At 37.5% G+C, this 134,417-nt stretch overlaps 1 protein-coding gene across 1 annotated transcript; it reads left to right on the forward strand.

Moving 5' to 3' along the window:
- The first annotated feature begins 17,502 nt into the window (after positions 1-17,502).
- Positions 17,503-99,476, forward strand: ENPEP (glutamyl aminopeptidase). The gene is made up of 20 exons (XM_032333152.1): positions 17,503-18,415; positions 30,219-30,360; positions 32,383-32,514; positions 45,415-45,535; positions 47,987-48,141; positions 48,625-48,738; positions 51,620-51,754; positions 53,548-53,613; positions 59,041-59,106; positions 59,235-59,386; positions 69,191-69,270; positions 76,618-76,745; positions 76,874-76,929; positions 84,242-84,392; positions 85,272-85,345; positions 85,451-85,555; positions 85,641-85,811; positions 87,649-87,789; positions 97,044-97,122; positions 98,131-99,476. Exons 1-20 carry the CDS (start codon positions 17,787-17,789, stop codon positions 98,272-98,274), a joined length of 2,841 nt encoding a protein of 946 aa, XP_032189043.1. The 5' UTR covers positions 17,503-17,786; the 3' UTR covers positions 98,275-99,476.
- Positions 99,477-134,417: the final 34,941 nt, after the last annotated feature.

A 134,417-nucleotide genomic window follows, 5' to 3' on the forward strand; every position in this document is an offset into this window, starting at 1 on the left:
ATCTGGTGCCTGTTGTTCAGTCTTGGCTGAAAGTGTAATTGCACTGAAATTTTGAATACTGGGCAGATTTTAATAATTTCCCATCTTGGAAGAGAGGATTTGTAAAGGTGGTGTTTAAAGAATGTCTAAATAAGAGAGGTTGAAGGATGGCAATCTTATTAGAAGAAAGGACTTAAAGCTTTGTTTTCATAATATTTTACACAATACCGAAATAAATATACATTACATCTGAGATTGAAGGAGATTATGGGGAGGGGTTGAACCTGTTCATGGTGCTGCCATTGGATTGGGAGTCTCAGTGTCTGTGCTACCAATAAGTGCTTGGGATTCTTATACAAGTCTGTCCTAACTCTCAACTGAAGATCCCAACATCATCTTTGCAAAGTTTTTGCCCACAAAAGATTAAAATTGTTCCCACCTCCTTTCAAGAACTTAACCGATGGAAAGGTGAACGCTTGGTAGAATATTTAAAACATAGCAGAGCTATCTGCTCTGGAATTTAGCATAGTCTGGCTTCTTAGTTGTGGATCTGGGGTGCAATACAAAAGGGAATATAGTGTGAGGTACCACGGGAGTGGGATGAAGCAAACAAGCAGGCCCCTGCTGAAATTATGGGGTCATGTTTGCCAGATTTATCGTACGATCCATATTTCATGTGGATATAAAGCAGCCCAGCAGTGCTTTCATGAAGCCTGGGTGACTCTCCAGAGGAGAGTTGTAAGACCATCGGAGAAAGAGAGGTTATTCTCCCCCTCATGTACGAGGAAGTACTGATCTAAGTAATGCCTGCCCTCCACCTGAGTTCTTACGGAGACTGTGGTTTCTGGCACCTCTAAAGCAGACGTCATTTTTTTGCCAGAACCTATGCTTACCCACATGCAGTTAAAATCATCTTTAAATTTTGAAAGAACTTCACAAAAATGGCTGCTTTAGATGCTGCATGAAATACAGAAGTGTGTGACATGGAAGTACCTGTGATCTAAAAGGGAATAAGTCATGTAATTATTAGAAGTAGCACAAGGGGGCGCCTGGGTGGTTCAGTTGGTTGAGCGACTGAGTTTGGCTCAGGTCATGGATCCCGGAGTCCTGGAATGGAGTCCTGCGTTAGGCTCCCTGCTAGGGGCGGGGGGTGGGGATGGGGGCGGTCTGCTTCTCCCTCTGACCTTCCCCTTCTCATGCTCGCTCACTCTCATTCTCTTTCTCTTTCTCAAATAAATAAATAAAATATATATTTTTTTAAAAAGTAGCACAAGGTAAGGAGAGGTCAATAACAATATCAAGTATCAACAGAAGAAATGTCAAAAGATTACAGATAAGTGATAGAGAAAATAATAGTATTTTTCAGTTCAGAATGGTGAGCAGTCACTAGATGGAATGGCTTCAATAGGCTTTATGGAAAAAGTGGGGCTTAAAGGCTGAGTTTGTGAGGATTTCAGTGAACAAATTTTGAATCTGTTTTGAATCTTTTTTCCCCTGCAAGATTCATTCTTACTCATTTTCATAGAACTTGCATTTTACAGGGTCACCTTCTCGGGTAAAGGAAAGTTTCAAGAAAGGGAAAATGGCAGCAATTATGAAATTCTGCATTTCTCACTGTTGAAACTCTAATTCATTACATCCTAGAGACAGCTGAATCCTAATGTGGCAGTCCCACAAAACTGCTTCCGGACTCTGACCTCACCAAGGCCGGGAGGGAGAGACATCTTTCATAAGGTGGATGCCTTTTCATTGAATATGAAATAGTGCAAGGAATCACCCATCATTTTGATCATTACCCGAGTCAGTGAACATGACTGATGAACAAGAGACAAAGCTGTTCCAGTACCGCTGTGTATGTTCATGCAAGACTGGTAGCATCATTTTTCTGCCGTCTGTAAGACTATTTCATAGACTGGAGGCTCAGAAAACTGCTGAAGGCAGAACTCTTGCCAATGAAGCGGAGAAAGTATGCTGCTTACTCCTCTCTCCCCACTGGATATGGAAGAGCAAATGTGATCTGCGTATACCAAGAGGAATGCTAAATAGAGCTAGGGAAGTGAAGACTCATGAAACTGGAAAAATATAATTAAACTGTTGAAGGAGGAAAAGACAATGCTCTGTGCAAAGGTGAATTGGGGCAAGTTGGAGAAGGGTGCATACAGCCGGTGAGGATGAGGAGGTCAGGGGTGCATTCTAAATGGAGCAGAATAGAGTCACCCCCTCACTGGCTTCTAAGTGATTGGATTATGAGACCATTTCTGGACTTGGTTCGATTGTGTCACTAAAGATATAAAACATAATTTCAAAACATCTTGGACAAAGGTTGGCATTATATTCCATAAAATTATCATCAGCATTATAATTACTCTTCAGATTAAAACTTCAGGAAGTCTTTTTTACTTCATTTCCCACTTCTTACAACATATGACATTTAATGTCAAATTGAACTTTTTTCTCATCATGCTAAGAATCTGACATGTAACTTTTCAAATAGTGTGAGTGCATGAAAAGAACATTCAAAGATATAATGTCAAAACTTTGTTTTTATTATTCTAGTGCAGAATAGTTTAAAACCATTTCTATGTAAAAAGTATTGATAATTGAATCCAGCAATACCATCGTACTTTATTTTCCTTTTAGAAATAACTAGCAGTAAGTAAATGAAATAAAATTACTGTATATCAGAACATTATTCATATCAGAAGTGGAATCATATAAATTGCATTATGAATACCAAGGTGGATACACGTTCTAGAGTATGTTCATCAGGCAGAGGTAAGGATGTGAGATCCAGATAATCATATAAATTAATATTGCTTAAATTATTGTGTATACAAATGGTGTTGGGAAAACTGGACAACCACATGCAGAAGAATGAAACTGTACCACTTTCTTAAACCACACACAAAAATAAATTCAAAATGGATGAAGGATCTTAATGTGAGACAGGAAACCATCAAAATCCTAGAAGAGAACATGGGCGGAAACTTCTGACCTCAGCTGTAGCAAGGGAAACAAAAGCAAAAAGGAACTACTGGGACTTCATCAAGATAAAAAGCTTCTGCACAACAAAGGAACAATCAACAAAACTAAAAGGCAGTCTATAGAATGAGAGAAGATATTTGCAAAGGACATATTTGATAAAGAGTTGGTATCCAAGATCTACAAAGAACTTATCAAACTCAACACCCAAAAAACAAATAACCCATTTAAGAAATGGGCAGAAGACATGAAGAGATACTTTTCCAAAGAAGACATCCATATGGCTGACACATGAAAAGATCCTCGATATCACTCAGCATCAGGGAAATATAAATCAAAACCACAATGAGATATCACCTCATACCTGCCAGAATGGCTAAAATTAACAACACAAGAAAAAACAGGTATTGGTGAGGATGCAGAAAAAAGGGAATTCTCTTGCACTGCTGGTGGGAATGCAGGCTGGTACAGCCACTCTGGAGAATAGTGTGGAGGTTCCTAAAAAGATAAATATAGAGCTACCCTAGGACCCAGCAATCACATTACTAGGTATTTGCCCAAAGAATACAAAAATACAGATTTGAATGGATATATACACCCTGATATCTATAGCAGCATTATCAACAATAGCCATACTATGGAGAGAGCCCAAATGTCCATCAACTGATGAATGGATAAAGAAGATATCTATCTATCTATCTATCTATCTATCTATATAGATATATATCTATATCTTTATATATGACTCAGCCATCAAAATGAATGAAATCTTGCCATTTGCAATGACGTGGATGGAGCTAGAATGTATTATGCTAAGTGAAATAAGTGAGTCAGAGAAAGACAAATACTATACGATCTCACTCATGTGTGGAATTTAAGAAAGAAAACACATGGGGCACCTGACTGGCTCAATGGGTTAATCCTCTGCCTTCAGCTCAGGTCAAAATCTCAGGGTCCTGGGACCAAGCCTCACATCAGACTCTCTGTTTGGTGGGGAGCCTGTTTCTCCCTCTCTCTTTGCCTGCCTCTCTGCCTACTTGTGATCTCTCTTTCAAATAAATAAATAAATAAAATATTTTTTAAAAAAGAAAGAAAGAAAACACATGAACATATGGGAAAGTGGAAAAGGAAAAAAAGGGGAGAGGGGAACAAGCCATAAGGGACTCTTAATGATAGAGAACAAACTTAGGGTTGATGGAAGGTGGGTTGGGATGGGCTAGTTGGGTGATAGGTATTAAGGAATGCAATTGTGATGAGCACTGGGTATCGTTTCCAAGTGATGAATCACTGAATTCTACTCCAGAAACCAATATTGCACCGTATATTAACTACCTAAAATTTAAATTAAAATAAATGAATAAATTTAAAAATATATTGTATATAACAATCAGCTTATGATTTATATCCTCAGAAGACAGAGATAAATGAAAAGCACCAAGACATTATAACCACTATTCCAAATTGAAGTCAATTCCTAAACTAAAAAATGGTTGTTTTTTGTTTTGTTTTGTTTTTTTTTTAAAGATTTTATTTATCTATTTGACAGAGATCACAAGTAGGCAGAGAGGCAGGCAGAGAGACTGGAGGAGGCAGGCTCCCTGCTGAGCAGAGAGCCCAATGCGGGGCTCCATCCCAGAACCCTGGGATCATGACCCGAGCTGAAGGCAGAGGCTTTAACCCACTCAGCCAGCCAGGAGCCCCCAAAAATGTTTTTAAAAACGTCATGTTCTATGGTGAGTGCTGTGAAGTGTGTAAACCTGGCGATTCACAGACCTGTATCCCTGAGGTTAATAATACATGTTTAGGGGCGCCTGGGTGGCTCAGTGGGTTAAGCCGCTGCCTTCGGCTCAAGTCATGATCTCAGGATCCTGGGATCGAGTCCCGCATCAGGCTCTCTGCTCAGCAGGGGGCCTGCTTCCCTCTCTCTCTCTCTCTCTCTCTGCCTGCCTCTCCATCTACTTGTGATCTCTCTCTGTCAAATAAATAAATAAAATCTTTAAAAAATAATAATAATACATGTTTATAAAAAAATAAAAAAATTAAAAACAAAATAAAACAAACCATCATGTTAACTGTGCATTCATGTATTACCAAATTTGTTGATTGCCTTCTTATGTGCTAGGCGCTATGACAGAAAAGGAATTATTAAATATTACAAAATAGTTAATCTTATAACTAATAAACAGTGGGAAGAGCCTTGGGCTGGGTGTCTAAATGTGGCTCTTCCCTCATCTGGCTTAGAGACCTTTGGAAGGTTACTTAATCTCACCCTAAGTCATAGTTCCTTATCTGTAAACTAGATTATATCTAAAATTGCTTTGCAGCTCTAAATTGCCATGTTTTTATGAATAACAATTTTGCATTGATTTTTAAATAAGTTATGGTTGAATAAAATCTTAGGACAAGTTAGAAATATTGGTTAGGCTTTGATGCTAATGAAACCATGCTCATAACTTTCATTTTGATCTAAGTTCTAGAACAGTCTCATACCAGGTCCTACTGACCAGCTTTGCAGAAATTCAAGGTTAGGGCATGGGTGTGATAGATAAGTGGCAATTCAACTGGGAGCCCAAGCCCTATGAGATAGCACCATACTTTCATCTTTGAAGACCAAAGAACAACACTAAGATTCATTGATTCCTATTGATTTTCCATTATAGACACTAGTAGAAAGTCTCTCCAGGAACTGGTAAAAGGCAGAAAGTGTAACCAGGACAATTGTGCTTTTGTTTGCTACCTTGAAAAGGCGCTAACAGTTTGAGGATGGTGCCATTGAGAAGCTGAAGAAACCGGTAGAAAGGACTTTCTCTACTTAAAGATGGAAAGTGTGCTCCTATGTCCTGAGTAGCAGATCTTGTAGCCAGTTTGGGGAGAAAAGAAGGCATAGGCATTGTGTATTATTCAAAGCCAGTTTTTGTTCAGATTCCCAAGCAAGAGATATTTATTTTGTGCCTCGTATGTACTTGACACACTTCTAGCAAAGGGGATACCACAAGAAGTTCCACTTGGTGGAGGCTACAGTCTTATAGAGTAACTAAGAGACATGACTTCAGGTGCAGAGAAGGTTACGAAAACTATGCAATCGTGTAATGGTATATAAAGTGCAAGGGAGAAGGGAGGAAAGCAGTAATAAAAAAAACTAAGGGCCCCTGAGAAAGTGATATTTGAGATGGGGCGTGAGAGGAGAGGAGAAGACAGTCTTGCAAGAGTTGGGAAAATGTGTTTTAAGGGAATAGCCCAGAGAGGGGACTCTGGAATGTTCAAGGAACAGAAAGAAAGTTCAAGTGAATGGAACCCAGGGGATAAGAAGAAAAGACAACTTGAGGTACTTGCAGGCTGTAGAAAAGACTTTCAAATTGTTTCAATTGGATTGGGAGGCCATTGAGAGTTTTAAGCGAGAAGTAACACGATTTACATTTTTAGAAGATGACTATGGTTGCTGTGTATGTGTATTGGGAAAAGTAAACTTTATAAAGAAAAGTTTCATAAAGCTTTTCTTCACTAAAAAATAAAATCTGATTTAAAACATTTGCTCTATTGGCATATGTGTCTGCATATCACGCATCTTCAATAAAAGCTGAATTGGGTATGTTTCTTATTTGACTGTTCTGTAACCCATGTTGTAAAAACAAGCTCCAAGGGAAGGAGTGACAGTAAGTAATGCCCAAAGGATGGCCCAGGATAGATGGGTGGGGAGGGGCATGGCAGGGCGGGGCAGGGCATGGTAGGGTTGACTGGGAAGGGGGTCACGTGGGAGAGAAGAATGGGAGGGAATGGATAGCACAAGAAAAGATATCTCAGAACAAATTAAAGATCAGTAATCAAAAATATGATTTATGGCAAGATGCAGAAAGAAGGAACCCAGATAAATAATTAATCTTATCTTGTTAAAACAGTAATATGGAATGATAACAGGAAATGGATTTGTATTTTCTAGAGACAGTATAATGTCTTTTCTGAGTTTGCTTAACTTATCAGATCAAGATTTGGAGGAGCCGGTTATTACCACCCAGGGAAGTAAGAGATGCTAATAAACATCTAGGTTTTTTCATGAAGGACTAGAGCCAGTATGCTAATATGTGTGTGTTTATCTTTCACTAAATACTAAATAACATAGTTTCAGGAAAATGCACAAAACAAAATAAGAAAAACAACACAAAAAACTGCAAAAGAATTTTCCCAGAATCTTATATGGGAAAATCAAAGAAAATGATTGGTTTTTTTTTTTTTAACACTTTGATTTATGTGTCCTGGGCTTTTATTTATGTGTGTATTTTTACAGCAGGTATTTCATGTTATACATGTCATTCTGTTGTCCGCCTTTATCACTTAACATATGTAAACAGAGATTACATTTTGTCCATTTTCTTTTTTTCTTATGATGTCTGTATTTGTTATTAAAACACTCAAATACAACATTACAATAAAAATTGGTTAGTATTTTAGAGTGAAAAAGTGGTAAAATGTTGTTATATAGACTTAGTCCAATTTTTAAATTTATAATTTCGGGGGCGGGGGCGGGATTAGAGAGAGAGAGACAGAGAGGAAGAGAGAGAATCTTATGCAGGCTCCACCCCACAACCCTGAGATCATAACCTGAGCCAAAATCAGGAGTCACACGTGTAATTGACTGAGCCACCCACATGCCCTTAAATTTATAATTTAAAAAGGAAATTTGTTTTTCCTTAACTTTAATTTTTTTTGTGACTATCATTTTATCTACTCGTTCTATGTGTATATCTTCTATGAATTTGGCACCATGAGGTATAGTTTGGAGAATACAAAGAGACTGAAAAACATAGCGAATGACCCTAACCTCAATATATTATATGGGGGAAAAGGCATAAATATGTCAAGTCAGTAAAAACAACTCAAAACAGCAAATGAGTAAGTGGAAGACAGTGTGCAACACATATTCTGCAGCACTTTGGAGCACAGATAAGCTAATTCCATGAAAGTAAAGTTAGTTTCTTTAGTCAAACACATTTGTGTGCAGACATTACACCAAATACTGTGACCACAAACAAGCGAGAGATAAAATCCTGAAGATCTAGAGCTATGCCGTCCCCTAGAGTAACCCCTTGCTAAGTGTAGAGCACCTGGAATGTGGTCAGTCCAAATTGAGATGCGTTGTAAGCATAAAATACACTAAATTTTGATAGTATGGACAAAATGTAAAATATTTTATTAATTTTTATATTGAGTACATTTTATAATGACAATGTTTTGTTTTATAAAATGACAATGTTTTGTTTATATTTAAATAAAATATATGACTAAAATTAGTTTCACCTGTTTCTTTTTCATTTTTTAATGTAGCTACTAGAAAATTGGAAGTTACATGTATGGCTCACATTTTACTTCTATTAATCAGTGCTGCTCTGGATTTTAAAAATCTGAAACAGGAAAATGGCAAGCAGGTAAGAGAGGCTGAGAGGGTCAAGCACTTACCATCCACCCAGCAATGTGTGAAGGGGAGGGACGAGTCTTGGCTGATGCCATAAAGAACTGTAATTCTCAAATTTAAAAATAAAACATGGAAAGGGATGAGGAGATACAATGTTCTTGTGAGGAGGGATGATACTCCGCTTCAGACAAACTTGAATTGCAGGTGATGGTGGGATATGCTGGTGGACACAGACTGGCATCATTTTGACCTTGAATCTCAGGAGAAAATTTGGATGGGTGATGAAATTCGGGGGTTTTCTGGATAGATGTCATGGTTAAGTTATCCAAGGCGGGGAGAGAAAGAAGGGAAACTGACATGCGGAGGAACTACATTTAGAGGAAAAGAGGAGAAGACATTAAGAAGACAGAATGCGGAGAGAAGAACCAAAGCAATGGAATGTCATTGGAGCTGAGGGAAGAGGACAGTTGAAGGCAAGGAAAGGTTCGTTCTTTTTTTCTCTGCCCTTTTGTTTATATTCATTCAGTCTTCATTCACCACACTCTTAATAAACACCCACTCTATGTCAGGTATTGTGAGCCTTGCTGGAGACACAGCAAGAAACACTGGTGGTGAAAAAGAGTGTGGTGTGGGGGGAGGAGGCTGTGGCGGCGGAAAAGCAAATGTAGAGATTATAAAGCTTTCACAAATGACACTCAGTCACCAAAGCCATCAGTGTATTGTAGCACCAAAAAGAGCATAAACTAATCAAAGACAGCATTAGAAGGTTGCTTAATGCATATATAAAGCATATAAGGAAGTTAATCTAATATTTAATTATATTTATGTTTGCCATAAATATGCTTTTCCTTACATTTGTTTCTAGAGTATTTATGTTTGCCATAAATATACTTTTCCTTACATTTCTTTCTGGAGTATTCTGAAGTGCAAATAAAATGACCTCTGGAAAACAGCCATAGCACAAAGCAGGTGCTCAGCCTCAGCACCCAAGATTGTTGCATTAGATAATGCACGAGGAGGCTGTCCTATGCTTTGTAGGCTCTTTAGCCTGATCCAGTGCCCCTTCCCACTAGAGCCTAATGTCAATCCTCTCACTTTCCCTCCCTGAGGCTTGACATTCAGAGATGTTGCCAGATATTTCCAGATAATCCCAGAGGGGAGGGCAAAATTGTCCTTGGTTGACAACTACCAGCCTGAAGTAGAAAATCCACAATTAAATAAAACTAATCTGTTGGATAATAGAAACTAGCTAAAATCATGGTGGAGGGTAATTCCTTCAACTTTTGATAGCTAAAGGAATCGAATTTAATTTCTTATTCAGGTAAGACTCCATTCGTAGTGTGGAGATGGGAAGTGGTATGTGGTTGTTGGGAGGCTGAGACATCTTGCCTCTTGTGACTCTTCATTTCCAGTATATGATTTTCCAGATTTCCATGGATGTCAACATGTAGCTGGCAGGCCAAGGAAGAGAGTGTGGAACCACACAGGTGGTATTTTTGCACCAGGTCTGAAGAGAAGTCTATTAGCTAAAATAGAATTACATTTCCACAGTAAAGAAGACTGAGAAGTGTTGCCGCACTGTGAACCCAGAAGGAAAGGGAAATATGCTTCACGAACAACTAGCCAGTCACTGCCAATAAGCCACAATTAGCTTGGACCTCAAATGTCATTTTGTCCTTAATTATCAGATTTGAGTGTCTACATGAGTCGAATTGATAAAACTGTTAGTTAAGTCTCCGTATGTCTTATTGCCATGTGCTGACACTGTTTTTTTTTTTTTTAATGATTTTATTTGTTTATTTGAGAGTGAAAGTATGAGCAGCGGGGAGGGGCACAGGGAGGAGTAAGCTCCCCACCCAGCAGGGAGTGAGGGGCTCTGGCTCTGCTCCAGGACCCAGATCATGACCTGAACTAAAGCTTAACCAACTGAGCCACCCAGGAGCCCCTGCGGACACCACTGCACTGGAGTTGGGAGTTTTGAGTTTCGGTTGCTAAAGGAAGGCAACAAAACAAGTACGGGCTTCTCTGCCAAATGACACACACTTAATACGCAAACAATTTTATAAGCATTTGGGCAAATGAACACCGCTGACCTTCAGAGAGATGCAGGATAGAATGTTAGGTGTTATGACTACAATCACAGATGGGATGGGAACTTGAACACACAGCCAGAGTTATGCCAGGAAAGCAGCATGGCCGATTCTTGATATGGGGGTGAGTATACTTACTCCACGTCTATAACGCTGTAGCTGAGACTTGTGAACCCATCCATCATCAACAGAACAAAATAGCCTTTAATAAAATCATCTGTGGTGATAACTCACTGAGCTCCTGAAATCTATGACTCACTTGAAAAATAGAGTAACAATTAGTTTGCATTAAACAGCATTTGGGCAGGACACTTCTCAAGCTTCTTTTTTATTCTTTCACTATTCTAATAATTGTGGTCATTTAACTAATAAGCGAGGCAGTACATGTACTACCTAGATCTCAAATCTGATTTCTCAGCACTGCCGGGCCAGAGGAGCACCCTCGGGGCAGCAGAGGGCACAAAGTCGTGCAAGATCCACATCCACCTCAGCTCAGAGCACGTTGAGCAGGGGGTTCTCCCAACCACCTGATAGGCTTGACGATAAATAGGCATGTCTTCCATGTTGGACCTTGTAGCACATTTTTCTTTGAAACAATATTGTGATTTGTTGCCTAGGCTAGTTGCAGGATCTACACAGTCTATAATGTAAGCAAGATACAAAGTTATTCAAGGAGGAGTCTGGATGAACCCATAAATAGTACTAAATTCTTTTTGTTGGATTTGGAGGCAGCATGATGTGGTAAGTAGCAGCTGGGGCTCATAATAACTAACTCATAGAATTGCCGGATGCATTAAAAAGACAGCAAATAAAAGACATCTGGCAGCAAGTATGTACCATGAAGGTTGGTTCTGTGTCATTCCATTTTCTTCTTCTTTCTTTCCACCTGAATGCAATTACTTTTCCTTACATTTGTTTCTAGAGTATTCTGAAGTGCAACCAAATGATCCTTGGAAAATAAAATAAAAATATATCCTCCTCATGGTACAGGCCTGTTCAGAACAAAAATGAAGTTAAAATACATACTCAGAGCAAGCAGTGATAAGAAATGAGCATAAACTATCAGCATGTGGCTGAATAATCTTTACAAGTATGTGAAGCTAGAAGGCACTTTGCCTTGGACATGATCTTAGGTTTTTATAAAAATGTCAACAGCAGGTTGCACAGCATTTTTCTTCTATGTATGGACTTTTTTCTGAGCTACTGCACTGGCCCAGCAAAATAAATCCTATAATGAGGGGAGGCCAGGGTGGGGCAGGCATGGCTAGCTGACCACCAAAGACAGGTCCCCTGCTCCTGAAGGGTAGAGCTGTTGCTGTCTGCCTGTCTCTTTGCTTTCAAGAGGAGTCATGGGACGAGTTCTGGGCAATGGTGTGAGTGAAAGCAAAGCGTAAGACAAAAAAGCATACTAAAAATGTGATAAACAAAACCCAGAAGAGATGTCAAGAAAAGAGAACACCAACAGTAGAAACAACATTCCTGTAACTCAGATGGATGACTTTGATCCTTTCAATACAGTTAAAGCCTTTATAACCCCCCAAAGAAAACAACAGTTAAGGATACATTTCATTTGTTAAGATTAATGTGGTAATAAAAAAAACTTTCAAACCAAACAGCCAGTGTTAATAAATAAAAATTGGAAAATTATAGTTTTTTCCTCTGAAAGAAATAATATTCCCAAAGAAAAAGAATAGATCTCTTATAATTTTTGTGGGAGATAAACTCTGAAATCATCATTGCTAGTATAATTCATTCAGACCTTTTATAAAATAAAAGAAATAAAAGAATGTCAGGTGAGTTATTTTCCCTATCCCAATGTTATTTTTGGAGTCTTTTGCAGATAGGAGAAACAAGAGAGAGAAAACATTGCCAAGAGTTTTGACACAACAAAGACTGAAGAAAAAAATGTTGAGTGAATTCAGCACATTAGGAAGTTTAAAAACTCAGAATCTAGAGCTACTGTTTAGTGCACTGAGAAAATTTATAAAAACAATTTTGAAATTCTGAGAGCAACAGAAATCTGGACTATGTTATCACTATTATTTTTCTCCTGCTGTTTCTCTATCCTCTGACAGTCTCCCAGTGTATTAGTGATATTATATGAATATAATATGAAAGCAGTTTAAAATTATAGAAACAATAAATCCTTTTGTTTTGTTTTCTTTGCTTTTCTGAATATTTTTGAAACCTCTACATTCTAAGAACAAAGTGTTTACATACATGTATTTAAGAGTATTTACTACCATTTTTAATGAATGTCCACATTTTAAAGTTTATCTTAGAATTCCTTGTCCAGTAAATTTTTGTTAAGACTTAAGTGTTTATTGAGTCAATATTAATTTGTTGAATGACTTTAAAAATGAACGACTGAATAGTGGCCCAGACACTTTTTGAGAGGTAGGTAAAGTGAACTTTTTTTCCAGGGTAATCCAAATGGATAACAGAAATATGATTGTTGGAGTATCTGGGTGGCTCAGTTGCTTGAGTTTCTGACTCTGCTCAGGTCATGATCTCAAGGTCCTGAGATTGAGTCCCCATTCCGGCTCCGTGCTCAGCAGGGAGTCTGCTTGAGGATTCTCTCCCTTTCCCCCTGCCCCTCCCCCCATCTCTCAAATAATAAACAAATAAATCTTTTTTTAAAAAAAGAAACATGATTGTTGCCTGTGACTAACGAAACCCTTGTGCACATGGGTGATGTGGGTGAGGGACATCATGAAGACAATCTTTGTACCCCAGAAAACCCTGCAGAAGGACTCTCAAGTCAGTCTGGAAACAATAAAGAATAGAGAAGGCATAAACTGATTGTTTCATTGACTTTTATTTTTTGTTGAATTATATTTAGATATGTTTTGGAGGTTTCTTTACATCATCTTCTTTGAAAACCCTTCTTCTTTGCTTCTTGACCTCTTTCTCACTCTATTCTTCCTCATCTTCCCTGCTGTGTAGCTCTTCACATTGTGTTAGTCTTTGGACAAATTCATTATGACCAACTAACAAAACTTAGATGTGGTGTGCTAAAGATTTTCTGTCCTGATATCTGTAGTTTTTTTCAGCTCTTGGAAAAAGTTTGTTGAGATCACTTAATCTTGAAACCAGCTGAACCCTTTAAAACATTTGCTGAGCCCAAATAAAGGATGAAGAATAGGAAATAAGATATAATTGACCAAGATGTAATTGACCAAGATCACACCCAATGTTGCCAGTATGTATTTAATCTCACTGGTCTGCCGAGCCAAATGCTATGGTGCTCTCCTTTTCCAATTCCAGCTAAACCTTTACAGTTCGGAAATACCTGGATTGACCATCGGGTTTATCAAACTGATGTGACTGATAATGGCAACCCTGTAGCAAATTGAAGACAAACGGGTTCCCATCCTCCTTGTTCCCCATAGTAAACAGCCTGATTTGCAGATTCTGCTTCTTCTGTGATGACTAGAGCTTGCCATTATTGTTCGTTATTTTGTTGAACCATGGAATTCAGCTCTGATCAACTGATAGGAGTAAAGAGTCAGTCAAATAGTCACACTATTGCATTAATTACTGACATTTTTGAAGATATTCCTAGTTCTCCAGGTGAGCTGGCAGCACCCCATGTCCATGGAAGGCTCAGTAGCCTCTGGGATAAATGTCATTCTTGGGACCTAACAGAAAAGCTTTAAATTGAAACTCCAAGTGAAAAAGAGAGGTCCACATTGTGTATTCAGTATTACGGTATGTCTCTTACATCAATCTACCTGCTTTGGGGAGGAATTAACCAAGAAGTCTCTTACCTCCTCAGGATCAGGTATGATTTCCAGGTCCTCATCTCCAGGGAATCTCCTTCCAGTCACTCTTGAAATTTGAACTGAGTTTATCTCAGCGTTTTTGGTATATTATGCCCATGAACCCCTCCTAGTCTGGATTTTTGGTGTTCTTTTCCCTCCTTTCTATTTATCCATTCATTTGTTTATTCAATAGTTTGTCAATGAACATTTATGTCATAGGCGGAACAGATATTAGACTTTGCTCCTTGGGTACAAAATAACAACACACATTGTCAAAAGCTCTGGGCAGTCAGAGTGTGGTCTAGGATCTATAAAGTATGGCTTTGCCTTTATTCCACAGTCTTGAACCTACTAAGTGCAAACTGACCAGAGGTAGTCTTTTCAACTTAGTTATATCTAATGTAGACTTTTCAACACAGGATTAGCTGATGTAAACTGTTGAATCTAGGTGAGTGCCTACAATAGTTCATTGGTCTCCTTGTAGAAATAGATTCTCTTTCTCTCTCTCTCTCTCTTTTTTTTTCTGTCCTCCATCAGTGACTGCCTTGACCTTTGCTGTGGATTAGATTTGGCTTTCAAGATCAAGCGCCTCCTGCCACAGACTCAATATTTCAGTGTCAAAGAGAGGAAGGACAGCAAGTACTGCTGTCATGGAATGCAGTGTCATCAAATTATGAAAGCTAGGGGCTTAATATTTAGTAAACACTAGTATGTTGATCCTAGATGTGTTTAATGCACACGTGGGCTCTGCTACACCCACTTATCTGGCTGGCCGATTTACCTCTACAAGGTCAGCTGAGCCCCATCATACTGATACTGATAAGATGTAGTGCCCTTCACTGGGTGTAGCCCTATGGGTTGGGACTAAGACGCTGTGCTTAGAGCTGGGACTTAGACTCAAAATTTACATAGATGTGTGCATGTGTGTATACTCACATACTACATACTACATCACTACATGAATTTAAGTTATTTTATTTCTATCAAAATGGTCACATTTAAATAATGAATTATTTTATAGTGGAATTTTTGGCAGAAGAAGGGAGATATTTTGTAGCAGTTGACCGTTCTTAATCCCCTTTAAGTGCACTCTATCCCAAATGTCTAGTCTTTTATTTTATAAAGGGTCGGAATGAATTATACTGGCAATGATGATTTCAGAGTTTATCTCCCACAAAAATTCTAAGAGATCCATTCTTCTTCTTCGGGAATGTTATTTCTTTCAGAGGAAAAAACTATAATTTTCCAATTTTTATTTATTAACACTGGCTGTTTGGTTTGAATTCTTTTTATTATCACACTAATATTAACAAATAAAATTCCACATTTTATAATTACATTTTCAGTCTAGCCACAAGCATAGGGCTGGTGGTAACATAGCTGTCTTTTCTAGTTGAGGTTGAATTTAACAGTTTCAGGTGTGTTTGTCCTAACAGATTATTTTAGAAATTCTTTCAGTTTAACACAGCTTTATGTACATTTTTCCAAATACTTTTCATTTTAGTCATTATGTTGAGATAACTATGATCCACATTTTCCCTTTCATTTAGTGAAACGTCAGGTGATCGTTCCAATAAAGAGCGGCTTTCTAAAGGACTCAAGCTCAGGAATTTGATTCGCCAAAACTAAACATGCTATGATTTTAAAAAGTCTAGGATTTCTTGCTTCAGAATGTGAAATTAGCAAGTATAAGTGAACCTATTGTAATCGAGAGAAGTATATCCCACTTCCCTTCAATTCTATTTTTCTTACTACTCTTTTCAGCGAGAACAATGGAAATGTACAGAGCAAAATGGACTCTTTTGCTTTAACATCTTTAGTCCCCGCCCTCTCTCCCTGTTTGTTTAACTGGTAATTCAGAATACTTTAAGGTAGCATTTCTGAGTGTTCCATAGAACACAAGTCTCACAAAAGTTACCTCATCAAAAATGGTCTCTCATCAACTCAATGTAAAAATTATTCAATAGTCTATCCTGTCTGGAGATTCACAATATACATTACCATCTGGAGGCTCTGAAGGAATGGACAGTAATAAAAGAACATTCTTAATTTTACCTAACCCAGCATTGCCTGGTCAGCAAGTATAACTATTAATACCCATGAAATGTACTTTAGGAAATACTGACAAAGATTTTTATAACTACTTAACCCTTCAATATTTCTCCTCTGCAGAGAATGGAGGCATTGTCAGTAGTTATATGGACATTGGACTCAGATGACTTGGGCACAAACTCCGATTCTGCTATTTGCTGACTGCGTGACCTTGTTCAAGTGCCTTAGCCTCTGTAAATGTCAGTCTTCCCATGTCTAAGATGGGCATCAAAACAGTACCAACCTTACAGAGTGGTTGGGAAGACTCAACTAAAAACTTCTATAATGTACTTAGCACAGTGCCTGGCACATAGATAATTTTTTGATAATTATTATTGAATCATTACTGTTAGAGATGGCCTGGGGTTTACACCTTAGCTACTCATGAACATTCAAGTCACTGCTGTGATTTCTGTCTTGCCCTTGTCATTCAGAGGCAACCGGATTTACACAGATAATAGATCTCCCAACAGGCCAGCTTTCCACATCTGGCATCTGCTGCAAACATGATCTACACATCAAAGTCTAAGGAAGCCAATCTCACTCGGAGGCCAACCGCAGAGATGAGTTTATCTACCCCAGTGTAGTTATTTATCTTCCTTGTGTTCTGTCCTTTCAATCCTTTCCCTTTCTGCCTCCTTTTTTTTTTTTTTTTTAAATGCTCTTCAGCTCCAGGACCACTTTGGCTAATTTCACGTTCCCTCCCTCTTCCATCCAGACTGAACGGATTCAGAGTCACTTGGCATTGCTTTGCGAATCCAGCAACTCAACAAATATTCACGGACTACCTCAGTGGTCCTTGAATTTTTATGTATCCCTTTGCGTGTCCAAGCCCAGGGTACGACTTTGGTAAAGGCAGAGTCTGAATGTTTATGTAACGGGAGGGGAGAAAAACCGAAAAGAAAACACTTCGCTTCCTTGGCTAGCTACCTGATGAAAAGGCTGAAATCTAAGAAGCCCTGTGGTTAATTAAGAGAGAGAGACTGTGCGCACAACAGGAAGGAGCCACAGACCCAGTGGCAAAGGTTGAGTTTTTCTATGGCAAGCACACTTCTTCCCCAGAATGCTCTCTCCCTGAAAGCTGCTGACAGGGCTTTGGCAAAGTCTCACCCTCCCGCTCCCTGATAAGCTAAGCCCTATTTTATGTTTAACTCACTCCTGAGGAGGTGGGGCGGGGTGGGGATGCGTTGTTTATAAGGAGCTGCGACAGTCTTCTGGTCAGTCCTCTTCCTCCAGCTCAGCCTCCCCTCTGGAGCCCTACCCCCTTGTTTCCGCGTCCCTCCTTGAGTGGCTGGTGGGGAACGTGAACGGAGAGGAAAGAGGCAGGGAGCCAGAGTGGGGTGTGGGAAAAAAACGAAAACAGGCTGCCAAGCCAGGGAATTCCTCGCAATTTGAAAAGGAAGTCAGCTGACCTTCATTCGTTAGGTAACTTTAACATCCTTTTATGCGTAATATTTGACTTTGGAAACAAAAATGAACTTTGCGGAGGAAGAAGACGCTAAGAGGTACTGCATTAAAACGAAACATGTGGCCATAATCTGTGTGGTGGTGGTGGCGGTGGGATTAATAGTAGGACTTTCCGTGGGCTTGACCAGGTGCAGCAGCTCCACGGGGGATGCCGGGCAGGGCCCAGCTCTGGTTCCCTCTGAAGCGCCTTCCCCGGAGAGCCCACCGGAGGACCAAGGGGTCTGCCCTGCCAGAGAAGACGAAAGTGGAGACTGGAAAAACTTCAGGCTGCCGGACTACATCAACCCAGTGCACTACGACTTGGAGGTGAAGCCCCTGCTGGAGGAGGACACGTACACAGGCAGCGTGACCATCTCCATCAACGTGACCAGCCCCACCCGGTACCTGTGGCTGCACCTGCGGGAAACCAGGATCACCCAGCTCCCGGAGCTGAAGAGGTCCTCCGGGGAGCAGGTGCCAGTCAGGCGGTGCTTCGAGTACAAAAAGCAGGAGTATGTGGTGATGGAGGCAGAAGAAGAGCTTGCGCCGGGCAGTGGCGAGGATGCCTACCTCCTGACCTTGAAGTTCGCTGGCTGGCTGAACGGCTCGCTCGTGGGATTTTACAGAACGACGTATGAGGAGGACGGACAGATCAAGTAAATATTCATTTCTGTTTTATTTACCCTCAGCTCACATATTTGCTTTCCATTTCTTTCCCTTTCCTTTTCACTTTCCACCTTTTAATTGTTTTGGGGTCTGTTATCTAAACCTGGTTTCAATTCTGCCTGTCTGCCTGGGGGACAAAAACTCTTTGCCCTGTGGTATTTTCAAAGCCTATCAGAAAACCTGAATGTACAGAGTGAGCTTCATGGAGTCCAAAGAATAAGTGTAAGTCTTTAATTTCATCAGGAAAAATCATAATGTACTACATCCTGTCAGAACGCTGACACTACTTACAGAAACTTACCTCCGGTTTTTAAAATACATGTGTTTAGTAAATTTCGCTGCCATGGTCCGCCATTATATGACAATGATTTAAAAAAGTGAACTTTAAAAAAATACATTACACTAGGGCATCTGGGTGGCTCAGTGGGTTAAAGCCTCTGCCTTTAGCTCAGGTCATGTTCTCAGGGTCCTGGGATCAAGCCCCACATTGGCCTCTCTGCTCAGCAGGGAGCCTGCTTCTCTCTCTCTCTCTCTCTGCCTACTTGTGATCCCTGTCTGTCAAATGAATAAATAAAATCTTTAAAAAAATTTACACTAAATTTAAGAGAAAGTCAGTAAATGTCCATTGTAATTTTGAGTCTTTTAGTGGAGAAGGGATGTTGAAAGGGTATGCAAAATCCATAGAATTGTCTTTGTGTCTTTATCTAGGAAGGAAGGCAGAAGTCTGCCTTTATCTTGTACAGCCAGAACAATGATCCACACATAAGCTTTTAATAAACACTCATTGAGTTCACACGTTAGTGGCAGCGTATGGATAACTCTCTTTGGGCTCACTGTCCATCACACAATATGCAACGGTAATGCTAAGCCTTTTGCAACATAAACAATATATCAAGTAAATATATGTCTTTTTGCATTTCTGTGTCTAGGAAAATGGTTACTTGCCTTGACAATCTATCAGTTGCTATTAGTAGAACTATGTTAAGGCATAAATTCTCTCAATGAATTAAAAAAAAAAAACTTCACTCTGTGGGTGTGGGTCTTGCATCAGGAAGGAAGATTACACTGAGCTATCAGTGAACTTGAAAGTGCTTTGACCTTTGCTTGTGGATTCTTGACAGGCAAATCATTAAGAACCTTAGTGTTTGGGCGCCTGGGTGGCTCAGTCATGAAGCATCTGCCGTTGGCTCAGGTCATGATCCCAGGATCCTAGAATCCAGCTCTGTATCAGGCTTCCTGTTCAGCCGGAAGCCTACTTCTCCCTTTCTCCCTGCCTGTGTTCCCTCTCTTACCATCTCTCTGTCAAATAAATACAATCTGTTAAAAAAAAAAAAAAAGAGAGAGAGAGAGAGAGAGAGAGAAGAAACCTTAGTATCACAGTTCAGCAATATGAGTCTGGGGCCAGCTCACTGAATATCCCTTCCCTATGTTGTTTTAAGCATCTTACAGAGCAAAGTAAAGCTTTTGGTCAAAATTCTTCCCATTGTTTGCCAGAGAGACCCAGGGACTAAAATGAAATGTTTAAGTACCCCTATATTACTGTAGGATACACTAACAAACTGAATAGACATGATAGTCTAAAAAAATATTTGAAGGGAACAGGCTCATATACTGTATCTCTATCTTAATATCACTAGCAATAAAACAATCTTCTTTATTGTTGACATACTTTTTTGTGTTTATAAAAATTAAAAATAATAAAAGCATGGAAAGTTATAAAGAAGGAAAATAAAAAGAAACTATAAAGAGAAACTTCACATCCAATGGTAACTTCGGTTACATGTTGTTAAGTACTTTTTTAGGCAATCAAATTTTAATTATACAATGTCTATGTATTTGTCTATATACCTTTTTGACTTCATATAAGGATTTCCTCTCATTCTGCCATATTTTCAAGAATCTGATTTTAAAAGGCTGTGCGTGAATGCACTGTTAATTTTTAAAGACCTATTTCCTAATACTGGATATTTAAATTGCTTTCAGGATTTATTAGAATAAAAGCATCAGAAAAGAACATAGTTGGAATAAACCTTTAAGTATACATCTGTTTACTTCCTTATGTTAGGTTATATTAAATAAAATAGAATTGCTGGGTCAAAGAGTACAAATATATCAAGAAACTTATAACATTTATTTTGTTTACTTCATAAATAGCACACATTCACTCCAGAAAACTTGGAAAACAGAGAAAATTGTATCCCTGAAGTATAATCATTATTAATATTTAGGTAAATATTCTTCCAGTATTTTTTCTGAATACAGATGAAGATGGCATTGTGTTGGACATTGTATCGTATAACATGTTTTTATGATATATCAACACTTTAACATGGTTGGGTAGATGATTTAATGGATACATGATAGTCTATCATATGAATATAATGTACTTTATTCCACTTTTCTATTAAATCTGGACATTTAAGTGTCTCCTACTTTTTTACTTTTTTTATAAACACTTAGGAAAATATAATAACATTCTTATAAAAATATGTATAACATTTTCCAATAATTCTATAGGAAAATTCCTAGGGCATTGGCCCAAACTTCATACATGTGGATGCATGCAATTGTGTTTATGTGTACAGGTATACACATATGTATAATATGTGCATGCACCTATGTGTGTCTCCAAACTGACTTTCAAAAATATATCCCAAATTACATTTCCACAAATAATGAATAAAAGTGCCTATTTCTCTGAGCTTCACTAAGGATTTAATGAGTTTTTAAAGCATTCCCAATTTGGGAGGGAAAGGCATAATATGAGGAAAAATATCCACCTTCAAGAGATTCTAAAAATTCATTAGTTGAACTGAAGACAAGTCAAAACTTTCAAGTGATTGTTGCAAAGTCTTTAAAATTGTTCCTTAGGTTGAGACAGTAGACACTTCATCTGAGTAAAGCCACCAAAGTATAAAAATTCTATACACTACAGGAAGACTGAAAAATATGGAAGAAGATTTCATTAGTAAATTTCTCTTATGGACTTTACATGTTTAAGAAAGCATTATACACTTAAATATATAGTATTCATTTGACTCTGAATTATTTTACTGTACCAATAAATTTTACCATAAAATACATATACTTGAGAGGTGATCTGAAACGTGGCAGTGCTAATGGCTGGCCAACAAATACCGAGTTACAGCAAGACTCCTGAGGGAGGCGGGCTCAGGTGGGTTCTCCTGGAGGACTGGTCACCCTGAGCTCAGCAGCTGTCCTTGGTAGCAGTTGAGGCTCTCAGGTTACCCAGCACATGGTTAGTGCTGCCCTGTACATGTGGTTTTGAAACAGTTCTGCACATACTCGGTAACCTCATTTAGGCTAAATGGAACGCTTTTTGTTTTTCTTGTTACGAAATATTTTAAGCGTATAAGGAGAGTCCATTGTTCTTCTTCTTCTTTTTTTTTTTTTGCAAGCCCATAAGTAACATTTTTGACAGTGCAAGGCTGTGGGGGTTCTCATCCCCAGTGCCCACGTAAGGATGCAAGAGTGAATTCACTGGGAGCAGCACTTTTCTTTCCTATTACATGGTGAGCTGCGTACTATTTGATGCTGATACAATTTAAAATGTCATCATAGCAATACATTTTTAAGCGTGCAGTCAAAGTATATTTTCTGACACTTCTGTATTATTGTAAAATTCAACTCCAGGGCCGAACATTCACAGTTGCCTGTTAGCATCGGGATGTTACCGTTGCAAACACAACACAAACTAAACATGAGTGTGCTCAGTAGTAACCAAAATTATTTGATTTGTGCAAATACAACCAGGACTTGACCTTGAACTTCAAAGGGAGGAGTCAACTCTCTGGGCTTCTTGTCCTCAAAACTTAGAGGCAAGAGGGGAGTTGGAGAAGAAGGTAGGGCCAGATTAGAGCTCCCTGGCAATGACAGCCATATTGTCTTGTTGGGAACAGAGTTGTACTGAGGCTTAGGATTAGAAAGTCTGAGAAGCTTAGAAGTTACTTTCCCTACTCTGGTCTTTTCCTTATGATCAGAAGAAGCCACTTTTAAAAGGACTGGAAGTTTTGGAGTGTTTTTCTGCCCACCAATACACTCCACACTCTCACTGTGTTCTGTAGTATTTCCAGTTGCTCTCTTCCCAAGCAGAGTTCCCCTCTCCTCACATCTCCAAAGTGAATACGATTTTCTTCTCTCCAAGGGCCAGCATTTCCTTCTCAGTGTTTGGACTACCCTTACACAGCATTTTCCAACTTACTATTCCACAGAGTTCCAGTTATAGGATATTAATAGCTATTGCCAGAAAAAAAAAAAAAAAAGCAGGGGAGGAATTCTGTGGCCAAATTAATTTGGGCAAAAATATTAAATAAAAAATGTTTCTTTCTTCCTTTCTTTTTTTCTTTTTCTTTTTCTTTTATTATTATTTTTTTTAATGATGGGACTTCTGAGAGACTTTTATGTAATATCCATTCTGAACCTCTAGAGGCTACCATGAATCTCTGGAGTATGCAGTTTCCCAACCATACAAGACTGTGGAATCTTCCATGGTTGGGAGTTGGGCTGTCCCTCTCTTGCTCACTAGCTAGAACAGTGAGTACTTAAATATTGATGAATGAATGTAGAGAAACATTTTCACATACAGGCTTTCACATGATTAATGTCCTTTGGTACATGCTGGGATATGCTACAGAGTCCCAGCCCTTTTCCCATTGAGGAGCCCAATTTCCACCAATAACCTCTCTATCTTCCCACTCAGTCAGGATGGACATTTTTTCCTTGATTCCTTTTCTCCCCATCTCCTTTAATGGAAGAGGAATTGATAAAATCTTTTTTTTTTTTTTTTTAACTTTGGGAAGCAGCCTTCATATTTTAAGAACTGAGAATCACTGGAATTAAGAGGAATTATAGGAATTTATAAGAAGGACAGATGTTTTCTAGTTTGGGTTTTCTGGGCGTTGACAGCATTGCTAGGATTGAAGCCAAATTCTGATACAATAGGGGAGTTGCAAAAGGCAAAGGCAAGTAAGAACATAAAAGCAGGTAAAAAGGAAAGGCACTAAATCCAAAAAATAGAGTGAGGATAAGAAATTAGTTTGTAGAAGAGGTTTATATGAAGAGGCTAACTAAATATAACTCTGGAAAACCTGTCAGGGAAAGGAAAGAAAGGATAGCCAATGGCAGGCTTGTAGGAAAAATTAACTGGTGCCTAGTTAGGTAGATGGTAAAGGAAAGAGCTAAATCCACGTGTGGGTATATGGGAGATTCTGCAGTGATCCTGGAGAGAGAAGATGGGATCAGGTAGGACGGTGATTTCAGAGCAGTCAGAAGAGGATGCAATGGAGAAAATAGGAGGCAACATGGTCAGGATTTGCAGATTAACTGACTGTGGGAAAGGGGTGTGTTAGTTATGGACATAGAATGGCCCAGATATCGGATCTGATAGCTCACACAGTTACCTGATCCTGGAAATAGAAGAGAAGAACCAAGTTTAGGAGGGAAGGTCATGAATTTGTTGTCAGATGCCTGTCAGGCATCCAGGAAGACACGTCCGGTAGGCATTTGGATAAATAAGTCTGAAGCACAAGGTTAGGGCTTATGAGAAAGATTAGGAGTCAAGTGGTAGCACGGCAGGAGGGAAACCAGTGAGATGATCTTGGTTAATGTTCACAGGTAGGGATCTATATACTCATTGGTGGATTTGAGCTTGACGTTTGAGTTGTATGTCAGTTTATTCATTATATTCTCAGATTGATATGTTGAGTTATCAGTTTAAGAATAGATTTTTTTTTTTTTTTGTCTTGTTACAACTTGTTGCTGGAAGCTTGGTAATTTCTTTTATTTTGGAAGCAAGGAAAAAAAGGAAATTTAACTTGACCTTGAACGCCTTTTATACAGAAAAAAAAATCAACTGGAAAATAAATTTAAATAATTAAGTGGTTCATCCAAACCACCACAGAAATATGCTAGAGTCTGGGGGCACCTGGGTGGCTCAGTCAGTTAAGCATCTGACTCTTGGTTTCAGCTCGGGTCATGATCTCAGTGTCCTGGGAATAGAGCCCGACACTGGGCTCCCCGCTCAGTGGGGAGTCTGCTTCTCCCTTTCCCTCCCCCTCCCCCTTGTTCACACACACGTGCTTTCTTTCTCTCTCTGTCTCTGTCAAGTAAATATATCCTTAAAAAAATACACTGGAGTCTGAATAATCTAGATGGGTTTTCTTGCATCAGTCAGCTCCCCTGCTTAATTCTGGAACCCTTTACTTATCTGCACAGACTCTTAGCAATTGTGGGTGCCTCCCCTCCATCAGATGGCCTTTGTTTAAGGTTTTCACCCAGACCTTGCCCTTTCTTTTGCTGGCTTAAGTTACTAAATTGCTGAACATAGCCCGAGAGTCTTCACTGGAAACAGTGCACCAGATGATTTATGAGGTAATCAAGTAATTCTTTTTAAAGTTGACTCAGAGTGAACTTGGTCTGTGACTTGCATCCTCACCTCCTCTTTCTCCAGCTTTCTCTAAAGTCACCTTGAATTGATGTGCTCAGAGAAGTCAGAGGGATTTCTTTTTGTAAATTAATAAGCTACACAGAATTGTATTTTTAATGTACTGGGTTTAGTAAGTGACTTATTAACATGACATAGGGAGGCCCCTATGGAAAAATGGTTGAGCTCAGCACATTTGCCTGGGATTATAATTATTCAGGACATGCTCAGGAGTCGCTCCTGAACATGCTGTGCTCTCAGCCAGGCTTTTCCCATTACTTTGCAGCACAACGCATCCAATTCTAAAAAGAAAGACGTTTTAATCGCCAAATAAAACCTCCCCAAAGAAGTTATGTTCTAAGGTTGTTTTGCATCTCATATACTTTGTTTTAAAATTTGTAAATGTTTGGAAAACTTCAGTAACTTCAGGTGGAATTTAGGATATAGAAATAGGGGCTTTTGAGTTATACAGGAGTTTGTGAGAAAAAAATCACAAGTTACCATTGAAAGATGTCATTATATTGCCGATGGTATTTACATACTGAGTGCTTTTGTTACAGTACAGCTACTCCTGTTTAATGGATGAATTTTGGAGTCTGTTCATTGTGGAACATGCATTCACAGAAAGCATAGTTAGCCTTCTGAAGTCAAAGAAAACTGATGAGATGTATCCTAATCCTAGCATGTAAATGTGAAGGGAATTTCAAATATATTGCTAGGTGCGGTCTACCCCTTCTCACCCCCACATAACCCTGGGAAGAGGTCAGATGTACTCTGGTAACCAGGTTTGATAGATCAGGACACTAAGAATCAGTATGTTTTGTGACTGGCACAAGATCACATTTTAAAGAGCTGAAGTAGGTTTGGAATCTAGGGATTTTTACTCTAAAAAGAGGGTTTTCCTCAGGGCATCTGGGTGGCTCAGTTGGTTAAGCATCTGACTCTTGATTTCAGCTCAGATCATGATCTCTGGGGGGGATTCCAGGGCGGAACCCCACATTGGACTTCCTGCTCAGTGGAGAGTCTGCTTCTCCCTCTGCCTCTTTGCCAACCCCCTCCCCCTGGTGTAGTATCTCTCTCAGATAAATGAATAAAATCTTTAAAAATGAAAAAAGAAGAGGGTTTTCCCCTCTTTCCCCCTCAAGTCATATTGGCTCTGCACTCTTAAAAACAAACAAACAAAAACAACAGTACATATGTGATAACCCTTCTGGTTGTTGAATGGAACTTTACCTACATCAATCACTGTAATTGAGCAGGACTTGGTGTGATTAACGTTCACTGACAGGACCACCAAGATGGACCAAACGCATGACACAGACACAACACCAACACCGTTCTGTTCCATAAAGACAGTTTCCAAGATACTTTAATTTAGGGAGGCAATTTTTGTGTACAATCAAGCACAACCTCTTTTTAAAGAGCTAAGGTGAGGAACCATTGAAAGTTATCTCTGTTGGGTACTTGGGGGTATGAACTTTAGCACAGAGCAGAGACTGAAATAGAGCATTTGGAAACCTACCAGCGGCTCTTGCTTTGGAAAGTGGACTCCACTCCCTTCTCACCCTGACCCTCCACCCTCTCTCTCAACCTCTCTGACTTGTGTGCATGCGCGCGCGTGCAAACACACACACACACACACACTTCCTATTCCCAAATTAGTTAGCTGGCTTATTTCCGAAGTGTGACTAAATTGAAACAGTTTTGCAGAGAGTGATTTTTCCTTTTCTTCTGCCTCTGGAAGAAACCAGAAGCCAGAAGAATTCAGAAGAAAAGGCAGCTGACTAAACATCAGGCTGGAGCTTGCTGGAGCTTGTTGTAAAACCTTAGTACCCTGGGAAAGCGTGCAGGTTTCTTTGTATCCTATGTGTTTGAGATTCTCTACAGTCTGCACGGTGTTAGAAACTTAACCGACTAAGCTGTTATCATCAAAAAAAAACTAATCAGTAATGACTCTACGGAAGAATAAATTCTCGAGGCTCTTCTGGATCAGTTATCTTGAAAGAATTTCAAACTTACAGAAAAATTACAAGAATAGTACAAAGAACTCCTAGAAACATTTTACTCAGATTCACCAATTGTTAACATTTTGTCCCACTTCCCCTCGCACCCCAGGCCTCTGTCTCTTTGTCTCTTTCTCCCTTTAGAGTATTGGACACATGATTTCCCTTTACATCTGAACATTCTGTATGTATTTCTTAAGTACAGGGACATTCTCCAACGTAAGCCCGGTGCAGTTATCAGAATCACAAAATTTAACATTGATAATCATATAATTATCTAATCCACAGCTATAATCAAATATCATCAATTAACCCGAAAATGCCCTTCTGAGCTGTTTTTTCTCAGTCCAGGATCCAGCCTGGATTCAAGCATTGCACTTCAGGTTATGCCTTTTTTAGATTCCTGCAAACTGGAACAGTCCCTTAGCCTATCTTTGCCTTTCACAGCCCTGATATTTTTGAAAAGTACAGGCCAGTTATTTTGAGAATGCTTCTCAATTTTAGTTTATCTGACTTTCCTCATGATTTAAAAATGCAAGTTAAGCAGTTTTTGTCAGAAATGTCACAGAAGTGGTGCCGGGTCCCTCTCAGGAAATCCTATCAGGAGGCAGATGACGTTGGTTTGTTCTGTGATTAGTGATTGTCATTGATCATTTGCTTCAGATGGTGCCTGACATTTTCTCCACTGCAAAGTTACAGTTTTTCTCGTTTTAAGTAATTTTTAGAGACATTCTTTGAAACCACTCAGATACTCCTTTCTTCATCAAACTGTCACCCTCTTGTTTTGGTATCCACTGATGATTTTTCTAAAGCCACCATTCCTCCTAAAATCACTAATAGGCAATCTACTGTTTAAAAAAAAAAAAAAAGGAAAAAATACCCACCAGCTTTCCTTTCCTCCCCCTACCCGCCAATATACATACCAGAACAAGGATTCATGGATTCTTATTTTAGTCAGTGGGTTATAATTTTATTATTTATTTTGACATTCTAATTTCCCCAGATTTGACCTAGTCTACTCGAGTGGGCTTCTGTGTCCTTTGACTTGTTCCTATGATTCTTTGATAACTTCCTTCCTTTGGGGTAAAGCAAGATGTTCCAGGATCATCTTTGGACTTTTCCTGACTCGTCACTGGAATTGGCCATTCCTCTGAGGAGTCTGGTTCCTTTTAGTAGAGAGTGGTATTTAGAAATCATCATCTGGGAATTCGATGTGCTCATTTGCTACAAGCTTGTCAGCTGCTAGTTCTGCTCAGCAGACAGAACTAGGAAATATATGTCTCAGTTTGGATTTTTATAGCCATCTACCTATATCTACATGAAAAATCGTTGCATTTACACCAAACCCACAATTATAATTCAATACCAAGGGTACATTCTAGTCTTTCCCTTTTACAGGGTTATAACTCTTTCCCCAACAGTGAGAAGCCTGCCTTCCATTATCTTCATTTTTTTTTTCATTTGCTCAAGCCTAGAATACAGAAAAGGTTGTTTCTGAATTGCTAACTATACCACTGCAAAATACCACTTACTTGCTACAACTTAATGTTCATTTACAATGATTTTTTGGTAGAATTTATATATGTTAAACACACAAATCTAATGGACACAATTCAATGAATTTTGACAAATGCATACATCTTAGTTACCCACAACCCTTTTAAGATATAGATGTTTTTTCGGTCATCCCAGCAAGTTCCTTCCCTCAGTCAACTGTCTCCCAAAAGTCAGCCACTTTTCTGGTTTTAATTTCTACAGATTAGGTTTCTTGGCTGAGCTTTTAGCAAGTAATTTTTATATTTAGGGAGTTTTGTTTTTTAAGAAATTCAAAAATATTTTAAGTTCTTATAGATGGATGTTGACCTATGGCATATTATTTCCCAGATAAATTTATGTATATAATACATTCTTGAACCAAAATGAAATACAGACGCTTACCATGGCCCCTGCTGACCAGCTAAACTCTCCTGTGGCCCCAGTCCCTCTGATTCACTGGACTTCAGCCACGCTGGACACCTTTCAGGTCTTCAACCATATTAAGTTCTTTTCCACTCTAGCAACTGGGCCTTTGCTGTTCTCTGTTAGAATACATTTTTCATATGCTTACCCTGTATGGTTTTTTTCTTATCATTCAAATCTCAGCAAAGCATTACCTACTCCTAGAGATTGTGCCTGAATCTTTTACCTAATGGTGCTCACAATTTTCCTATGTTCTTCTCTGTCGCTTCCCCTGTTTTATTTTCCATATATCTCTCATCACTCTCCTGAAGTGTTTATTTAGTCTTTGTTATTTCTTCAGCCCCTAGGATAATGCCTGGCAAATGTGTTTGTGTGTGTGGTGTTAAGGCGGGGGAGGGGTATGGGAGGAAAGGTTTCAGTAAGAATTGGACTAAGGAAAGATCTAATGATTTAGCTCGGTATTCTTTTTCATATACCCGAAGGACAAAATATTTTCCTCACTCAGATTGTTAATGAACATGTCAACATTGCTTTCTTTGTTTGCTGTTGCAAACACCTTCTTTCTTCCCTAATTTTTACTTTGCTTACTCTTCTAATGAGCAGATAGACAACAGCTTACAGTGATATAACCACGTGTAAAAATATATGTTCTTTTATTTTTCTGAGCAGTTACTCAGAAAAGAATATTTCCACTTTGAAATGTTGGAAACATTAAACATCAACATTTTAATTTACATGGGCGTTTGTCTAGTTAGAGCCATTAAAAAAAAAAAATGCTGTCTCTTTTCAAAAGCAGGTTTTTAGTCTGGCCAAAGGTTGTTTCACCTGGGAGATTACTCAGAGCTTTTCGTTTGCATGGAAATGAAATTGGAATTTGTCCCTGGTGCAACATAAATAAGAAAGAATGTGTCATGAGGGACAAGAGCTGGGGATTCTGGAAGATACTCCTCTGCTTTGTGACAGGACACAGCTGTTCCCTCTCACAAGGACAATTAGAAACAAGTCCTTGAGTTTGGCTTTGCGTTTATCTACTTGTTGCTCAATGGCTTTCGGGTGGAAAGAGTGATAGCTCCTAATTGGACTTATTTTTGTTTATCTACGTTTCACAGATTTTTAATTATGGCACCAAAATAGTAAATGATTCATACAAAAGATTGCAAGCAGTTTCCAGACATTCATTTCTTTGTTAACCTGAAAATTCCAAAAAGACCGTGACAACTATTTGATTGTTTTCTGGATGGAAGGTCATTTTAAGAAATGCAGTATAATCACATAGTGGTTATAATTATATGCAGTTGTAATCACACAGTTGACTTTTTGTATAGGAATAGAAACACAGGGGCTGTCAGAAGAGGTGACATGTATTTTGTTTGTGTGTTTGTTTCTAAGGAGCATAGCGGCCACTGATCACGAACCAACAGATGCCAGAAAATCCTTCCCTTGTTTTGATGAGCCCAACAAAAAGGCAACTTACACAATATCCATCATCCACCCCAAAGAATATCAGGCAGTTTCAAATATGCCAGTGGAGGTAAGCCCTTTATGTATTTTTTTGTTTATGCAGATTGTCTATTTATAGTATCAGGTAAGTTATCTTCTTTTGCTATGAGAGAACCCACTGAATTCTAAAATTAAATGTGCTCTCACAGTTCATGTAGAGGCCTGAAAACGCACTTTGGCAATCTCTCTTCTTTGATTTCTAAAAATCTTTAACCTCGCATATCATAGGTCAAAAAGCCACGGTTGGGCTCCAAACAAGAATAAAAAAGTAGACACTCCTCAGATGGGCTGTGCTTAACTGAATGAATCCCCTAGTTCTGACAGACTAATAACCAACTCAATGAATGAGAGGCTTTAAAACATTTTTGGACCTGGTCATTCTTCCTGCTTTTCATTTGAATATAAGCCCAGTGTTTAAGATAGAGCTACTGCAAAAACTTATTGGAGGACAGAATCCAAGTCCAGGACAACCCATGCCCATAGATTTTCTAGTAAACGAGTACTGCTCATGAAACGTTAACAAAAAATAGGGTCCAGCAATTTCTGTCTATATAATTGCTGGCATAAGGCTTTTTCTCCTATTACCCTCAATCACAGAATGAGTAATGCAGCCAACTGAAGTGTCATTACCTAAGGATGAGGGTTATTGTACCTTATACCTATAATAAATGCACATATATTGACATGTAAAAAGGTTGGGCTCATCCTTAGATACAATGTCATCTACCTAATACCAGAAAAACACCTTGCCTAAGTTGTATCTCCCGTCTTTCTGATCTTCTATGTGAAATGCCATCATTGACATTAATCCCTTTTAATGGTAAATATTCCTCCAAAAAGCAAGAACCAAATAAAGCAAACCAAAGCTTTGAGAGGGTTAAAAAGTAAATCATTGTCTGCACCTCCCAATGTGAATTCGTTTATCAGTTTGTTTTCTTCTGGTGTTGGTCACCCAACCCATTGAGTTTTGACTGGAGAAGAAAGAGGAGAGGATAAACTTCAAGTCTGACCCACTAATCTAGAAGACTGGGTCAGGGTAAAAGGCCCTTTGAATGTTCCATCTGGAAGGAGGAGGGCAGATGGGAGGAGAGAGGATGCAAACCTTACCGGCCTCTGCTTTAGACCTCCCAGATGACCTTTGCGTTTTGCAGAGTGTATTTCCTCCCCCATCACTCATTCCAGACAGTAGTCCTGGTAGAAGGAGAATATTCTAGGTCATTAGGAGATCAAAATTGACACTGCTAGTTCTTACTGTAGAGTAACTTTGCTGATGCTTGCATGCTTCTCTCCCAGCACTTGCCCTCACAGGCTTACTTGTCAAGGAGCACTCATTCTAGTCCAGCCTTCCTCACTTAATTCCCCAAGAAGGCTTCTCAGCTTCCCCCAGTGGGGACTTATTATGTGGCTGCAGGGTCCACGGAAGTATTGAAACAATGGTAGCAGGAGTTGGGCAAGTATCCATGGATAGAGTTGGACTGGTGATTGGCGGCAAGGAAGGCAGTGCTGGCATGGACAGCAAACTGGACAGGTGGAATCAGTAGTGACATCAAGGAATGAAATCCTTCTCTCTGTCCGTGGTAACCAAAGCAGTGACTTTAGTGATGATGATACCTTGGGTCTTTGATGGAGACCCCAGCGATGGAAAAGAGAACCCACCAGCCTGCTATGGCTGGTACAGTGACTGCCCTCCCTTGCTCCCTGGGAGCATGAGCCTTTTCTTCATTGATGGAGCTGGTCTCCCCTCAAATTTTGGTCAGGATTATGGTCAGGATCATGTATTAATGCACAAAGACAAACTCCTGCATCACAGTCAAAGTTCTGTACTTCCTTGGGAAACCTCATATAGCACACAGCCGAATCACTCTTTCACAGGACTAAAAATAAATGCCTTTTCCTTCGGTCTTTTTCTTTTATCACCATACAGGAGTAAGAAGAAATGTTATCCCTAAGCTCTGACAGACAGACTGAAAAGCCAGATTTGGAGAAATAATTTGTTTGTTGAGTATGTGATTGATCTTTTGATCAACAAAAGGTGATCTTTTGTTTTCAATAGAAAGAAGAGTCGATGGACGATAAATGGAATAGAACAACTTTCAGGAAGTCCGTCCCTATGAGCACTTACCTGGTGTGCTTTGCTGTACATCAGTTTGACCGTGTTGAGAGACTGTCAAAGCGGGGAATACCTGTGAGTCCCATTATACTTTTTAAGATTTCCTACCTATGCATTTGTGGTTAATTGTCTATGGTTTTTGAACAGTTTTTCTCCTCACATAACAGACGGGGAAAGCCCATTAGTTCTCGGGATCCGTGAGCCTGATGATAGATACACTGAATAATCCAGAACATTGTAAGCCAAAAGGACATGTGTGAAAAGTAAACAAACATGACCAGCATAGGAATGACTAGTTTGAGATTATTTTGAAAAGAAAATTCACTATTAAAACCAAAGCAAGCTCCCAAGTACATCAGCACAAATATATTAAATTATTTGAGTGTGCCCAATTTAGTGAAGTGGTTGAGTATGTGTGTTTGGGTGGGTCATGGTTGGAGACCAGCGAGGCAAGAGGAGACTGTAGGAAGATGAGTACCCTTCAGAGTCTGGAATGCCATTCCTACATGTAATTCAAAATAAGACAACAACAAATTGTCAAAAAATATTTTTTAAAGTGTGAGAGATAAAGAAGCTTTTTAAAATCAAGATGACCAGGATGCCTGGGTGGCTCAGTTGGTTAAGTGTCTGCCTTCAACTCGGGTCCTGATCTCAGGGTCCTGGAATCGAGCCCCACATAGCAGGGAGTCTGCTTCTCCCTCTGCCCCTTCCCCTCCACCTGCTCCTCCACCCCACTTGTGCTCTCTGGCATGTGCACATGTGCTCTCTCTCTCTCTCTCAAAAAATAAATAAAATCTTGGGGCACCTGAGTGGCTCAGTGGGTTAGTGGCTCAGTGGGCTAAAGCCTCTGCCTTCGGCTAGGGTCATGATCCCAGGGTCCTGGGATCAAGTCCCACATCGGGCTCTCTGCTCAGCAGGGAGCCTGCTTCCTTCTCTCTCTCTGCCTGCCTCTCTGCCTACTTGTGACCCCTCTCTCTCTCTCTCTGTCAAATAAATAAAAAAATCTTTAAAAAAATTTAAAAATAAATAAATAAATAAATAAATAAAATCTTGAAAATAAAATAAAATAAAATAAAATAAGATGACCAATTCAATAATTTTCTTTTGAAAATGCAAATACTTTTACCTAATTAGTCTTCTCATTTTGGAGTCTCCCATTTTGCTTCTGCCCTAAACACTTGCTCAATCTGTCTTTTGGTTAGTTCACCTCTGTGCAACATACTACATATATAAAACCTCATACTCTTAGCAATATAACTTTTTAAGGAAAAAACCATCATCATTCCTATTTTACAGATGAGAGAAGTGAAATTTAATATGTTTAAGTAATTTGCTCAAAATCACCCACGTGGCAAGTGGTGGAGACTCCAAATCTTTCCAAATATCGTGCCCTGCTGTACCTTCTGAAATATGATATTCTAAAAATATGTTTACCTCTTTACCAATCACTGCAAGGAAGGGATGAAACTACCTCCCGCGGGAATTTACCTTAAGGTTAAGCAGTAGAAGTCAATTGTGATTGCCAGCATGCTGTCTATAGTGTGTCCAGATTGTAGCAAATGGGGGAATGTCCTGAGACCTTTTCAAAGGCACTGTGTATCAGTCATCCCTTACCACATGCGTTGCTTTGATGTGACCTTCAGTCATGGTAAAGAGCGCTGTTGGGGGCTAATAGATAATATTAGGTGTAAAACAGAAATGCCACTGGAAAAAGGAAATGGTTTTTCTGTGCTGTGCACGTCACCGCTGGTGCTCTTCCCGTAGAGGGGAAAGCATTAGTCCAGCTTCTTTTCTCTTCTGTCTCACAGCAGTCATAGAATTTTTGACTGGAGGTGCTTTCTTCATCCCCTGCAGTTGAGTTGCACGAATGTCTTTCGTTGTGTGCAAGTGTTTTCACACCAATTTTTAAACATGATGATTATGTTTGGGGCAAGTTTTTAAATTTTGGGTAGAAATGCCAAGGCAAAGCAAAAAGCTTAAACAATTCATTAATGATGACGTAATTTCCTAAATGAAGACCATGCAACCAAGCAATCAGCAAAATGTCAGGCTTCTTGGTATTATTTCCCACAGTGACAGTATGTTTGCATTTCCAGTGTGACTCTATCACCTGGTCCTCTGACCAAGGACACTTATCTGTAAGGTGGTGACGCTGACTGGTTGAGTCATTAGAGCCTGTACCATCTAGTGATGGATTTTATATAGAGGATTTGGATGATATAATGGAAAATATAATTTGGCAGAAGATCCCGATGGCCTTGAAGTGGTAAATATTTCATAAATATCAGAGCTAAGCATATAACATTTGGTCGTAAATTTGGTGACGTTTTCGCCATCTGGTTGGGAAATGAATATTGTCATAATACATTGCTTTCTGGTCACCTATTTGGTAAGAGAGGAACAGAAAGCCATAATCTCCTTGGACACTTCCAAGAGACTCTGGGTCAGAAGAAAGCAGTGAAAGTGAGCATGGAGCTTAGTAAAGTGGGTGCTTTTCCTCCCACCCTGTCTACAGAAGACATGCAACCAGATTTTGCCCTCCTGCAAAACCTGGTAGGCTGTTTTCTACAAAAGGTGAACAGAACCTTGTAAGAAATCTTAAGACATCTAGTATGAATGTCAGCTTGTGGTAAATTTCGCCTCATTGGCATTTGAGAAGGTCCCCGCCTGGCTTTTCCTACCCACTCCCTCTAAATTGAAATCTAACAGCACGCAAGCACAAATGCCCCAGTGCAATTTCCCACTCCAGAAAGAATTACCGGGAAACCAAACTACATAAGTCTACCTAAATGTGACAGCGGCGGGAACACAAACCAACTCTGCTGCGTTCTTAGAGCTGAACAGACAACTTCAGATCAACAGGTGTATGAAGAAACATAAAAGAGAAAACCCAAGACAAATAAACAGAAAAACACAGTGGGGGCAAATAGTAATAACTGGGGAAAGTAAAGAGAATCCCCCCCCAAAAAAAACTGTAAAAAATGAAACTTTCTCACACATACAGTCTTCAATTATTGCTCTTGGAGATTCAGGAAGGTATGATCACCATAAAATAGAACAGAAAGCTATGAGAAAACAATGAGAAATCAGTAGCCAGAGTTTAGATACATGATTTCCAAAGCATAACCTACCTGGCCCTGACCCTCAGGAACATGTTACCAATTATCAGTTGACCTGTGCCTTGAGTTCTGCCCATTGCTTTATATTTTTATCAAGTCCGTGGAGATTTTGTTTAAAGTCCTAATGTGTCTTGTGGGTTTTTCATTTTTACATTGCACCTGTCATTCCTGTATATGGGGGTACATCAGATCTTCAGGTTACTGTAGCATCTTGACCCAAAGTCCCTGTGTTTCTATTTAAGTTAAAACAAACAAACAAACAAACTAGGTAGTTTTTGGGTAATACAATGCTTTTAGTAGAAATTTAATAAGCCCAAAGGCCATTCTTTTTTTTTTTTTTTTTAGAGATTTTACTTATTTATTTGAAAGAGAGAGAGAGCGAGAGCTTGCACAGTAGGGGAAAGGACAAGAGAGGGAGAGGGACAAGCAGACTCATCACCCAGTGGGGTGTCTATGTGGGGCTTGATCCCAGAACCCTGAGATCAGGGCCTGAGCCAGAGTCAGACACTTAACCAAATGCGCCACTGAGATACCCCCAAAGACCATTCTTATCCACTTTACTTCTGACAGTATTATTCTGGTACAGCAATCATTTGCTATTTATAATCAGATTATACTGTGTGATCAAGAATCATTAGTACCCTGATTAAATTCTCTTGGAGGTGTTCGCCATTCTGGCAGTAATTCCTTTATATCAGCAAACAAGAATCCAGACCTATGTTCTTCTTGTTTACTGGAGACTGCATTGTTTTTATTAGTAGTTGAACGATTCAGTATTCTTAAAATGTCCTTGTTTCTCATGAGAAAAAATCAGATCAGAGAACTGATCCCAAAATATTGTTAAGAAGAAAGGTAACTTAAAAAAAAGAAGAGAAGAAGAAAGGTAACTGAGTTTGGAAGGTAGCTCCAAAGACTTTTAACTCTGTATATTTCTTTTTTTTTTTTTTTAATATTATTTGCATTAAATTTTGATTCAGTCCAAAAAAACCCAGAATAACTTGAAGGGTTACTCCAAGTAATTTAGCGACAACTGAGGCCAGCCCTTGATGGAAAGAGATTTTAAACTCTGTTGGTAAGAAAACTTCTGAGGCCTTTTTCAGGTTTAGTTGATTGTTTAAGGGTTTTAAAGTAAATAAAGTCTTTAGGTATTTATCCAAAGAAAATGAAAACACAAACTCAAAAAGATATATGTGGTCCTATGTTCATTCCAGTGTTATTGACAGCAGCCAAGATATGGAAACAACTTAAGTGTCCATTAGTGGACAAATGGATAATTACACACACACATACACACACACAGAGGAATATTATTCTGCAATTAATGAATGAAATCTTGCCATTTGTGACAACATAAGTGCATCTTCAGTGCTAAGTGAAGTAAGTCAGAAAGAGAAAGACATACTGTGTAATTTCACTTACATGTGGAAGCTAAAAAACAAACAAAACAAAAATAAAAATATACTGAAAAAATAGGCTCATAGATACAGAGAACATGTTGGTGGTTGCCAGAGGCAGGGGGGTGGAAGGTGGGTATAATGGGTGAAGGGGGTCAGAAGGTACAAACTCCCATTTATAAAATAAATAAGTTATGGGAATGTAAAAATAAAATAAATGAAATCACTGAATTCTATTTTGAAAAACAAAACTTAAAAAAAAAACATGTTCAGTACAAAATGTGGAGATTATATGACTTTTTCACTTAAGTGAATTAACTCCTGAATTATCAACAAAATGTGCTGTATTATTTTTATAGGAGTCAAATTATGGGAAACAATGTCCTTGATAAAAATGTCATTAACCTGACAGGTTAGTTCAGAGTTTTCCACTGGGCTATATTGCATTCCATTTTCAAATCCAGAACAACATGGATTATGAATGTATTTTTAAATTTTAAAAATTATGGGTTAAATACACATACATTATTGAAAATTTGGACCAAAAAAGTGGATAGAGGGACGCCTGGGTGGCTCAATGGGTTAAGCCACTGCCTTTGGCTCAGGTCATGATCTCAGGGTCCTGGGATCGAGTCCCGCATCAGGCTCTCTGCTCAGCAGGGAGCCTGCTTCCCTCTCTCTCTCTCTGCCTGCCTCTCTTTCTACTTGTGATCTCTGTCTGTCAAATGAACAAATAAAATCTTTAAAAAAAAAAGTGGATAGAAAACAAGGAAAATCACCCATGTTACCGTGTATAAAATCATTTTAAGTTATTAGCTTTAAGAAGTACATTTGACCTATGACTTTAGTAACTTAGTCAGAATTTTTAGTTTTGCGCTAATCTTCCAGGAATCAAATTAAAAACAAGTTACATGGTAAGGGCGATCCTGTTCCTGAGAAACAGTAAGTTCTAATTAGGTCTTGGGTTTCTTTGGGCATTTGACCTCTGTCTTTTGTAAAGAAGCATATGCAAAAAGTTACCTTTCTGGAGATTATTTCAACTCTAGTCTCTCCTTGGCTTTCATGAACGAGGGAAGAAGTTGAGGGGGACTGCTCACTAAGGGAGTGCTAGTTTTACCCATTATTTAGGTTTATACTATAACCATATTGATTTGATTAACTCAGTAAGAGAGATTATAGTGTGCCTGCTTCCAGAAAGCTACAGGATCATTCCTGAATAGTTGCACTGGAATTACACGTTTGAGTGAATCCTTCCTACTTGTCTGTACCTTCTTACTTCCTTCTGGCTAAGTCCATTATTTGTCTGGATTGGAAAGATTGGTTAAGGGCAGGAAACAGGGGTATGGTATTTGTTTGTTTTAATAAGCTTTATATTTTAGAGAAGGTTTAGGAGTTTTTTGCCATGGATTTTCATTTATGCATTCCCTCACATGGAAATAGTCATTAGAAATGTTTCATTGTTTTATACTCAGATATGTTTTTAAATTTCTTATTTTGAGGTAATTTTAGAATTAGGGATTGCAAAGATACAACAGAGTCCCTATGCCACTTTCACTCAGTTTATGCCACAGCTAACATCTCACAAAACCATTTATCATCCATTCATCAAAACTAAGAAATTAGGTTTGTGCAAAACTATGAACTAGACTACAGACTTTCTTTGAATTTCACCAGTTTTCCCACTAATTGCTTTTTTTGTTCCAGGTTCTAATAGATGATACCACATTGTGCTTAGTCATGATGTCTTCTTATTTTTGTCCAGTCTATGGCATTTTCTCAGTCCTTCCACATTTTTAATGATCTGAATACTTTTGAAGGTCAGATATTTTGTACAATGTCCCTCAAGTTGAGTTTGTCTGATGTTTTCTCATGATTTGCGTGGGATTTTGGATTTGAAGGAAAAATAACACAGAGCTAAGGTACCCTTCTCATTAGATCACGTCAGGGGGTAGGTGCTATGAACACAACTTAGTACTGGCAAGGCTAATTTTGATCACTTGGTTAAGGTGATGTCTGCTAGGCTTCTGTAGTATACATTACTATTTCTCTTTTCTGTATTCTATCTCTTATAAGTGATCACTAAGTACAGCCCATTCCCAAGAGGAAAGGGATTAAGCCCCACTTCCTGAAGGAAAGACTATCAGAAAATTTATGGAGATATATTTTAGCCTTAGTAATGAATAAATATTTACAGGGTGAGATAACTAAAGGTTATATACCTATCGTATTTCTCCTTAAACTTTGACCACTAATTTTCTTACTCATCAGTGGATCTTGCCCACCTCTATTCTTGTTACATTCTAATGACAATTTTCTACTGCCCCAGAGCTATTTTTGATGTAGGTTTACCTTATTATTTAAAAGGACATTTTTGCTATGGCTTTGTGAAGCTTTCAAAATGACTTTAATCTTAATAATGTTTTTATGAGCTTTTTAAAAAGAATTCATTTCTCTACTGGAAGGGCTATTCTAATTTCATGGCTCTTAATCTTCCCCAAAAGAATGTATTCATTTCAGGAAGCCATAGAGGATCGATAATGATTCGTATTCTTGATTTAAATTTGCAAAAGTGTAAATATAATATGAATTAAAAGTACTATAAAAGTCTATGAGGTAAGTTAGACGTTTTAAAATTTGGTTTTTGTCCTAAAAAAAATTATACTGCACTAATGATTATCATCAAGCCTCAAACAACTTCAGTTTTGACTCAAATGAAAAGTAAGCTACTCACAAACCCTTGGGGGAGCCCAGGTGAAGGTGCTAGGCTGTTTCTCAAACAGCACCTCCCAGCAGCTGAGTTCCAAACCCAGAGTTCTGGCCACTTTTGAACCTGCAAAGCCAAGGCAGAAAAATAGTCCTTAGTCCCCCACCCCTGGAGCCACGGTTTTGCATATTTATGATGATTTTTCTGTGGGGAATGGGCAAGCTCAAACTTAGGAAGAAGAGACCACATTGTTGGGATCAGGCAGCCTCAAACAAAACTTGAAAAACCGTCGGTGTACCACCCCTGCTTTCTGTCGAGTATTCCTCCGCCACAACGCTGCCCGCCGCCGGAAGAACATGCGGAGGAACACAGGCTTCGCGATTCAACACACGGGCGGCATATCTAAGTACCACCAGCCCTGTACCTGTAGGGCGCGTTTCTGGACTTATAAACGAAGTGGAATTATTTTCTCTTGCTCAGCCTGGCTACGCGGGCAATGGTAACGAAACAACCAGTCAGATTATTTTGGTAGCTTTTTTGAGCCCTGGCCGTGTGCACGGGGAGGAAGTTAAGGCCGGATGGGAACCAAAGATGCTAAGATACCTGTGGTTCAGTTGCCATGTGAAGCAGGTGGTCACTGCTGTCCAGTGTCACCCAAGTGGGTTTTCGGGTCTTTGCTGGTCATATCATCTCTTACAATGCCAAAGATCTCGCCCTGTGTTTAGAGGCCCTGTGGAGATCCTGGGCCTTATATAGCGGTGTCCCTACTTGGAGCAGTTCAGGTAAGACTATAAAACCTCAAGAGGTGAACAGGTGTTAAACCTGCGAAATGATCGACGGCGGAAAGCCAGGCCGTTGCCAATCGGTCAAGTATATTTAATAGGCAAAATATAAATAATAGAGATGGTGCTATGAATTATGCTGGGACAAGAGATGTACACAGATAAGCAATAGACTTATATTCCTTGTCCATTCCTGGGCAAACCTGGATGGCGCAGTCCACAAGGACAGTAGGACGTGGAGCGGGGGCACAGCTGACCTATCGTGCTCTCAGGCGGCTGTGGGAACCCTGCAGGCATTGACTTGGCTTCTGACCAGGGCGGTGGTGATGGTGGTGGCTGGCAGTCTGTTCAGGCCAATGCCTCTCTGTTCATAGGGACTTTCTGTGTTCAGGGCCTTCACCTCTGACCCTGATGCGTCCTTCCACAGTCTTGACTCCTTAGCCTCACTACCTTTCTCTGGTGCAGGTAATTCTAGCGTAGTTTTTTGAAGGAGAGATGGGCCCCCCTCTGTTCTCTTTCCAATCTATTGTTACAGCATAAATTCTGCAGGTTGCTTTTTTTCTTGGCCCTCTGCTTTTAAATCCCAAAGCACTTCTAACCAGTCTTTGGCAAATCTAAAGGTTTTGGCTTTCAAATTTATTGTGTGGGCAGGAAAAGCCTATTTTGGCAGTCAAACACTTTTACTTTTTTCCCGCTGGTATCATCCTAATGTCCCTACTGGTAATGGGGTTATCACTCACCTATAAGGAAGGGCAGACAAAGAAAATTACAGAGATTAATCATTCAATGTCTTATCAGCAGTGATACCAGTGTTCTCAATGGGATGCATAAAACTCTTAACATGTCAAGCCCTACTTTATGCACTAGCTTATTTAATGCTCCTTGTCACTCCGTGAGCCAGGGGCTGAGGTGAACTTGAATTTGCAGCCAGGGAGAGTCAGTTTTCACTCTTAGAGGAGGGAGAGGAGACAGGATGATACAATAAAAACCCAACTTTGGACTGAAGACTACTGTCAGTTTTGCCTTAGTCTTCATGTTTCTCATGTACACAATGAGGAAGTTTATTTTTAAAACCCTTCAAGCTCTAAAATATGAAATAGAGGTATACAGTTCTTACCCAAAACTGGATGGCTAGGGGTGCCTTGTGGCTCAGTCGGACAGTAGGCAGAGAGGCAGGCAGAGTAACAGGTAGAAGCAGGCTCCCTGCTGAGCAGAGAGCCTGATGCAGGGCTTAATCCCAGGAACCTGAGATCATGACCTGAGCTGAAGGCAGAGGCTTAACCCAATGAGCCATCCAGGCATCCCAACTATTGCATATTTTTGAGTACCCACAGCAGCATCTGGGGCAACACCTTACAATCAGAGAGTCATTATTTACAAAAATAGGCGTATTCTTGAAGTGAGATGATGATAAAAAGATGATTAAAAAACTACTATTTGTTCAGGTCAAACAAGACTGCCAAATTAGTGTGCTCTGAACATATAAAAAGCTTTTTATTTTCAGAACTCTTTGGACTTTCTAATTGTGGAAACTAGAATAGTGGGACTTAACAGTGAGGCAAAAAATTATATCGTATTACTGTGAATATGCCAGATTCGTAGAATTGATGTGTAGAGTGAGACATTGCACAGAATGCGTTTATCACATTACCTGAAAATTTTAAATGCTCAGTAGGACTAATGATTAATCATAATGATGACACATGAAGGAAGTGACCACAACCAGTCAGGTTCCTAATTTTCGTGGACAGAAATTCCATCTCTCAAATTCCTGAAATCGCTTGAGTGAAAGGGACAATATGAAGAACTGTGGAAGTCTTCTTTACAGGCAGTTCCCATATGATAAGAGAAAAGTAACAACAATAATGATAATGATAAAGTATATAGATATATCACACCTCCCAAAGGAATAATCAGCTGAGTATATACATTGGAAAGTATAGACCTGAGATCTGACACCAGCTCCATAGATTCCGTGTTATAAGATATGACTAGTAGTATCCAACAGTGGTATATCTAGGTAATTTGATTTACTTAGGAAACATATTATCTCTAAAAACCAAATATAGGTTTTTGAAGGCTTACAAACTTGATACTTCTATATAAGATTATAAAGCTTAAATGTAAACTTCGTATTTGACCTTTAACAGAACCCTTGAATAATAAAGGATGTATGTCTCTTTTAGAAGGCAGGAAGAAGAAAGAGTGTATGTGCATATCTCCCTCCTCACTCCATGCCGTTTCAATATTGCCAGTCATAGGCTTTAAAAAGTCACCTTAGTGCAACAAGCTTGTAAACTCGAAAAATGACAATTATTACAAAGTGATGACAATTCAGGGGTAGTTTCCTAAGCTGTCATGGACAAAGGCACTGTGGCTTAGCCGATGATGAAGGAAGTCTAGCTACCTTTACTAAAGCCCACAGAAAGGAGAGGGAGATGCAGATGGACCATCCGCTGAAGATGAGGCCAGAGAGTAGGAAAAACCTAGCAGAGGAGGAATGCTGGCAGCTGCAGAGGAGAGGATGCTTAAATCACCAAATCTGAACATCAAAGTTGATCTGCTATTAAATGGATGCCACGTAAAGGATTTTGAAGCTTCAGAGAGCACACGGTATTAAGCATGTTGGTAGAGTCTTTAGAGTAAGAATGTTTGTTACATATGGCAGATAGGACACACACTAGATAAACTTCTTCTGATTATGTTACAAGATTAATGACCGAATTTATATATTCTTGAGTGCTTAGCTCAGTGAATCAGAGCAATGGTCAGAAAATATGATTGATGACCCTTCAAAATAAAGGTCACAGATCACAGGTGATCTTCAGACTGGCCAGACTGTAAAGACAGAACATACTTTCATGCTGGCGTTTCTCAGAAACAAAAGAGGAAGGGGCTACTTTCATTCTGATTGAATTTACATTAACATCAATCCAACCACAGAAATATGGAGAGTGGGAAAAACCAGATTATGTTGTCTCAGAAGCATTCTGTGTGAAGGGAGCCAATCCACTAGCATGGGAAAGAAGATTCGGCACAAAGAACAGAGCCTTTCTCCTTCCAGATGTTCATCCGGGGTTCCTACTCTTACCTCTTCCTTCTCTTCACTCACAGCAGTGAGTCTAGGGACTCACTGTTATTACTTCTTCCTCTTTCTCCTTCTTTCTCAACCCTTTGATTCTCCAAACATTATGTGTGGCACAAAAGTAAGTAAGTGGTTAACAGTGGAGTAGGTCAAAAGGAACTATCCTTCCTCAAGTTTCTCAATGATAGAGAACAGATGTGATAGAAATTCCAAGGGAGTTTTTACACTCTAATTCACAGATAAAAGGTTCTGAGAATCTCAGTGTGCGTTGCGGCTGTCCTGGCTAAACACAATGGTCTTGATTTCATAGGGGGCAATTACCTTTGCTCTATACAGTGGCCACAAACTGGATCCTTAGTTTCACTCAACTTCTTGGAAAATTCAAGTCTCTCTTCATAAAGAGAATGAGAATGGTGAGAAAATGTATCACCTATCCCAGTAACTGAAAAAACCAAAACCAAACCCAAACCCAAGACAAAGCTCAAAGACTGTTGGGATGGTAGTTGAGTGAGTTGTGTTGCTTTTGGAGATGAAGACGAACACATCTTTACTTTTGCAATTAAAGCAAGAATGTCAGCTACCCAGTGGATGTGGGAACAGTGAGCTAGCTCTGGTAATTTCAGGGATGCTCTTTCAGTAGTTGGCCTTTAAATTCTTGGATCTTTCTGCTGTTTTTCACATCTAAGAAAAGATGGTTCGAGATGTGTGCCTTAGAGAACACCAAAACTAGCAATGCTTTTGGAATAATACAGGAAGAAAGTAGGCGTAATTTCTTTCCTCTTTTCCTTTTTTAAATGATGAGTCATGTGTCTCAGGTAGATGGGCTTGTGTTTACCAAATAAGCATATTTTGCTTTACTTGAGAGTTTTGAATCAGGTCTTAAGTTCAGCAAATATGCTTCCTTTGAATTCCTCATAAACTTTTTTTTTAGGATTTTATTACTTTGAGAGACAGAGAGAGTGATCGAGAGCATGCATGGGGGGAAAGGGAGAAGCAGGCTCTATCCCAGGATCCTGGGATCATGACCTGAACCCAAAGAAGATGCCTAACTGAGTCACCCAGGTGCCCTCTCACAAATTTTTTGTTTTTTAAAGACTTCTTTTTCAAACATTGTGTTGTATTGATTTACTTGTCTATTCTTTTGCTAACATTGCATTGTCTTGATTAGTGTAGCTTTATAGTAAGTCTTTAAGTCAGGTAGTATCAGTCCTCCAACTTCGTTTTTTTCCTTCAATATCATGTTGGCTATGCTGGGTCAGATATGCTGAAACCAGGGGACAAAAAGTCATGTCATAGGGACACAAAATAATATCTTAGAGACTTAGAGGATTGATGCCTCCCTCTCAGATAATTTTGAATTACTGTATTTTAGACTCTGAAAGTAAAATAGTTAAAATATCAAAAGGGTAATTTGGATATTAATGGGTAGATGAGTACAGTGGAAAAAATATACCAAATAACTCTTTAGATGAGAAAAGTCATATGATTCATTTCTTCAAAGATAAATAACACAGATACATAGATAGATAGATATTGATAGAAAGATGGGTAGACACATAGATATGAAGAATATATGTTCTAAATGGAAAAAAGTAATAACATTTTAAAAATAAATTGGACACAACCATTGTATCTTACATTATCTCTAGTTATTGAAATCGCTCAAAGAGTTATACAGTATTGTTTTCCACATGAGTGGAAATAGCTCAAAGAGTTATACAGTATTGCTTTCCACATGAGTCTCAGAGATGTGAAATCATTTGTCCCAAACTCGGATTCAAATAAGTCCTTACCTGACTCCAAAGCTTACCTTCTTTCCATTATATCATAGTTTCTGTGTTTTATCAAATAAAGAAAAGTTTTCACTAAATTTTTGTGTTTTGTTTAATAGCTCACTATATACGTCCAGCCACAGCAAAAGCACACAGCTGAGTATGCTGCACATGTAACTAAAATTGTGTTTGATTATTTTGAAGAATACTTTGCTATGCATTATGCTCTTCCTAAATTAGGTGAGACTCATTTTTTATTTTCTTATATTTAATATGCCTTTGTTTTTACTTAAGTCAAATCATTTCAAGTTTTCTCATTCTTAGTTAATAGTCACCCCTTAGTCTCTTTATTATATGCCCAAATATGTGTCTATTTACTAGATGCTGAAAGATGCACTTTGGATTCCTCCAAGAATAATGTCCATATTTACTCTGGTCGTACCTGATAAATGCATAGAATTTTACTTGCAAATAAAGACTAAAGTAATGTGCAAAACTGCAGGTGTCGATAATAATGGAGCCCGAAATAGCAACCTAGATTCCTTGATTTAAAAATCATGACCCTTTGTATAGCTTGCATTGCCTCCCTACCATCAATGAGTTGATAACTGGTAAGGATAAATGATGCTATAGGAGTCCCATGTGCTTCTAGTCTTTCCATTGTACAAGACTAATTGTAGATTCTCCAGCAGTTAAAATGAAACACTGATACTCCTTCCATAAATATTTTTTTCCTAAGTGGGGGGGGGCATGTTTTCCTTTTAAAATAAAATTTGGGCTATGATCAAAATGGTGTAGATAGGATACTGCTACCCAAAGTAGAAGTGCTTTATTAGTAATTTTGAGTGGTATTAACAAAAACTTTAAGTGAACCACCCATATAGATATTTGTAGGGATAAAATGAAGATGACAAGGAAGAAGTCAACCCCAAATTGATTTCTTTATTTCTGTTTATGCCTCTACTTTAATCAACTATCAATGTGAAGTGACTGGGAATGCCAGATTCTCTATGTGGGAGTAGCTGTGGCTCTGGGCAACTTTGCAGATGCTCCATTTTTCTCTTCAATGGCATCAGCTCCCAAATATTAGAGAAAGAGATGGGAAAAGAAGCAACTGTTCATCATCAGAATAATATTTAATAAAATGTAAAGCACATTAATTTAAAAGTCTCTTTTCTCTTTATCTTACTTGAACCACCCAGGATAAAGTAGGCAGTGGAACTCTCACAAATTTATTTCTCTGTTCCCCTTTTCTCTTTCCCCCATACACCTTCTTCTTTATACTTTTAAATGCATTTTCAATCCTTACTGAGTTGACTCTGTCTTAGACTTTCTGTACAGTTGACTTCTGCATTTATTACACTCCCCACTTATTAAATACAATGGAGTTAATTATAATGTCAATACTCACTAGAGAAATGAGGTCACAAAGAAGTCCATGCTTTCAAGGATTAGGTAAAAATTACACTCCATAATATTATAGAAAATAATGGCCCTTGCAGGGAATACTTCTCCGCCTTTTAAGTGGGATTCTTGTGACAAAATAACCGAAACTAAGAATGAAAATAACTCAGAAAGGAAACCACTGCTGTAATCTTGACTTTTGTTTAAGATCTATCCACTTTTTGTTCTTTTATAAAAAGCTTTAAGAATCTTTATGGTAACCAGAAAGGACCTTTGCTTGTCTATTAGATAAAAATTTATTTTTATTTACATGCCTCATTTAAACTATAAGTAATAATATGGGGTGCCTAAGGGGCTCAGTTGGTTATGCATCTGATTCATGATCTCAGCTTGGGCCTTGGTATCAGGCTTGTGAGTTCCAGCCCTGCACTGAGCTCCACACTGGGCATAAAGCCTACTTTCAAAAAATTATGTATAATAATAAAGAAATTACATTTTTATCATAGTTCATTAGCTGAAGAATCTGTATTTTGTCCACTAATCAAACTCAACATTTTATGTTTGGGACTTAACACAGAACTGACAGGCACTGCCTCTTCCTGTCCGATGTTTTATCAAAGATTATAGGCCCAAGCAAAAATAAAGAATAGAAATTCCTGGTAGTATTCAATATTTTAGATCTGGAAGAGAGTTTAGAAAGAACATACTCTATTTCATGTTGATCCAACTTATTTAATGCATGCAAATGGGTGGTAACCAGTAGAGAATTGGGTTGATCTCAAATTGTACAGAAATAGAGGAAAAGTGAATTTTATATTCTTTAATATTCTGCATCCTTGGATAAAAATATATTTCTGTGCACTGGGAAACTGTGTGTCTCTAAGTCTTCATTTGTAAACGTCACTTCCTTATTCCTCACAGCTTATCCTCAAAAACAGATGCTTTCTGTTACCTAAGTAAAACTCTTAAAAAAAAAACAGCCAATAAAAAAGAAGTACAGAGAGAGAGAAAAGACGTAAAATTATAGAGAACTGAAAAGAGTATTGCCATTAGTATCCTTTGAAAACTAAAAGACACATTGATATCTGGGGCTAACAAGAAAAGTTCCATGGAAAGTGTGAGTGCATGAAGGCTGAAAAGTTCATACAAATAGATGATTGTTTTTTACTCTAAGAAATTATTTTTAGCCTTTTAAAAAAGCATTTGTGCACAGAACTTAATTTAGTAAGAAATGTTATAAACAAATTCAAAGAAGTATTTCTCACAGGATTGTTTTTTTCTCCATAGATAAAATCGCTATTCCAGATTTTGGCACTGGGGCCATGGAGAACTGGGGTCTCATCACTTACAGAGAAACAAACCTGCTTTATGACCCCCAGGAATCAGCCTCATCAAACCAGCAGAGGGTGGCCAGTGTGGTTGCCCATGAACTTGTGCATCAGGTATAGAATCTTCGTATCAAATTAGCTTGTTTTATTTTAAAAGTGGCTTACGACCATAGGAATGATTGAGATTAATAATAACTTAGCAAATAAAAAATAGCCAATCAGAAAATCTTGCCTGTCTTCTTAGTGCTAGCAAATATCTTACCATGAAAACCTTTTAAGACACATTGAAACCTTTTAAGACACATTGTTTTGCCTTTAGTAAATACACACTGGACTTCAGTTTGACTTTAAATAGGCCCAGTAATAATACCTAAATAAAGGCAATAAACTAAGGAGAATTTAAGATCATTTAAAAATCGGGAGAAATAGAAAAAAAAAAAAAAAAGGCAAGCAGGGAACAAATGCTAATTAAGTATAATGCCTGCCACTTCTCTATCCAGTGACATTTACATGGAAAAATAAACGTATTGCAAATTTCTAGGCCTCTCTACCACAAGCATAATAATTTAACTGTCTCTTTATTGCTTATAATTTCAGTGGTTTGGAAATACTGTGACCATGGAATGGTGGGAAGACTTGTGGCTAAATGAAGGATTTGCTTCCTTCTTTGAGTTCCTCGGAGTAAACCAAGTAGAAAAAGATTGGCAAATGGTGAGCCCGAAACACATAAGCTCTCAATGTCTAATGGCCTAATGCAAAGTGACTGAAACCTTTACACCATAACAGTGTTCCTGGGTCAGGGGCCTGGTGCAGTGGTGAACTGGGAATGTCCTTGTGAGTACAGAGTGGAGTCAGTTCGTTCCACTGAACTATACCTTGCTGAGGGCCAATGCCCAGGCCTTGGAAGGCAACTGACCACCCCAATCTGAGGATGTCCTGGACAGAGTCTCTCAATAACATGTGTCAAAGCAGGAAAACAAAATAGTGAGCTCGACAACACAGCTCTGTATTTAAGTTCTGCAGTGTTAATCCTTTGAAAAATCGAAGTCTAATTTTGCAAAGTACTTACTTTACAAAGGTTGTTGGAATAGTGTGATAAAGAGAGAAGAGCATAAACTGAGTGTTATAGGGGACGTGACCTTGAGCAAGTGACATATCCTGAGTCAGTTCTCTCCTCTATAAAAGAAGAACATTGTTCTCTATCCTGTAAGCTTAAAAGCTCCAAAAAATACGTGTAATTACTGTATCATCCTACCTTGTGTCCCCGAGGGGCCTGGAACAAAGACATCTATGAACCCTAAAGATTTTTTTTTTTTTTTTGCTGAAAAGCTTAATCTGTTTTTTCCATATTTAGATGGTGTAAGTGCTCTTATCTGTTTGTATATGTGGAAGTAGAAGTGTGTTGCTGTGAAAAAGTAGGAATTACAGGACTCGTAATGTAGAGACTACTGCCCTCCACTGGAAAAAGCAAAAACACACCCTTATATGCCTAAAACCCCTTGGCCCCTTCCTATAACCTACTTTAAAAAGTAAGAAACTTAATTTACAATGATTCCTGCTTAAAACTTTACACCAGGATTTGTCAACCATGGAAATTTTGACATTTTGTGCCAGATAATTTGAGAGTGGTTTACAATTGTGGGGGTTGTCCTGTGCATTTTAGGAAATTAAGGGTTATTCTTGGCCCATATATGCTAGATGCAAGCAACTCTCCCTCCCCAGCTGTAAAACCAAAAATGTGTCCAGGTATTTCCAGCTGACTCTTGGGGGGAAAACTTTTCCCTCACTGAGAATCACTCATATATGTTGAAAATTGTTGATTTTGTAATTTGTTGAAATTAAACTGTATAAATGAAATATTATATTGTTCCTTATTTTCTATAAAATAACTTGAGGCCCTTCTTATTGCAAGATATTATAAGAAATTATAACATTTTAATATTGTTGTATTATATATAAGATATTTAACATTTTAATATTCTAATTCAGTATTTCAAAACACCAATTAAATTTCGGAAGAATTCAGTATGAAGTTCTTTTTTTAAAGATTTATGTATTTATTTGAGAGAGAGAGAGAAAGAGAGCGAGCAGTGGGGAGGGGCAAGGGAGAAGGAGAGAGAGAGAATATCTGCTTGAGCACAGAGCCCAACAAAGGGCTTGATTCCACGACCCTGAGACCATGACCAGAGCTGAAATCAAGAGTCAGATGCTTAACTGACTGAGCCACCCAGGCACCCCAAGTATGCAGTTCTTAAATTAAATTTAATCACATCCTTCCCAACCATTCTTCCATCCATTCGTCCATCCAACCATTTTTTCATACATTTATTAAGTCTTCTGTGTTCAGTGAACACTACAGAGGATCCCAAACAGAAGAAAACATATTTCTTGCCTTCAAGGAGTTCCCAGTTAAGGTTCTGGTGGGTGGAGGGGAAGAGATAAATACAGACAGATTGTGGGAAAGCCTGATAAGTACCACAACAGTGGAGCCTCATTTCATGGTGAAAAAGCTGATGCTCAGAAAGGGAATAAAACTTTCCAGTCTCAAATAGACAATTGGTAACACAACCAAAACCATTGTCAGATTTCCTGACACTGAGAACTGAATTCTTTCTACTTAACTTAAGCCTCTTAGGTTTAACAAAATTTAAAATCCAAGTGAAAATTACCTTGACTGGTGATCATCACTTGAAAATAGTGCCTTGCCTATTATAAATGGAAATTGCAAAATTGGAAAATGTAAATATAGCTCACTCTTCTTTGGGGAATGTTTTTAATTAAGTATAAATCTTGATTTTTTTAAGTAGTGATTTAACAGAATGAGATTTCAGAATCTAATTGATTAAAAATCAAAATAATAATAGCAGCTAATGTGTTAGGTTTCACTCTGCCAGTTACTATGCCAAATGCATAGCATGCATTATCATTGAATTCTCTAACAATTCTAAAAAGCATAAGCCACTATCGTCCCTCTTTGATGGGTTAGAGACCTTAAACTTACATGCCTAGAAAATGAAAAAATTGAGCTATAAACCATGAAAGTCTGACTATAGGGCTAGACCTCTCAACCATTCTATTTTGCTGAGAAAACATAGCATTGGGATGAGAAGACGATTATTAGAACTAAAGTAAGAACTAATATTTTCTTTGATTAAGTATGAATCATTCAAATTCTAATAATTGGTTGACCAAAAAAATCCTGAACACCAATTTTTGGTCAACATGTACCCTGTCTTAATTCTGAGAACAAATCTGTGAGGTGATACCATTCCCATTGCGCGGTTACAGAAATGTGGCGCGGTTACAGAAAAGTTACGCAGAAGTAGCAGAAACAGAATTCACAGATGCCTCTGTCTTCTTGTCCCATCATATAGCGCTGAAGTCAAAGAAATTACAGTAGAAAGAGAGAATGGAATCAGTATAGAGCAATAAGGGTGTAAAATATGATTAATTTAAACACCTAATCCTTGTCTTAAGTAATTTGAGTCATTTATATTTATTTTCCCCCAAGTGATATATAAATGATATTTTTGAAATACGAGCTAGTATAAAGGAAGTGCTGTCTTTTTTTTGGTTCATTCTGTCCTTTCAGAGAGACCAGATGTTACTTGAAGATGTATTACCTGTTCAAGAGGATGATTCTTTGATGTCTTCACACCCAATTGTTGTCACCGTGACAACTCCTGCTGAAATAACATCTGTTTTTGATGGAATATCCTATAGCAAGGTAGGGAAAATAGGACATTGTTGTGAACATCTTCCTGTTTAGTGACTTTCAGTAAATGCTCAAAATGGAAAGAATGGTGAGACTGTGCTAATGGGCTCTAGGAAACAGTGTAGAGCTTATTCTGGTTGCTGAATATTCAACAGTTTGTACTTTTCAGTCAAACTGATCAATGCTGGTCATTGTCACAGGATTTTGAATCAGATTTTTAAAAATTTCTCCTTTAACTTTTGTTTATAACTTCTTTCATTCTAACTGAACATTTACATTTCAAGCTTCAAGTTTAAAATTATTTTATTTGACTTTTTAAAGGACAGCTAATCTTCTGCTGTGTGGTCTTTGGTGCCATATACGTGGATACCATTTCTAATAGAATCCTTTAGGGAAGGCAGTAAGAAGTTAAACCCAACTCAGTTTGAAGAAACGACTTTTAATCATTTTTATATGATATAAAGATGACTTTATGAGCATGTTGTAGATGGGGCATTTTTATCCAGGAACATGTTCTGCAAAGCTACTGTAGATCTAGAGTGACCCACTTTCTCCCACAGCTTTTCCTACAGCTCCTCCTCTAAACAACTTCATGCTTGCATGCAGTATAATTTAGTCATTTCCTTTTTGCTGCTCATGGCTTACCCACTATGCTGGGTGGCTCAAAGGCCAATGAAAATGAATCTATTTTGTTATTCTGGGTAATACCTAAAGTTTTTTATTTAAAAAAAATATTATAATTATTAAAGTGAATACTAGATAAAATGGCTTGATTGAAAAAAGCTTTCTATGTCTTACCATTTCAAAGTTATAACATCATATTTGTGGCTTTCTGTGTCATTATTCCCATGGCATCTTTTTAGGCTTCCTTTATTCATTTTTGTCTCACATTACCAATAATTCTTTCCTCTGTTAAAATGGACATTTCTAATCCACTTATGGTATGTTATAATAACTCAGAGGGGCACATTTATATTTTATTAAATCAGTTTCTTTGAGTCAGAGATATTCCATGGTTTTAAGATATTAGGCCATAAATAAATAAATGTTCTAAGTCTTTAGCCTTCTAGTAGGTACAAAAATAATGTGTACTTAAATGACAGTAAAAATTGCTCCCTTACTAGGGAAGCACATGTTTTTCTGGTGAGTTACTTGAAAATTGATTTAAAAGTGTATAAATAGTGAATTTCAGTATTAATCTTATAACATATGCAGAGAAAGTTGAAAGCAGAGGATTTCCTCAGATTCCTCAGGTAAAATAAAACCAAATGAGATAAACTACTTTTGAAGAGGATTTTAACATTAATGATATATTTAACTATATTAAACTATTTGACCAGATAATTCCTCAACTAACTATTTCCACTAAATGTAATCTTTTCGAAGTATTGAAATATACTTTAAGAAGTAAGCAGAATTTTATCATGGAATTACTTTCCTTAGTCCCTGAAAAATAGAGGAGTTTTCTAAGTGTTCTAACGTTTCTCTTTCATTAGAAAAGCCCCATCTGCTGGTTCATCTGGTGAAGTGCAGTAATTATTTAAACCTTAAGTCACTGAAATGATGGCCACTGTATCAATTTCTCTTTATCTTTTAGTTATTTTAGAGGTGGAGATATAGGGGGTGTGCCAAGTCACATTTTTTATCCTAAAACTATGGAGTTATGGCAAAGTGATTTAGTAGGGTCATCTTGAAGACATAATCTCACAAATAAGATATTGCAATACTGGTCACAATTTCAATCCCCGGTGTTTGTTTCCTGCTTATCCTTTACTAGTTCAACCTGCCATTCTTTTCTACCACAGGGAGCGTCCATTCTGAGAATGCTTGAAGACTGGATGACACCAGAGAAATTTCAAAAAGGATGTCAGGTGTGATTTATTACTTTTAATAGTATTAAACGTAAGCTACACTGATCAATTACTAATGGGTGATAAGATGTGGTTAATTAAGAACAACCCCCTTTTTACTTTTTCTCTCCTTAGAAGAGATTAAATAGCAAAACATGAGAAGGTGACTTCACACCTAGCTAAGTGCCTACACCGTCTCTGTAATTACCATTTAGCAGAAATTTCATGGAGAAGTTGAATGGATTATTTTAGGTACTCTTTACACACATATTAGCTAAGTCTGCCATAATAAATACCATCAGCCCGGTCATTTAAACAAAGGAAATGTATTTTCTTATGGTTCTGGGGGCTGAGAAGTCTATGACCACATCCCCATAGATTCGTGTGTTGGAGAGGGCTGTCTCCCTGCCTTGCAGATGGCTGCCTCTTTGCTCTGTCCGGAGTGAGCAAGAGACAGAGCTATCTGGTGTCTCTGATCAGAGAGACATCAATCCCCATGAGGATCCTACCCTCATGACTTCATCTAAACCAGATGCTGCAAACACCATCACATTGGAGATTAGAACGTCAATGTCTGAATTTCAGGGAACACAATTCAGTCCATGGCGACATGACATAAGAACTTCAACATATGTATAAAAGTCTTCCCTTCCAGTTTGTAAAAGGACTTCTTCCTTGTTGGATTTTAAAAAATGGCAAATATACACATTCCTATTATGATGGAGTCAACAGTGAATAAAGAGGGCCTGCTTCCTTTTAGAAACAGAAATGATAATAAATTTTCAAAAGCATTTCACACATCCCACTTAAGCTGATTACTCCAGGGGATATTTCAGTTTCAATTTCATTTTTCTAGCAAAACCTAAGCCAAGTCACTCGGTTTTTCGTTTTTTGTTTTTTTTTTTTTTTACACTAAAGGAGTATTTTTTTTATTGTTAAATTTTTTTTGCATATTAAGATTCTAATTTATTTTTCAAATGTAAATGGGAACACTAGAATCCTCAAGATTTTTTTTAGTACACTGGAAAAGGTGCATTCAAGTCCTTTTGACATTTTTCTTTTTTAAAAATTTAATTTTTTTGTGTGTTCCAAAATTCCTTGTTTATTATTGTCAGTGTTGCTACAATCTGTCCCAGCAGAGGTCCTGTCTGCAGGTTGGTGCCATTGCAGCCTAGAGATGGAATAGTCTTCCTACTTTTTCCCTTCCATCTCCATCCTCTCTGCTGTGATGCCCCAGGTAGTCTGGCAGAGCAGTGGTGATGGCAGCCGGTCCAGAAAGCAGAAAACAGGTCAGAGCAGCACCTTGCCAACTTTCCCAAAGAATGCTAGTACTTCTTTTCAGTGTGATTCCCCAGGACAATGCCTACTCCCCATTCCTTCAAGTCTTCTTATGTGACATCCAGCACTCTTTGGGCTCCCCCAAATGGAAACAGTCCCTTCCTACCCAATGCTGAAATTTCTAGGTGACTATGAAAGTAAGAAATAAGACCAGGACTTGGGAAATATTCAAGTACATCCATACATTTTAATCCTTTTGTCCATTAATCAAAAATTCTGTGTGGACACTGGAAGAAAGGGAAAAGCTATGTGCTTGTTCTTTGTGCACATTAGAACATCTTGTAACTTTCCCCTCAAATTCAAACACATATTTCATCATATCATCTCTTACAGTGAACACCTTCAGTGAGGAACTCGGTCTTCTATATCTTTGCATTATATTCCAGTATCTAGTAGAATGCAATATGCATGTTAGGCAATCCAAAAAGTGTTTCTGGACTGAATGAATGGTCTATAATAAATGTTATAAAATATAGAAAAAAACAAAAACAATTCTTTTTTGAAAATTTCATTTGCATAGTGTTCATTATAAATGAAACTGATCAGTAACGCATTCTTAGAATCTTCAAAACTGACTTCAGATTAAATGATTTTTGTGGTAACTTCTAGGGATGTACCAACAGAGTCCTTAAAAGTGAATAGCTATGCTAATAACTCAGAAATACTCCCGTATTTCTGTTAGCTCAATATCTATGGTATAATTAATTAAAAAGCCACTAATGGTCTAAAACTAATATTTCTCAAGTGAAAACTGTCTTCCTCCATCCTATGACTACAGATGAAGCTAGAAACTGAATTAGAATGAACAGGTATTAATGTTTTTCATGCCATCATAGTGGCATGAAAATATGGTAAATAAATTTACCAAAACAACAACAACAACAACAAAAACACCCACTAAAACCCTCTCTTTTCCCCTACAATCCTCAATCACTAGCTCATATCTGAAAATAGTATAGGCCACGCTTAATTGCTCTCAAACCAACTGGAACATTCCTTTCCTTCATTCAAGTATCTGAATAGTATCTCTCCTTGAGTTATCATCATGTTATGATTGCTGCCTCGAAGTCCCACAATCTGTGACACCATTCAAAAAATTTCCCTTGCAAATACTAACTTTCTGTCCAAAGTGACTCTTCATGAGCGAACTTGGTGTGGCAGAAAATCTGGAGATGGCCAGCTCTGTTCTCTTTCATGCTCATCCCCTTCCCCCAAACTCCATCTCAGACAACAAAGCAGGTGCAGAGTGCAGGGAGACAGGGCAAAACCATCACCTGGAAAATCTTTAGGGCTGTGCTTGTGCATAAAAAAATCATTCTAGAGGGCGCCTGGGTGGCTCAGTGGATTAAGCCTCTGCCTTCAACTCAGGTCCTGGAATCAAACCTCATATCCCGTTCTCAGCTCAGCAGGTAGCCTGCTCCCCCCCCCCCCCCCCCACCGCTTGCCTCTCTGCCTACTTGTGATCTCTCTCTCAAATACATAAATAAAATCTTTAAAAAATCATACTAGAAAATGGGGCATTCGTAATAGTAACGGTCATAAAACCAAGCTGAGAAACATATCCATCCTTTCTTTTTCTCCTAGTATCAGCAGTATCCCTGATAGGACAGGAATGGCTCAGCTGGAATATGGGCCTTTCCCTTCCTGGGACACTAGTAACAGAAACAAAGCTCCTTTCCTTTTGTGCTTACCATCCCAATACCAATTAATGAGGGACTATTATTGGGGGGACCTAGGTCACCATAAAATTTTGAGTAGAATGACTGCGATCATTCGAATGATTGTGATTATTCGAAGTGAAGAAAGAAATTTCTTAATAGAGACTATTCCGAAGTGCACTAATCTAGACAAAATAAAATTGATGTCTTTTAATATATTGTTTATATAAATGTCCATGTAGCCTGTACTTCAGGAGAAGCAAGAAACTACAGTTTAAAAAGCAATAATAATAACATCGCCACTGAAACCCGCAGAGACTGGTCCAGGAGTCGGAATTCGTTCAAGGTTACCACAGGAAACTCTCTTCACCCCTCTAGGCGCCAGTTTCCTACACCCCTAAAAATGTGATAGTTGCTTAGATAATATTTAAAATTCCTTCTAGTTCCCAGATTGCACGTTCTAAACTCAAGACATTGTGAGTGTACAAGTAAACTTCTCTACATTAATATTAAGATGCCACTACTTACTAGAAAGAATCATTAACGGGTAGTTATGGTTATAAGTAATTATTACTGTTATTAAGTATTCCATTATTTTATTTAGAATGAATGATTTGTGCAAGCTCTGGAACAAATACCTAAAATTGAATATTGAGTATGTGCCTTTCATGTCGTCTCCTTTCCTCTGCCTGCCCTCCAGTGGTAGTGCTGAGCAGTGAACTCATTGAAAGAACAAATACGAAGGCGGCTTTGCAAACTGGTCTCAACCCTCATCCGGGCTTCTTGGAGCAGTACTGTTAATACTGTTTTATTTCTCTGTGCCCGAAAAGAAAAGAATTTAGAAGCTGATGTGACTAAGGCACAGTGATTCCTGAAAATTATAGCAACTTAGAGTGAAAATGTCTGGTGCAAAGTCAACCACTGGTTATTTTCTTTGAAGCTCAAGGAACACTTAAGAAGGTTCATTTCTGTCAAAGATGTCCATATTTTAAAGGGACAATTCTTGAGAACAACAAAGGCATAATATGGCAGGAACTTTGGACGGTTTTCTGGAGAACCACAGTTATGAGAGTAGGGGAAAACTGGGAATTTTCTTTAGGGACACACCACATTATATCTGAGATATTGTATATATATATATATATATATATATATATATATGGAGAGAGAGAGAGAGATATTGTGATATTGATATACAGAGATATTGTGATATTGATATACAGAGATATTGTGAACAGAATGGCCAAAGGGGAGACACTTCTAGTTTAAAAATTCATATTTTAAAAATAATTGAAGAGTGAGACATTCTTTAAAGAGAATAATTTCCCCAATTTATTCATGATCATGATCATCGTTATCAGTCTTCTTATTCAAAACATCATATATCCATTTCTTCAAAGCTGGGGTCTACTGACTGCTACCTGCAGGCCAAATCTGGCCCAACACCCATTTTTTGTAAGGTCTGCAAATAAAATTGCTTTTATAATTTTGAAAGATTGGAAATTCAAAAGAAGAATATTTCATGACACCTGAAAGTTATATGAAATTCAGATACCAGAGTGCATAAATGTTTTATTGGAAGACAGCTATGGTCATTCATTTACATATCATCTATGGATAATTTTGTGTTATAGAGGCAGAGTTGAGTAGATACGACAGACACTATAAAGCCCCCCAAACTTATATCTTTACAATGCAGCTTTCTACAGTTAAAGTTTGCTGAGCCCTGCCTTAGAGCCAAGCTTACCTGTTTTATCTTTGCAAATTGCCTTGCTCATGTGTGATGGGGGTCATGTAGGGTCTGAGATGAGAAAACACCACTGCAGAAGAAGGTGGAGTATGTAGTCAGTAGAGCTACAGTGGTTAACAACACTAAGTGAAGATCATAGAATTACAGATCTCTCTTCATTTTGGATGACAAATGTGTGGATTGTTGACTGTTTGCTGAACACTTGACTGCCCTTAAGTATCTTATATTTCTTCTGAAAAAAATTAAACCTTTCTTCTCCTTTCCACAATTCCATTAGGTTTTAAAAAGAACAAGCTATATCATTAATAAGGAAAAAATGTTTGTGCTTTACAAATACATTATTTGTACAATGTTTTCATAGGTTACAAAATGTTTTCATAAAATGTATCATTTTATTTTAGGTACACTTGCCATATTATACATTAGAATGAGATATATCTAAGGGTTCAGCTCATGTGGTAGAAGTATGAGGAAAGCATACATTGATTTCTTTTTAAAATTTTTTAAAAATTTATTTATTTGAGAATGAGAGAGAGTGTGAGTGAGAGGGAGAAGCAGACTCTCCACTGAGCAGAGAGCCCAACAAGGGGCTCGATCCCCGGACGCTGAGATGATGACCTGAGCAGAAGGCATATGCTTCACTGAGTCACCCAGGTGCCCCCTACACTGACTTCTAAAATACTTGTTCTCTTTCACGTACAGATTTACTTGGCAAAATACAAATTCAGCAATGCAAAAACTGAAGATTTTTGGGGAGCACTTGAAGAGGTAAGGAATGTATCCCAATTGTTTCTTTGTCTGATTAACAAATGATTTATCAGTCATTTCTTTATCTGACTATTCTACATTTTATTCCTCTAATTTACTAATTATTCCTTATGTTCCTTAAATATCAGGCAAGTAATCTACCAGTGAAAGAAGTAATGGATACGTGGACCAAACAGATGGGCTATCCTGTACTTAATGTCAAAGATATGAAGAACATCACACAGAAACGCTTTCTGTTGGACTCAAAAGCTAATCTTTCTGAGCCACATTCAGATCTTGGGTAAGGATCTATAAAGCATTTCAAGAAAAAAGCAGAAATTTGATGGAAATGCTGGCTGTTTGGTTGGATCATGCTCTTCAGTACATGATTTATGGGTGATAATATAAAAGCACAGTGTCTTTAGGAAGCAAAAGCATTCAAAGATAGCTCCATGGTCTCCAAGTTCAAAATGGTGGACTGAGCACATGCATCCAGGTCCTGTCCTTCCCAGAAATCACTGAAAAAAAAACAACCAGAAGTGCTAAAAGAAATAAACTCATAAAGGAAAGAAAAGAGGAGGGGCAAGATACATCATAGAATACAAGAAGAGAGGCCAGAAGGAGAAATATTGGTAGAAAACAAATAAAGGTAGATGCAGCCAGATAAAAAGGGACTTGCGGTAGAAGTAGAAGTAGCTTCCCTCTCCCTGGGCAGGCTCTGGGCTCACTGTCAGCATGAAGAGTGGAGTGTGGGAGTGAGAAGTGAGGCTGAAAACAGGGCAATTAATTTGAAGTCTAGACTCAGGACAATTGTGCCAGTTAGACACACCCCCATTCCATTTCCCCTTCATCTACTGCTATCCTTCCCTGTTGAGAGCTCTCAGAGGTCTGCCAGAAGTCTGGCAATGACCCAAGACAAAATCCAAAGGCTCTTTCCCTCCCCCTAAATAAATTGACTAAAACAGTAGAGGAGAGCTAAGGATTTTCACTTGGTTAGGATGCCCAGAGTAAAGCTTTCCTCCTCATGGCATTTGTGGGATGGATGGGCTAGAGCTGCCAGCTCCCCTTATACATACACAGAGCTCCCAGTCAGACTTCCTATTCAGAGGAAGAGTCTGTTTCAAAAATACACCTCACCTCTCAACAGCAGAGGGATTAACTACAAGATACCAAAAGTAATTAATTTAGTCCTTCTTTCTGAAATATGGGTGGACCATTAAGATCACATGACATATTAAAAAATATAAAAGGTAAAATCCTAAAAATGTAAAAGGTAAAATCCTACTTGAATAAACAAAAAAACCAATTGGGGAAATAGAAAATAAATTTATGAAATAATTTTGGAGATCAAAGAAGCTATTAACACCCATTTACTATGAGCAGAATTTCTTTGGAAAAAACAAACTTAAAATACAGAATTGCTCTGGAAGTTTAAATTTTTGGTTATCAAAGAATTATTTGACCAAGTAGAAATAAATTTGGGGAACTGTCTCAAATTAGAGGGCAAACACATAGAACTGACAAATGTGAAAGAAGATACATAGGCAATGTCCAGTACTCAACTAAGAGATGTCTCTCAAAAGAGAAAGCAGAGAAATCTGAGAGGCAGATCATATCAAAGAAATGATAAAGGACACAGGGATTCTGAATAAAAGGCCTCATAGACTACACAGTACAAAAAAGGAAAATACATATATATATATACACTTAGCTACACCTTCGGAAATGTTACAGTCATCCAAAATAGTTGAAGAAAAAATATTTTCAGCCTCCATTTCCCTACCCAGACTAAACCAAATGTAAAAGCACAGCAAAGATGTTTTCAGTCACAGAGCCCCAGAAAATGCTTTCCACACAGCACTTCTTAGAAGTGACTACGGGAGAAGAAAGAGGAAAAATATGGGTAAATTAAAAAAAAAAAAAAGAGGAAGACATGGACCCAGGAAACAATGCATCCAACCAAAGAAAACCATGAGAGAAAATGCTGGCCATTAGTGAGCCAGGGGGCTCCCAGTGCCATGCATAAGAGCCCGATGAGTGGGCTCAGGTAGGTGATGGTCAGCAAAAAGCAAGTAGGGTTGAGAGAATGAAAAAACCTGAGGAGCTAGTGAAGGCCCATCAGTTAAGTCAACTATAAAGGAGAAAATCAGAGAAAACAAATTAAGGCTGTATGTAAAAATCGTGATCCAAAAATATAAACCAGGTAGAATAATTTTATGCCATTGCTAAATACAAGAAAAAGGAGTCCATTTGACCCCTATGTTAGGGAGTTAGGGTACATTTTTATTGAAATGACTCAGGGGGCCATGGAATCAGCCGGTAGAAAAGGAAATGGAACTCCAACACACTTCCTGGCCAGCAATATGTATACAAGAGTATGATTTCATAAGCGTTGCTTACTGACTTTTAACTTGTATAATCAGGGATGAATAAGGTAAAATTCTGTTACAGAGGCAGAGACGATTGCAAATAGAAGCAGTCTTAACACTGTAAGAAGGAAAAAAGCTGGCGGAAGAAAGGAGGTGGAAGAGGGAGGGGAGGTGGAAGGTCGGGCTGGTACTAATTCAGTGGTGTGCTGGGCTGACCCTCATCCCACCTTCCAGCCTCATGCCGGCAGTTTGAAATCGATCATATGGTGAGTTCATGGAAACCAGCAGATACTGTGTTCAGTTCCACCCCCCTCCTCCAGAGCCCATTGTTAAGTATTTACCAGCACTCCACAGGATAGCCTACAGTTTCTCCTCCCTGTAAAATAGGGATAAAATCTCCTATTTTACAGTTAGGAGAGAAGAGCAATACTAAAATTTATGAGACAGGAAATGATAGCTTGAGTACATAATTGAAAGGAATAATTATAACCTATAGAAAAGTAATAATAATTTTGCTTTCTTAAATTTTGACTGTTAATGGGAGAATGGAAAAGAAATTAGTATAAGAAAACTAAATCACCCCATCTCATGGATGAGTTAACAGATCCTATCTGGGGCAAAAAAATAAAATAAAATAAAAACATTTAGAGTTACAGAATTAGCCATCAGGGGAATTAAATCCAGAAGTATTTTTTAAAATATGATGCTTCTAAGAGACGAGCTGGCCTGTAGGATGGGTGCAAAAGGAGACTGGCTTTTCAATAGCAGTCTTTCCAGTTTGGTTTTTTTTTTTTTTTTTTAAAGATTTTATTTATTTATTTGAGAGAGAGAGAGAGGGAGTGCAAGCAGGGGAAGAGGCAGAGGGAGAGAGAGAAGCAGATTCCCTGCTGAGCTGGGAACCCAGACATGGGCCTCAATCCCAGGACCTGGAGATTGTGACCTGAGCCAAAGACAGATGCCTAACCATCTGAGCCACCCAGGTACCCCAGTCTTCCTAGTTTTTGATGAGATGTTTCTATTTATAAATTGCACAAATGAAATTCTGATTATTTAAACAGCAATTATAAACTCAATCACTCAAATTGTCTTGCTGATATCATTTATAAGAAACTTCTAAACATCACCACTTAAAATTTTATTAAATCCCGTTTAGAATTTCAAAATACAAACAACTAAAGATACAGATTTATAAAGTGAATTTTAGAATATTTTTTAAATGTTTTTAAAAAATTGATTAAAAAGTTTTTTTAATTAATAAAAATGCTTTAATGAATCTAACAAATTAAAATTTATGGAATATATCAACTTCTTGGGCATTTTTAGCATATTGAGAATCAAATCTTTAACTTTACAAACTCAGACTTCTCTAGACATTTAAATATGACTACTGAGTTAAGGAATCTTAAGAATTTCAGTTAAAATTATAAATACAATGTCATTTCCCTCTAATTTGCCAGAATTTATTCCTTTTTTTAAAAATTTAAGTTCATTTAGCCAACACATAGTACATCATTGCTGTTTGCCATAGTGTTGAATGATTCAAAAGCTGATGAAACATGTGCAACACAGTCCGCGATTTCAACTGATCACACTTAGTGTGAATATAGTTTGTACAGAGAGTCTCAATATTATATCCATTTCTGTATGACTAGTTAATTTTGTATGCATTTCTGGGGTGCCAATCACTGCCAACAGAAGAGAAGGAAATCAGGATCTCAGGACCTCTGGTATGGGGCTGGCCACAAAAACCTGGGTAAACCACTTTGGGGGTATCATCTCAGCCCCCTATTACACAGATGAGCCTCCATCTACACAGGATCCTGGCTAAATGGGAACAACATAGGATGTGTGGCACTGGTCCCCTGGATAATGTTTCAGTTTCACCCTTGCCAATTTTTTTTCCAGTTTTATTGAGAAATAATTGACAAGCATCATGTATAAGTTTAAGGCATACAACATGATGATTTGATTTAGGTATATTGTGAAATGATTCCCACAATAGGTTCAACTAATACCCATCACCCATGCCAGTTTTAATGGTCTTTTCTTTCAACTTCTGAATACTTGGTTTGGTAGAGAGACTTTGGCACCCATGGCCACTTCCAGTGATATCTAATCTCTACCGCCCAATTTCCAGTGAAAAGGCCCTTTGCCCTCTTTATCTCCTTATTAATAGTCTCAGTGATCTTATTATATTGTGTGTGTGTGTGTGTGTGTGTGTGTGTGTGTGTGTGTATCCTCACAAGACCAATTATTTGGTAGCAATTAAGATAACAAAAGGAAGGACAATTATAGGGTGTGACAAAGGTTTCCCAGAATATCTATAAGCTGGTTCTTTTAGAGTTACTGTTTTGTTTGGCAAATTAAGATTGGCCAAATTTAATACTGCTGGAGACTTTAGATATTAAAACTCAAAAATATTTCTCTCTTGTGAAACAAGCTTTCCTTGGGGAGTTTCACAATGATTACACGCTCCCCCCCGTATGTGCCCATTGATACACTGAGCCTGGTTAATGGGAGTGTTGGGGGTGAGCTTGAGGAGGGTGGGCCAAGGAAGGCGTTCTTTCTTAAAGAAGTGAGATGTAAGCTGAGTAGATTGATACGAAGGGACCACCATGGCGGCGGTGGTGGTGTTCAAAACAGAAACTACATGTATGAAGGCTCCAGAGTTTAAAAAATAGCAGTACTCATAAAATATGCAACTTACTGAGGATTTACTAAGTAGCTGGCAACTGTAAGCACTTTGGAGCATTTTATTATAACAGGTGTGGAAAAGGAGAAGTAACTGGAAATGATGAAATAATTGATTCAAGGTTACACAGACTGTAGGTGATGGCACTTTGATTTGAACACAGGCAGTCTGGCTCCGAGAAGCTGAACAGCAGAGACGCACGGGCCCAGCAGTGAGAGAGGAAGCAGGGGCTGGGCGTGCACACCGTGTTCACGATTTTGCACAATAGTGTGCAAATTCGAGGACTTCAAAGAGAGACTTGGCAGGCTCACCTTTACATTTTTCCAAGTTCTCCTCTGGCTGCATTAGAGAGAGTAGGTCAGAGTAGGGGCAAGAGTGGGAGCAGGGAGGCTAGTTACTATGGTAACTGTAGTGAATGACTCACGCAAGAGGTAGACAGAGGATGGGGTCTGCCTAAGGAGAGGAGGAGAGTGGCCCTGAGCTGAAGGGGTGTGGCAGGTGTTCCAAAGATGAGGTTGAGCTCAAATTTCTCGCTAAAAAACAAATATGCAGGGAACTGCACTGAATGAATTTGCAGATAAATATCTCACTTTAGAAAATCGTTCTCATCTTGTTCTATAGTGGCCATAGCCAAATTATTAGAGAAAGTTCTTTAGAGAACGTTGTCATATGTACTCTATATGGTGAGTAACACAACCTGTTTCCCGGCTTCCGATTCAGGGCTTTGAAAATTAAGTCACACTAATAGCACACTCGGGTGTTTCCAATGATTCAAACTACCAGAATTCAAACTTCCTGTCCAAGACATCAGAGAATGGAGAGCACTCAGAATTATTAAATTAGCTACTTTCAAGATACTGGTTGGTACCTGAGCAGGAAGAACGTCAAGAAAGCCAGGGTGCTCCCCTTGTTACAACCACTTCTGGAAACATCAGACACTCAGCTCCCCCACAGCAAATGACCTTCATATGAACTGGGTATCTTGCTGTATGCAAATATTGAAAATTAATAGTTCATGCCAAAACAAAGGAAATTTGAGTTCATACACCAAATGAGATCAGTCAGGGAGTACCTCTAATACTTATCTTCTCTTTATTTTGGAAAGGAAAGATTATGATAGAAGAGCTTTGTTTTCATTCTTTCCTCTTCATAATATATGAATGAACTGAAACCCTCGATCTTGGGTGAGAATTAAATCCATATAATAATTTGTGTGATCATTCTATTAATTATAAACTGTTTATTTTATAGTTACTACTTTATTTTCTAGCAGATTAGATTGGCCATATTTAATACTGCTATTTAGTAGCCTCTAGATATTAAAATTAAAAATATTTCTCTGAGAAACAAACTTAAAGCTTCATAGTAATTTTTCCCTTCTGTCATATGTATCCACTGATTTGTTAAGCCAAAGACATACCAAACACTATTTTTAAACTGGTGGGATTGCATTTTTTAAACTACTTCTTGGTTATGCATTCCCCTTCACACAAATAAAAAAATTTATTACCAAGCAAATGAAATATATTATCAGGTCTTCACTTTTTAAGTTATAACAAATCTTTAAATTGTACTCATCAAGATTTAGAACATGGAACTATATAACATTTATACTTTTCCTCTAGCATTTTCTTTAGTTTTTATCTTCAGATACCATTTTTATTTTATTTAGATTCAATACATGATTTTTTAAAAAATTTTATTTATTTGACAGAGAGAGACACAGCGAGAGAGGGAATACAGGCAGGGGGAGTGAGAGAGGGAGAAACAGGTTTCCTGTCAAGCAGGGAGTCTGATACGGGGCTCCATCCCATGATGCTGGGATCATGACCTGAGCCGAAGGCAGAGGCTTAACCTACTGAACCACCCAGGCGCCCCACAATACATGATTTTTAATGATCTCTTACCATAAAGTCAATCTATTTGCTCCATTTTTATTAAAAAAAAAGTTATATATGCATAGAAAAATAAGCCCAGAAAACATGTGCTATCCTGTTGAGAACATTTGTTAAAAATCTAGAGCAGCTCCTGAACAAATAGGAGAGAAAACATTATATCAAAAGTGATCCTTCATGATTTTTTACTTGATTGAAAACCTAGATCATAACATATGCCCTAATGACCCCAGAAAGGAATTAGCCCTTTTTCCAACCCTAATGTTAACCCACTCTCTCTCTAGGTATATTTCTGTCTGGTGGGAAATGTGGTTGATTAAGTTGTACTATGAACTCAATGGCCTCCTCCTTCTTCTCACTGCTTAAATATTCCAAGATTAGGGAATTCTTACAGACCACAAACTTTGTACAATGCAAATGGCCCACACGTGTTGTAAGTTATTGTTTCAACAGTGTGGTCTCAACCATCTGGTAGAAATAAATTTTGGGTGCCTGGGTAGCTCAGTTGAATAAGCGACTGCCTTTGGCTCAGGTCATGATTCTGGAGTCCGGGGATTGAGTCCTGCATTGGGCTCCCAGCTCTGTAGGGAGTCTACTACTCCTTCTGACCTTCTCCCTCTCATATTTTCTCTCACTCTCTCTCTCAAATAAATAAATACTTAAAAAAAAAATTTCTTGTCTCCATCGGGGGGAATTCCCTATCAGGGACATGTCTTCAGGAATCCACTCAATGTAGACGGGGGAAAAGGAGAATAGGCGAGTTATTTTGGGGACAATCAAAGTCAATTTCTTTAGTGAAAATTATGTTGACCATATTTAATACCACCAGAGTTCATTAGAGTGTTAAGATACAAAAAACTGGATTATGCCTTTAAAAATGAAATCTGGTCCTCCTAAATTTTTGGTAACATATACAAGACTCTCTCGCTCCATTTATGTAATTTCTATTTATTGATATTTTGTACTCAAATCTATTATTTTACTCACATTAGATTAGATCCTATAAGGCATTCTAAACTTAGGAAATTATATAGCCGCAACCCTTGATCCTTTTAGTCTTACGATCCCTTCAGACTTCAGAGAATATTTTTTTTTTTAACATAACTTAGTAGTATATCTTATGTCCACTTTTAGGCAGAGTGTAGTCCCAGAGACCGTGTTTTATGGGGGAATGGTCAAAATATGAAATCCTGGCTGTGCACAGAGGACATCCAGACATTTGTGTGCTCTGTCCTTTCAGTCAGGTCAGCATTGGAGGAATGTAGAGAAGGGAAGAAATGTTAGTTTATGTGGCATTACCAAAGCAAAAGAACAGTGAAAGAGTGAAATATATAGGTAGGATAGGACCTTTAAAAGTGCTTGTTTGTCAGTTGAGAAGCTGCAAAGGATCACTCTTAGGTCAGCTTCCCTAAAAGCGGATTCTGAAGTGATGATTCAGGTGAAAGCTACTCACCAGGAAGTGTTTTTAAGGGGACTGGGATGTGGGGTATCAGGCAGCAGAGTGCAATATTGAGTCCAGTTGAGCGAGCTGGGGCTGTGGAGGGTACCTGTCCAGGGGGAGGCTCTGGAGACGGTACTGTAGAGTGCTCCTAACAAATGGGGCAAGGAAGATTCTCCTGCCCTTCCATCATTGGCTAAGGGGTGCATCGAAGAATGTAAAAGCTAAGGAACTTCTGGCTTTCCTTGCTTGGGCAGCTAGAGGGCAGTCCTCTGACTGAGAGACCCAGATTAGCTGTCGTCAAGGAGAGCACACTGGAGTTTGGAGTTTAGAAAAATGACAAAGAGATTCAAGGGGATAAGACTGGATCACTGACAATGCTTGCAACATGACCCAAGAAACAATGTATATATTGGTTTTATAGAATTTAGAGCCAAAATCATTCCATCAGCAATACAATCCTCAAAGAAATCTACTAACTCAATCTTATAAAACATTTCAATCCAGTTAAAAAACAAAGGATTACGTCTTTTGTGTAGATGGCAAAATGTGTTCTCCCCGTGGGGCTCAGTCGGTTGAGCTTCTGACTCTTGATTTTGGCTCAGGTCCTGATCTCAGGGTCCCGGGATTGAGCCAGCAGCAGGCTCCTTGTTCAGCGGGGAGTCTGCTTGTCTCCCTCTCCCTCTGCCCTTCTCTCCACTCAAGCGTGCACTCTCTCTTTCTGAAATAAATAAATAAATCTTTAAAAAAAATGTATTCTCCCTGAATTACATAAATTTTTATTATATCTTGAAAAGGAGAAATATCATCCCCCATTCTCTGTTGGGGGCTTGAATGATCACAGATAACAAAAAACAAGGGAAACTTTGAGTTGAAACCTGAATCTAAACACGGATTCATCTTCTTTCTAAGTCTCTTGTATTTTCTGATTGATAGTACATGATATGAGAACAGTCAAAACAATATAAGACCTCTTTCATGAGGTTTCAAGACTAAAATACTAAGTATATATTGTACCAAAGTACAAAGCTAACCACCTCTCCCTGCTCCACAAGAAAATACTAAGTAGCTAATGAGAACACTAAAAAAACAAAACAAAACAAACAAAAAACAAAACAATAACAAACAAACGCGAAACATGCTTATCTGATGATTTTTTCCTTTGCAGCACACCTGACTCACATGCTGCAAAACAGGGGATAGGGAAAGAACATGAGAATCTTTAAGGGATGGATGGTGGTGGTGTAATTTAAGTCTCCACATAATTCCTAAAATGGGTTATCCCCTGCACGGTATTTTAAGTTTGTCTTCTGAATTTGAAAAATGGTTTGTGTTCCTTGACAGAAACTAAGCATATTAGAATATGTGCAAGTATGTGTGTGAAAGCTCAATGTTATCATGTAACGTCTTACATTTATGCAGCATCTTTTTTGAAAGTCCCAAGGCATTTCATTGAAATAATTTTCATGCCTAGCTGGTTTGTTGATACAAAGTTCCAAATTTTAGAGATTTATAAAAATTGAAAGTAGTTATATGGCCTATTTTCATCACTAAAGGGTATTATATTAACTATTAACTGTATCCTATATACTGGATGATCATTTATGAGGAAAACATGCTTGTCTATTGCTTTTTAAGTATTTTTACTTTGGAAATTTTTTTTTTGTTTTTTACTAATAAAATTTAAATTTTTCTCTTAAAAAAATTTTAGTTACACATGGAATATTCCAGTTAAATGGACTGAAGATAATGTATCAAGTATTACATTCTACAACAGGTCAGAAACAGGAGGTAAATGTCATCAATTGATTTATTATTTCTTCTTTTGAATTAATGTACCACCTTAAACTAATGTAAAGTGTAAAGAAACAACACTGAAGCTGGAACTTATGATATACATTAAAGCTAATTGGATGATAGATGTGTAAGTTTTCTCTTTTTCTTTTCCCCTTCTTCATTTCTTCCCTCCTTTCCTTTTTTCTTTCTTCTACTTTTTTTTTTCTTTGTATCACAGAAGTAAATCATGGAATTTCTTAAAATGTTATGTGACAAGCCTGGTTTCTTAAAATGCTGACATTAAATTAGACCTATCATTTTTCCAATTCAGTTTGACATTAGAATCTTGAATGATTCCAAATTATCTTTTCTAAGTTGTAAATTGTCCCAGTAGCTCAAGGCACTATCTATACATATTTCCATCCATCCATCCATCCAGCTCCCTAAATGAATTACTTGGCTTGTGCCTGTGTTAAAATTCAGCTGTGACTGCTTTGCTCACTTAAATCAACTGGAAATATATTTCTGTATTCTATCTCCCTTGGTTTGTCTTTTCCTTTCTTGAAAAAATTTTGTTAATATTTTTTTTTTTTTTATTAAAACAAGGAGGCCTTATCACATGTTCTTTCCTCCAGATTACTGACAGAAATAATAGGGCAGGTTTTAGCATCCGTCCCAGAAGATTCCTCCTTTTTACACTTTTACCACTGTACTTGTTTTAGGTTTCCAAATCACTTTTTTCTAAGACAAATGATACTCTTCTCACCCCATCCCACACAGCGTTGGTTTCAGAAAAGCGGTTGGCATGCGCTTTTCACCTGTGGCTTCTTAGGGATAAAAACAAGGTAAATCATTTATCCTTTATTTACATATGCCTATTTGCTCCTGTAAAATATTCTAAAATATTAATTAGGTATGATTTCCCCTAGCAAGTAAATTTTTATCCTATACCTAGAGGGTTGATTTTTTTATTGAGATAAAAGTCACGTATTATGCAATTCACCCATTTAAAGTGTAGAATTCAGTGGTTTTTATTACATTTGCAGATATGTGTTACCATCACCATAGTCAAATTTAAAGCATTTTAATCACCTCAAAAAGAAACCCCATGCTTTAGCTATCACTCCCTCTATCTCCCACACCCCCAGCCTTAAGCAGCTGCTACTTTCTGTCTGCATACATTTGCCTATTTGGGACATTTCATATAATTAGAATGATATGTGTGGTACTTTATGAGTGTTTTCTTTCACTTAGGGTAATGTTTTCAAGGTTCGTCCATGTGGTGGCATGTATCGGTACTTCTTTCCTTTTTACTGACAAATTATACTTATATCGTATCGATTTCCACCTCCCATTCATCGATTTATCAGTTGATGAGCATTTGGATTATTTGTACTTTTTGGCTGTTAATGGTGCTATAAACAATTCTGTACAGATTTTTCTGTGAATCCAGTAGGTTTTTTGGTTCACTTTTGCTGTTAGGTACTTATAAGAGGAAATATTTGAATAATAAATTTAATCCTTATTAATCAATCAATCAATCAATTAGTTCTTTCAGGGAAGTATTTACCAAGAGCTAACTTCTTCCCAAGAGCCAGACACAGGGGTAGACATGGAGATAATGCTGAGGGAGAAAAAAACCCCTTACCCTCTTGGTACTTATTGTCTAGTGAGGGCACAGATGGACAAGTCAGTAGGCAAATGAGAGTCATGAGTGCCTGGTATGCTAAGAGCCAAGAGGGCTCGCTGAAGAAAGACCAGCCCAGATTTGGGGGTTCAGGAAAGGTTAATAAAGAAAAGCATGTCTAGGCTGAGGGCTAGAGGGAAAAGGTAGTATTTAAATGGATGATCGGCTTGACCAGGTGTGGTTAAGTACTCTGCTCTGGACAGAGAATACTAGTAGGAAAGTGAGGGCAGAAGGCTCTGCCAGCAACTGCATCCCTTTGTCTTTATATTGAACACATTTTTTTGGCTCTAACTATGGGCTTAGTTGTCTTTCCCCTCCCACATAGAATATTTCTTAAGGAAATGGAGCTTATTTATTTTGGTTGTGGTGGTTCTATGTCTTCAGCTGTTACCCAGTAATTGTTTATTGAATGAATGAGTGAAAGAATGAAGAGGCTGCAGTGTTCACAGAGTTTTGATGACAGACCTGTCTTTATCTGAAACTTCAGAATCATGACGGCTCACTGAGCCAGAAGCAAACTAGACATCTCTTCCTACTTCAAAGTGCCTGCTCCATTTTTAGGCTATGCAATAAGTTCCTGTTTCCTGTCTGGGGACATCTTCAGCTCTCAGCTCAGAGCACAGATGACAAACACATCCCAAGTGCACTGAATGGGCAGTCAGCTCAGGTTACCAGCCCTACCTCCCTCTTCTTGGTTTCTTTGATGATTCATCAGTCAGAAATTTCCCAGGCAATGTTGGGACTTCCCCCAACATTTGTGTTGCACATGATGTCTTAAACATTAAAAAAATTAAACATGTAATTTAGAACAAAAGAAGAGGATCTCTATCACAGACCCTTCCTTCTCCGGCTATTCCAGCCTGCCCTGTGTCATCTCTCTTCTCACTGTTTACAGTATATTTTGTGCTATTGGCTTAATCAATCCTACTTTATTCCTAGTATTACTACTTTATATTTTGAGTATCACATTGTTATTTAATCTTCATTTGCTCTCTCTTTTCTTTTTTAAGTAAATGACAAACTCCTTGGAGATATGACCTTTACATCATACTCCTTGATGGCAGGTCAGGTTCTGTGCACATCTTAAGACTTACTAAGAGTTTAGTAAGTCCTTGCTTAACAGAGGCTTGTTTGCCCACAGACTGAGGTGCTGTTGGAGAATGTCTTAGATACTTTAATTGTGCCTCTATCTTTAGTACCAGCTGTTCTTTATCAGTGTATTTACATTTAGTAGTATATAGCCTTTTTGCTTTTTAATCTGTGGCTTTCTAACATTTAGAAGACTTGAAGGTTATCACGTGATGTCAGATAACTAATCTTACTAAAACACAGTATTTTAAAATAGATATTCTTAAGTTATAGGGTCTAGGAGAAGGCCTAGGCCATAGGAAATTGTATAGACTTTCGATGACTCTTGCAGATCTAAGGATACATTCTGGATGATTTAGATAACCAAATTCTGACTACACATAAATAGAATATTACTAGAATCTCATGGTAGTTATATTTAAATGTTTCATGTCAAAATAATTATGGGCATATGTTTTTTAATTTAATAACAAAGAGAAAGAAAGACTTTCTTCATTCTTTCAAGCTGAGCCTCATGGGATGTTTGAATTTTGATTGGATCATTATGAATTCAGTTTTGCAGATTCAGAAGCTCAGTTTCATCAATTCAGCCCTGGTCAACCAAGGCTTGGAAGATTTATTCACACAAAGCAAACATATAAGAATGCTAATTTGTTAATTTATATAAATAAAAATATACTGGCCAAGGTGAACCAGAATACTCATGTCAGCTAATTAGGTATCTCCTTCCAGGAAGAAAGTTTACTTAATAAGAGTAAAGAGACAGTTAAGGTAGATCAATTATTTCAGAGATTTCATCAAGCTGTGATAGCTTCATATACTGCAATAACCAGGGGAGTCTAATTATTGCATTTAGAGGCTATTTTGATGTAATGAAAGTTTTTCATTCATGCAAAAGTCCAATGGAGGTATTCCAGACCTGCCATCTTTCCCAGGTAGTTCACTGCCAAATAGTAACTTAGAAATCCTGTCTTCCTCCTTCTTATGGCTCCAGTGCTTCCTAGACCTCAAATTCCTCTGCTGGATCTTTGCATCTGACCAGAAGACAGGGGAAGTTAAGGAAGGGTGCAGGTCGAGAAGTGCATCTATTACTTCTGCCCACACTTTGTGTCCAGTTGTCAATCCCATGTTGCTACCTAACTGCAAGGGAGGCTAATAAATATAGTCTAGCTGTATACCCAGGGAGGAAGAGAGAATAGTGCAGTAAATAATTAACACATACATTGTTCTCTACAGGAGGAAATCTGTTAAAAAATCTGGAATACATGTACGAGCTCAACTGTGCATCCCCTTCCCTCTGCAGACTGAGACACTCTAACAGACCTTCACTATCTAAACTCTTCTTTGCAATTATTTCTTCCCAATCACCAAAACCATCACCAGGTAGCCAGGTTGCATTTTTCCAGATTCCTGTTTATCAATACCTTTCTTTTTAGGGAAATTCTCTAGGCAACTTGCTGATATTTAGGAGGGACTCTGTAATTGTTACTAACATAATGATTACTATTTCTTAAATAGTTCCTTAAATAATTTGTTGAAAACATTACCACAAATGTATAATCAATTCATTTTACAATAGATCATGTCAGACTTAGTTTCAGAGATTAAAATTTTCTTCCTTGATCCTAAATTCTGATAGTGCAACCTACTAGAAATTTTTAGCTCCCCAAGTACAAATAGTGTGTCATTGGTAAAAAAAAAAAATACTACTCTTGTATTTTTCAACTGTTTTGCTAGTAAATGATTCATAAAACTTAATAAGATATAAACTAATTCTAAACTGAAAAATAACTTGCTTAAAGGATCAACGCAACAAAGCATCTACATCACTAAAGAAAAATACTTCTTTCTCTAGAATTATCAAGCTATCACAAGAGCTGTCTAGTTGTCTAAAGTTTTTTTATGATTATTTATATAAAACAGAATACAGGCATACCAAAGAGATACTGTGGGTTTGCTTCTAGGCTACCACAACAGAGTGAATATGGCAATAAAGTAAGTCAAAGAATTTTTTGGCTCCCCAGTGCATAGTGTAAAAATTATGTTTACTCTATACTATAGTCTGTTAAGTGTGCGATGATGTCTAATAAACAATAGACGTACCTCACCCCAAAAATACTTTATTGCTAAAAAAAGCTAACCATCACCTGAGCTTTCAGTGTGTCATAATCATAATTTTTTTATTCTTCATTATACTTTTTTGTATTTTCCAAATACATATTTGGAACTGTAAAGAACACATAGGACCGTTATGATTAGAGAAACAATAGTAAGTGGAACAATGAAAGGAAACCTAATACGCGCGGACTCCCACGTGCTGCCAGGAGTGGGCACCAGTATTCTTGTCCTATGTCCCTCACTGTGTAGCTAAACAACCCAACAGTATGTTGCTGTTAACAACTGTTGGGAAAGTAGCATGAACTTGGAAAGTCCATAATTACTGACTTCCTGGATCTCAGCTTCCTCATCTATAAAGTGAGAAAAATCACAGTAACTCTAGACAGGCTTAACTAGGTATATATAAAGCACACTGAAATACTGCAGTATTTAGATGGATTGCCAGGAACTTCTCAATGTTATTTATATTCGCCTCACTATTTATAGAACTGCGGCATATCCCCTTTCATAATAATGAGGATAGCTACCATCTGTTGGACAAATAACTGTGTGACCAACACTTTACCGATGTTATCTTATTTAATCTTCACAACAGCCCTGTGAGGGATTTTTATCCCTATTTCCCTTATGGTGAACAGGGACAGAGAGAGGTCAAGTGATTTGGCCAAGATCACACAGCTAGTTAGTCACAGAGCGAGGGTTTTGTCCTAGATCTGTCAGACTCAAAAGTTCATGCTCTTTTTCTTATTAACGTATGGGTCTGTGCTTAGCAAGAGGCTCTCCTCCAGATACAAACATTCAAAGCGCACAGTTGCCAAAAGATTAGCTTCCTTTCAACAACTTGTCCATGGGAGAATGACAAAGAAAGATAAATACTGCGTGAATGAGGTAAAGGTTTATAATTTGTCAAGCACCTACTCTGAACATTCCTAAAAAAAAAAAAAAAAGTATTGTCTTGTTGGAGAGCTTACTCATATATTATGAAAAACTACTGTGTTCTGGATGTCTTCCAAACCTTGTGAACACTTCCAAAGTTTAAATCTTCTTCCCTCCCAAACTAACTCATCTGCCTCTATTCTGTAATGGCAGCATCATTACTTATCCGATCATCCGAGCCATTTCCCCCTCCTCTGACCGTCCACTCAAGTAAGAAAACCAACTGTCGATTTTACCCGTGATGTGTCTTGAAAACATCACCTTTTTTCTTTTTTTCATTACCCCCACATTGGAGTAAGCCCTCCTTCCCTCTTGCCTTGGATGATTATGGGAGACTTTAAAATCACCTTCCAATATATCTCTGGTACCACCATCAAAATTATCTCTCTAGAAAGCACACCTGAGCATGTTATTTCCCTGCTTAAAGATCTTTTCTATCTGACCATCTTTCAGGAGACGGATTCCTTCTCATGGCACGTGGCTCTTGTACTCCAGAGCTCTAGACTCTATTTCGAGCCTCATCTTCCATTTTCCAGGATCTCATCTTTACAGCGCCACTACATTAAACTATTTGAAATTTCTCAATAAATGCAGTATTCCTGCACAATTATTTAAAGTGTATATTGTCCTTGCAAACAAAAGAGTGTATGAATTAAAAAGTATAGAAACAATGCTAACTAATGAAAACTGGTCATGTCAGAGCACAGTTACTATTTTACGTGAATTTTTTTTTAACCTCAAACATAAGTCTCTGTTCCTTCAATGTTGAGCCTCTACAAATCTATATGCTAGAGCCCTGTGTAAATACTGGGTGCTACTTTAGAAAGAGAGTTAATTTGGCAAATCCTTTGATGAAAAGCATTGATGTAATCAATTGAAATAAGGAAAGAGAAGACTTCACAAAGATAAATAAAATGAGAAGAGCCAGTATGACACCGATTACAAAATCGAGAATGCTGTATTTGGATTTCAGTTCTACTGCAGGCCTTCTTGACATTTTAAAAGCATTACTGATCTCAGATCATTATTTTGCTAGGCAATAGGCAATGCCATCAATTTGAATGTTGATTTTAATAAAGTATTCTTTTAGATGTTTACATTTTTATCCCCTCCCCAGGCTGCCCAATGAGTACTCTTTGTGTAATTAATCCATCGTGGTTAGCATTGTATGGACTACCCCCAAAAGCAAGGACCTCTTTGTCTTTTGGCATTGTTTTCTTCTGTTGGAGGATTGAAAAGCACAGAATTATTTCACTCATTTGGCAAGCTTCTACCAGTAAGGAGTATAAGTCACAAATCACAGGACACTTATTTACATTGGTTATTCTTCTTCAGCTCATGTGCTACAGTGACATTCTAAAATTAGGCAACTAAATAAGAATTAGGCTTTGGGGCTTTGGATCCAAATCAAACTTGACTCCTTCAGTTGATATTTCTTTTCTTTTCTTTTCTTCTGACCCTCTGGGCCTAATTTCTCTGTGTTTACAGTATATGCAAACATGTTTCTCATTAGTGTTTATTTACTACCACAGGAATCACTTTGAATCCTGCTGGAAATGCTTTTCTCAAAATAAACCCAGATCATATTGGGTTTTATCGTGTAAATTATGAAGTACCAACTTGGGAAGGGATAGCTACCCATCTCTCCAGCAACCACACGGTAAGACTAGCAGTAGTCATGAATTGTTTTATTTTTGCTCTAAGAACAGAATCTTCATGATATTAACTTTCTCAACATGCTTTGGTTTAGGAATTGTGCTACTTACCTCTTTTTCTTCTTCTTTTCAGGACTTTTCTTCCGCTGACCGTGCAAGTCTTATTGACGATGCTTTTGCCTTGGCAAGGTGAGTTTTGGAATGATATTGGGCTATTTAAAATACTGTGGATTTTTTCATAAATCTATTTTCTTGATGAATTGCCATAAAGTTTAAGTATTAATTATAGTTTAAAATAGCCAAAGTCACTATTTATAACATTATTGTCTTCCTTAACTCTCTTTTTTATAAAACTCGCATAAACATCATAGCCAAACTACTGCAATTTGCTGTTAGCAGACACACAAAAGCTCACCTACCATATTGACTTTGAGCAGGGTTCATCTGTATCAAAGTCCTTGAGCTAATTAGGAGTGACATTTGCAAATGTTCAGAAGTGCACCTTCATAATTCGATTTAATGAAACAACAATGTGTTTCACTAACTTACTTCTATGAGCCTAAGCCCACTGTATGAGTTTATGGCTAGAGTTGTCAATTCTTGTTCAGGCCATCAGGGTAAGAAGAATGAGACATGGTACTCTAGGATTGATCAGAATTAAGGTACCGCCTAAGAAACTGGACTTTTTTTTGTTTTCATGGCCTGAAGGTGACCTACACTTAGAAAAAAAAAATCAACATTGATTAGGGGAATGAAGGAGTAGTAACCATACTATCTTTGAGATTTTTTGGGTTTTTTTGTTTGTTTGTTTTTAAGTAGTCTGACACCACTAATTCAACAGATTTTTGTTGAATTTCTGGTACTTCTATAGGAGCTAGGGACACAAACAGTAGGTTTTTCTGGCTTTGTAGTGGCCTCCTCCTAGATACATGCAGTGTACTGAGAATGAGCTGCTACTTCTTCAAAAAGCCTTCACGCCCCTTTCTTTGGATTGGGTGTCCCTTTTGCGGGCCCGTGTGTTTAGCCATAATGTTATGCTGTCATTTCTTATTAACTGTCTATCTTACCTACCAAACCGTCAGTTATGTGAGGGTAGGCACCCAGATCGTGTTCCTGTGCATTTTATTCCCAGTTCCTAACTGTGACTGGCCCATGACAGAAGCTCATTAAATATGAGCCGAACACATGTCCAAAAGATAGTACACCAGCACTAAAGGCATGGGAGAACTATTTACTACAGTCTTCCTAGATGAGATACTGGAAGTCAGAAAAGCTTCTTGACATTTTTTAAGGAAGGAATGGATAGGGTTACAAAACAGGCTCTGAAACAATTCAGATCTTGGTTCTGTATAACCTGAGTAAATTTCTTAACCAATCTCTGACTCGATTTCCTTATGAGTAAAATGGAGATGACCTTATAAGACTTATAAAATTATAAGACCTTATAAAATTTCTTTTGTAAGAAACAAATGAAATAATGCACATAAAGCACCCCAAATAATGTCTGGCCCATAGCAAGTGCTTTATAAAGTATACCACTTGACTGTACCAGACACTGCAGAGGCCTGGGAACTTAAGTGGTAAAGGAAGATAATCAACATTTTAAAATACAATAGAACAATTAAGAATTCTTTAGAGGGAAAACTCTCCTAGAAACACATCATGACCTTTTCCAAAGCTTGGCATCTTGGCTCTTAGAAATTACACAGAACTAAAAAATCTTTATAATTTAATTCCCATCACAACACAATGCAGACAGTCCTTCTTGGTTTAAGAAATGACAGACTTTTGAACAGGTCTCTCTTGGGTACTGCGTATAAAGCAAATAATTCGCACAATTGAAAGACTTTCTTGCATTTGCTCAGCTCCTTGGCCATAGCCCCCATAAAATTTTGGATATGGAAGTGAAGAATGTGAGACTCACTTGAAAACCAAAAAATATGTAGAATCACACAGCAACCGATCTGGAAAATACCTGAGCTATCAGCAGAGCTATTTAGTTATCACCCAATTTCCTTCTGTAACACATGAGGGAAACAGGACTCAGAGAAGTCAAGTCCACCGGTGTTGGCTACAGCTAAGTGCAGTTCACTCAGAAGCTTTAGGGAGAAAAAAGGAGAAACATGTAGTTGAACAGGTAAGCGCCTGTGGTAGGATAAGAATTTATACAGTACCACTTGGGTGTTCAAAAAGAAATGTTAACTATCATGTTTCTTAAGCAGAGTAAAAGAGCACATCTAAATATAAACATTTTCTTGATTCCCTTGTCCCCAGATTTGAGGAGCTAGTACTCTTACTGCCCCAGATGAATATCCAGATAGGCACATTTGCTCAAGACAAGGAATAAAAATTCTCCCAGCCACTTCGAGTCCTCCAGACAGGCTCAGTTTGAGTGTGAGCCCAGTCCCGTAAAACCATCGGAGTTATCAACTGCATTTAAAGTTCCTCCCTGTCCCCAACTCAGACTGGTGTCAGGCCAGCCACCTGCAGTGGGAACAAGGTGCTTGACGTCTTCACCATCTTATTGCACGGAACTTCTGCTCCTCACTTGCCAGGCTGCCTCTGACTCCTCCAGGGCTAAGGTCAGGAGAGTAGGGAAGGAGAGCAGGTGAAGGGAAGGAAAGATCCTGACATGCTGTCTACATTTGGTCCTCTCTGGACTTTGAAGACGTTTAATATTGACTTTCCTATGTGATGTTTTCTTGGAGTACTTGCCATCCATATTCATTTTGATTGCTAAGATCTTTCTCTTGCAGTTCCTTGAGGTGGGTGAGTGAAAACCTCTGAACCACATCTGGTCCATAAGAAGTGTTCATATATCTTTTCCCCCAACAATGTCTGGGCCAGCCCACACAGTCTTATCTCTTTACTCTGAAGTTAGAGCCATAGCCACCCGTAGTTTCTTATCCTTTAGATTTCTCAGGGTATCAGACACCAGGCCACTGTGTCTCCAAACTCCATGATACACAGGTAAAACTCTTCCAGTGTTTTCACTACAACCCCTTTTCTTAGGCTTGAAGTGAGGTGAAAAGCCTCCTGTATCCTCCTCTCCCCCGTAGGAGAAGAGCATTCCCAGTACCCTGACCGTGATCCCCTGAAGCCCTCTGTTAAAATGTCTCCTTCTGCCCCTAGCTTCTCCAATGTCTTTAATAGGCTGGTGATGGGTTATCAACTAAGGGTCACAAAAATCTCTCCTGACCATGTTAGTTCTATTTTGGTGGATCTGCATCTTTGGGGCTCAAGCCAACAAGCCTCGTTTGGGGGTTAGCAAAGGGCCTTGCCAAAACAGAGACAGAAAGAATCCTTTTTTGTCCACCTGTTACAGTAGGGTTTTCCTTTTCAATAGCTTGGATTGTGCTCTTGTAGCCCACTGTGTGGTAAAGCCAGGAGAGGCACAAGGAATAACATAAGGCAAAGCAGAGAGCACTAGCTAACAGGTCTGTGGGTGGGAGCAGGAGTCTCTAGATGAGGAAACGATGGCTTAAAAGGCCACCTAAGCTAATGATCCAAGCAGAATTTTAGCCCCGCCTCACACAGCAGAGGCTCCAATGATATCTGAGGTGAGAACCAAGTTAGCAAATAAAGGCCACCAAGTGAATATCAGCCACACCAAGATTACAGACCTCTAGGGTCACTGGTCTTACTGGTTTTTATAGGTGTTTGTAGAGGTAACCAGAGCACAACACAGAACTGGATAAGCAACTTCACCCTCCTACCTGCACCCCCATCCCCATCCTCATGCTGCCTTTTAGAGAAAGGAAAAGTAGGGTAATCAGAAAGACTCCAAAAGGACCCAGTTCTTTGCAAAAAGACTATTATGAGCCAGAAATATGTATTTAATTGGCAAGTGAACACTGAGAAATCAGACACAATGGGGATTTTTGGAAATTCTCCACACCACCAAAGACTGCTGGGAAACGAGCACATGGGGTCAGCTGCATCAACCTAGACACTTCTCCAAACCGTTTCTAATGTCCCAGTGAAGAGCGATGTTTGATAAGACACTATGCTTAAGTCAGCTTCTCTGAGGACTGGAATGTACTTCCAGGTCACACCCAGGGAAGCCTGGTTTATACGATAGTTATACGATTCCCCCAAACTTCCTGGGTGTCTCAGCCCAAGATAGGAGGGCAAGAATTCTCTCATTAGACCCATTTGTCCTTTTATCCATTGAGTCTCGTGGGAACTGTCTTTAACTTAGAGCCTCTAACTTCTCCAGATGATAGGACAGTTCTATTATTTGAGTCCCTCAGGCTGGGCTTTTACTAGATTGATAGAAGATTTTTAAATAAATAAAATTATTGAGATGCCTGGATGACTTAGTTGGTTAAGCATCTGCCTTTGGCTCAGGTCATGATCAGAGTCCTGGGATCGAGCCCCGCATCAGGCTCCCTGCTCAATGGGGAGTCTGCTTCTCCCTCTCCCTCTTCCCACTCCTGCTCTCTCTCTCTCTCTCACTCACTCTCTCAAATAAAAAAAAATTTTTTTAAAGATTTTATTCATTCATTTGAGAGAGGGAAAGAAAGAGCACAAGCAAGGGAGAGGGGCAGAAAGAAGGGGAAAAGCAGACTTCCCACTGAGCAGGGAGCCTGACATGGGACTCGATCCCAGAACCCTGGGATCGTGACTTGAGCTAAAATCAGATGCTTAAACAACTTAGCCACCCAGGCACCCCCCAAAAATCTTAAAAGTAAAATAAAATAAAATAAAATTCTTACCATATCTGGCTTTCAGAACTGCTGTATGCCTGTGGATTTAACAAATGGAGTTTGAGACTCAAAGTTGCTTAAGAATGCTGTCTTAGATTGAGCTCCCTAGAAGCAGTATATGAAAAGGTTCATGTACATGTAGGTTATTGAGAGAGTACTCTCATGAGATAGGGAGTATGAAAAAGAGGGTGGGGCAGGGATAAAAAGCTGAGCCATGATATGGTCTCAGATGGAGTCTAGCTTTGCCAGATTCCACTAGAAAGCTATGAATTATGCTATAAAGTGGGTCTAACTTGAAGGAAGCAGGCTGGCTTGTTGCCTTCCTGAATCAGCGAATTAATGGCCTGGGGTGAGGTATTGCATTCCCTCTTAGGCAAGATGGATATATTTGGCCAAGTGCTCTTCTCTGAAGAGGGTGGCAGCTGTGAGCCAACCAAGCACTGTAAGCGGATCTGAGAAGGGCACTATAGATGTCTTTGTTCTCAAAACCAGGTCTTCACATGGGGTCCCACCAGTATCAACACTGCCCAGGGGAGCTTATGAGAAATGCAAATTCCTTGGCCCTACTCCAAAACTGCTAAATCAGAAACTCTGGGTGGGGGGGTGGGGGGGCCAGAATATGTGATTTAATGAACTTTCCAGGTGTTGTTGATAGATGCTCCACTTTGAGAATCATAGTTCTAAATGATACTGCTCTTCCTCTGGAGAATCAAATACGACCAGTAGGAGCTACAGAGTAACATTATTTGTGGGAAATGAAAAATATCTCAGCTAAACTCTCAAATGTTATCCGTGTAATAACCAGCAAAAAATCACTCCCAGTCTGATGTTCTGACCATATGACTCAGACTTAAAGAAAACAAGTTATACCAAAATGGAACTGTTGTATAGTTATCAAGCCTGCTGGAAAAATAAGGCAATAGGATAGGATATTGATTTTCAATATTTGAATACACAGTATTTCCTCAGAATCTCTGATTTTTGGATAACTGGATTCCCTTCTTACTACTACTTCTGCTACCTAATTAGCTAGTTCTTCTGGCCCTGGTAACCAAGACCCATTCCCTTTAATCTTTTCACCTACCTGAAATGTACAGACCACCTGGTTTCTGACCAAATGCTCATTCTTCCTAAACTTTCATTATTCTCTTTGCTAAATTGATCCTGAGAGCAACAATTATTCTTCATAAACACCTTAAAATCATCAGCTGGGCATAGTTAACGTTCTATCCACCAGGGAATCATTAAAATTAGAAAATTCTCAAGTCTCAAATATCAACACAAAATTTTATAATTTTTCTTCCTTAACAAACATTCTCAAGAAAACACTCCATTTCCTAATATTATTTAATACAGCTTTTATTAAGGGAGGCTGCATGCTACTAAATATAATTCTTTCTAAATAAGATCAGGACCTGAGAAAATAGAAGAAGTCAGCTTTCTGCACTGAAAACAAGCACTGTATCGTATCTCATTAGTACAAATCAAACGATGTCAAAATTCTCATTCTTATCTATCTGTCCAATACTACTAGTTCAACCTCTAATCAAACTCTTGGGGAGAAATCAAGATATAATTCATTCTTCATTCACAAAATACTTTCAAACATATTAGCATTCAATGCATCAGTATAACCAATTCAAAAATTCAAAATTTATTCTTTAATTTAAACTTTCAAAATGTGGGTTTGAAAAGGCAGAATTCCCATCTCAGGTTTTTTTTTAATCCTAGGCTAAAATTTGAGACATAACAGGTTTCTGAGAACAGTATTTCAAAAGGTTCTGGAATCCCTTTTAAGGAGGAAGAAATTGGATTCTTTAAACTTTGAAGTGTCAATAGAAACTTCAAATTTTGTGAAGGAACAAAATCCATTTTTTATTTGTCAATATTGGGAAAAAGTATGAAAAAGGAAATGTTTTAAGGGGAAAAACTAGTTCAACTGGTATGTTTTATGCATTCATAATTCGTGAGTATTGTTATGTCTCCTCTTCATATCAAAGGTAAGTCATTTTAATAAGATATATTTATCATGGGAAATTTATATATATTATTTTCTTATAAAGTATTTTTTAAAAGATTTTATTTATTTATTTGACAAAGAGAGAGATCACAGGTAGGCAGAGAGGCAGGCAGAGAGAGGAGGAAGCAGGCTCCCCGCTGAGCAGAGAGCCTGATGCAGGGCTCAATCCCAGGACCCTGAGATCATGACCTGAGCTGAAGGCAGAGGCTTAACCCACTGAGCCACCCAGGTGGCCCTCTTATAAAGTATTTTTTAAAGATTTATTTATTTATATATTTAGAGAGAATCTCAAGTAGACTCCTTGCTCAGCCTGGAGCCCAATGTGGGGCTTGATCCTACAACACTGAGATCATGACCTGAGCCAAAATCAAGAGTCAGACACCTAACCCACTGAGCCATCCAGGTGCCCCGCATTTGTACATTATAATCGGCTTGTGTCTATCCATCAATATTAACTATAGCTAAATGGCTTTAGTTTTATCCAGAATTTCTCCTCAGCGATTTTTCAAATATACTTTTTAATGTTCTGTCTTCCTCTTTACTATTGAATATATGAAAGCACTAAGATATTATTGTGAACAAACTTCTTTGATTGTGTCCCCCCAAATAAATGCATCTTCTTAACTGCTTAATAGAAGGATTCTCATTAACATTGAATTCTATGATTTCCATATTAGTACTTTTAGTCAAATGAGTACTAGTGTATGGTTGATTTGTTTTGTTTTGTTTTTAGTCTATAGTTTTTAATTAATGTTTTTTTTCTCTTCCTTAGAGCTCAACTTCTAGATTATAAGATGGCTCTAAACCTCACCAAGTATCTCAGAATGGAAGAAGACTTTTTACCATGGCAGAGAGCAATTTCAGCTGTAACCTATATTATTAGCATGTTTGAAGATGATAAAGAGCTATATCCTGTGATTGAGGTGATGTTAATGTTATATCTTATGATAGTAAATTTATAGCAGTGAGCAGAATAAGGAGATTTCTGAGTCAAGGAACTTCTGAGAGATACAAGAGCAAGAGCATATCCATGTGCCAAGTGAAATTAAAGGAAAGTACAATGACACAACTAGTCCAACCAAAAAGATACTATTTCTTTTTTTTTCCAACTTGAAATGTGCCAGTATTTCTGGTTCAGTATACCACTTTACGATATATTTTAGTGTTAGAAAGAATATAGTACAATATATTCTCTTGTTACAATAGATAAAATACTAATTAGATCCTATTTTCAATGGATTTATCTATGTTAAAATGAATTTATTCTTACTAATATATAACATTTTGTTTCCTTATTCCTGGACAATAACTGGACAAACGATTTAATATTTGTGGTCTTCATTTCCTTCATACAATAGGAATGTCGGTCCATCCTTGCCTATGGCAATAGAGATAGTATAGGTCATATAAAATAAACACCCTTTGTAAACCCAAAGGTGGCATATATATATTAGTTATCAGTATTTTTATTTCATCAATACTTGATTAATCTTCTTAGTGCAATAAGTATGTCAGGCATTACTCCATTTCTTACAAATGTTAACTAAAAAGTAGAGGTTAAAAGGAGCTTACCCCAAATTTTATAAAACATTAGAGAATGATCCAGGATGTTCTTATCTTCAGAACTGAAGCAAATTTGCCATGTTGTAAGAACTGAAAACATCTCTTTCCTAAGGAGAGGCCCAAAGTTCTCTGAACTAGTAGGAAAGAAGATTACAACAGGGGGCTATAGATTATAATAAATGAGGAACTGTTGATAAATAGTAAATTATTACTCATTGTACATAGTGCTTTTATTTCAGAAATACTTTCAAAGTCAAGTGAAGCCCATTGCAGATCTTCTGGGATGGAAGGACGACGGAGGCCACATTAAAAAGTTATTTCTTACATTTTTAAAACTAATTTTCATTTAATATTTGTTTGTATGTGTTAAAACACGTTAAAAAGTGCTCACAGCCCCCGCTTTATGTTTGTTTTTAAGGTTGCTCCGTGCCTCCGTGTTAGGGTTTGCGTGCAAAATGGGAGATCAAGAAGCCCTGGACAATGCTACCCAATTATTTCAGCAGTGGCTAAATGGGACTGTAAGGTGACTGTTCATGTGCTCATTTCTAGAGGACCTCAAATTTAGAAATGAAGAATAAAAATCTCTGAAACATTGTTTCTTCTTCTAGGCTTCCTGTAAATCTCAGGCTTCTGGTATATCGGTATGGAATGCAGAACTCTGGCAATGAGACTTCATGGAACTACACTCTTGATCAATACCAGAAAACTTCATTAGCTCAGGAAAAAGAAAAACTGTTGTACGGATTAGCATCGGTGAAGAATGTTACTCTTTTGTCAAGGTAAGTTTTTTTTTTTTTTTTTTTTCATTCATATGAGTGGCATTTGATGGTTTATGTGTCACGGTCACTTTAAGATGTGAATTAAAGTAGGATACGTTTTCAAGAACATCTATTAAAACTTATTTTCCCAGCAAGAAACAAAATATCCATGTAAGAGTGGAATAAAGAAATGTAATCTCACATGAAAACACTCTGGGAGTCCGCAGTTTCTAGTTGTGAACAGTGGTTCAACATTGTGATTCAGGACCTGGGGCGTTTTTCTTTCTGTCATCCTCAACATGTTGGATGTCTCATAACCTCTAGAGCTCCAAACAGTTTGTCTTCACACAAATATGTTTAGTGAAAGAAGAGCAAGGACAAAGGAGTTCCTTCTCATAAGGCTTTGTCTTTTATGCTAAAGGTGAGTTATTTCCGCTTCCCTTCATAACCAGAACTGAATCACACTTGATCATTCTGGGTTATACTCTAGGTCTACCTCTTGGTCATTTGCCAGAGAGGATGAACTTGAATTCCTTTGACTGATTTGGGCCATCATCATACTCTGAGGCTGGGGTAGGAGCCTACCTACTTCCCTAGGATCAAGGAGACCTTGATCCAAAACCCAGAACAAACTGGTTTCTGCCATCAGAGAAGGAGTATGTGCCACAATATGCACACATACACACAAAATATATTTATATTCCCACTCAGAAAGATTGCTTGAAGCACATCTATGAATCTTCTGCCTACACACATGCCCCAAATCAACTAGCATCTGCCCTAATTCATTTGTTGCCTACTTATGGTTTCTGAGTTATTTACTTCATTGACTTAACCAACATATAGGATGTCCTTTCTCTGTGTAGGTATATAAATTGTGGGAATAAAAATGAATAAGGCATGATATCTATCCTTGAGAAACATATAGGTCATGAACAAGGCAGAATATAAATAGGAAATTATGATGCAATAGCCAATTTGTAAGGATTACCAGAAACAAAGCCAGCAATACTCCTTCACCATCTTGCATTAGGGTAGATGTCCATTCTTCTGCTCTTGGCTCTAAAATAATCTATCAAGAACTTGATCATTTTGCCATTCCATAAAATATCATATTGATCCATTATTTTGATGCCACTGTGCTGATTATCTGATGAGAAAATTAGCAAGTGCTTACATGGCTTACCAAGACTCTTGTGAATTAGAGGATGAGTGATAAGTTACACAAAAATTCAGGACTATCACTAAAGTGCAGTTTCTGGAAGTTGAATGGTCTAGAGTATGTCAAGATATTCCTTCTAGGTACAGCCATGGCATGCAGTTGATAAAAATCTGTCAATTTGGTCACTTAATTTATCTTGGACTTCTTTGCATTAAACTATAATTAGAGCTAATTAATCTAACCATATAAATTGCTTTAGAAGGTTGTTTCTTACAATCTAGGGAAAAACAAATAAGATGTAACTGTTATTCTTTAGAAAATAAAAGTATAAATACTTTCCCTTAATTTATTGGTTTTTTAAAATTTTGAAGTTCAAGGGGATAATAGGTAAGTGGGTGAAGTGCTTGTATACAATAAATTCAGTTAATTTTTAAAAAGTTAATAGTTAACATTTTTTTTTCCTTTTTAAAGATTTTATGTATTTATTTGACAGAGAGAGATCACAAGTAAGCAGAGAGGCAGGCAGAGAGAGAGGAAGGGAAGCAGGCTCCCTGCCAAGCAGAGAGCCCGATACGGGACTCGATCCCAGGACCCTGAGATCATGACCCCAGCCGAAGGCAGCGGCGTAACCCACTGAGCCACCCAGGAGCCCAATAGTTAACATTTTGAATTGTTTTTCTGTTTGTGTTTTCTTAGATATTTAGATTTGCTCAAGGACCCAAACCTTATTAAAACTCAGGATGTGTTTACAGTTATCCGATATATCTCATACAACAGCTATGGGAAGAATATGGCCTGGAATTGGATTCAGCTCAACTGGGAATATCTAGTTGACAGGTGGGATAATCAGATAATGGCTTGTTCTCTCTGTTTGATATAATCGACAAGTTCTTTCTTTTTCTCTTTGTTGTACTTTCTATACAATATCTGGAATGGCGTATTACTAGAAGTGAAGGATCATGGTATTTTCCTTCCCAGGGAAGTAATAAACTAGTTAATTTTAGGCCCAATTCCTTTTCTGGAAATTATTTCTTCTAACTGATCTACAGAGTTCTGAAATCTGGAGAGATGCCTAAATTGCATTATTTTTAGTTTGGTTAAAACAGGTTAATATAACTGTTGTGTTAGCACCTAGTATAACGCCAGGCATGTATTTAATTCTCAAGATTTAATGAAAACTAAGCGAGTTTCTGGTCGTGGGTTCAAACTGGAGCCTTCTATCTTACTGAGCTTATATGGATGAAAACTTTTATCTCCCTTGACCAGATAATTATACTTTAGGTATTAAAGGGACCTACATTCTCTAGGCAATAGCAATTTTAAAATGGGAAACAGAAAGGACAAGAGAGGAACAAATCAAACTAAAGAGATGCTTTCCCAAATTTCTCATTCCTTCAGCCCCGTTTAGAAGAAATGTTGCTATTCTTGGTCCTAATCCTCTAAATTTAGTGGTTATTCCCACTAAAAACTTTCTTTACAGAATATAAAATAGAATATAGATTATATATCCCATGTAGACATTGACAAAAAGACCTTTACTGTCTGTAATTCCCACACTGAGGAACAGGCCCTGTTATCCTCTCCTAATCTCTCCTGTTTTCCTATCAGCACTCCCTCATTGATAATGACTGCCTTATCAGAAACACTAACTCTGAAGATAACTTTTATTTCTGTTCTCTTTTCTACTTCACAATTCACCAGGCTGTCATTAGGTTCATGCACATTTCTCATCCTTCTGAGATCCGTATCTATATCTTTCAACTAAGATACCCTACATTGCTTTTGCCTATCTGTGAGGAAGTTTTGGTTTTTCTGTTTTTGCAGTGATTGCATGTAACTGCTCATCCATCTCTACAAAAATTGACTGGCGTGTGTGTGTGTGTGTGTGTGTGTGTGTGTGTGTGTGTGTTGCTTTGTCCATCTGTTTATAACTGTTTCAATGAAATGCATGACTTAGAATTACTGAATCTTTCTATTGAGAACATGTTCTTATCTGAAGATAAAGCTTCATGTCATGCAAGCTAGTACCTTTCATTTGCTTAATATATGCCTAGTGACAAGTACTGAGTATTTTGTTTTAATCAAAAAGACCATAAGTCTTCCATTTTTTGAGCACATGATGCAGGAAGTCTATGCAGATGAAGAAGAATGCTTACTTTTGAATTATTATAAAAAGATAAGTAAATAATGTTCCATTTGCATTATAAAATGGCCATTCCCTTACTGCTTATTAAGTATAAAGTACTTTTCAAGGCTTATTTGAATAGTTCTGGTGTGATTTATTTCAAATAAGGCATTTTTCATTTAAAAAATTAGTTCATTACTGTACTTCTTAATAATTAATAACTAGAAAAAACAGGTGTTATTTTGTCATGGAAGTCATAAACATCTGGCCCTAAAATAAATGTATTAGACCTAATCCTGAATTTAAAAAATAATAAATTGATATTTATTTCCAATGCTAGTTCCAAAACCCTCACCCAAGGCTTTTAATATTTCTTCATAGTCTAATGATCTAATTCTCATGAGGTATTATTTCACATAGCCTCAAACATAAAATTATACTACAACCACATGTTGGACACAAAAATAACACCCAATATTAATTATGGTTAGTTTGAATAAATAGAATTTCCCTGCTAAAATTGGATAGGATGAATTAAACAAAAATGAGCAAGCTTTATACAAATATTTCCAAATTCCTGAATATTTTCCAGAATTCAGAATGAGTGATTTTCCTGTCTAGGTTCCTAAATAATTTGTTGTCATCCTAAAATAAATAAGCTGCTTTTTTGTAGATGGTTTTGTTATGTGATTGTTTTATGACAACTGATGGCCACACCACTAAAGCCCTTTCTAGTTTGAGACTTAATCAAAAAGTTCCAAAGATACTTCTTTTAAAAAACATGTTTATTTATTTATATTTGAGAGAGAGAGATGAGAGAGCATGAGAGGGGAGAAGGTTAGAGAGAGAAGAAGACTCCCCATGGAGTTGGGAGCCTGATGCGGGACTCCATCCCAGAACTCCGGGATCATGACCTGAGCCAAAGGGTCGCCCAACCAACCAAGCCACCCAAGCTCCCCTCCAAAGATACATTTGCAGTTAGTCTTTGCTTTTGTTTATTCCAGTACGGTCTCAAATGAAACCGTGAAGGTGAATGAACTCAATAAGTCAGCAGTGTAGTGTGCTAAGGTTTGATTTTAATTTACGACTATGGTTGAAAATTAAGTAAATGGGACATGACTGAAACCACTTAAAGACTGTCTCATAGACAAAAAGTTTAGTAAGAATCTAATTACAAGTTTTATGAGCATTGAAATAATTTTTTTGGATAATATAATAATACTTATATAAATATTAAGTCCAAGAAGATGATTATTATATAATTTTTTTAATGTTTAAGATAAATCCTTATTTTAGTTCTAAAAGTAATTAATATGATAAATATACAACATACTTTCCTTTAAATGCTACAGTTTATATGATATTGGTTTATTGGGATTAAACTCTTTTGTTCTTACATTTTTAGTATTCACACAGGTAGTTTCAGTCTTTATCCAATCTATTCATTGCTAGTTCCCTCAAATATCCTTTAATTTGTAGTCATGATGAGCAAAACAGAAAAGGAACATTATAGAATTATAGACAGCCACTGAGAAAAATTGTTTTCTTACCTCTAATTAACAGACTTTCTTTGAATCTACAGAATATCATTATAGCAACTTGTTGTGATTCTTTTTCTAAATCTCCCATTTTCTTATTATAAACTGGGTAGGTTTTTTTTTTTTTTTTGCACAAAATACAGATAAGCAAAAATAGGAATACAAAAATTACCTGTGATTCCACTACCTAGAAATAACCCTTTTCACACTACTATTTACCTTGAGACATTTTTCTATGGCTCTTTATTTATAGAAATGGAATCATACGATACATGTGGTTTTATAACCTGCTTCTCCCCCCGCATCATCCTTTATTGTGGATGTCTTTTCATGTCTTTAATGTTATTTTTGATGCTTCCTCAATGTTATTTTTGATGCTCAATCATATTTCAATGTGTAGATACATCTTAGTTTATTTACGCAATCTCTGTGTATTGGATAATAAAACTGTTCCAAACTGTCTGATGAATGTTGCAGAATGGCCGCCCAGAAAAAAAAATTTACTGTTAACTTTGACCATTTTTCCAACCCTTGCTCATACTCAGGGCTGTCTTTAGAAATTCCTTGCTAATGAAACACCCATATGTGAGATAGGAAACCATCAAAACCCTAGAGAAGAATACAAGCAACAAGCTCTTTGGCCTTGGCTACAGCAGTTTCTTACTAGACATGTCACCAGGGACAAGGGAAACAAAAGCAAAAATGAACTATTGGGACTTAGCAAGATAAAAATCTTCTGCACAGTGAAGGAAACAATCAACAAAACTAAAAGGCAGTCTACTGAATGGGAAAGATATTTTTAATAACATTTGATGAAGGACTAATATCCAAAATCTATAAAGAACTTATCAAACTCAACACTCAAGAAACAGATAATCCAGTTAAGAAATGGGCAGAAGATATGAATAGACATTTTTCCAAGAAGACATACAGATGGCCAACAGACACACATGAAAAGGTGTTCAACATCACTCATCATCAAGGAAATACAAATCAAAACCATGATGAGATAACACCTTACCTGTCAGAATGGCTGAAACTAACAACACAGGAAAAAACAAGTGTTGGCAAGATGCAGAGAAAGGGGAACTCTTTTGAACTGTTGGTGAGAATGCAAGCTGGTGCAACCACTCTGGAGAACAGTATAACAGTTCCTCAGAAAGCTAAAAATAGAACTACCCTATGATCCAGCAATTGCATTACTAGGTATTTACTCAAAGGATACAAAAATATACATTGAAGGAATACATGCACCCCGATGTCTATAGCAGCATTATCAATAATAACAGACTACAGAGAGAGCCCAAATGCCAATCAGCTGATGAATGGATAAAGAAGAGGTGGTGTATATATACAATGGAATACTACTTAGCTGTCAAAAAGAATGAAATTTTGCCGTTTGCAATGACCTGGGTGGAGCTAGAGTATATTATGCTAAGCAAAATAAATCAGAGAAAGACAAATACCATATGATTTCACTCATATGTGGAATTTAAGTAACAAAACCAATGAATATTCAGGAAGGAAAAAGAGAGAGGAGAAAACAAATCATGAGAGATTCTTAACTGTGGAGAACAAACCAAGGGCTGAGGGAGGGAGCTAGGAGATGGATAGGATAGATGAGTGATGGGTATTAAGGAGGGCACTTCTTATGATGAGCACTGGGTGTTATGTATAAAATGATGAACCACTGAAATTCTACACCTGAAACAATACTGAACTGTTTGTTAACTAACAAACAGTTAACAAACAGTTATACAGTTATACCCTCAATTAGCAAGGGTATTTCTTTTTTTCTTTCATTTAAATTCTGTTAACAAACAGTTAACTGTTAACAGAATTTAAATGAAAGAAAAAAAGAAATACCCTTGCTAATTGAGTATATAAAAACTGATATCTCATTTTAAATTATAATCCTTTTAGCCAGTAAATATTATATAACATCTATCATGAGCCAGGCATTGTGCTTGGGATTGGAGATACAATAGTAGAAACAGACCTGATCTCTGTCCTCATGGAGTTTAAGATCTGGTAATGGAGACCAATACTAATTAAGGAATCACACAAATGCATGTACACTTAAAACTGTAATAACTGCAAACAGAAGACGTTCTAGTCACACTGGAAGAGTGTAAAAGGGAAACTGGCCAAGTCAAGAGCATTTGGACATTAAGGGCTTCCCTAAGGAAGTGATGGTTGAGCTGAATTCTAAAGGAAAAGCAGGAGTTATTTAGGTGAACAGGAGATGAAACATTCCTGGCTGAATACCTTCTATCAGAAAAGAGAAAAGATAAGGGCCAACCTTTGCAAGGTCAGGTTAAGATTTGGGCTGTTGTTATAAGAACAGTGCAAAGTCACTAAAAGATTTTAAGTAAGAAAGTGAAATGACTAATTTTATTTTGAAAAGAAAGCTCTGGTGGTAAAGCACAGACCTAGATGGGAGCCAGAGTGAATTTGAGAAAAGCTGTTAGAGAGCTATTGGCACAGTCACAGAAAAAGATAGTGGTAGATTGGACTCTGGATATAAGAATCAAGATGAAGAGGTAAGAACATTTAGAGCTTGGTGAATTAGCAATAAAAGTGAGGGGACAAGGATAATGCCTAGATTTGTAGGAGAAGGAGAACAATGAATTCAGTTTCCTATTTATGATGCCATTGAGTTTCTTTTGAAATGCTGAATTGGAGATTGTTTCAAGGAAGTTATAGTCTCAAATGCTACTTAAGGTTTAAGTAAATCCAAGACTGAAAAACGTCCATTAGATTTGCTGGCATAGTAACTCTAGAAAGAGTTTTTCAGTGGAACGATGGTGACAGAACCTAAATTGAAGCAATTTAATTAATCAATCAGTGGAGAAGAAATGAAGATACGAAATGTAGATAACTGTCTTATAAATTTTGACCCTGAAAGAAGAGGTGAGATAAAGGAAATTAAGAGATGCCAGATCAAGGAAAAGAATAATTTTCTTTTTCTTTGTGGAAGATAGTTTTTTGTTTTTGTTTTTGTTTTTGTTTTTAAAGATTTTTATTTATTTATTTATTTGCCAGAGATCACAAGTAGGCAAAGAGGCAGGCAGAGAAAGAGAGGAGGAAGCAGGCTTCCAGCGGAGCAGAAAGCTCAATGTAAGGCTCAATCCCAGAACCCTGGGATCATGACCTGAGCCAAAGGCAGAGGCTTTAACCCACTGAGCAACCCAGGCGCCCCCATGGAAGATAGTTTTAATATGTTTACTTTATTTTAAAGCTGATGAGAAAGAGCTAGTGATGAATGAGAGATTTAATATATAAGACAGAAAAGATTCTTTTTTAAAATAAAATTTTTAAGAAAGTGGGGAGAACAAAGATACAGATGTAGTGAAAAGAAGGGCCATCTGTAACCCAATGTTTATAGCAGCAATGGCCACGGTCGCCAAACTATGGAAAGAACCAAGATGCCCTTCAACGGATGAATGGATAAGGAGGATGTGGTCCATATACACTATGGAGTATTATGCCTCCATCAGAAAGGACGAATACCCAACTTTTGTAGCAACATGGACGGGACTGGAAGAGATTATGCTGAGTGAAATAAGTCAAGCAGAGAGAGTCAATTATCATATGGTTTCACTTATTTGTGGAGCATAACAAATATCATGGAGGACAAGGGGTGTTAGAGAGGAGAAGGGAATTGGGGTAAATTGGAAGGGAGGTGAATCATGAGAGACTCTGAAAAACAATCTGAGGGGTTTGAAGTGGCGGGGAGGTGGGAGGTTGAGATACCAGGTGGTGGGTATTATAGAGGGCATAGATTGCATGGAGCACTGGGTGTGGTGAAAAAATAATGAATACTGTTTTTCTGAAAATAAATTAATTAATTAAAAAAAAGGAAGTGGGGAGAAGTTGAAGTCAATGCACAGATGACAGAAGAAAAACAGGTATCTTTGTATGTCTGTAAACTAAAAGATGTAGGAGGTACTATGTATTTCCTCTGTGAATTAGAAGATAAGGTCATCTTTGTTGGAGAAGGAGGGAAGCAGGAGAATGTCTGGAGGTTTAAGAGAATGAAAACACTTGAAAAAAGTAATTCAAGGATTAAGAGAATGAACTCTCCAGGGTAATGTAGGAGGACTGTCAACAGGGAGGGTCCATCTAAGATTGATATTCATGAATTTATACTAAAACATTTTGGAAAAAGTTGGGTGACCTCCCTTGACTGATGAGCCACTTGACGCAAACACAGAGGAGATGGGCAGTTGATTTCATCCAAAGCTAGAGTGTTTGCTGCTAGAAACAAGTTATTAAACTGTAAGGGAGTTTAGGGCTTAGGAAAAAATGTTATTAGAAGAGGTAGATCCTGGAATCTAAACTATATAAGGAAAAAAGTGCAAGAAAAGGAAGAGCTGGTGGTCCAGGAGAATAGGGCTAGGGATGGTTGATGGGCCAGAAATCCGTATGAAGTCAGAGAATGGTCACAGTGGAAACTGAAAGGTAAATTTTATCACGAAGGGTGCATGAATGAACAATTTTAGAGACAGTGTACTTATTGATGATCACAAGGCATGATCATGGGAATTGACAGTCAAAGCAAAGAAAATATCATTGGGAATGAGAATGTCAAGAAACTAAGAAGCTGAGATGTTAAATTTATCATCGATGCTGGCCTTGAAATCACAGCTTGGAGTAGAGAGGAAGACTAGGAGTCAGGTGCTAAAGTGTATCATAAGTTACGTGAGAGGGAATAATTAGAAGGAACAGAGGTTTTTAAAAAGAGTAGAGAAATGCTGGTCTGGAATCCACAGTGGGGAGCATGAGCACATCAACTCCATTTCTGACCTGCTTCTATGAAGGATGTGGGAAAATAAATGTTCCCCAAATGAGAAGAAATACTCCCTGGAAAGAGTTCATTCCAGAAGGCTAGTTGGAAGAGATCTCAGAGTCTGTGAGGGGTGAGGACAAGCAGCATACACATTATATTTGGGATAATGACTGATGACATTAAGTAAAGGGAAATTGCTTACATTAGATTGTTAAGACATGAGAGATGAAAAAAATGGTGGATTTCAGTTCAGTGGTGTCTGTGATAAGAGTGAGCACTGGACCTAGTTCACTGAAAATCATGGTTACTTATTAGAACATTTCCTGTTTTTTCCCCCCCACTGGTTTATTTTCTCTTTATGTTTCTTTTGCAAACTGCTGATTCATTTCTTTGATAATTTCACATTGGCATATTTCTCCTTTTTACCAGTTTGTAAGTGTTCTTTGTATAGTGAAAATATTTGCTCTTTTCACAACAAAAGAATGAATTTTTACTTAATTTTATAAGCTTTTTAGTATAAACATTTAAAAAATACATACAACAAACTTTATTAGCTTTTATCTCCATGACCTCTGCTTTTGTTATAATTTTTAAATGTAAAATTTCTTCTAATGTTTGTTTACCTCTCCATGTAGTGTTATGTTTTCTTTTATCCTTCCCCGGCATTCCAGTGGTTCAAAGCTAATACATAATTCTTGTAGTTGTTTTTTTCATACCGTGATTGGTTGCAATCATGCAATTCAGTAATCGCGATTATTTGTATTATGGTCTGCAAGGAAATTTCTGATTCTTGTTCTATAAGAGAGAAAGTATGAGAAGGACAGGAATAGAGTATCATCTCTAAAATCCTATCCTTGCACTTAGCTTCAAGTGTCTTTGCGTAGCCCGACTAATATAGATCATATTGGGTGATACAGACTAATACAGTATGCAAGTAGCTCATAAAGCTTTTTGAAAGAAGAATAAATAGCTTATGTTCAAATTTCTGTACCTGAGGGAAGATACATGGAGGATTTATCAGGGTAAAGTTGACTAGAGCTGCTTTGCTGTGTGGGAAGCACAGAAATGCAGCAGCTTAAAGGACATGCATAATTATTTCTCACTCATGCTAGTCTCCCGGAGCGAGAACTCCCAAGTTGTTAAAGGGTTCTGCCCCACGAGGCCTAGGACCTTATCCTGTCGGTGTGGCTAGAACTTGGAGGAAGGGAATAAAAGGCAAGCAATTTTCCTTCACTCAAGCAAGGAAGCAGAGGTTGAATGTGGCATTTATGTTCCTGTTCTTCTGATAAGAACTGAGCCGCCCATCTGCACCTCGCCCTGAGGGAGGTGGAGGAATGTGATCTCTTGTCTGGGTTCTCATGTGTGCAGGATAAAAGAACAGATTGGGAGAATCCAACCAGCAGTCTACCACATCTGGGATGATGGTGTGGCTCTGTCTACAAAAAGGTTGAAAGATGTATTAAGAATTTTTCCTGAATAGAAATTTTAAATCAGATGTGTTTACTTACTGTTTTGCTTACTTTGAAAATTACTATTTTTAAAACCCCACAAATCAAAAGGAAATTTCTACATCCAGAAAAGGATTTAAAATTCTGGGCACTTATATTCCCTCTTCCTTCCTTAAATTTCTCTTCAGATATACACTCAATGACAGAAACCTTGGCAGGATTGTCACAATAGCAGAACCTTTCAACACTGAACTTCAGCTTTGGCAGGTATGAAGTGAAATCCCTCTAAACTTGTCTAGGAAGAACAGAGTTAAACTTTTCTTTTCCTTTTTTTTTTTTTTTTTTCAAATGGAAATGGCATTTTCTCTATTCAGATCTCAGAAGACAAGGAGAAAGAAATAAGTTTTATATTTAATTAAATGTAGACCTACTTTTTCTAAACTGAAAACAATTCAAGTAACAAAGTGTAAAAGTTGAGAAAATTGAGGCCGTGAGAGGCTTAGAAGGTTGCATGAGACCTTCTGGCTTACCAAAGTGTGGACCATATGTCTCCTCTTTCCTTGTATGTAACTTGGAATAAGATAGTCAAGATTTGATTCCTTTCAAAATTCATAGTTTTGGAATTTAAAGATGTTTACGTTTCAAATATCTCAGTTCCCAGAGGGAAAAACGTTTATTAGTGTTGGAAAATTGAGGTTGTATGAATTTTCATTATCTGTGTATTATGTATTGGAACGTTAACATTCTTCTGAACAAAATTATTCTTATTTTTGGAAGTGACAGATAATATTATGATTGAGTTTGGGGGAGGATTTTGGAAGGAAGATGAAAGAGAGAACAAAGGTTAACAGCAGTGGTATTATGAGGCCTTAATAAGGGAGCTGAAAGTATATTAAAATGTCCCAGTTCCTGAAGCGAAAGGCTAAGCAAAGCCCACATTCCACACATTGGGTTTTCCAGGAACCATGCACAGAAAATAGAGAAGCAGCGGAAGCACAGAGGGGCATGCAGCCATTAGTGTGCTGCTCTCCTTCCCCAAGATGGCAGAGCCTCTCTGGACCTGACATGCTGCCAAAAGTCCAAAAGTCATGGGTAATGATTGCCAATCTGAGAGAAGGGCTCAGTCTAATTGATGCACCAAGACATGTAACTCAGTGTTGTGCAATGATAATGAATTTCCAGGGAAGAAGACGACAAATCCAGCTTGTAAATAAAAGCCTTGAATACTAATTGGGCTGAAAATGACTTTCTTAATTATTTCTCTCTCATTTCTAGATGGAGAGTTTTTTCAAAAAGTATCCAGATGCTGGAGCAGGAGAAAAACCTAGGGAACAAGTGCTGGAAACAGTGAAGAACAATATCGAGTGGTTAAGGCAAAACAGAAACACCATAAGACAATGGTTTTTGGATTTACCTTAAGGATGGTTAATGTGTCCAAATGTCATATTTTAATTTTATGATTCTATTGTTTCTCCTATTACATATATTTTGGCCAAATTTACAAGCACTATGGAGGGAGTCTTATACACAGATATTGCTCTTGCTAAGTAGTGTGTTTCTGTCTTGCAAAGCTTTCAAATTGTTCTTCTTTGTTTATGAAGGAAGATACTAATACAGTAGTTAATGTACTCAGGGATTTCTTCTAAGTGTACTTCATAGGAGATTCTTTGCAAACTGAAGAGAATTTAATAGCCATTTTAATGTCTTTAAATATCATTCTTTATATCTTAAATCTGTGAAAATAGAACAATTTGGTCTTAGCTTTACATTTTTAGTACCAAAGAAACACCACTTAATCTTCTCTCTTGATTGATTTTTAAAGTTTAAATACCAGTACTTGAGGGACCAAAATTACCATCTTAATCTTTATTTTATTATTCAGAATTACACATATCTAATATCATTGTATTCACATGTGTCCTACTCCTTTAAATCCTACCAAAGTAACCCAGGTTTAAATTTTACTCAAGGATTGCATGAATTAGCCAAAGAAAGCCTATTGCCTTCACTCTAAAATCAACAAAAACATTCTCTTCTCCTTTTTAAAATAAATCTGAATGGTTAACCTGAAGAAAATATGTTGTTTTCCAGTGTCACTTTACTCTTGAATAATAATGACTGCTGCATTCCCCAAATAACTTACCATGAGGCAAAAGCAATTCAAGAACCTAGCCTTTTTCATGCTTGGTACTCTGTCGTCCTGCTCCATTCCCTACAAAGCTCCTTCAAATATGCTATGAAATTAGAGGAAAGATAGTGCTTAACTTTGCTCCATGGATTTTAGAGAAAAAAGGCTAAATAATTGGAAACTGGCCAGGAAAGAGAGAAGGCTGATTATTCCATAAAACTAAATGGAATTAGAATTTAGCTTTGATCTAACCTAGCAATCTAAGTGTGAAAATGAGGAAACCCATGTATGTCTCCAGCATGACTCTGCATATCTGAGGATATATCTTCTTATAGATAACTTTTATGTATAAGCCTTTAGATCCTAATCCACACAGAATAGCACTGATCAAATTTATATTCGTGATTTGATTAAAGACATCAATTTTAGAGACTATGGACTCTGAAAAACAATCTGAGGGTTTTGAAGGGCCGGGGGTGGGAGGCTGGGGGAACCAGGTGGTGGGTATTGGAGAGGGCATGGATTGCATGGAGCACTGGATGTGGTGCAAAAACAATGAATACTGTTACGCTGAAAAGAAATAAAAAATTTAAAAAAAAAAAGCCATCAATTTTGTAGAAGCCGGTGGCAAGAATAGGTTTACTAATGGCACTGGATGCCTAGTAGATCCACAACGTAAGCTGAATAGACAGCAAAGAAGGTAAATGACTACATTTCAGTCAGCTGTATCTAGAAAATCTAAATTTATTTGGAAACTTCAGAAGTATAAAATGATTTAAGATTGATTTGATGCTAATTGAAGCACATGGAAACAATCAAAATCTTAGCTTTGACTTTATCTATAGTATATTATGCCTTAATTAAATACTCTCAGGCTCTGTAAACTTTTTTAGTGCTATTTCTTAATTATTGCTTCTCAATCTACACAGCTATATTGAGAAATTCAAATACAGGCAGGCGGGAGTGGGGGGAGTTGTTGTAGGGGAAGATCTAAAAAAAGAAAAAGAAAAAGAAATTTCCAGTCCAGAACTTTAAAAATGTTATTTTAAATGACTTCAGAAGAAAACACACATTAACACCATAAATCATCAGGAAAGCCCTATTATCCTCATGAGGTTTAACACTCTAACTTCAAATTAATCCCAATCAAAACCAGCACTTGAAGTCTATGCATTGTTTCAAGTCGACATAAAAGGAGGGGGATGGATTACCCTCCCACTTTATATAATAAACACATTTTTAAAGAAAAATATAAGTTTGAGGGGGATGGTAAATAAGACAATTCCAACTTGCCTCTAAGTCATTCTGTTTTATTCCATTTTAAGCAGTAAAATGGAAAATGAATTGTTTAGTTCTCTTTACTCCACGTGAAAAAGAGCCGTGCATACTCTGTCATAATAACTTCACTAGCCCATTACACCCTTCTCAAACAGCATCTGGTTTTTAAAATGCTGGTGACCAACGGACAGACCCATGCCAAGAAGAATTTACTACTCTGCTTGCTTGGTTTGTCCTGATTTTCACAGGGGAGGAAAATTTGTATATTGTTTCTGAAAGTAAACTGCAGTAAGCCATCAACTTTTAAAAATTAACTGGAAGAAATGATCAGCAAGGTCATGTGGCAAGGAATAGGGCTGGTATTATTGCCTTGGACCTAGGCAGTCTCCTCCTGTATTCTAGATCATTGCTTTGCACCCACATAAAAATAAACTAAGAGTTCAAATAATAAACCATGAGCAAAAGTGACAGGTGGGTAAGGTTTGGGAAGCAGACCTATACAGCTAGGTTGAAAGCAATGGTATTCCTGTATACCCTCTCTCTTGGTAAAGTGTTAGTCTAAAAATAGGTAAATGTAAAGGGGGAACAAAAATTTAGAACAGTGATTCTCAAAGGAAATCAAGACTAAGGAGGGAACTGAAGGTAGGGGAATAGAATCACCAGTGGAGCTTTCTAAAACATTAACTAATAATAATAACAAAGTGGGGGTTTTTTGTTTGTTTTTTAAGCCAAGCACTATTCTCAACACTAGTACTCTACACACTGCCTAAACACTAGGACTCCACATACTTTAATTTCTATATATTTACAAAAACCCCATGAGGTACATACTGTTAATATCTTATTTTACAGATGGAGAAACTGAGACAGAGAAGTTGTAGAACTTGATCAAGCCATAAAGTAGTGTCTGGCACCAGCCAGGATTTCGAACCTAGGCAGTTTATTACCAGAATCTATGTTCTTAATGGCAGCATTAGAATAGAAATGTGTGCCTTAAAACTGGAGGGATTGATGGGATAACTGGGTGACAGGCATTAAGGAGGGCATGTGATGTAATGAGCACTGGGTGTTTTATACAACTGATGAATCACTGAGCTCTACCTCTGAAACTAATGATACACTATATGTTAATTGAATTTAAATAATTAAAATAAAAAAACAAAAAAAATGAATTGGAGTGATCTGGATCTGAATTTCAGCTACTTGGTAGTCAAGTACCTTTAATCTCTCCGTTGTTCAGTGTCCTCATCTATAAAGTGGGGATACAAATAGTAACTACCTCAATGGGTTGCTGTGAGAATGAAATGCAAGAATGCAGATAAAGCCTAAATGTATGGGAAATAATAATCACTGAATAAACATTAGATGCTTTTATTGTCATTATTAAGGCTCCTAGTCCCCACTTGTGACACTAGTGTGGACAACACAGTAAACCTGGGTTCAAGAGTCACCGAACGTAAGCAAGTGAAGGCACTAAGGGGAGACAATGTGTCTGACTATGGTACTGTTCACAAAGAGTTCCTGTCCCTCCATGGGTAGGATCCCATTATCTCACCCCACCAAAGTCTAGCATGGGTATGTGACTTACTGTGGTTGGTGGGGGGAGGGGGTTTGGGAGAAGGGGGTGGGATTATGGACATTGGGGAGGGTATGTGCTTTGGTGAGTGCTGTGAAGTGTGTAAACCTGGTGATTCACAGGCCTGTACCCCTGGGGATAAAAACATATGTTTATAAAAAATAAAAAATTAAAAAAAAAAGTGATAATATGCTGATTTGAGTCAAAAATATCCAAAGTGAGCACATGTTTGCCATTAGATCCAATAATCCTATATATGGTAGAATGTATAGCAGCATCCCTGGATTTTATTCTCTTCTTGCCAGTAGTGTCTCCCCCATTCCCAGATGTCTCTAGACATGGCCAAGTGCCCTGTAGGAGGCCAAATCTCCCCAGTTGAGGATCACTGCCTAACCTTAAACTTGTGAATAGACGCTATGGGCATCATTTAGCCAAAGTAAATGGTAAGTGAGGAAAGCATAGCAATTAAAAGATCATTGAAAGGAAAATGAAGTTTGGGGAAAGGAATGATAATGAGAAGTCTGAATAAAGTACTCATTCATTCATATATTCATTCAAATAACTAATATTAAAAATTATCTATTATAGGGGCACCTGGGTGACTTAGTTAAGTGCCCAACTCTTCACGGGGTGTGGTGCAAAAATAATGAATACTGTTATGCTGGAAATAAAAAAAAATAATAATAAAAAAAAATATAAAGAACATGAAAAAAAAAAAAAAATCTATTATATAGCAAGACTTGTTCTTGTTTTAGGTACTGGTTGGCCTAGATTCAGGAATAGATTTAGAAGACAGCTGGAACCAGTGTGCCTGGGTGGTTCAGTCTGTTAAGTGTCCAACTCTTGATCTCAACTCAGGTCTGGATCTCAGGGTTATGAGATCAAGTCCAAGTTGAGTTCCATGCTGGGCATGGAGCCTTCTTAATAAACAAAAAAACAGAAGACAACTGGAAGAAAAATTGAGTCAGGGAATTAATGGAGTGGGATGAAACACATGGGGCAAGGAGAATGTGGGAAGTCATTGACTAACTTCGGCAAACAACACCACCTTGACTGGATGTTCCACTGGAAAGCCTTTAAATACTATTTGTCACTTACATGAATAAAATGTTTATTTTCTGATGACAATGTAGATCATCTGATTTAAATGGTATCTGACAACATGCTAGATATTGTCTATTGTCCCTGCACCTCCATTTCTCCCAGCTTCTCTGTCCCTATCCTCCTGTATTGCCAAGCTGGGATGCCAAAAATTGCACTTCTCTGGCTTCCACATGATTTAAATTCTGCCAATGATATGCACTTCTATGTGACTTGAAAGGAAAATGGAAGAGAGGCTGTTCTTCCTTTCCAGGAGAGTTCAAGGTAAAGCAGTTTCTAGTGTACATGTGAGCTGACAGCTTCTGAACTCATATCCCTGTGTATTTGCCATCTCTGTGGTGCAGGGAAGCTCTGATGAGATACTCAGAGTTTCCTCACTTCTGTGTGATACTAGCAGTTTCTGATCTCTGGATCAAAATGGCGGTGATATGCAACCTTGAAACCAGAAACCTGGCACTAACCCTCTGATTTCTATTACTCCTGCCCTTTTAATGATGTGTAAGGCCTAATACCTTGTATTTCATCTTTTTCTGCTTGGTGTATCTACAATATTTTCTCAAGTGACTTTTGAATGATACAAAGTGTAACTACAGAGTTTGTTTGAGTTTATGTTTCCATTTTACCCAGTGCTCCTTTCCTGCCATCTTCCTTAACATGTAAAAAGCTCCAAGCTGGGTCCTTTGCTTGGCACAGACTGATGAACTAGAATGACTCTCAGAGAGTCTGTTCTAGTGTTGATGAGTTTTAGAATATAGGAGAAATTATGATAGGCAGCATTTGAGACAGAGTCATATTTGTAATCAAGGAGAAGAAGCTGGAGCAGTGTGTTTCCCTTTTAGGTTGGGATACATAAGCATACTAGAATCATCACTGATAAATCATCAAACTTTATTTCTTCAATTCCTCAAGTGTTAAACACAGAGTTACCAAATGATGCCACCACTTATTATATACCCAAGACAACTGAAAATATAAGTCCACACAAAAACAGATACATGAATAATCAAAGAATCATTCATAATAACCAAAGGTGGAAATGATCTAAATGTCCATCAACTGATGAATGGATTAAAAAAAAAAAGGGCGGTACAACCATACTTTAATATGATATATACTTTAACATGGATGAAACTTGAAAACATTACGCTAAGTGAGAGAAGCTAGTCACAATAAGCCACACATTATATAATTCTGTTTTTATGAAATGTCCTAAATAGACAAAGCTGTACAGACAGAAGGTAGATTAGGTGGTTGCCAGGGGCTCAGGAAGAGGATATGGGAAGTGGTTGCTAATGCTTTATTTTTGAGATGATGAGAATGTTCTAAAATGTGATTATAGTGGGGCACCTGGCTGGCTCACTCAGTAGAGCATATGCGACTCTTACTTTCAGGGTGTGAGTTCAAGCCCCACGTTGGGTGTAAAGCCTTCTTAAAACTAAAAAATAAAATAAAATAAAGGTTATGGTTGCACAAATTTAAATATACTGACAACAACTGAATTGTAATACTACTTTAAAAGGTTGAATTTAATGTATGAATTATGTCTCAATAAAGCTATTACAAAAAAGTTGTCTTCCCTTTTTGGAGTCTCACTAAACTAAATCACACAGTAGTACTGGTTCATGAGAAGGCTTTATATTCTCTGCAATAGGTAGTGGAAATATAGCAGCATAAGCACCAAGTGCTTATGAAGTTTGTCTCCTTAAAATTGTTTCTACTTCCAGATTCAAGAATTTGCATCATTAATTCTAAATGATCCTTGTATTTTTACTGTAAGATTAAGTTGTTTCTTAAATTGCATTTTTCATCATCAGGATTCCATGAGATTTTGACAGAACTAAAAATCACAGGTCCTCATTTCCCACATCTCTCACCCTTCCCACCATGGTGCCCCATCCCCATGAGGCTCAGGAGTGACCACTTGACCAGAGCAGGGCAAATTAACATATTCTGGGGTTCTGATACATGGATATTGGAGAAGTCCCTTTTCTGCTGGGGTCACTGAGATAGAGGATTCCTGGGCCGTTCTTGGCCATCTTACTACCACATGGAGAGAAGCCAAGGGGAAATAGCAGAGCGATGAGAGGAAAGACACAGAATCCTGACATTATTTGAGCCCCTGGATCAGTCTGTATGTAGGCATCCCTTAGAGCTTTGAAAAAAAAAAGGAACCTATAAATTTTCTCTACATTTAAACTAGTTTAAATTGAGTTTCTGTCACTTTCAATGAAAAGAACCCCAATCCTATGTTCCGTCACATTCTCCCAAGAGAAATTATATAGCTTGAGAATGTTATGGAAAATTCATTGTTAAGAGTAATAGAAAGGGTCAACAACTGTTACGGATAGAAGGAAGAAAGGAAAGAAGGAAGGAAAGGAGGGAGGGAGAGAAAAGAAAGGATCAAGGAAGAGATAGAGAGAGGAAGGGAACACTTTAGTTGGAAAAGAAGGAAAAGTAAAAATATTCTCATAATTATCATCATATATCAGCATATAAATGGAAGAAATCTTCTAATTTGTTTTCTAAAATTCCAATAGAAATTTTGTTCTCCATTTGAAAACTGAGATGGAAAAATGAAATAATAACCCTAGTAATTGAGACCAATGTTATATTCGTTATCATGAAAACAAAAACAATCAATCATTAAACATCCAAGGCCATGGAGAGATCAAGTAAAAGAACCACCTCCCCTCCCTGCATGAAAGCTGAGAACACATAACTGAGGGAAGAAGCTAAACCACATGAAGAAGGAAAAAAATTTGTTTAATGAAGCAGGATAAAGCACATAGCTTATAAAATATATGTTTGGTAATTCAAGGATGTGTCATATTGTATTATGTGTTTTAAAATGCCTAAGGAGATTTTTAATTTTTACGACAGGTTATCAATTTATTTTTTGAAATTTTAAGTATGTGACTTTTCTATGAAAAGGAAAAGGGTGGTCAATTGCAAAGCCTTACTCTGTATTCTTGAATCTTGCCCTTTTGTGTAATGATACACACTCATCTAATTAAAAGAATGTGACCTTATAATCTAAGAAGGAATAAAGTCCAGAAGTGGAAATGAGGGCAACATATTTTTAGAAAATAATTCACAATATTTTTAAAAATTTTCTATACATGTAATGTACGTAGTCAGTGTTATTCTCAACCAAAGAGTTGCTGTCTTTATTTTTCTCAGTCTAAAACTTACTTTCCTACATCAAAAATGATAATTATTAAAAGAGAATGCCCTTGAGTTAGAGAGGAGAAGGGAGTTGAGGGAATTGGAAGGGGGGGTGAACCATGAGAGACTATGGACTCTGAAAAACAATCTGAGGGTTTTGAAGGGGCGGGGGGTGGAGGTCGGGGTACCAGGTGGTGGGTATTATAGAGGGCACGGATTGCATGGAGCACTGGGTGTGGTGCAAAAATAATGAATACTGTTATGTTGAAAATAAATCAAAAATAAATTTAAAAAAATAAAGAATGCCCTTGACAGACATGCATAGAACATTCCACCCAACAACTATTTAATACACATTCTTCATAAGTGCACCCACAACATTCTCCGGGACTGACCATGTGTCAAGACAGAAAACAAGCTTCAATAAATTTAGGAGAATCGAAATCACACAAAGTGTGTACCCACAACATTCTCCAGGACTGACCATGTGTCAAGACAGAAAACAAGCTTCAATAAATTTAGGAGAATCGAAATCACACAAAATGTGCTCTCCAACAGAAAATCAAAAACAAAAGGAAATTTGGGAAATTCATAAGTATGCAGAAATTAAACAGCACAATCTTAAATAACCAATGGATCAAAGGAGAACTCAAAAAACAAATTAAAAGATATCTTGAGATGAATGAAAGCAAGGACACAACACACTAAAACTTCATAGCTGTGAACATGTATATTAAAGACAAGAAAGATTTCAAATCAATAACCTAAACTTCCACTTTGAGAAACTAGAAAAAGAAGAGTAAACTAAAGCCACTAGAGGAAAGGAAATAGTAAAAATTACATTAGTAATAAATGAAACTATTAAAATAAAAAAAAATTAGGAAAACGAAGACCAGTCTTAAAAATTTCCTGAGCAGACAAAACCAGTTTAAGATGTACACAGTTTACGTTAGTTTATTTTGCCAGACTTGAGCTTGGGTCATTTCTTACACATGCTTCTGAAAATCATGAAAAGCAAAATGTCAGTTGCTTCCCAAAGTTGATTTGACGTAGCCCCTGAACAATTCCCTATCACTTAAGAAAATTCTAATACAATCAGTGACGGTGAAGAATGAACAGTCACCACATGCTCACTATGAAAGCCACTATGCTCCTGAGTCTCACTCCATGTTTTGGTTTGAATGCTTCTGGTTTACAAACTGTCTTCTTGATGTGTGCACATTTTACTAATTACTACTTTGGTAACTCATTGGTTTTACTCTGCTATTTATGAATTCTGGGCATTTCATGGCATCAGAAGCGGGATCCAGAGAAGATCCTGAATGACTCCAAAGCCAGTGAGCAAACAGGTGCTGGTATCCACAGAGCCCACTGAGCTTTCACTGACTTCTCACCAATCCCAGAATCTGAGGATCCCTCTTGGTTCTGAGCTCTGTTCTCTCTGCACCTTTAAGCTCTCCAACTTTATTGTGCGTACCTATATGTTGTTTGTTGAAGCTTCTTTGTAGTCCCTACTTTGTTCAAAAGGGTGTTCAAAACATGTGATTCTATGTGTTTTAGAACAGTTGCTGTTAGAAAACATAGCCACTCTTAGTTAAAAGGTCTTAGGGAATCCAAAGGCAAAGTTGGGTTCCACCTAGTCTATGGACCAGGATCTGGTGTCTTTTTGGAAAATGGGAGAACTTTTGGAATTGTAAAGGTCACTATGGGGAATCTTTAACTTAGGGAGGTCCATCTTAAGGGGCACCCTTAAAAGAGAGGATTCCAAACCTCTCAGAGACAATGGAATGCATTTTTTGGTTAGTATGCAGAAACTTCTCAAAGACAAAGTGGTTTCAAAAAACAGCTCTAAAAGGAGCCTTATAGCATTCAAATTAAAAATCTTTAGTAAAAGCTCTTTGGTCAACAGAGCATAACCTTATTAATTTAGTCCATCTGCCAGAAACACAATTTGGATTCAACTGTTGAGTTTTGTATATGAGACATGGCTAAAATTTTTCAAACAAAAGTTGTAAGATATCTGTGTCCATCTGTATGTTTGTATATGTCTATGTATGTATGTTACAGATATATGATATTTTTCTACTTCTGAATAGTATTGTCAAAATTACTTTGTAAAGCCCTCTATCTAATTGGCTTAAAGAAAATTAAGCATTTATGTAAATCATGTATACTTTCAGAAACACAGAAACTAACCCAAATGTTTTATAAGTTCACATGATCTGGGATTGTCTTTGATAAATAAATGGTAGTTTAAGTTTGTTGGTTTAATAAAAACAAGCATGTGTTCAGAGTTGTCAATATTAAAATGTAATGCAAACATACAACTTTTTCTTCTTGTGTTTAGGAACCAAATAAGCTCATCCTACTTCTATACCTTCAAAATCTGTCAACAGGAAAAATAACTTAATGGTTAATTGTTTAATGTCTAACCCAAGCATAATTGTTAAAAACAAGTATATTTGGGTGGGAGGTTGGGGTACCAGGTGGTGGGTATTATAGAGGGCATGGATTGCACGGAGCACTGGGTATGGTGCAAAAATAATGAATACTGTTATGCTACAAATAAATAAAAAAATAAATTAAAAAAATAAATAAAACCTTAAAAAAACAAGTATATTTAAATTACTCTAAATTATTCTAAGATAAACATTTATATTAAATTAAATAATGGATACTCGCTGCATATCTAAATCATTTCAAATAAGATAAACACTAAATGCTAAACATAAGTTTATCTACTTCTGGCTTTTAAATTTTTTCAGGGATACAAAAGATATTTGGGTCCATTAATAAACATGTTTTGTATCACACTGAAAAATTTACTATGAGGAAGAATATACTTTTAGAAATTATGAAATATATTTATAAATTTGTCAGTTCACATATGCCTACCCACTTTCCTTATACAGTTACTTTCTTTTACCTTTATTATTTCTAGCAGCTTCCTTACCCACTTGGTATAATGTTATCAGTCATAATTCTAATCACTATCTTAAAGCATATTGTATGTCACAAAAATAACTAAATTTACTTATCAATTGCATCATTTTTTGTGTATATGTGTATATGAACTCATCAGATCTTTAACTGGCCATTTTTAAGTCTTTTGTCATTTATAGTTATTGTTTTACACTGATGTTTATGCAAAAGTGGTCCTGCAAAAGTGCTTTATCTTCAAAGAGATTCATGGAAAAGACCCTGACAGGTACACTAAAAGGCAGGATTCTGATAACTTGAAGATTGTAACCTGAACCTGGGTAAGAATTTTTTTTAAGGTATTTTTATTTGCTCACTTGAGAGAGAGAGAGAGCCCATGAGCTAGTGCATGAGCAGGAGGTGGAGGGAGGGAGAGGGGCAGAGGGGGAGGCAGACTCCCCGCTGACCAGGGAGCCTGATGTGGGGCTGGATCCCAGGATCCTGAGATCGTGACCTGAGCCGAAGGCAGATGCTTAACTGACTGAGCCACCCAGGCACCACTGGGTAAGAATTTCTAAAACTTTAATGGAAAACCAATTGATTCATAAAGCTGCTAACCCAAGATCAAACAAAACAATAACACTGAATGAACTAATAAAGATAATTATAATTTTTATGACTTTATTAAAAACATTACTAATTCTTTAATGTTTTCTTTTCCAGATTTAAAGGACTCCCTTTTCGCCTTTCTTTCAAGCTATGTATAACTTATAGCAATTTAGTAACGTGGACCTTTGCATTGGAGGCTGAAATATTTATCCTTTTCTCATTACCTGATCCCACAACACATGTATTTGCATAAGTTCAATAAGAATTTGTTCTCCTTGCAACAAGACACAACTGGACATGTCCTTGGCTTGACTTCCTAGCCTCAGGAGGTTTTTGAAAATTGAATCTGAAATTCCTTATAAAAATTCCTGCAATGTAGGGGTACTGGGTGGCTTAGGCAGTTAAGTGTTTGCCTTTGGCTCAGGTCATGATCCTGGTGTCCTGGGATCCACCCCTCAGTCGAGTCAGGCTCTCTGCTCAGGACAGAGTCTGCTTCTCCTTCTCCTTCTGCCTGCTGTTCCCCCTGCTTGTGCACGTGCTCTCTCTCTCTCTCTGTCAAATAAATAAATAAAATACTTTAAAAAAAGAACACCAAGCAATGCAGATTTAAAAGAGCTATATAGTCTATTCTTCTTCTTGTTGCACTTAAGTAAATAATAAGTCCAAGCTTATTGAAACTAGACTTACTTTGCAAACAAATCAGTCTTACTACAGTTATCTTTGACAGAAATGGGAATGACTACAGAAAAATTATGTTTTAGTCATACACCTTTATCGATAACAGATTCTAGTGCTGTTAATTATCTTTGAGGTTTTGTTTTCTATCTGGAAAACTGGGCTGGATCCTGAATTCTTCTAGTTTTCTCCAATATTAGGCTGGCACTCTCCAAACTAACACTTCCAATTTTCTCCCAGTCTTTCCACTTGAATTCACCAGAAAACTAAAACTACCCTTTTCTCAAAGTCAGGCAAGCTAATGTTGGACAAATTGATATAACCTTCAGAGAAATTATCACAACAGCTCCTGTGTGGACAAATCATGCCTGCTGCCAATAGCAATCAGAAAGGTCACCAGGCCAATTCAAACTGCAAACCAGGATGATCTGTCAGATTGCCACCCCACCCCATCTGAAGATGCTTAGAGAAACTGATACCTAGAAATCTTCTCAACTGACCACTCTCTAAACTTAGAAACTGAATTTATAATTTGCTTAAACTATTAACTTTGTTTTCCTTTTGTCTCCATAGAAATGCCAATGTAAAAAAATATATTACCCACTTGAGGGGGTATTTAATTGTGGTGATGTAATTGGTTATTTATTTGGTTATTTAAAATTGAGTGGGTATTTATTTGGTTAAATCTTGGCTCCTGGAAATCTGTGCTTCAGGAAATTTTTCGATCTTTGGTTATTGTTCTCTGTGTACTCATTTCAAGTTCTATACTCTTGAGGTTTTTCAAAGTCTGTCAGTGGCCACTCACTTGCCAAATGGTATCCATTAGGATCAGACAACAGGGTGAAATCAACAACAACCACATAAATGATCACTTCATGGTCCTCCAGCCTAATGACACAACTAATAGAAACACTGGATGTGGTTTTTCATCTGACCACATCAGCAGTAGTAATTGAGAATAACATTATACTGCTTGGTCATACCCTTAGCTTGCTGATAGAATGGCCAAAAAGGGGGAATTGTTAAAATCAAAAACAGAGAACAGCCTTGAATATTCCCTGAGCCAACAAAACCATTTAAGTTGTATAAACAAAGATTACTTCAACTCATTTGAAAAGGTTCACTTGTCCTGGGCCATTTTTTACCTATGTCTCTGAAAATCATAAGCAAAATTTAAACTGCTCAATATGAAGTTGATATGAGGTAATGACTGCCCAGCTCCCCATCATTTGAAGAAATGATAATATTATAACCAATCACTGTGAAGAATAAGCAGACACTGTTTTCTCACTATATAAGCTGCTTTGCAACAATATACCCCTGGGAGTCATTCCATGTTTTGGTTTGAGGGCTCCCAGTTTGCAAACTGTCTTTTGGTGGGTGCACAGTAAATTTTAATTAATTAGTACTTTGGTGATTCACTGGTTTACTTCAGCTATTTCTAAACTTTTGACAAAACGAAGAATAGAAAATAACAGAAGAAATCAATGAAACAAAGAGCTGGTTCCTTGAAAAGAACAACAAAATCGACAAATCTGTAGACTGACCAAGAAAAAAAGTGAGACCCTTCATATTACCAAAATCAGGAACGAAAGAGGGGCCATCACTACCAACTAGAGAGAGATAAAAAGGATTAAAGAGAACACTATACACAACTGTATGTCAACATATTAGATAAATTAGGTGAAATGAACAAATTCTCAGAAAAACACAAAGTACGAAACTGATTCAAGAAGAAATAGATAACCCGAATAGACCTGTAACAAGTAAAGAGATTGAGTTAGTAATAAAACACTTCACAAAGAAGCTGCACCTTCATGGCAGTCAGTTGAGCCTTGGACTCTTGGTTTTGGCTGGTGTCATGATCCCAGTGTCATGAGATCAAGACCCATGAGGGCTCCGTGCTCAGTGTGGAGCTTGTTTTGAGATTCTCTCTCTCTCTCTGTCCCTTCCCCGACTCTTGCTCATGCTTTCTTTCTCCCTCTCTCTCTAAAATAAATAATTATTTTAAAAATGCAGATTCTGATTCTGTAGGTCTAGAGTGTGGCCTGAGAATCTGCATTTAAGGGGGAAAACTACTTTTCACACACAAAAAAGAGGCCAGGATAAGATGCCTTCCCTAGTGAATTCTACCAAACATTAAAGAAAGATTAGCACCAATCCTTCACAAACTCTTGCAAAAAAAATAGAAAAAGAGGGAGCACTTCTCAAGTCATTCTATGAGGTCATTATTACTCTGATACTAAAACCAGGCAAAGAGTTCACAAAAAAAAAGATCCCAAAACTACAGACGAATATCTCTTTTGAATCCAGACACAAAGATCCTCAACAAACTACTAGTGAACCAAATCTAACAACATTAAAAAAAAAATTTAAAGATCATGACCAGTGCCAAGTGAAATTTATCCAGGAAAGTAAGGTTGCTCTGACTTATTAAAATCAATCAATAATATACCATGTTGACAGAAGAGACAAAATACAATCATTCCCATATTATGCAGAAGAAATATTTGACAAAATCCAGTACCTCTTGATGTAAAATGTTCAACAAGCTAGTAATTAAAAGGAACTTCCTCACCTGATAAAGGACATCTATGAAACACCAGCAACTAATATCACACTTGTAGGTAAAAGACTGAATGCTTTCCCCCTGAGATCAGTAACAGGACCAAAATGTTCTCTCTTGACACTTTACTAAACATTGTAGTAGAGGTTCTAGAAAGAGCAATTAAGAAAGAAAAAGAAAAGCATCCAGATTGGAAAAGTAAAATGATGTCCATTATTACATCACATGACCTTTTATATAGAAAATTACTATATACATACACCACACACACACACACACACACACAATTAAATGAATTCAGCAAGATTGCAGAATAGATCAATACAAAAAAATTAACTGTATTTTTATATACTAGCAATACAAATATGAAAATGAAATTAAATTTCCTTCTAAGGAAATTTCCTTCTAAGACCATCTAAAAGGATAAACATACTTAGGAATAAATTTAATAACAGAAGTCTAAGACTTATACACCTAAAACTATAAAACACTGTTGAAAAAGATTAAAGATCTAAATAAATGGAAAGACATCTCAGGCTCATAAATTGGAAGACTTAATTGTTAAAATGGCAATAGTCCCCAAATTGATCTACAAATTCAACACGATCTCTATGAAATCACAGCTTACTTTTTTGTAGGAAATAACAACACGATCATAAATTTCATATGGAAATGTGAAAGACACAAAATAGCCAAAGGAATCTTCAAAATAAGACAAAGTAGAACTCACATTTCTCTATTTTAAAACTTACTATACAGCTACAGTATCAATAGAATGCAGTACTTCCGTAAGGATAGAAATATGTCAATAAAATAAAATTGACAATCAGAAATAAATCATTTATAGTCACTTGATTTTTGAGAAGGGTGCCAGGACACCTCAATAGGAAAAAAAGTCTTCTCAGCAAATGACATTGGGATAATTGGATATACACATGCAAAAACAATGAAGTTGGACCTCTTCCACCATACACAAGAACTAACTCAGAAAGCATCAGACATCTAAGCACTAAAACTACAAAACTGCTAGAAGAATACATAGGAGTAAATCTTTGTGATTTGAGATTAGACAATGGTTTCTTAGATATGACACTAAAAGCACAAGCAACAAAAGAAAAAATAAGTTAGACTGCATCAAAATTCAAAAATTTTCTGCTGCAAATTATACCTTCAAGAAAGTGAAAGACAACCTACAGTATAGAAGAAAATATCTGTGAATTATACATCTGATTAGGGACTGGCATACAGAATATATAAAGAATTTTTATAACTCAATAATAAAAAGACAAATAACCCAATGAAAAATGGGCAAAGATTTGAACAGATACTTCTCTAAAGATATACAAATATCCAATAAGCATATGAAAAGATATTTAACATCTTAAGCCTTTAGTGGAATGCAAATTAAACCATAATGAGATACCACTTCACACCCACTAGGATGGCAATAAGAAAAAAGACAGACAATGACAGCTGTTGGCAAGTATATAGAGAAATTGGAACCTTCATACATTGCTAGTGGGAATGTTAAAATGTTGCAGCTGCTTTGGAAAGCAGTTTGGCAGTTCTTCAAAATATTAGACATATACGACCCAGCAATTTTACTCCTAGGTATACATCCAAGAGAAATGAAAACATATGCCCATACAAAAACTTGTACACAAGTGTTGATAGCAGTATTATTCTTAATAGCCAAAAAGTGAAAACAACCCAAATGATGAATGGACCTAAAATATAGTATACCCATGGGTTAAGTAAGTGAATTAAGGAATGCACTTGTGTTGAGCACAGGGTGTTGTATGGAAGTGTTGAATCACTATATTGTACACCTGAAACTAATACAACACTGTATGTTAACAACTGTAATTAGAATGAAAACTTCAAAAAATAAGCTAAAGAAAATAAATATGGCATATCTGTATAGTGTAATATTACAAAAAAAGGAATGAGTTTCTTTATTTCCCTCCCTTCTTTCCCTCCCTCCCTCCCTTTTAAAATTTTTAGTTTTAACAACTATAATTAGAATGAAAACTTCAAAAAATAAGCTAAATAAATAAATAAATAAATAAATAAATAAAATATGGTATATCTGTACAGTGTAATATTACAAAAAAAGAATGAGGTTCTTTATTTCCCTCCCTCCCTCCTTTCAAAATTTTTAGTTAACATACAGTGTAATATTGGCTTCTAGAATAGAATTCAGTAATTCTTCACTTACATACAATACCCAGTGCTCATCACAAGTGCATTCTGTAATACCCACCACCCATCTAGCCATCCACCTCCCTCCATCAACCTTTAGTTTGTTCTCTATCTTTAAGAGTCACTTACGGCTTGCTTCCCTCTCTCCTTTTTTTCCTTTTCCCCTTCCCATATGTTCGTCTGTTTTCTTTCTTAAATTCCACATATAAGTGAAATCATATGGCATTTGTCTTTCTGTGACTGTCTTATTTCACTTAGCATATACACTCTAGCTCCATTCATGTCATTGCAAATGGCAAGATTTCATTCTTTTTGATAACTGAGAAGTATTCCATTGTATGTATATGCAGTATCTTTTTTTAAAAATATTTTATTGGGATGCCTGGGTGGCTTAGTCTGTTAGGTGGCTGCCTTCAGCTTGGGTCATGATCCTGGTGTCCTGGGATCGAGTCCCACATTGGGCTCCTTGCTCCACGGGGAGCCTGCTTCTCCCTCTGCCTCTGCCTGCCACTCTACCTCCCTGTGCTCTCTCACTCTAACAAACAAATAATTAAAAAAAAAATTTAAAAAAAGATTTTATTTATTCATGAGAGACAGAGAGAGAGAGAGAAAGGCAGGGGGAGAAGCAGAGCCAAAGGCAGACACTTAACCATCCAGGCGCCCTATACAACATCTTTTTTATCCATTCATCAGTTGATGGACATTTGGGCTCTCTCCATAGTTGGCTATTGTTGAGAGTGCTACTATAAGTGTTGGGGTGTATGTATACCTTCAAATCTATATTTTTGTACTCTTTGGGTAAACATCTAGTAATACAATTGCTGGATCATAGGGTATTTTTAACATTTTGAGGAATTCCCAAACGGTTCTCCTGAGTGGCTGCACCAATTTTCATTCCCACCAACAGTGTGAGAGAGTTCCCCTTTCTCTACATCCTTGTCAACATGTTGTTTCTTCTGTTCTTAATTTTAGCCATTCTGACAGGTATGAGGTAGTATCTCATCATGATTTTGATTTGTATTTCCCTGACGATGAGTGATGTTGAGTACCTTTTCATATGTCTGTTAGCTATCTGGATGTCTTCTTTGGAAAAATGTCTATTCATGTCTTCTGCCCATTTATTAACTGGGTTACTTGTTTTTTGGATGTTGATTTTGTAAGTTCTTTACAGATTCTGAATACCCTTTATCAGCTACCTCATTTGCAAATATCTTCTCCCACTCCATAGGCTTTTTAGTTTTGTGGATTGTTTCTTTCGCTGTGCAGAGGATTTTTATCTTGATGAAGTCCCAATAGTTCATTTTTGCTTTTGTTTCCCTTATTTCCAGCAATGTGTCCAATAAGAAGTTGCTATAGCTGAGGTCGAAGAAGTTTCTGCCTGTGTTCTCCTCTAGGATTTTGAGGGTTTCCTGTCTCACTATTAGGCCTTTCATACATTTTGAATTTATTTTTGTGTATGGTGTAAGAAAGTGGTCCAGCTTCATTCTTCTGTGTGTGGCTGTCCAGTTTCCCCAACATCATTTGTTGAAGAGACTTTTTTCCATTGGGTATTCTTTACTGCTTTGATGAAGATTTATTGGCCATATAGTTGTGGGTCCCCGTGTGGGCTCTCTATTCTGTTCCATTGATCTATGTGTCTGTTTTTGTGCCAGTTCCATACTGTCTTGATGATGACAGCTTTGTAACAGAGCTTGAAATCCAGAATTGTGATGCCTCCAGTTTTTTCTTTTTCAGAATTTATTTGGATAATCAGGGTCTTTTGTGGTTCCATACAAATTTTAGGACTGTTTGTTCTATTTCTGTGAAAAATGTTGGTGGTACATTGATAGGATTGAATTTAATGTGTAGATTGCTTTCGGTAGGATAGACATTTTAACAATGTTTATTATTCCAATCCATAAGCATGAAATGCTTTTCCATTTCTTTGTGTCATTTTCAGTTTATTTTAAAAGTGTCTACAGTTTTTAGAGTACAGATCTTTCATCTCCTTAGTTAGGTTTATTCCTAAGTATCTTATTGGTTTTTGTTAACTGCAAATGGGACCAATTCTTTGATTTTTTTTTCTTTTTTCTACAGCTTCACTGGTGTATAGAAATGCAACAGATTTGAGGTACGTGGGTGGCACTGTCAGTTAAGTGGCTGACTCTTAGTTTTGGCTTAGGTCTTGATCTCAGGGTCCTGGAATTGAGCTCTGCATCAGGCTCAGCACTCCGTGGTGAGTCTGCTTAAGGATTCTCTCTCTCCCTCTGCCCTTCCCCCACTTACATATATGCATACTTTCTAAAATAAATAAAATCTTAAGAAAAAAAAATGCAACAGATTTCTCCACAGTGATTTTATATCCTACAACTCTGCTGAATTCATCATGAGTTCTAGCAACTTTTTTTTTTCCTACACAGAGATTTTCTACATAGAGTATCATGTCATGTGCAAAATAGTGAAAGTTTGACTTCTTCCTTAACAATTTGGATGCTGTTACTTCTTTTTGTCATCTGATTGCTGAGGCTAAGACTTCTAGTACCAAGTTAAATAGTAATGGTGAAAGTGGACATCCTTGTCTTATTCCTGACTGTAGGGGAAAGGCTCTCAGTTTTTTGCCATTAAGGATGATATTCGCTATGGGTCTTTCATATATGGCCTTTATGATTTTGAAATATGTTCCATCTATCCCTACTTTGTTGAGGGTTCTTATCAAGAAAGGATGCTGTATTTTGTCAGATGGTTTTTCTGCATCTATTGACAGGATCATATGGTTCCTATCCTTTCTCTTATTAATGATATATCATGTTGATTGATTTGTGAATGTTGAATCACTCCTGAAGCTCAGGAATAAACTCCATTTGACTGTGGTGAACAATTCTTTCAATGTACTGTTGAATTTGATTTGCCAGTATTTTACTGAGAACTTTTGCATCCATGTTTATCAGGGATATTGGTCTATAATTCCCCTTTTTAGTGGGGTATTTGTCTGGCTTTGGAATCAAGGTAAGGCTGACCTCATAAAACGAGTTTGGAAGTTTTCCTTCCATTTCTACTTTTTTGGAACAGTTAGAGGACACTAGATATGAACTCTTCTTAAATGTCTGGTAGAATTCTTCTGGGAATCCAACCGGCCCTGGACTTGTGTTGGTTGGGAGATTTTTGATTACAGATTCAATTTTTTTTTGCTGGTTACGGGTCTGTTCAAATTTTCTATGTTCTTCCTGTTTCAGTTTTGATAGTTTATAGGTTTCTAGGAATTTGCCATTTCTCCCAGGTTGCCCAATTTGTTGGCTTATAATTTTTCATAGTATTCTCTTATAATTGTTTGTATTTCTGTGGTGTTGGCAGTGATACCCCCACTTTCATTTGTGATCTTATCTATTTGAGTCCTTTTTCTTTTCAAATTTGGCTAAGGGTTTATGTCTTTTGATTGGAGCATTTAGTCCATTTACATTCAGAATTTTTTTTTTATAGGTTGTATTTATTTGAAAGAAAGAGTGTGTAAGAGGAGAGAAGGTCAGAGGTGAAGCAGACTCCCCACGGAGCTTGGAGCCTGATGCGGGACTCGATCCCAGGACTCTGGGCTCATGAGCTGAGCCAAAGGCAGTGGCTTAACCAATTGAGCCACCCAGGAGCCCCTACTTTCAGAATGATTATTGAAAGATATGAATTTAGTGTCATTGTGTTATGTTACCTATAGATTGGTATTTCTGGTAATGTTCTCTGTTTTTATGGTTTCCACTTGGGACTGCATCTCATTTACAGCATTTTTAATTTCAATTTCACTAGATTTTAGTTCCTTTATCTCTGCAATGAGGGACTCTAGGTCTTCTATACTTTTTTCCAAACCCAGCTAGTATCCTTATAATCATTGTTTTATATTGTTTCAGACATCTTCCTTATAATTAAACCCTGGGCTGTGAGTACTACCTCCTGTTCTTTCTTTTGGTGAATTTCTCTGTCTCATTATTTTACCCATTAAAAAAAAGAGGAAAGAAAAAGAAGAAACCCCCAAAACAAAACAAAACAAGACAAAAAAAAAAAAAGCCTCTAACAATAACGACAATTTAAAAAAGACCCTGAAAACAAGATCCTGGGTGTGTTTGGTTAGTTTGTTAAAAGAATCTAGATCCCAAATAAAGAAAAAAATACAATGAAAATAAACAAAAATAAATAAAGTGTGTATATATATATATTTTTATATATATATTTTATTTATATATTCTCTATATATTATATATATACAAGTGTGTGTATATAATAGATTTTTAAATTTCTATGTATAGAAATTTCTATACATAGAAATTTAAAAATTAGTAAAAAGAGAATTGAAATAAATAAGAAAATAAATTTAAAAAAACTAATAAAAATACAAAGGAAACTGGATACTATTTTGTCCTAGAGCTGAAACTATGCAGCCTTCTATGATCAGTAAACTGTACAAAAGAGTTTGTATGTGCTGGTCTTTTGGGGGGAAGGGCCTGTTGCACTGATTCTTAAGTGGACTTACCCTAGTGGAAGTATGACCCCAGGGTGTAGGGAGGTGGGATTTGGTATAAGCAGCTCCAGACTCCATTATGTGGTGCTATTTTGCCTCCTGAAGGCATTCAGCACTGACGGGCAGGATGAACATGGCTGTGTCCAGCCCTCTAGTCCCAGAACTGAAAATTCCCATTCCATGCCCCCACACACTTTTCAGTAAGGCCTCCTAGAAGAGCGGTCAATCACTCCTCATTGTTTTTTGTCTCCCCATTGTTCCATCAGAAACCTGTGGTCACCCTATCTGTGTCTGAGCTTTTTTTTTTAATCACAGGTGAATGACTAAGTTTCAAAACTTCAAATTTTAGGGACTCTGGCAGCATAGCCATGCTGTTCCTCCCAGGGAGGGTCATACTATGCTTCTGCCCTTTGCTGGACCCATTCCAGGAAGGCAGCCATAAGACTGTGCAGTGGTTTGCAGTTCATGCCAACACACAGCAGAAAGGCAGCACTTCCACCACTTCCACACTCCTATGCCTAGGAACAGTGCAGAAGTTAGGCACCATCTGTTCTTCTTGCAACCCAGGGGATCCTTAGACCATGGCGTCCCACCTGGGAGTCTGTTCTTCTCCATTTGAGCACCTTTAAGAGTCAGCACCTCCACTGTAGCTGACTTCTAAAAGTTCTGACTCCACAGCTCACAGTACTTTGCAGTAAACCCTGTAAGCAGGCTCCCTCCCCGCCACCTTATCCACAGCTATAGCTCCCTCAAATTCAACTCTCCACACCTCCTACCTTCCAAAAGATGGTCATTTTTCTACTGGTTGACCTCCAGTTTTTGTTCTCTCGGAACGCCAACTGATTTCTCAGGTGTTAAAAGTAATTTGATAATTATCTATCTGTATTCAAGGGAGGAAACAAGCTTAGGGTACCCGAATCCTCTGCCTTCTTAACTCCACCCTCAGGAATGAAGTTCTGACACATGCTACAATATATATCTTGAAAAAATCATTTAATTGTACATTTTAAATGGATGAGTTTTATGTATGTATTTATGCCTTAATAAAATGTTTTTAATCACGTAAAAATTGAAAAGAGAAAGAATATTCCCAAACACCCAAAATCAAAATAAAGAGATACCATTTTTTAACCTATCAGATGAACCAAAATTGGAGACTGGTAAAATTTACTATTGGTAAGGGGGTGGAGAAATGGTTGGTAGTACTGTGGATAAGAATAGTCTTTTGAATGGGAATTTCTCAACACATTTTACAATTTTAAATATGTGTTTCCTTTGACCCAGCAATCCAATTTTTAGAGATTTATCCTATACATCCTGTACAAAGACATTCTTAGTATGCAAGGATGAAAAGATTTTCACCACTTAACTCCTGAAAATAAAAACATGCATGAAAGTAAAAACAGTCACTAAACTTGTTAAATAAATTATGATGTTTCCATACACTGGAATAAGACACCTGCATTCATATCCACCCATATGTTCTATCCTCTCTCCTATTGTGGGTGAGCTCCTAGCTAAAGCCAATACACAAGGTTTCATCTTTATTCAACTTCACAAAGCATTGCATAGTAAATATCCTTCTCTCTCTCACATCATCAGTGTCTTCTTCTCTAGCGGGTTCTTTACATTAGCAAAGAAACATGTCATTATTTTCCCAAAAGTTAGAATACATATCTATTGACCCCATTTCTCTTCCCAGATCTCTCCTATATACAGTAAAATTTCTTTTTTTTAATTTTTTATTTCTTAATATTTTTATTTTATTTTATTTTTAAGATTTTACTTGTTTATTTGACAGAGATCACAAGTAGACAGAGAGGCAGGCAGAGAGAGAAGGGGAAGCAGGCTTCCTGTTGAGCAGAGAGCCCAATATGGGGCTCAATCCCAGGACCCTGGGATCATGACCTGAGTCGAAGGCAGAGGCTTTAACCCACTGAGCCACCCAGACACCCCACAGTAAAATTTCTCTAAAGAGTTGTCTATGCTAGCCATTTTAGAGAATTTAGCAGAAACTGTTGAATTGTAAATGGTTATGCCATTAGACCTAGCAATTCTACTATTAGGGTCCCTTTTAGATAAATCCTTATACATGTTTACCTAGAGATACTCTTTTATTTTTTCAACCAATATTATAGAACAGTAGTTATGTCCAAGGACGGTGCCAAAAATCGACAGTTTCTTTTATCAGAGAATAAAAGACAAAAACTAAAGAAAACAAATTTATCTGGGCTCATCTAAAATTTCTCCCTGAGCCCATTCTAGTGGTGCTTTCATCTCCACTATTCCATGGAAACACCACTTGCTGAGGTCACCTTGCTAAATTCAAAAGTCAATTCTCAATTAAAACAATTCTACAGAAAGCAGAAATAATAGAGTCCAAGTATATAGCTAATTGATATCTGGTTTAATCTGAAGTTAAACTTTAGAATTTCTAGACAAATGAATTGGATCATATTCCTCAGATGATCTCAAGAAACAGCATTTTCAACAGAGTTTTGATGGGCTATCAAAATAGTAGTAAGTCCGAGTACATACTTTCTTTTTTGTCAGATGAACAGAAGGAAATGTTAACATATTCTTAAGAAACCTGAGAAGCAGCTGTCTGAATAGAAGTCTATTCCAGAAGTAGAACCATTGTGCAAAGGCAAGACTTTCCTAGGTAAATGATTTTGGACCTATCTACTCTATATATAGGCTGATTATTAAGGTCCCAAATTACAGGATGCAGGATACAGCACCAGTTTTTGAGCCTGTAAAAGATTTAAAGAAAATATTGGTAAGCTTCCTCCTCAGCCATTTCCTGTTAGGCAGAAAAAAAAACTCTAGATAAAGTTTCATAAAAATCTATCATTTTAATCAATATATCTTTGCAATTAACACTTTAAGGTAAATTGCAGATGTATTATAATTGTAAGGATATATGTCAACATTATAATGAGATTATCCCTGAGTAGTATAACTGATTCCCATCTAAGGAGTTAAAGGTCTAGGTCTAAGGATCAATAAAATCTCAAATAAATGTACGTTCTTCCTAAAAGACGTATCCATAACATAATAATGAAGAATCTATGCTCTGACTTTTCAGATAAGTCTAAATGTGAAGTTTATAAAGAAGAAAAACACCAAGAACAGTGTATTTTCCCACCTTTCTTTTAAACATAAAGTGGTAGACTACACTCTGGATCCAGGTAGGATTAGTCAATGGTTGTACATAAAGTATCACAGTTTAAACTTTTAAATCAAGTGTGCAATCATAAAATGAGAGTAGAACAGAGCAACAAGAAGTATACACTTAGAGCAATTGGCCTTGATTACAAATCTGAGAAGAGTCTCACTGGTCAGCTGCTATTGGATCTTCTAGTTATAGTCACCAAATTCATGCTTTATTTAACTATGCCCCAGAATCTACCCTAAATTCTGGTTCTGCCTGCCATACTTAGATTTTCTTACATGGATATTTTTATTTTCATATTTCATGTTGGTATTGGGGAAGGGAAGGTCTTTATTTCAAGACAATAAGGAATAAGATTCAAGGCCCATGGTGGATGCTTTGATTTCACATGATACCTCACAAATACAGCCATAAGTTTAGTTGTGCTTTGTTTTGTTAACTGCTCATCCTGTAACAGGAAATTATGAATACTACTCAAGGGTGTAGCTCTCCACATAGTAAACTCAAGAATTAAGAAATCTTTGGGTTATTTAGGAGATGTAGAGAAGAAGACTCGAAGTTTACCAAAGTATTGATGCCAGGGCTCTAAGTGCCTAGGATTCTTTCGCAAGAAGCCTTCCTTGTCTTCCTTACCAAAACTTAAGAGTGAATTTCTTTCCAATTCCTAATGAGTATTTCACCTTCCAACAGACTTACCTTCCAACAGAGCAAAAATACTGGCCTTGCTCTGCCCGTTACTCACTTCTCCCCTTATATTTAGGAGCAGGAACTGGACGTACATGGATCAATCCTCCCTTTCTTTCCTCTTCCAGGAGTCTGCTTGTTCAGAAAGCATATATTCTGATCAATAAAACAAACTTAACAATAAAGGTTCCCTATGAGGTAGGGAAAACAGATGTGAAATTACCCACGGTGCGGGGTCAGAGTGGTGAGTATATCTAATTCTTTGGGTTCGTTACTATTATTGCACACCTCAACTATGTCCCCCAGTCAAGTCTTTATCATAATAACTCCATATTTATCTCCCAGTTGGCTGATAATCCAGCTAGGAGGAAGGAGGTGTACAGTTTATAGATGAACTGAAATTTGATGTCCCAGAACTCCACAAAGCTCTATTTGCTCACCCACATCAGTTTACTAGTATTATTTAGACTTACTCCCAATTTTCCACTATCTGCCTCTGAAATTACATCTTTAAATGTAAAAGTGCAGCTTTCAACTGATATTTTAATAACAGAAGTTGGAACCAGTCAAAAGTTAGGTCAAGCTACTCCACGGTATCGCTGCCTAGGCATCCATTTTGTTTGGCCAAGGGGACTGCAGGTACCTTAAACTGACACAAATCCTTGCAGCACATGCCCTAGATAACAGCTCGGAGAGTCACACACAAATGTAAGTTCTCAATAGGACTTCCCCAACAGCCCTTGTGATCCAAAGTCCCCACTTCCTCCCAAACTCTCCCCTGTGTTGTCTCTAGATGAGACATCCATGATGCTTACCAAAACCCTGCCCTTTTAGTTTGAATCAACCAGTTAGGCTTTAGCATAGGGAACCCAAAAGCACTCCACCCGTGGACACTAATGAAAACATGTTTCCTAGGTCTTCTGTTGAGCAACAACTCACCATCTAGCACCCTGTGCTCCACTTAAGAAGGTTAACAAAGTCATAACAGAACCACTAAAAAATTTTGAGTAGAGAAAAAATATCCTGAAAGTAAAGAATTAGAAAAGCTAATTTGATTTTTCTTTATACAAGGTGGATAGAATTAGCAAGAGAATCAAGTACAATTTAGTAGGAAGTTTGAAATGACTAGAACATGAACAAACATTCTTAGCAAAAGCTATGATGTCTTCCCTTTGTCACCCACTAATTCACCCCTCAATCCACCACAATATGGTTTCTGCACAGGAAACCGTTCTTGCTAAAGTTACCATGAATATGAATTTCTAAGTCCATGGCCATTTTTTATTTCTTATCTAACCTGAGCAATCACTAACAAACAAAATATCAGACCACTCCTTCTATATTAGTTTGCTAAGGCTATCATAACAAAACAAACAAACAAAAACATGTTAAAACACACTTCAAACTGGGTGGCTTAAACAACAGTACTTTATTGTTTCACAGTTCTGAGGGCTAGAAATCTGAAATCAAGGTGTCTGCAAGGTTGTTTACATCTAAGGGCTAGGGAGGAAGGCCCTGTTCCAAGCCTTTCCCCATGGCTACAAAGGTTATCTTCATGTTCACATGGTACTCATCATGTACGTGTCCAAATTTCGCTTTTTATAAGGGCACTCATCATATTGGATTAGGGCCCTAATTATATCATTTTAACTTGTTAACCTCTGTAAAGACCCTACCTCCTGGGGTGCCTGGGTGGCTCAGTTGGTCATGATCTCAAGGTTCTGGGATTGAGACCAGCATGGGGGGGGGTTGTCCCTGCTCAGCAGGGAGTCTTCTTGTCCCCCCACTTGTCCTCTGTCTCTTTGTCTCAAATAAATAAATAAATAAAGATCTTAAAAAAAAAAAAAAAAAAGACCCTACCTCCAAATATGGTTACATTCTGAGGCCCTAGGTGTTAGGACACTTACCTTTAATATCTTTCTTCTTGTCATTTTCTTTGCTTGGCTTTCTCAGAGCTCTCTCTTACACATCCCTGACACTCCTTCTCTCTTTCTAGTTTTTCATCTTCTAGCTGCGCCTTATATGTTAGTGTTTCCCAGCATTCTGTACTCCTTCCTCCTGCTTTTTATACCACATGTGACCCCCAGGGTTCCATGCTTGTATGGTTTTACTGTCATATACATAGGGATGTCTCCAACATCTATATCCGAAATCCAATATCTTGCATTTGTCAAAACCCATGAAATTGTATAGCACAAAGAATAAACATTAATGAGTACAAATTAGAAAAGAAATCATTTATGAGGTCTTGGGATCCCAGATCAAGTACAGAATGTGACCAAAGCATTTGACTTATTACAAATTCATGTGCAACCTTACTGAATGGGTAGAAGGAAAGGGGTTGATCTCTGTAGCTGAAAATGAGTGAAGTCTGTAAGACTAAGGGGAGAAGAAGCTATATATGAACACTGTGCTTTGTTGATAAAGTTGTTTCCCATAGGAGTTCTGGCTAACAATCCCAATACCACTATACACATACAGTATAAAGGAACAAGCAAATGGATGGCAGATGGTAGGGGCCAGGTTTTGCACTACTGGAATGCGAGTTACAGACATGCAAGGGACTATTCCATGTGATGAAAGATTAGAGTTCAAAGCATCAGTATGAACTCATGTTTAGCTTAATTTAGACACAGATGGTTACAGATAGAGGTATTTATAGATATGTGTATATAAAGAGGTCAGTATACACACATTCTTTCCTTGATCTGTCAGCTGCCAAAGACTAGAAGCAATGACACCCCAGTAGCACTGAGCACATTAGCATCCGTATCTTGGTTTCTAATACCGTTGTCCAATAAAAGAAACCAGGGCTTCTTGGAATAGCTGATTTTAGGACTAGGGCAAGAAATATACAGGATGAACCTGGAGCATCTTACAGTGTTGGGAAAAAAGGAAATGCTCAAAAACAAAACAAAAAACCTCATGATCACAGAGGAATGTCAGAGGAACACAGGAGCCAACTGGAAGAGCTCCCAATGACCAAAGATGACTAATTTGATAAATGAAGCCATAATGGATTATAACCAAAGTATAAAAGAAATATCCATGAGTCTACATTGATATGAATAAATGATTAAATAAACTGACAAACTGGGAAGAGTAAATATATCTCCTGTGCATAAGTCCATACAATAATGTTGATACTCTCAGCTCAAGGAGGTGGTGCATAGGTTCCTTCCTCCCTAAGTGTGGGCTATACACAATGACTTCCTCTCAAAGAGTAGGGAAAGGGAGAGAAAGGGCAACTTTAAAGTGGAGAACTTGATAAACACCATCTCAGCCAGGTGTTCCAAATCAACATCAGTGGTAAGTCATACTTGTCCTCTGATATACCTATGATATACCCTTGATATGATATGATGAGATGGCACTACACCTCTGTGGTCATCCTCCCAAAGCCCATAATCCCAGTCTAACCATGAGAAAAACATCAAACTATAATGGAAGAACATTCTACAAAATACCTGGCCAGTACTCAAAACTGTCAAAAATAATGATATAAATGTGAATTTATTCAAAAATAATGAAAGTCTGAGAAATTGTTACAACCAAAATGAGACTAAAGACATATAACAATTATATGTAATGTATCCTGGATGGGATCCTGCGACAGAAAAAGGACATTAGATAACAACTAATGAAATCTGAATAAAGCATGGAATCTAGCTAATGAAAATAAAATTCTATAAGTATTTATCAAATGTATGAGAGAATGCTTGTACCCTTGTTCTTGCTATACTTCTTCGACAGTGTTAAGTTGAAAGAGGATGGGCTTTGGCATCACCAGACCAAGACCTGATCTTGGCTTTATAAACCATTGATAGCTGTTGGATCCCGAACAAGTTACTTTTCATGAAGCCTACTGACTCATTTTAAAAAGGGACTAATGTCTCTTTGTAAGACTGCTGTAAAGATAAAAGTGACTATACATAGTTTTACCTAGCACCGTAATGGGCATGTAGCAGGAGTTCAATAAATATGAAAATCTATCCTTTTGCAAATTACAGTGAGACCTGGAAGTCAAAAAGGGCAGAACTTGTATATTATGTAGAAGGCTGAATGTTACTTTAAGTCTCATGTTGCAGATTAATACTTTGCCATCTTACACTTAAGGGGTTGGTATCACTTGTCAGAAATTAAAATATTTTGAATGCAATATGCCTTTGATGAGGGATAAGCCCTATATCAGCTATTAGGATTTTTCATAAATCTTCATCTTGTACTTACTCGGTATTTGCTTGAGATCTAATTATATCTTGCCTATTTGAAAAGTCCTTTCTGAATATTCCTTATATTATTAAAAAGAGAGTGGATAAAAGAGAGCAATCATTTAATTCACTGTCATGGTTAATAAGGAAAGCAGTAGACACAATGCATTTTGGTCATGGAATTGTGCCTTAATAAAGTGAGTTTTCTGACTGCAAAAAGGAAATTCCTAACAGTGACTAAATGCATCCCGGACCACATATTGTGCTGAATTACAAAAGCATAAGCCAAAAGTAAGAGTACCTTCATCTGATAAATTTTTAGAAAGAAAAGAACTGTCAGTAGGGAAAAAAGACATGAAAATGTGAGTCGTAAAACAATGCAATTTCCAAAGTAATTTCCAGTGTTGAGGGGAAAAAGCTCTTTTCACTAGATTAGGCCTCACATAGTAAGAGCAGCCTCTAGTGGCAGGTTAAGGATTTTACAAAGTGACCTTGCAGAAACCAAACTGCCTTTATTTCTTTTACTATTTGCTCTGAACAGAAAAGACACTTCAACCAAGGAACCTGAGGAAGCTCAGAGGCAAGTTTGTTAGTAAATTTTAGCGATTACATATAATTTCATCCCCACCCTGAGTACTCTTAATAGCTATATTTTGTCGTCTTCTCTATATTCGTAACTTTAAAAACCACCTAAAATTCTTTGTAGACAGAGATGGGCTATTAACTGAATGACCTATTATCTGTACCCTGAGATGGGGCAGGGTAGTATGTAATGTAAGGAATGAAACCACGGACAAAAACCTGAACAAAAAACAGATAGTTCTGATACACCGAAGTCCGGCTCTCACTTAGCCTTTTCTATTTTTAAAAAAAGATGTTATTTATTTATTTATTTGAGAGCCAGCCAGCAAGAGAGCATGAACAGTGGGGTAGAGGGAGAGGGACAGAGAAGCAGACTCCTTGCTGAGCAGGAAGCCCCCAGGCAGGACCCGATCTCAGGACCCTGAGGCCTTGACCTAAGCTGAAGCTTGGCAGAAGCTTCACCGACTGAGCTACCCAGGCTCCTTTTCTATCTCTTTAAATCAGGAGTGACCCAAAGTAGAGATACTCTTGAGAAGGCCTCCCGGGTGGCTCAGGGGGTGAAACCTCTGCCTTCAGCTCAGGTCATGATCTCAGGATCACGGGATACAGCCCTGCATGGGTCTCCTTGCTCGGCCAGCGGGGAGCCCACTTCTCCCGGTCTCCCTCTATTTATGGTCTGTCTCTCTCTCTCTCTCTCTCAAATAAATACAACCTTTAAAAAAATATATACTCTTAAGAGGAAGACAGAAATAGCTCTTCGGAAGGAGAAACAATGAACTTGCCTGAATCTTTTCCAAGTGCGCTCCTCTCTCCCGCAGTGCAAGGGAAAGGCGGGGAATGGACCAAATAAATGCTTTCTTCCCTGCGCTTCTATTTTCCTCGAAACTCGAATCTACTGCTTCAAAGCCTTGGAGTCTCACCACTCATGAAATTAAAAATGAACAAATCAATAGACTTCTTCCTCATCAGTTACTGCTCCAAAGACAAGAGGCATTACCTTGGGATGAAGCTCAACCAGCGGCGCTAGGCTGTGAGGAGAGCCGTGAGGAGAGCCGTGAGGAGAGCTCTGCCGCTCTGCGGTTAGCCACGCTCAACACGGCACGCTGTCCACAGGAACCGCCGCAAACGGAGGGCAGCGCCAGGGCGTTGGGAAAATCGCTGAGAGTTGTACCTCGTGGAACTGGGCCCTGCGGGTGAGGCACCAGTCGCTCCACCAGAGAGGCCAAGCACGCAGTGTCACATCTCACCGCCCCCCTCGACGGGTCCTCGGGCCCCACCACGTGGGAACCTGGGACACGGTCAAGGCCGCAAACCTCGCACGGCTTCCCGCTGTGGGACTACTGCCTCCTGGTTCTCAGCGGCCTCCGACGACGGCCTTCCCCGCTCCCTCCCCCGCTGGGGCCGCGACGTCCGGCCCCCCGCAGACTCCGCGCCTCAGCAGGCGAGAGCCCGAGCCCGGCAGCCGCCTCCACCGCCCGCGGCCCTCCCGGCGGGCCTCCCGCGGCTGCCCTAGCCCTCCCCAGGTCAGGGTGCCGCTCCTCCTCGCAACAACGACGGAGGCGCCCAGGGCACGAGGACGAAGTTTCGGGCTTCTCAAAATAAATGGCGCGCTCGGTCGTGGAGAAGAAGGAAGCTTCGGGAAAGGCGGGGAGCTGACCGAAGCCCGGGCCAGGGACCTAACTGGGCTTCTGGGACCGGAATCCCTGCCTCAGCCCTCACGCCGGCCGCCACGAGGGGCCGCAGGAGCGCGCCTCGCGTTCGGGGCGGGGCTTCTGCTCTTTGGGGCGGGTCGGTGACCCCCGACCAGGGTAAGAGGGAGGGGCGGGGGCCGCCGGGGGCGGCGTGAGACCAGAGTTGCACCTTGCCGGGATGTAGTCACGTCCCCGTGGAAGTATTGTTAATTGTTCCTTCGCTCGAGAGAGGGGAGTAGAGAAAAATGTTTTAAACCATGGCAAACTCCTAACTCCCATGATTCCCATGAGTTCCTCCTGAAATTACTTCAAGGGAGAGTGAATCATAAAACAATATGAACTTCTTTCATTATAATTAATATAATCATTTAATTTCTTAGAGTTACTCTGCTTGTCTTTCACAGGTGCTTCAAGTAAATTAATCTAGTGTATATTTTATTATGTTTTATTTATTAAAATTTCCTACCTCCTCATAGGAGTGCTGCAATGATGAATTAATATTTGCTAAGCACTTGGAAGGTGAAAACCACATAAAACTTGATGGAGTTACTTTTATTGATACAGAAAAACAGTAATTCGATAGGATTGGTAACCCGTGCCATCTGCTATCTGCACTGAAATTACGTTGTAAAAAGGGTTTGCCTAGCCAGGCAGAGAGGTCCAATGCAGATTATCTATCTATCTAGATAGATAGATATAGTTGTTCGGTTCCATTTCATCTAATGCAGAAATAATTATCCAACTAACTCAACTTCCCCCAGAAAATGGAATCCTGCTTTTGAAGAAAAAGTGAGTCCTGACAGATTTTGTTTTGTTCAATTATTATTGTCACATTTAAAGGAATCAGTTGTATAAATGTAGTCACCTGGACAACAACTCAATTTTAATGTCTCCTATCTGTGATTTAAGGTGAAGTATTTTAAGGCAAGGTCTGCATTAACAGATCAGGAATTAAATAATGCTCTTCCTTTCATAGCAGCCCCACTAAGTTACTTTAAGTTCAGGTACCGTAATAGAAATTTAAATAAAACTCCAAAAAGTTTCCAGTATTTTTATATCTGTATCACTAATTGCACAGCATTTCTGACTAGTAGAGAGGAATAAGGTTAATCATGTATAATTTTTCTGAGGTATATGGTAACCAGAGCAAAGACAAGCATTGTATCTAGAATTACATTTCCAGTTAAACTTATTTCCACCAGGCACACTTTTAATTATCAGGACAATTGCTTTAATTCCCCCTCTTTACTTTGCTAATGTCAACAGGGCCATAGCCAGCAAAGTAACATGGGTGTTTCAAAAGTAATCTGAAGAGTTTTAGAAGTCAATTGTTTTTCAATGCAGGTTTTTAAAATGTAGTGTTCTAAAATATCCAGCAAGCGGCTCTAATCAGTCATTACAAAGCTTCCCTATATGCAAGCACAGAAAACATTAAAATGTAATATCACAGAAGTAGGCCAGACCACTATCATCAACCTGTAGTCATCATCATTTATATCATTTATTAAATTATGCAATGCTGCAGTGCCAAAAAGTGAAGTAATATTGTGAATTCACTAGAGGGAGCAATTCTTTTTAGTAAACTAATATTACTTAGCTCTGTATATTCAGTAGTCCTAGAGTAGATCTGGATCCTTAGCATAATTTGAGAATTAAAATATGCATAATTCAGAAGAGAGATCCTGGTAAAGATGTACTGTCATTTCAAGGGTTATTTGGAGGTTTTCTTAAAACATCTGAGGAGAAAAGATAATTTGAAAACAGACGGAGTCTGAGGTAGTAATACTCAAGCTGAACATCTCTCAGCATCCCCATTTTGTTTTAATTTTCACACATTTGTACTTTTAGACAAGAAATTACTGCCTACTAAAATTGGCACAGCATCTTATCCATTATCAGCCATCATAGTAACAAGAGCTAGTTTCCAAGTGTCTGGTATAAATGCAAATAAACTCCAGAGTCAATGAAATAAAGATAACTTATTCTAGTTAGCAACATAAGTGACTGGTATGAAGACTAATTCATGCTTTAGCTATACATTTTTATAAATTGGCTATTTGTGACTTAACCTCAATTCATGTAGATTTGTATCCTATTTGATATATGTAATACTTGGGATTTTAGCCAGAAAAACATTTTTAAAGCAAAAATTAATGTGGAATTAATAAATAGCATTTATACTATTGTGCCTAATTATATTAAGTTTATTGCCTATTAAATGTTAATGTTTAATTGTTTAATGATATAGATTTGGCCACTGAAGATAAAATAACCTTTAGCTGTTATCTTTGAATTAATGTCATATTTAATAATAGCAAAGATTCTGATTTTTTTAAAATGACAGTTTTGTGAAATATTTCATTCAATACATATTTAGTGAATCTCTAACTTGTACTGAATACTATTAAGATTTGGGGATACAAAGATAAATAAGATTCAAGTTAGCTCACAATTTAGTGATCCTTTTAAAATAAAATGTTCCACAATAATTTCATTATATTTTTTTAAAAAGAAAAATATATATTTAAGAAGCTAAAGTCTTTTACTGAAAGGAATGGCATGTCTTCCTCTTTTTTTTTTTCTTTTAAATTTCTGGAAAGCCGTCACAAAAGCTCAAAGTTTAAAGAAAAGTTTTAGAGAGTCTTCCAATATATAAGGCATGTTTAGAATATAAATTGTCAATTCTGGCAGCTCCAAGTTAAGTATTTACTATTTATTTGTATGTGCATGGGCCAGATGTCCTCCAAACTGCATTCTCTGAACACTTTTCCTTGAAACACTTCTTCGAAAAATGCAATCTGAATACTTGTGCTGTTGAGTTGATGGATTTAATCTTGTTTCTACTTAAGAATAAAGATAAAAGATAGGTGACCAATGAGTTCCTGGTGATAGTCAGTGTTTTCCAAACCAACTCTCTCTTCTTACCCATTGCACCATCTAAAATAGTGTTATGTTTCTATAGTGTTAAAATGTACTCAGTTAGCCATAGGCTTTTATGAAGTATAATAATGTATCAAAGTATCTATGAAATTATATTCTAAAATACGAAGATGTATATTTTTTGTTGTACTAGTAACATCATTTCGGTTTTTTTAAAAGATTTAATTAATATTTTGACAGAGAGAGGGATCACAAGTAGGCAGAGAGGCAGGCAGAGAGAGAGGGGGAAGCAGGCTCCCTGCCGAGCAGAGAGCCTAATGTGGGGCTTGATCCCAGGACCCCGAGATCATGACCCGAGCCAAAGGCAGAGGCTTAACCCACTGAGCCACCCAGGCGCCCCTGATATCATCATTTCAAATATAATCATGCTATTAAGTAAAGTGTAAATATCAGACCCACTAAGGAAGCCATAATTGAAATAGATTAGGGGTAAGGATTACACAAATTGAGAATGGATTAATTTTCTTTGAAGTCAAACACAGAAAACTCACTTTAAACTATGACTTAAAGAAATGGAATATTGAATTTTTATAAATATTCTATATCTCAATAACAATGAGTTATTTTGTTATAGGCATATAATTTACAGAGATAGTTGAGAAAACAGGAATCCACTCATTTTACATTTTAAAACTCACTTTCTTTTAAAATTATATGAGGTTAGCTCTCATTATACAAAATAAATACGTAGCAATAAAAAATTATATTCCTATATACCAAGATATCCTGACCATGTTTTACTCAGTTGATGCTATAATGTCTTCAGAATAAATCTTCAAACATAGTTTAAGGGTGGATTCAAAATTAAAAAGCCAACAGCTTTTTTAAGAAGGGAACTAAATATATTAATTTTTCAGTATTTTAAATATTTAATATTGACACACATAAATAGCCATCCAATATGAAAAGTGGATCTCCTATCATTATCAGAAATACACTTTCTTATAAGTTTTCCAAATTCTAAACCCAGACCAATTCAGTTTTTCAAGAAACTGAATTGCAGTATGTGTTGAAAATTAGTGTTCTCCCTTCTCCTCAGTAATACCCAAGACTACCTCATTCTACCAATGCAAGGAAAACAAATTTATACCTATTTGGAAAGCCTTGATCCTTCATTTTTTGTGTATCTTCAGCTTATAAATGTTAATCCTAGAGGATCCCAGAGAATGGTGAAGGCTCAGACTAGGGACATATTTTGTAAGAAGTGAAAAAAGCAGCCATTCCCCCTCAGTTATAAAGCAAAGAATTTAAGAACTTTGAACTGCAATTTAAAAATCTTGGCATGCTGACTAACGTTTTGAAAGGCAAGTATCCATGTTTGAATGTTGATGTATTTATGAATACTTTGCCTTATATATTTTTTTACTTAATCTAACTGGTAATATAAAATAAAAATAATGATGATAGAAAAATAACTTAGGAGGCTTAGGATGGAGGAGCAGTGATAAGGAAAGACCTTGAACATAAAATTTTTCTCAGACAGCAACTTACAAATGGGTTTTTACATTCTTGGGGAAGTGCTCACTGAGCCTGTGTAACATCAAAAAAAAAAAATGTTTACTTCAGACTTAAGTTTAGAA

This window comes from Mustela erminea, chromosome 2 (assembly GCF_009829155.1).
Source record: "Mustela erminea isolate mMusErm1 chromosome 2, mMusErm1.Pri, whole genome shotgun sequence".
Classification (NCBI taxonomy): Eukaryota; Metazoa; Chordata; class Mammalia; order Carnivora; family Mustelidae; genus Mustela; species Mustela erminea.

Bases quoted from the DNA above. Each gene is read 5' to 3' on its own strand.
- ENPEP (XM_032333152.1), top strand. From the start codon at position 17,787: ATGAACTTTGCGGAGGAAGAAGACGCTAAGAGGTACTGCATTAAAACG. The intron at 32,515-45,414 runs GTGAGTCCCATT...TTTGTTTAATAG, and splicing joins TGTCAAAGCGGGGAATACCT to CTCACTATATACGTCCAGCC. The intron at 59,387-69,190 runs GTAAGGATCTAT...AAAAAATTTTAG, and splicing joins GAGCCACATTCAGATCTTGG to TTACACATGGAATATTCCAG.